Here is a 121,896-nt window from a genome sequence, read left to right on the forward strand (position 1 = left end):
AAATGAAGAACCATAATGATGAGAACGATAATAAGAAAGGAAAGTTCAAGAAGCTCAGGGAAACTGAATCGGCGACAATGTCCCAAACACACTTTACATTTGCGGAGGCTGTTACACAATCCCGCCAGGAGCCATGAAAACCTTTTATTGGAACTGTTGCGGGCTAGAGAACCAAGTGATAGTTCGAGTACTAAAGCAGTTCTTACAAATAGAAAAGCTAGAAATTGTTTTCTTATGGAGACCAAGTTAAAAGTAGGTTAAATCCAGCATTTAAATAGTTGTAGTTTTCATTTTGTTGGGTGTTTTGCCGTAGATCGTAGTGGTAGTGACAGTGCATGTTAAGTAGATTTGTCTCACATTTCATTTTCTAATAACCACATATCAATGCATGTTAAGTACTTGCCATTGAGTTTTGAATGGTTTCTTTCTGGTATTTATGGTTACCCTGAATCTTATAAGAAGTGGGGTACATGGGAGTTACTGAGGCAGATTAATGTTGGTTATGACAAGTCATGGTTCTATGTAGGTGACTTCAAGAAAGTCATGTGGACTTTTGAAAAAAGGTGTGGTAATAGGCGGGTAAGTGACTCAATGAAAAATTCAAAGATGTAGTGAAGGAGTGTGGCTTAAATGATTCAGGCTATTGTAATACTAGATTCACGTGGGCTAATGGGCAAAGCGGGCAACACAATATTCTTGAACGATTTAACAGAGCATTTGCAAATGACTATTGGAGTATGCTTTTTAGAAGGTTATTGTCCAACCAAGACCGAGGTTTGATCATAATCCAATTGTAGTGTGTTTAGTGATGGTAGTTATGCTCTTGGAGGGAAAAAAAAAAAAAAAGGAGTGTTTAGGTCTGGAAAAAATATGGCTACAACATGGGGGGTGCGAAGAGTTTGTCAAGCAAGGATGGGGACATAGTTCGAGTAATTTAGCTTTTGGTGATAGGACAAGAATTTGTGGGGAATCTTTGATGCAGTAAGACCGAAAAGTCTTTGGGAATGTGTGACAACAGCTTAAAGATTTGAATAGTCAATTGTCTCGAATTCAGTGTCAAGTGCAAAGTGAGGCATTAATATTGGAGAGCAAAAGAATTGAGGCCAAGATCACTAAGCTGTTACGGATGGAGGATACTATATGGTTTCAATGTTCTAAGGTCCGGTGGATGCAAGATGGTGATCGATACACACCTTTCTTCCATCGTAAGGCTTCACAGAGAAATGTAAGAAACAAAATCGAGCAGATTTTAGGGGAGGGTGGGATCTGTTATAAGGGAGACGATGAAATTGCAAGAGTGATGACTGATTATTTTATAGACAAATTTCGTTCTGTTGATCCTAACAATGTGCACAGGGTTCTTGACATAGTTGAGTCTAGGATCTCGATTGATATGAATGATCTTCTAACTCTGGCATACACAACTGAGGAAGTTTACAGAGCTTTAAAGCAAATGCACCCCTCAAAAGCACTAGGTCTTGATGGTATGTCTCCCATGTTCTACCAAAGTTTTTGGCATATTGTTCATGTTGATGTAATTCATGTTTGCGCTTAATGTTTTAAATCATGGTGCAAATCCTTATTCTTTAAATTATACCTCCATTGTTTTGATTCCTAAAATTAAGTCTCCTTCATGTCTAAAAGAGTTTAGGCCAATAAGTTTATGTAATGTCATTTGTTGCATTATCACTAAAGTCATTGCTATATAGACTTAAGCTGATTTTACCTAATATCGTTTCCAATGCTCAAAGTGGTTTCATTTCGGGACATTTGATAATTGATAATGCCATGGCAGCTTTTGAGATTTTCCACTCTATGAAAAAATGAAATCGGATAAAAAGGGTCATTTGGTTCTTAAACTTGATATGAGCAAAGCATATAATAAGGTAGAGTGGCATCTTTTAAAATCTATTATGTGTAAGATTGGTTGGATTAAGTTGGTGATGAGATGTGTAATAGTTATCTCCTATTCTTTGTTATTAAATGGTGATCCTAACAAGGCAACTGTTTTCCCTGAAAGAGGGCTCTGACAAGGAGACCCTCTATCGCCTTATCTATTTTTCATATGTGCAGAAGCATTGTCTTCCATGTTACAGAATGCAGAAAATACAGGTGCTATTCATGGGTTTAAAGTGCCAAGGAGTGCCCTGCCTGTTTCTCACTTATTTTTTTGTAGACGATAGCATACTTTTCTTTCGGGCGACCATACCAGAATGTGATAGGATTTATGAAATTCTTCGAATCTATGGAGAAGCTTCGGAGCAAAAGATTAATTTAGACAAGTCCGAAATTTCTGCAAGTAAAAATGTATCTGTAGCTAATGACATCATTAAGGGATAGGATGGGTGTTCAGCTTGTTGAGAATCATGCAAAGTACCTTGGCTTACCAACTATTACTGGTAAATCAAAGAATGAAGTATTTTGGAGGATCCAGGATAGAGTTGTTAACAAAATAAGGGAGTGGAAGGAAAGGACACTTCGAAAGCGGGTAAAGAAGTTCTACTGAAAGCGGCAATTCAATCAATGCCAACGTATGTGATGAGTTGCTTTTTACTGCCTACAAAACTAAATTTGATTGCTACAGGGGGTAATGTGGATTCTATATGTCCTATGTGTGGTGAAGAGGATGATTCCATTTAGCATCTATTTTTGCATTATGGGATAGCTTCACAAGTTTAGTATTTGAGCCCTTTGAGACTGTAGATTCAGGCATACCAGGCTGGCATTTTTAAGCTTTTTCTCTATGAAAAGATTAGCAGAGGTCCAGCGGATTATGTGGAGCTATTGGTGATGCTTGCTTGAGCGATTTGGAGTGCAAGGAACCGGGTGTTTCTTCAGCAAGAAAGGAATGAGGTAACGACCATTATAGGGTCTGTAACGAAATTATGGAAGGAATATAAAAGTTGTATATGTAGGCCTCCCTAGGTGCATCAAATGGATGAGGATGAGGTTCTCTAGCAAGCACCTAGTTCTGGACGTCTCAAACACAACTCCGATGCAGGCATGTACAAGGATGGGTCACTGGGATTTGGTTTTGTAGTTCGCGATGCAGACGGGGAGGCGTTAATAGCTGGAGCAACTAGGAAGAAAATGGTTTGCAGCAGTACAGTGGCTGAAGCTCTAGCTTTACGCTGGGCTAGTAAGACTGTTACAGACTGGGGGATGCACTAGATCATTTGAAAGTGATAGCAAATGCCTAATAGATGAGATCAATGGGAAAGGGATAGGGGACATCCAAGCTGAGCTGTTATTTGAGGACATTAAGGATCTTTCTCATGGTCTTGGTGACACGACCTTCTCACATGTTTGAAGGGCAGCAAACAAAGTGGCACACTATTTAGCTCACTATGTTACTGATATCAATGTTGTCTGTATTTGGATGGAGGATGTCCCACCTGATGTAGCTTTTATTCTCTCAAAAGATGTAAGGCTTATGCCTCCATATTGAAAATTTAGTTTTTAAGGTTTTACTAGTACTCTATCATTATAAAATTTATTATTTATTTATAAATAATTAGTCGATATTAATTTAATTAATTTATTAATTTTATGGATTTTACTAAAATTTCATATTATAAAATCTATTTTTTAATTATACATAATCAATCGGTATTATTTTAAATAATTTATTAGTCTTACATGTTTTATTAATTTAGATTGTTTATACAAGTTAATAATTATTGAATGTCATTGATTAAATTCTAAAAATAAACTAGAATTTTCAATAAATAAAATAATATGTTTGCTTCATCAACTACGTATCGTATATAAATGACTAATTTGGTATATTATTATATTAATAAATATTTTTGCTAGAGTACCATTGTGGTACCCTACCATTATAAATCTATATTTTAAATTATAAGAAAATAATCGGTATTATTTTAAATAATTTATTATATTATTCTTCTATTAATATATGTTGTCAATAAATTTATATATAGTTTTAATTATTTATATAGATGCATCTCATAATTGTCAAATACCATTGATTAAATTTTTAATATAAATAAAGAATTTTAATAAATGAATAATATAATTAATTGATCAATAATTAAGTACTATATATATAATTGACTAATTTAATAATTAATTATGTTAATAAATTATTAAAATAAAAATAATATGAATTAAATTTATATCATATCGTATACTTATAGTACATTAAAATAGCTCATAAATAAATTATTAAAATTAAAATAATATCAATTTTTTAAATTTATATGATTATTATATATCTATCGTACATTAAAATAACTCCAATTTTATATATCTTACTAATTGCTAGTAAATCTAAATATAACTACTAATTATTTATATAAATTAAATTTAATATTCTTCAACAACTAGCGATTGAAATTTTTTTTAAATAAATAGAATTAGTTTGTAAAAAAATAAAAACAGTATATTTTGTTGATCAATATGTACTACATATAATTAATTAACTTAATATATAATTATATTAATAAATTATTAAAATAAAAACAATATCAATTATACTCTTCAAAAATAACTAATAAAAATATTAATCTCTTTTATCGAGAAACACTTTTGTAAAAAGAAACTCTTTAAAGTAATTAGTAAAAAACTTAATAAAAATATTAAAATATATATATATATATATATATATATATATATATATATATATTAATTATTTGAGCATTATTGTGGTACTCTACTATTATAAATTTATTTTTGAATTATATACAATTAATTAGATATTATTTTAAATTATTTATTTATTTTATATATTTTTATACTAATATAGATCGTCAATAAATTTATATATAATTTTTAATTATTTATATAAATTAAAATTACATAAAATATATTTTATAATTATCAAATATCACTGATTAAATTAAAAAATTAAATAGAAAAATTTAGTGAATAAAAATAATATATTTGATTAATTGATAGCTAAATACTGTTGGCTAATTTAGTATTTCAAGTTATATATATATATATATATATATATATACCATCTTTTACTTCTTTTATAAATATAATGTGTATAATATATGAAAGATTCAAAGACAATAATATAAGAGAGAAAAATTGGCATATCTTATTTTAAAAAAATGTTTTTACTATTAAAATTTGTCTTGGGCTCTTTCATTAAAAGAAAAAGAAAAGGTCTTGGGAAATATGATTGCACTAGGATGACTGGTTGAAGAATTCGAATTTGATACCACAAACCTAGATACAGTGACAGCGGTCATCTTGTTCCCTTTCTGAAGAAGATGAACACCATATCAAGCCGATAAGAGAAAAAGAAAAGAAAAAAAAAAAATATATATATATATATATATATATATATATATCATTTTATTGCTTCATCTTCTTTATCAACTGAATACTTTGCTTTTTCTTTTCCTTGTTATTGCTCCGTTTCCAGTCTTCTAGGGAAAAGAAAGGGGGGTATTCTCCATTGATATCACAAACTGCCTTTTTTTGACTTCAGCAAAGCTACAGTTTATACAACAGATACTCTGTTCACAATTAAGGGGTGACCCATACAAACTAACCTAATTCTGTTTCCTAATCTCCGACTCCAGGAATTCAGTTTCAAAACCAGAATTAAATTGAATTGCTCAATACTAATAACACCAGTAGATTAATCACTCTGTACTATTAACTAGACTATGTTAATTGTATAACCTACTACAGCTTTATCATGTAATTGCCTAAGGGTCAGAACTCAGAACCCGCTTATCATCACAACCCACACAGTTATAAACAAGATGGCCACTTTCCAGGAACAAGCAAGTCAGAAATTATTCAAGAAATAAGCTATAATTACAAAAATTAATGTACTCAGTAAAAGAATAATATAGATATTCACCCAACAACAACAGATGTATCAATCATGGCCAACATCAAGCATGTACCTGATCAATCAAGACTGGCTAAAACCATAAAAATCATCATGACCCCAATTGTTGTTGTTGTTGCTGCTGTTACTAGGAGACTCAAAAAAAACATCCTGCAAATTATACTCATCAAAAGAACCAAACCCTTCAAGCAAACCCTCAAATAAGTCATTATCCATACAATTCCCGATCAATTTCTCCCCTTTCACAACCCCCCCTTCCTCCTCCTCATCTTCCTCTACAGCTACAGCCCCACTCTTGCCCTTATCCTTATCCTCATCTTCCCCAACAACAGCAGGCATGTGTCCTTCAAACAAAGTCATATGACCAAAGAGCTTATCTTTCCTCGAAAAAGTAGTCCCACAAGAGCACCTCCATCTGGACTCGCCACAATGCTTCAAGTGACTCCTCAAATCAGCAACCACAGAGAAACTCCTCTTTTTACAACGATTACAAGAATACATCTTCGGACAATGACTCCTCTTAAAATGATTCCTTACACAAACCACAGACTTTAAAGGCCTGAACTTTTTGTGCTTCTTGTTCCTATTACATCCTTCGTACGGACACGAGAATCTCCTTTTCCTCCCCGTCGCTAAAAACTCGTTCCCTTTATCAGGCCTTGATAAAGCCTCCGGAGTTTTAAACTGGTTCCCATGGGCACGCATATGCATCCTTAAATTAGCGTCTCGCTTGAAACCCTTCCCGCAAATCTCGCAGAAATGAACATGTTCTGCAAGTAATTCAACTGCGTCCATCTCTACGATATCACTATCCAATTCCAAATCCAGATCATCCTTGTCCTCTACTTCTAGACTCGACTTCTTATTCTCTGATTGATTAGTGATTTTTGTTTGAGTTTTCAGATCTGAATGTTTGTCAACAGATTGGGAACACGAAAGTAGAGCAGTACCATTCACAATAATCTGTTGGATTGCCGTTGATATCTCTGCTGAGACCATATCCATCTCATCTTTACTCATTAAAGCGTTGCTGTTCACCGAATTTGAAAGAAATTGCTGCAGAGAATCCATTCTCTCCCGCACCATTGACAGTTTCAGGAGTGGGACCCGTGGGTCCAAATTAGCCGCTGGAGCGCGGCTAGACTGGCCGGAATTCGACATTTTTGGATTGTTTCTCTGCAAATGCAAAGGCGTCTATTTCTGTCAGTGAAGTAGATAACTCTGTAAGAATTGACTTTGAGGGACGCACGATAACTCCAAAACGACGTAGTTGTAACAGCAGGCCCGCGACAAATGTACACGTGGTGTTCTAGTCATAGATCAACCGTCGAAATAGCAATGGATCGGCGAACTTGGCGGCTGGATGTTGATTTCTAATGGGAGTGGGGCACAGGGGTTATTTTGAATTTGTATTACTTTATTTGGAATAATTTGTGGGAGATAGATAGTGGACCTCCCTTAATTTATTTTAAATCTTTTGGATTTATATGAATGAAAAAGAAAATAAACATTTTTTTAGGACAATAATACATAAAAGAATAGGCAGTGGCGGACCGGAGGTCTTTGACTTTTCCTTTTAGCTGCTGCCTGGATGATGGTTCAACGAGGATGCAAGATGCAAGTTTGCATGGTTCAAGGTCCCAATATGGATATTATATGTAAAGTTTCTTTTTCTTAATAATTAAAAGACTGCTAAAAGGAGACTATAGTACGCTAGCACGTCACACATCTAGCATCAACATACGGGCCTAAGGCCCAACTATAAGAAATAAAATTGAAAGGGTTTTCTAAAATAATTTATTTATCCGGTAATTTTTAGATAAATAAATTGATATATTTTTAATATTTTTTCAGATAAAATCTTAAAAAATAAATTTATAATAATATAAAATAAAATAAATAAAAATCCTACATTTTTTAGAAATTTTTTTAATATTTTTTCTAATAAAATTTTAAAAAGATTAAAAAGGTCTAATAAAACTGAATTCATAATAGTACAAATTAAAAATAATATTTTTTTGATATTTTATAGTTATACTTTTAATATTTTTTCTTTCAATATCTTTAGGTATATTTTTAATATTTTTTCTAATAAAATTTTAAAAAAATAAAAATAATATAAACTAAAAACTGAAGTTACAATAATATAAATTTTTGGCTTAATTGTAAAAGAATTCTCAACCTTTGACGTTTTTCTCAATTTAATCACGTGTTTTTAATTGTAACAATGTCATGCACGACCTTATTAATTTTGTCAAATCGATACATAAATGAAATTTCCGGTGAAGTTTATTCCAAGTGTCTGTCGGCGCTCTAGTAACTTAAACACGTAGAAACGGTGCGTTTTAAAGCAAAAGTAGAAATGGTGCGTTTTGGAGATGAGAAACGGTGCGTTTTAAAACAAAAGCAGAAATGGTGCGTTTTGGAGATGAGAAACGGTGCGTTTTTTCACATCTTAAATAGGAATAAGAAAAAGAACGAAACAATGGCATATATGGTGTAAGAAAACCTTAAATCCCCAAAATTGAAATAGCCGTTATTTCTTACCGTTTGTGATTACTGAAACCATTTGAAGAATAGAGTGAAAGTAAAAGAGAGTGAAAGTGAAGCCGCTTTGAAGAATCAAACACGTTGTGGTCCCTTCAACCAGCAAAGACACTGAAGCCATCGAACATTGTGGTCTCTTGAAGTACCGACCACTAGAAAAGGATAAGTAAGTTATTACATCATTAATGGCTTTTCTAAGAAACTTTACATTAACGAGATGAGTGTGATATGTGTGGGGTAGGGCATCAATCAATTTTTTATTACTACACTTTCGGGTTTCTCAAATGTATTTGAGTTTGTCATTTTAGAGTACTGTGATTTTCATATTTATTTATTTGAGTTTATTATGGTTTGTAGGGTCTTATTCATGTAAGTATTGTGTTTGTCTTGTTAAAATATTAACTCATGCACTCTTTCAACAGAATGTCTGACAACTTTTCTATATATATAAACTATGGTGGGCTGCATTTGTTTGTGGGAATGTGGTTTATGTAGGTGGAGATGTTATGCCTAAACATGGATTAGACCTAGATATGATAGGATATTTAAACATACTTGATGAAGCAGAAAAACTAGGGTATTATAGGGGCAAAGATTTCTTATAAGATTCTAGAAATGAGTTTGAATGATGGGTTAAGGGAAATGGTGGATGATAGAGGTTTAATGGATATGATTAAGTATATAGATGAAGACAATGGAGTATTACAAGTCTATGTCGAAGGAGAGAAAGGAAAAGTAGCATTGCCTGGTGGCACAAGTCAATCTAATCATGAAAAAGATGGTGGCATTAGCTGTATTAGTGAACATCCAGAAGGTATACATGAAACTGAGGATGAGAGTGACAATTTAGATGAAACTGTGTTTGGTGTAAGTGTTGAACATAATGAGCAATTGCAATAGGAAGTAGAATCAAAAGAGGATCCTGACTACTTACCAGTTGTTGAGAGTGAGACTGATGATTTAGATGAAACTGAGGATGAGAGTGACAATTTAGTGTTGAACATAGTGAGCAATTGCAACAACAAGTAGAATCAGAAGAGAATCCTCAGTACTTACCAGTTGATAAGAGTGACACAGATGATGGACTAAATGATAATGAACTGTCAGATGATAATTAGTATGTGGAAGCAAGGAAAATGATAGAAAAGTATAAGAATTATGTGCCTGTTGATGAGCTTGCTGACAAATTAAATGATAGAAAAGTAAAAGATCATCTACTGATGGCACTACTGGGGCAGAAAATGTTGGACATGAAGCATCTGGCTTTGTAAGTGAATACGAAGACTCTAATGGGGATGTGAATTCAGACAATACTGATGAGGATGGCATTAAAGAGGCTTCAAGAAAGAGGAGAATGAGGGTTGTATATGATCCCATATGTAATCATAAGTATTTAGAGCTAGTTCTTGGAATGCGATTTAAAGATGCACATCAGTGCAAAGCTGCTGTTTGTAAATGGGCAATTATTAATGGTCACGATGTCCAGGTGATGAGAAGCAGCAAGTACCAACTTCAAATAAGATGTGACAAGGAATGCCCATAGAGACTGTATGAAAGCATGATTAAAAGAGAGCATACCTTTGCTATTAAGACATATGTTGATGAGCATAGGTGCCCTAGAGAGATGAAAAATAGGCAAGCTACCTCTGAATGGATAGCTAAGAAATATATACCTAGATTCAGAAGAAATAGCAATTGGAGTGTGAAGGACTTGGAGGATGACTTACTTGATAAGTACTGTGTTCAAGTGTCAAGAACAAAGTGCTATAGGGCAAAACGGAAAGCACTTAATATGCTAAGAGGGTCTGTATAGGAACATTATGCTAAGTTCAAAGGCTATAAAGCTGAATTGCTTAGGGTGGATAAGGAAGGCAGATTTGATTTCCTCCTTGATGAAGACTGCACTTTTAAAGGGTTCTTCATAGGCTTTAGTTCCTTGAGGAAAGGGTTTTTGAAGGGTTGCAGGCCCATTATTGGATTTGATGGGTGTTTTTTGAAAATTTTTTTAGAAGAGGCATTATTATGTGCAGTTGCTAAAGATGGGAACAATCAAACGTTCACCATCTTTTGGGCTGTAGTTGAATATGAAAATGAGTACTTTTGGACTTGATTTTTAATCATTATTTTAGAGGAGCTGCAAATTACAGATGGTTAGGGTGGACCTTTATATCAGACCAACAAAAGGTGATTTTTCTTTACTGTTTTAATTATTGTTTACTTTATATTTGTATTTGCTTAATAATTATATTTATTTTATTGCACAGGGTCTTACTAATGCTATAAAGAACTTAGCACCTTTTGCTGAACATAGGAATTGTGCTAGGCATGTTTATTGTAATTGGAAGGAGTTTAAGGGGCAAATTTTAAAAGACATGTTTTGGAGTGCAGCTAGAAGTACTTATGAAGCTGCTTATAAGGAAGCCATTGATCAAATTAAAATAGAGAATGAAGCTGCCTTTTTATAGAGGGATCCATCCAAATTTTGTAAGTCATTTATTTCTGAGCTTTCTAAGTGTGATAAGATTGATAATAATGTCAACGAAACCTTCAATGGTTACATTATGAAATTTAGGAGTATGACCATTATAGACATGCTAGAAGAGATTAGATGTACATTAATTAAGAGAATGCACAGTAAGTTGATGCATGCTAGTGGTTTAACTAGCTCCATCACACCTAGAATTAGAACTAAGCTTGAAGAAATCAAGTACAATAGCAGATTATGTACTTGCAAACCTACTGTAGGTGGCAAGTTCCAAGTGAATATAGGAGAGGATCAGTTTGTGGTTGATATCAATATGCACACTTGTACAAGTAGAGAATGGGAGATAACAGGCATTTCTTGTATCCATGCATGTTCTAACATTCATTGGATGAACCAGGATAATACAACCTTTGTGAGCAAGTACTATAGTGTAGAAACTTATATTGAAACCTACAAAAATGCTCTTGAGCCACTGAATGGCAGAAAAATATGGCCATAAGCTGATGGGCTTACAATCAAGGCACCCAAATTTAAGAAAATGCCTGGCAGACCTAAGAAGAACAGGAAGAGAGATATCACTGAAGATCCAAAGAATTCTAATAAGCTGTCTAGACAAGGAATTCAAATGACTTGTGTAGTTTGTGGAGGAGTTGGGCACAATAAGAGGAGTTGTAAGATGAAAAATGATCAATCTTTCAAGAGGCCTCCTAAATTGCCAGTCAAGCGTGGCAGGCCACGAAAAGCAACTTTTGCACTTGGATCTACTGCAACTTCCCCAACAACTCAATCTGATGTTCCTAGTTTAAGTGGACCAAGTTAATTTGCTGGCACACCTTCAAGTGGACCTTAAAGGAGGAAAAAAGAAACTGCATTAGTAAGTTATTTGAACACTTGTATTTGGTTTATATTTGAACAATGGGAAGCAATTTGTATTCATTATGGTTGTACAAATAGGTTAACCAAGGTTATAGAGTTAGAATCTTTGAATATTCCGGTAGCATGTATTTGAGGGTAATTTCAATACAACATTTTATTTCTTATTATTTTATGCTTAGTCTAATGGAACAATCGTGTTTGGTTTCTAGATACCTGAATCAAGGAGAGTGAAATTTCTGGTACAAAGGCAGCGGCAAAGGCAGCATTAGCAAAGGCAGCAGCAAGTAAGGGCAAATCAGTTCCCTCTTATGCCAGACCAACAACTGTAAGTTCAATAAACAATAGAGTTGGCAGAGGTCGTGGCTGAGGAGCTAAAAATGATGGGAGAGGTGCTGCACCTGTTGGACCCCAAAAGAGTCAAGCAAATTGAATAGTACAATGCAATTTTGATTAAATATAGAGCATGACATTTCCTTTTTTAGGCAAATATTGTGTCTATTATATTGTTTGCAGACTTGTGCCTTTCTTTGTAGCAGCCTTTATACTAATTTTTTGTAGGCAAATACTGCCTTTGTACCACACATAATAACAGAATATTTTGAAGGCAGATAATGCCTTTTTTTCATCAATTCATACTCTTCTTAAACACTTGTATTCTCCATTTATGATTTATACTAGTACTATATATGCAAAAGACATCCAACTTCAAGTTATATGGGCTATGTCAAAATGCTCAATAATCATAAATTAACATTGTCATCTATTCAATATTTCTGTTCAAATCATAAAACAAACATTTATCCAACAGTTAAGCTAAACTCATAGGCATTACAATATTAATACCAATGAGTAGTATAATACAAAACTTTCTCAAACCACATAAGGACACTCTCTTTGTAGCATTTTCTTCTCAGAATTAAGCTCTATGCAGTCATCAAGTTTTCTGCAATAGTTTCCTACAGTCATCAATATTTTTCTGTAGTAGCTCAATACTTTCTCAACCATTGTTGACTCCATTACCATCTTCACTTTCATTATCTCTTCTAATGCATCCTTTCAGCCTTCAAATGATTCATCACCTCTTTCGTATAAGGAAGGCATTCATATGTCAGGGTGAAGCCATCGAACTACTGATCTAGCTCACAATTGAAGCATTACAGGATCAGAACTTCCAAATGAATCTATCAATCAACCTAATACAACACCATTACCTCTTCCATGCGCGACCTTCAAACTAGCAGACAAATGTCAATTTGGGAGCATATGAACCACGAGAATAAGAACAACTAGGGTTACAAATTGCATATAAATTTGGAAATTAGGGATTTGGGGCATATGAAGCACGATACATTTGGGAACAAGGATCTTCAATTTAAGATGTCCAAAATGCACCGTTTCTTATCTCCAAAACGCACCATTTCTGCTTTTGTTTAAAACGCACCGCTTCTACGTGTTTAAGTTACCAGAGCGCCGGCAGCCACGTGGAATAAACTTCACCAGAAATTTCATTTATGTATCGATTTGATAAAATTAATAAGGTCGCACATGACATTGTTACAATTAAAAACACGTGATTAAATTGAGAAAAACACAAAAGGTCGAGAATTCTTTTGCAATTAAGCCTAAATTTATTTTTTAAAAAAAATTATTCAGATATCTTGCAGGTATATTTTGGTATATTTTTCTCATGAAATTCTCAAAAATATTATATAAGCAAAAGTTTTAAAAGAAAAAGTCATAATTTCTTTTTCAAAAAATGGTGCATCGTGAAAATTCTTCTTTATTAAAATATATTCAAAACCCACTAAATCCAAAAGACATAAACTTAAAGCCTACATTTTACTTGACTCTATAGCCTACGGTGATTGGATAAATACAAGTCGATCCCTGCACTAATTACTTGTGGCTAGAAATGTCCTTCTTCTTCCTTAGAAACTTCATCAACATGGGAGATTATATAAAACAATCTCATACCTCCTCTTGCATCAAATCTCTAGAGGACTTCCTGGATATGAGCCCAAGCACTACAAAATTAAAGCTTGAGACAGTAATGCATGCCAATTGGAAGCAAATCAAACCAGTGAAGGAAGTTTGATGCATCGTCGCTAGCTCAACCATCGCCCTTCTTCTAAAAACGAAGGACATAACTGATAAAATTGTCGATCTGAAAATAATTAACTTTCTTCATATCTCCGTTGCACCTCCAATAACTTTCTTTCTTCAACACCAAATCCGCTCATTTTAACGACCTTAAATATTATTTGTGGAAGTGGAAAAATAGTTGCGGAATTTCACAAGATCCATTATGCTACAAAGTTAAACTATTGGATCATATTTTATAATTGTTTTCTTTTTCTTTACAAAAATTTAATGCTGGTAAATTAGGGCAATTAATAAATATTAATTTAGTTTTTATTAAAATTAAATTAAATATGATATCTAATTTCATTCGAATTTAATAAAATTTTAATTTTGAACAAGTTTAACACTAATAATAAATTTAAGAACTAAAATTTAAAAAAATTTATCAATTAAATCCTTCGACTAAATTCAAAAGAAAAAACGAAAAAAAAACTAATGGAAGGAATAATGACTCGACGGAAACAAACATCAATATAATATTAATTCATGTTTGAAAATGCAAAGTGGACTTGAATATTGGTCATTTAAGCATCTTAATATTTTAATTTTTAGTTTAACCTAATAAATATTAAATTATATTTTTATAATATTTAAACATTTTTAACTTCAATTTAATCCAACAAATATTCAAAATCTGTTTATTTTTTGTAACATTAAAATATTTATGCACAACACATATAAATATATTTAAATATCATTAAAAGAATTGAAATATCTATTAAATCAAATTAAAAAACATTAAATTCATCAAATAGTTAATACTTAGATATCTAAATAACCTATTTATCCATTAAAAATTGAAACCAACTATGATGAATGCAAAGTAAGTTAAGTTTAGCCGCACTCATACGCTTAATTTTTTCCCAATCTCTTCCTATGGATGTTTTCGTTAAGGTCAAGAATAAAAATAAGGATTGAAAAATAAGAATGAAAATGGATATGGATATTCTTTATATGCTAGTTTGATTGATTATGTAATGAGAATCATAATTTTATTTATCATTAATACTAATAATAATATTTAATTATTATAAATGAAATCTAAGATACTTAATGTATCCTTAAATGTTCTCTTTAATGGGGTTGTCTTATAGTTTCTTTAACCTATTTAATCAGCCCCGACGGAGAATGGTGATGGAGATGTATTGCGGCCTTTTCCTGTTCATCAACTCGAACATCATTCTTCTGGATTGATGTTACGGATCATCCTTACTCTTCAAACCAACATCTTTTGTCAATTGTCAACATGTTTAGCTGACCTTAGAGGATTCTAATCACCGGCACAATATGTTTGTTCTCGGCACTGATTACAGCCTGTTTCCCCAGGTAAGACTACTCTAGAAGATCAGCAGTCTAACCTAGTTGCTTTCTTGCCTGTCGCTTTCTCAGATTCTGGATCCCTCTCTTAGATCCGTCGATCCTCTCAAGTTTCTTATCTTGTTGACGTTTTTTTTCTTATCTTATGTCCATAAACCCAAAACATTGAGCTTGCCTCTATTAGTTCAATCTTCTCATAAACCAGACTTATTTGCTGAAGCCTTCAATCATTCTTGTTGGATAAATGCTATGCAAGAAGAAATAAATGCCCATGAAAAAAAAAAAAAAGACTTAGTGTCATTGCCTACAAGGAAACAAGCCATTGGCTACAAGTGGATTTACCAAGATCAAGCATAAAGCAGATGACTCGATAGAGAGATACAAAGCTAGATTAGTAGTTAAAGATTTCCATTAAGAAGTGGAGTTGAAGCCCTTTAAAGATAGGGAAAACATTTGCTCCAGAGGGATCTTTTCGTCTCTTCAAAAAAAGTAGTAGTGAGAAGTTGTGAGACTAATGAGCCTGCTATATGGCACCAAAATGGGGTTTGTAGGCCGACAACCTGATCGACGTAAGACCATTTCTCAAACAAGATGAAAAGCAAACCAAAGTTAAAAAAAAAAAGGACAGATTTTAGTTTTATAAAATATTTTAAGACTTAAAAAGCAACAAATCCTTCGATCTATTTATTATTTTTATTATATGTTAAATTTATAAAAATAATATAAATATAAATGACGTGTTATTATTTCACTTACTTCAATATTTATAATTGATTTGATTTGTTTTGGATAGAAATGAAAAGATGGTTCGTTAAGGAGGAGGAGAGAATAAGTGATTTTATATTAAAGGGAGAATCTCATTTTGATTTTGAAGTGATTTTTGATGAATCAAATATCAATATGAAAGTCATTTATTTCTATTTATATTTTAATTTGTACGAACTAAAGAATCCTAAATGTATGTATCACAATAAATAAATGAATGACATATGTACATATATTAGTATTTTAGCTTTAAAATATATAATTGACATATTCAATTATTCAAAATTAATAAATAAGTATAATTCATATCTATTCATACAGTATATATTATGCATCCAGAGTAGATAAAAGAATTTTCTTTTATTTCATATCACACCCCTCTAACAAAATCAATTTTACTAATTAACAAAAACAATTAATGATTTACTTATTTTTAATGCTCAATTTGTGATTTTTCTTAAAAAAAAAAATTAACATGTATCTTTTTGCTAAAAAGAAAAATTGTCATCCAACTAAACTAAACTAAACCAAAGGCTCAAATCCATGCCCAAATACAAATGCAGTCGGACTTAAAACGGTTAGATTGGGCTAAACTGTGGTGGTGTTTTTATCTTTACCTTTTCGTTTCAGAAGAGTTTAATCCTGTTATATAAAAGCATCCTAATTTGTTACGATTACAATTAGTATCTCCTAGTCCGATTACACCCACGTAATCCTGTAACTTGCTTTTCCTTTAGGTTTTGGTGTTCTTTATTACTATCAGAATCGCCGTGATTCTTGATGAGTGTTTCGATCATCAGAAGCCAGTACCGATTGCGATCGGCCCTCGATTCTTATTTGGTCGCCTGTGCAGCATTCTCTGAACAGCTTTTGATTGCGTTGTCTCTGAAAACTACTACAAGTTTGTTGTAATACACAGTGATGGATTTGGGTTTACGTGAAGATGACGATGAGTACGTTGAGAAAGACCCGACCGGCCGATACCTAAGATATAATGAGATATTAGGCAGAGGTGCATTCAAGACTGTATATAAAGCTTTTGATGAAGTTAATGGAACTGAAGTTGCTTGGAATCAAGTTAATATAGAAGATGCTTTAAACTCGCCTGACCAACTTGTTAGATTATATTCATCAGAAGTCAGTTTGCTCAAGTCCTTGAAACATGAAAATATCATGAAATTCTTCTACTCTTGGATTGATGATACGAAGAAGAATATTAACATAATTACAGAGTTATTCACATCTGGGTCCTTAAGCAATTATCGTAAGAAGCATAAGAATGTAGATATCAAAGCTATCAAGAACTGGGCTAGGCAAATCCTGAGAGGCTTACACTATTTGCACAGTCAAAATCCTCCTATCATACATCGCGATTTGAAGTGTGACAATGTGTTTGTTAATGGAAATAATGGGGAAGTTAAAATTGGAGATCTTGGACTAGCACTTGTGATGAATCCGAATCAGCCTACGGCACCAACTGTTATGATAGGTACTCCTGAATTCATGGCCCCTGAGTTGTATTTAGATGAGGAATATAATGAACTTGTAGATATCTATTCTTTTGGCATGTGTGTGTTAGAGATGGTTACTTGTGGATATCCTTATAGTGAATGCAAGAATAAGGCTCAAGTATATAAGAAGGTTATCTCTGGAATAAAGCCTGCTTCTCTTGGTAAAGTGCATGACCCCCAAGTTCAGAAATTTATAGAGAAGTGTTTAGTTCCTTCTTCTAAGAGATTGTCTGCAATAGAGCTCTTGAATGATCCTTTTCTAGCAACTGGGAATTCAAAGGAACTTGAAATTTCTGCTTCTTTGCAGTTACCAAGCTTGCTACAATCAGCATCTTATATCATAAACACTGGTACTAACCTTAAGAATCTAATGGCGGGGTCCAGTATAAAAGGCGTCCGAAAGGATCTGGAGATTTCAGCTTTAGAAATCGAGAGGCTTGTTAAGAAGTTTGAGTTCAGGTTAAGAGGGGAGAAAATTGATGACAATGCAGTTTCATTCTTTCTGCGCATTGTCGATCAGCTATCTGGTAGACTAAACAAAATCGAATTTCCTTTTTATCTTGATTCTGATACTTCATTATCAATAGCTGAAGAGATGAATGAACAATTTTATTTATCAAATAAAGATGTGGGCGTCATTGCTGAGATGATCGATGCCCTGATAATGAAGCTTGCTCCTGGCTGGAGTAAATCATTTGGAATTTCCTCGACTTCAAATGCACCAAACGGTTCCTCTTCTGGAATGAAGATTTCAAGTTTAGAATTTCAGAGGTCCATTGAGAAGTTTGAATTCAGGTTAAGCGGGGAGCAAACTTATGATAATACAGTTTCATGTTTTCTGCACATTATCGAGGTACAAAGTAGTAAATCAAGGAAAGTCGAATTTTCTTTTTATTTTGATTCTGATACTTCATTGTCAATAGCTGAAGGGATGACCGAGGAACTTGATCTGTTTCGAGAACTTGAATTTTCCAGTAAAGATGTGGCTACTATGATTGCGGAGATGATTGATGCTTTGACAATGACGCTTGTTCCTAGCCGGAGACAAGTTGGAAGTTCTTCAACTTCAAGTATACAAATTGATGCAATGTTCAAGGCAATTAGCAAACAGTGTTTCTTGCCTTTGCCTGACATGAAGGGTCAAGAGACTCGAGATTCCTTTAGTTCAGACTCCACAATCACGTCAGCTACCAACAGTAACAAGCCCTTGGGATCTTTTGACTTCAGTTCCTTTGAATATACATCTGGTTCTGTTTCAACTTTAATGATGCATGACGATGACAAATACCCAGAAAGTTCAGGGACTTCTCTGCCGCTAGCCAACGGAGATGAGCAAGACGAGCTAAAGATGGAGCTCAACTCGATTGATATGTATTATAGTCAATGCTTTCAAGAACTCCTGAGGATGAAGGAGGAAGCAATCAGAAACGCCAAAGAGAACTGGATAACGACGACAAAATTACCTGCCACCTGATGTTTTAGGATTTCTTGATCTCTTTTATTTTCTTTTGCTTTGCTGATGACAATCATTAGAAGAACCTGCTTATTTTTTATTTTATATATTCAATAAATCAAAATTCATATATCTATGCTCTCTACTTACCGTCGATCCAAATCAGAGCACGGAAACTTCAGGAATTTCTTAGATAAGCAAATTCCTTGGCCAAATGATTTTTGTTGCTTAGTTCCAAATGTTGCCTCACCTGTTTTAAATTCTGTTGGTGATTCCCACCTCCATCTCTCAGGATTGCTTTTTTTTTTGTTTTTGGTCATAGGGATGGATTTGATTGCGTGATATGTTCATTATTTTTCTGTTTTGCTGACAATATGCTTGACTCCCATTATTTCAATTGATTGGCTGCTCATGAGAATTTTATGTTGCTGATATGAATGTTGGTTTTTCTGGTTTGAGCTACTTCTCTATTTTCCCAGTTATGTGCCGTTGAGCTATCTGCTATGGGCAGGAATCAATGGGTTGACAGAGAATTTACAGATGTTATAACAAGCGGTTGAAATACTTTATCTACTCATTAGCTAGTTTATGACAAATTTGGATGGCTGCTGGATCTAAGTGGTCCACAGTATTTTAGGCAGTGATAATTGACATTTGAGTGAGGCCAAATTAATGCTGTTTATTTGACAAACTATATCTTTATGTTGCGATGTTATGTAGCTAATGTAGATGCTTAATTGATTAGATAATTGCAGAGCTAGCAGGAGCCTATGTAATTATATTCATATAATCATGAGCTTGAAATATTATCTTTCAGTAGTGGGTATAGCAGTATCACGGCGTCTAGCTTTGATGGTGATGATACATATGCATTAGGCCATTTCTCCAGCGGCCATTGTAGTCGTGCTATAACTATTGCTTCTGCAACATTGGCCATCACGGCCCTGAATGTGACGATCCATGGTGAAATGGCTGATGCCAAGGCTACAATTGCTCAGTTTGTGGGTCAAGAAACCCCTCTTGAGCCTTTTATATGGTGTTCATGATTTCATTCATGCTATCTCAACTTCAATTTTTTTTTTCTTTTTTTTGCGATAAGGTGAGTTGAATAATAATATACACTGCAATTAGTATCTTTTTTTTTTTTTTTTGCATATCCTGCATTACAAGACATATACTCAATCATCAAGCCGAAAACCAATAGCTCTAATTAGGACTAGCCACCGAGTATTTGATCCTTGATTTGAATTTTGTCTGTGTACTTAAAATGCAGAATTGTCAGGAGTTGCTGTTGGGGTTACAAATGATTTGTTATTTTAGCATTACAATTCAAACACTACCATAACTCACATACATACTTCCTCAATATCCTGCTCTTTTATTTTTCTCTCTATATTGGCATTATAAAGAGCACTTGCTCTCACGCAAACTGCAGTCACTTCCTCACATTACTAACACTTGGCTCTCCCTTGATTTTCACATACTAGCTTTGCTGTATAAAGGCCATGGAATAGTTCAAGCATTAGAAATTTCATATCATTCAAAAATAAGAGATATAAATAATTTATAAGGTTTAAAATTCAATTAACCAGTAGTTAATTTCGGTCATTTAGATATTAATTGGGTCTGAGCCTAATTCTATTTGTTAAGCTATACATTTCACTCGTTCCTCATCAATTCAAATCTATATTACCAAGGAAAAACAGCCCAATCTGTCAATTATTCCCAAATTGTTAATACTAACTTACACTTATTTGGTCTTTGTTTGGCCCAAGTATTAATTAGTCCTAATATATACATAAATAGCTTAATTAAAATTATTGATGATATACAACACTTCTAAAATTTAGTCTCAGCTTCTACAATGGAAGATTTCCTGTGATGGGTAGTGATACCTAAAAGACGCAACTGCTGCTTTTATTTGCTTTCCTGCTTAAACTCTATCCTTTAGAACTTTCCATAGGGTAAAAAAAAAAAAAAAGGAGGAAATTATATAAACTTTTAAGTGGGTTTAATCCAAGCCCACCAGCCTCGTTCTTCTGTATTGGCAAGATTAGGTAAATGGAGAAGAATATTGCTTCAAATACACATCAACAGACTATGAACTTCTTAGAAACAAAATATTCTAAGATTGATTTTTATTAGTTCTCCTTGCCACATACTATTTAATTCTTTTCAACAAAGATGTATTTAATTTTAATAAGCACCCAAAAGTGTTTAGCTGAAATGTCAAAAAATATATAACTTTACCTAAAACTTCAAGCTATTAAGTGAAATTTTTAAAAATAATTTTGTATTTCTAAAATAATTTCGCAAATAAATACCCGATAAATTTAAAGCGTTAATTAACAATATAAAAATAGCCAATGATTAAATTCTAACTTTTTGATAATGTATATTTTGATAATAAATTAAAGAACTATTCCCTCAAAAATTTAAATAGGGAGGAAAACCCCAGAAATAATTTTATATTTTTAACAGGAAATTCTAATTTTAATGCTTTTAAGGTTGGTAGTTTGATTAGTGAGCTACAGAAACTGAAATCCTGCTTTCTCTATTTCGTATAGTAATTTGATGGTATGGAACATTTTGCCACTGTTGATGTTTATCGTTACCAACCTAATTAATTAGGCTAAATTCATATTTATGGGTTAAAACATTTGTTATTTAGTCCCTTTTTTTGAGACACTTTTATATAATTCTTTATAATATTTTAATACATTTCAAACAAATTTATATGTATTTTATATGTGTTTAAATATTATTAAAAAATAAATTTTAATATATATTATATCAAATTAAAAATTAAAAGTGTTTCCATCATATTCCGGATACAACAAGTGACAGGTAGCCTCCTCCTCCTCATGACCATCTAAAGTTGAACGTTGATGCTTCATTTATGGAGCCGACTGGATTGTGTGGTCTCGGGGTTGTGGTACGCGATAGTGAACAATCCTTATTGGTTTATTTTAAAGAAGGAAGAACGAGTGGCTTCTGAGCTTATGGCAAAACTTCTAGCCATTCGAGAAGATATGTGGATATTGCTAGAATGAGGTTTTATTGGAGATGGTTGTCGAGTCCGATTCTGCTAGTGCGGTGGCTCTTTTACATAATGGACAATGCCTTTCAGAGTATGATGTGATTTTATTTGATATTCTATCTTTAACTAGTCTATTTCAATCTTATTCTTTTGTTGCTGTTACGAAAGGTTGTAAGTCTATTGTTGACTCTTTAATTAAGTTTGGTTTGAGACTTGATGATTAGAGGCTTTAGCTTGAGGATGAACCCCCGATGTGGGTTCATTACCTTGCATTGGCAGATTTGTTTTAGATTTATATGCTCTTTGTACCCGTGTTTTGGTGTGCACTCTTTTTCCTTTCAAGGTTTTCACTCTTTTGAAGATTATTTTAATGAGGCATCCATAGCATTAGTTTTTCTTTTTGAATGAATGAAGTCGGTCTTTTTTCTTTAAAAGAAAAAGTGTTTCGATATTAAAAAAATCTAAAACTCCAATGTCTATTATATTAAATTAAAAAATTTAAATGTTAAGTTAGATTAATGGATTTAGTAAATTGATTAATTAAAAATTTCAAATGCATATACAAATATACTATAATTAGTTATTGAGAAGATGGTAGAATGAGAGATGTAGGCTTATAATCTAATGCACCAAATAACAGAAACTATATATTTATCAAAGAAGGACTGCAATTATTAATGGATGATTTCATTATGTTATTATTTAATTACTAGACTTGCATCCTCCTGCCCTGCTATTGGCATTAAATTCCGTCATCAAAGTTGGTTCTTGCTTAGCATAGAAAATTTACATAATCATGATTGATTAATATGCCCCCACCACACCAGAGACATTCTAGCAAAAGTTGCAAGTAATTCAATTGATTACCTATTTTTGATTTGAGTCTAAAACAATAATTGGAAAACACATATATGTTTTATTATATATACTAGCCGCCATCAGTCCACTCCTTGCTCCACCAACTACATATTTACTTACCATTGTTGATTAATTCTTTGTCTGCATACGCATATGCCCACGAATTTTATGGAACATTTAGCCAATAATCTTCCTTTCTCTAGATATTAGAAGCTTGATGTACAAATATTCGTCCTCAATGATCATGCTTTTGGAATTTCTCATAATTCCTATATACAGTCGGGCATAGGCATAAGCAAACAAAATCCTTTCAAATCTGAATTGCTTTGTCATTATGGTCATTAGTCCCACTAATTTTTCTTTTCTGTACTTGCAATAGTAAAGTGAAATGACTCTGGCTACTCTTATTTTGCCATTATAAAAAGATTTGTTGGGCATTCAATTTTCCAAGTGGAACATTGTAAACCAAAACATTGATGCAAAAAAAAAAGTCTTTAGAACTTCTCAAGAACTCAACATCAACTTCTCTGTCACTCACCTTCTCTAAAACCACCCCAAGTTCTAAATTACTTCTAGAGACTAAATTATAAGGCTGATTAAGAATTTTCGCATCTAGTTTCTTTATAAGAAATATATAGCTTCTTTCACCACTCATTTTAGAATTTAAGAAAAAATTAAAATCCAAAAAATAAAAATTCAAAATATTATTATAGCCTATTCTTCGAAAAGCTGTATTAAATTGGACTGCACCAGGGTCTGAGTGCATAATTAGAAAAATAAAAAACCTAGTATCTTTACCTGGAGAATTAACGTTCTTAATCAAGCAGATGCATACAGAACAGGATGAGTTAATTTATATTGTAAATTTTAATTTAAGATCTTTTATATACCATGGATCAACTTTTATATATACCATGTATTTAATTGATTTTCATTAGTACTGTATTTTTTATTTTACTATATGTAATTAAGACTATAAATTATGTGATAAATAAATGGAAAATTTTAATTTTGTTAGATTTATGCTAGTCATGTATGTTAGACTCCTTTCGACCCTTTTTTTTCTTCTTTATTTATATTTTTCTCTCTTTTCTTTGCTTAGTTTTAGATTGAGAATTTTTTTTTCTTTCATCAGTTGATTCTCTCAATCCGAAATAATAAATTCAACAAATATTATTGTTGAAAGAAATAAATATTATTTTTAAGTTCATTAGAAAAGAAAAGAAAAGAAAGAAGTGAAGAAAATATGCACACATGATCTCACTTGTATAACCGAAACCTTTGAAAAGCTGGCTTATTTACTGGCCTTCATTTTGATTGAACTGATCTTAAGATATTCTTTATTATCCTCTAATATATTGATTGATCAAGCAGCCTGGAATTCTTTCTCTTGGTGTTTGTGTAATTATTGAAATCACTTTTGTTATTATATATATATATAATTATATCTCCTGAACCTTTTGACTACATCCAGTGTAGAAGTCTTGGGAGTTCAAATAACACCGAGATTAAATTACACCCAGATTAACCTTAAAAAGTCTTCAATCTGATATCATATGCTCACTTATCTTGACATTGTCTTATCTTAGGTTCAGTGTTGTCTTTGTCTTCAACTCTTCATTCATGCCTAGGCCATATAATGGCTAATTGTCAAACAGTATAACACTCTTTAGGAATCTCTTTTTTCTTTTTCCTAGTAGCTAATGAAGTCATAGTAGAGGTACTCAGAAGAACATCTTGCAAGATTGACTTAAGCGACAATGTTTTACTATTTTATAATTTGTTGATAGGGAAGCAAGTGGCTACGTATAAATTTTGTCAATGTCAGGTTATGGAACCAAAATGAAGGGCCCATCTGTATTACGAAAAAGATGAGAAGAAACATGATTGAGATACCTAAAATGGTTTGGACTTGAGAGTTCCAAATGGGAGAGATTACCAATTAATGAGATGTTGAAGGCCACTTCTATATTTTGTAGCCAAAAAGCTTGTTAAATCCCAACACTAAAATAGTAACAATAACCACAGAAGAAGAAGAAAAAAAAAAAAGAATATGAAAAAACTGAAGCATGGACTCATTTTTATTCTTATAAATTAAGAATTGAATAATTCAAAATTTTCAATATGATTTTAACATATGTTATCATATAATTTCCTATTATATTCAATCAAAATTCACAACAGCATCAAGTTACTGTATATACAGACATTTAAATAATTTTAATTGATAAAAAAGAATGGTATTTGTCATGGAGTTTATCTTCCAAACTTTACAAAATTAATTGAATGATTGTGGATATCTTTTTTGTCAAAATTTAAACTTTCTTTCATGAAACAAAATGGAGCCTTCAAAGAAAAAGAAAAAAGATATATAGGAGCTATATACTACAACTTATGAGATATAAGGACGTTAATGAGTATCAGCTTTATACGTTTATATTTGATTCTAAGAAGAAGAGTAGGAGATGTGAATAAGATTTTAACAAGTATAAGAAAATCAACTGAGATATAATTGGAGATAATTATATTAGTAGTCACTTAATTATGCACTTAGTTTTAATTTGAATTATATAGTGATTATTTACTTTCAATTTATTTCATGAAAAGTCACTTGACTCTAATTTAGATTTCAACCGGTTCAATGTTCCTATCATCATCAAATTCAGAATATGATTTTTATCTTTCTATTCATATCATTTATTTTTACTTTTATTAGGTTCATTATTTTGCTCAGAATCCTCGTTTAAATTTGTTTTGTCTTTACCGTTGCTATCTGAAATATCTTTTTTAATACTTATGTCAATAGACTTCTCAAAAATTGAATCGCATCCATGAGAGAATAGTTAATAGTGATTATAATACGTGAGATAAGAATAATTTTTATGAAACAAATTGAAATTAAATAATTAAATTAAAAATTAAGTATATAATTATATCAGTAATGGTATTATAACAATAAACAGACGGAGAAGATTCTTAGCACAAATCATTAATATTATGGAAACGGTTTCCAACCTTACATATATGGTTATTCATATAGCTTGTCCCGACACTCTCAAAGTGAATAATAATAATAATAATAATAATAAAAGAGATAAAGAAGAAAAGAAGGGATCTAATTGGTTACCAAAAGGGTAGCATTATGCCACAGATTTTAGTTTTTCTTTGTTACAAATTGACTTTGCATAAGAGTTGATAAAACAGTTAATAAAATTTTTATCTTACGTGCTTTGACAATTATGACTGTACTCCCCCTGTCAACACCAGCTCTAAGTTTAGCCTACACTCAAGAGACCATACAGTGCCATTTTTATTAGTATAACAGGCCAAAAAGTCTTTGAATTTTTTTAATTTTTTTTAAAGGAAGAGAAAATAAAATTAAAAAAAAAAAGAAAAAACTTTTTCATATTAAGTATTAATTAATTAGGTTAATGGGTCTGTTAATTAACTAGATGGGTTCATAGTCAATCCCTTGTTAGAAAAGGAACACAGTCCACCTACTCACTTGGGAATTTGTGGCAATTAGGTTTCTTTCTTTTGTTAATGATTATACATTTTCTAATGATAAATTAGTATTTATTTCAAAATTAATTACCCTATCATCGACAGTGGTTACTTGATTACTTAATTAGCAGATTAATTATTTTATTCTAAACATCCTTCAACTTTACTCTTCAGTTAAAACCTTTTTTCTTGGATTAGATCAACCTATCCACAACAATATTGATATTTCAGTCACTTCTTCAAGTAAACCTTTTTCTACCTTTTAATATTAATAAAACACTAGCAATGCTTATTAATACCATGCAGTTGACTCCTAAGTTTTATTTTTAATTTAATCGATAATTTTTGTTAGGATTGGAAAAGATAAATGAAAGAATATATTTTCGATTAAGAAGTAATTTGAGAGAAACAAAATAATTTGATTAATATAAAAATTAGAAAAACTGTAAATTTTTAGTTTCTTTGATTACCATCTACAAATATTAATAGTAATTCATTATTTTAATAATAAAAATCATATATAGTTATTGTGTAACTTATTATTATAGTCTGTTAGACCCCTATGAATTAAACTACATTTATAATTTAACAAAAACAATAAACTTACTCATATATAATCACAATGATAACTAAGAAGCATATAGTGTTCATTTTATTGATTAAATTCTATTTTTTTTCTTTTTTCCTTTTGTCTCATTACTTTTCTAAGAAGCATATTGACTATTTTATTAGACACAAAGAGTGAACTTAGCACAATAATTAACAATTCACTCAATTAACCGTTAAATAAGATTTAAGAAAAAAGAAAAACAAAGAAAACATATATTACATATGATTAATGGAATAAAGTCAAATTCAAAATCTTTGACAAACCTAACATGGATTGGATGGAAGGTCTGGGATCAAAGATCGTCCTTGGACACATCGCCATTAATTTTCTTGTTAATTTATAACACGTTATGCATATATTTTAAGCAAGCTTCATAAGCATTGACACATCACCTTTTAAGTGAAAAAAAAAAAAAAAAAGGACATTAACAATCAAGAGCTAACCCCAGTTAAAAAGTGGGATACCATAGGAACCCATAATATATACCAGCATAGGCATACAATCCTATTGGTAAAAAAAAAAAGGGGAAAATAGATTTACTACATAACTAGCATTATTAATTAAATTCAATAGAAAAATAAAAAATCCAACAGTAGTGCATGATTTGATTGCTTCCCTTTAATTTCCTTTATGCTAATTGTGGAGATTTTAAAAAATGATGAAAGTCATATATCCATTAGAGAAAAAAATAATAAAGATCCTATTTATAATTTCTGCAACAATAGTAAACCAATAAAAAAACATCGAGTTAAAATCGAATTCAAAAATTTAGTTAAATTAAAAGAGACCTTTACTATCTCATATGTATATTTTTATATTTGTTTTAAATTTTTTTTTAAAACCTGAAAATTGTACCAAAATTGAATAGAGTCAAAGTCATATCTTACTTAAATTAGATAGTTTGATAATAAAAAGAAATTAAAATATTTAATTTAAGTTCCATCAGTTTTTTTGCCTTATTCACTTATTTTTTTTTTAACACTTTTAAAATTAAAAGTTCCAATATTACGATATTAAAACTTAATAATAGTAATTGAAAATTAAAAGCAGGTAATGTTGAATAGTTGATAAATTAAGGATTATAGCCAACTTCTGAATGGCAAGAAAGAAGGATGTTAGCAGCAATCTGTCTATTATCACTGGTGGGGATCGTATATAATTCCAACTTGTTATGTTTCCCAACTACCTGGGGTCCCTCTTATCATTGAAAGATCCTTTGCGTCGCTTTTTGACATGATACTTTGGTCAAAACTCTCTTTTATTTTTATTTTTTTTTCTTTTATTAGAAGACTAATAAAAAGATTTATTTAAAAATGTGCTTATAAAATAAATAGTAAAATTCTCTTTTAATTTAATTAAGATATCGAATTTACATATTAAATATATAGTTGCATTAAAACTCTTGAAATAGTACTTACTCAGTCAACATTTTCTAAATTGGTATATTAAACAACAGAAAAAAATTATAATATTCAGACGACTAGTAATAAATACATAAGAATATATAATGACATGGAATATCTTTCATTGTAATAACTCTATGAAATTAGAAAAATTGAAAGGAAAATTGAATTGAGAAATGAGAAAGATAGTGATCGACATGGAGTTCTAAAGATACTTGGGTCTGGAGTGGCTGGCTGGCTTGTGTATGTCAAAAGGGTTTGGTCAATGGCTTGATCCTCACTTGCCCTGAACATTGATTTGTTTATTTAAATGCAATTGCATTTATTCTATTAATAAACCAAATGAACTTAAATCAGCTCAAAAACTTACAAAAACAACAGGGATAACCAGCAGATTATTACAGATTCATAAACCTGGAAATCTCAATCCTGCTTCTCTTACTATCCGTACAATTTACAGCCCTTCAATAAAACTCTATAACTGACTTTACATAAAATTTTAAATTCCCAAAATTTTAATTACTAAATTAAGATATTAAACTAAAAGCTTTTTTCTTAATTACTTTCGGTATTGTAATATGTTCTATTATTAAATGAGTGGCATGTAAATGATAGTCACTTTTTTATTATCCAAATAAAAGTATGTCACTCATTCAATAGTTAGTATACTAATGTAGCCAAGAACATTCCAGAAAGCAAATTAAAAACTGACATATTTTCCCATATATATGTGAACATTATGACTTCTGATTGTGTGTACTGCCGCCACCTGTAACCTCTACATAATCAAATTCAATTTAGTTTTGAATATGCGAACAGCTAATCCCAATTTAATGAGAGAAATTTTACTAACTATTCTTCCTTGTAAGATTCCAGTGTTTTTATATTTAAGGAATAAATAAATAAAAGGGAAAGAAAGAAAAGTTCTCTACAATTTCTTTGCAATTATATGATTGATAGTGGGTGAGTTCAATGAATATCAATTGCAATGTCAACACGTTTTCCAGGTATAAGGAAATCTTTTATGAAAAATTAATAAAACAAATCAATGTATCAGAAAATCTAGAACCATACGATAATACTAATTTAATGCATGAAATATGTTATAATCCATTTCCTTTTGACGCTTACTGATCTAGATCACTGTTGTAGCCACATGGACTCCAAACAGGGAAATCTTTTAATTCATAATCAGTCAGTCTCATAAATTTAGTTGGAAATGAACCAGGGAAAGAGAAATAGCATCAAATAATCACCAAAAAACGCAATATCTTAGCTTAAGAAGCATACGATGTTATCCACTCTCATAAATGCAGTGTGTTAATGTGTACATATATGGCATATAGTGATGGACAGTGTAGATGTTCTAAAATATTACATAGTGAAGTGAACTCCGAACCTTTTTCACAGATAATCTAACAAGAAGGGGTCTAAGCAATCTGATGAAACAAAGGGTCATCAAGAAGAAGATCTTGCCAGACTATAGGAGCTTCTTCATTTTCATCACCATAGCTTGAACTAGAACAAGTGTGCATTTCAACAGGAGCAATATTTGAAGGAGGAGATGGAGTCGAAGATGTTGAAGGAATCCATGGAGAAGTAGGTGAGCTGCCAAACACTGTAAACTGATCAGGAGGAGATTGAACTACTGTAGAATCACTGTCTTTCTTATTTTTGTTTAATAATGGTGTTCTGCTACTGCAAGGGATTTGCAAGTCAGGCAGATGAGAGAAAGTGATAGAATCAGAATTGACCAGTCCTGGAAGAGAGGTAACTGTGGATAAGTCCAACTGGCCTGTTGAACTTGGAACTGGGATATCTTTGATTGAAGCAAGTGAATTCAAAAGACCGAAAGTCTCCATGTCACTGAAAGCAGAATAAACTATGGTGTTATTGTCTGAAATAGTTGCAACAGAAGCAGCTGGAGGCTGAATGTGAGTTTGAGGTTGGAGTAGATATTGTAAGTGTTGGAGTTTAGCCATTTGGGCAACTTCTGCTTGTAATCTAACAGCATGTTCTTCCAATGAGCGGTGATCTATGAGCTCCTTTAGGTTAGCCAAAGCTATAAGATGAGGCAAGCTTGAAAAGATATCGGTTCGAGGCCGGTGAGTCATCGGATCGAAACCCATCTGAATAAGCTTTTTCTTGAGATGGGTATTCCAGAAATTCTTGATTTCATTGTCTGTCCGTCCTGGTAGATGGCTAGCAATTGCAGACCATCTTGTGAAATTTTTAAGAAAAAAGAAACATTAATAATCAATATATTACAAACAAATATATTCCATTATAAGGTGTAGTAAGAAACAGGTTATATAGTTGAATTACTTGTTGCCAAGTACAGAATGAAGATTGAGAATTGTTTGTTCTTCATCTTGGGAGAATTTTCCTCTCTTGATATCTGGCCTTAAATAGTTTGTCCATCTTAGCCTGCAACTCTTCCCACATCTGTTAAGACCTGCAAAATTAATCTAGTACTTGTTAGAAAGGGATGTAGTAATGAAGAAGGGGTAGACAGATAGATAGAAAAAAATAGAAAATACATAATACTGTACCAGCAAGTTTAGGGAGAGCTCTCCAGCTGCCATGGCCATGAGTTTGAATATGTTTAACAAGTTTTTGATCTTCTTCAGGAGTCCATGGACCTTTCTTGAGGCCACTCTCATCACAGCAAGGAGACCTTCCCATGTTGATTATCTTTTTTTGTTAGTTTTGTTCTTTTTCTTTTCCCTTCCCTTGAGATTTGGCTGCCTCCCTCCAATCCAACCATTAACTGAAGGATCACTATTTATATACAATCTTTGTTCTTGTCCCCCTAACCAACCCCAAACAAGGATATGCTGCCATGTGCTAGAAAACTACTATTCCTTCTCTGTTGATGAAATCTCAACTTTACCCTTCAACATATACAATAAAAATTTAGGTGAATTACTACAATCCCATTGTTTGACAAATTACATGCCTGGGTTTATCTCTTTCTTTTTTTTTAATTATAATATGGAAAATGCCAAAAATAAAATCCATTATGAAAAATTTATAATAAAGTAAAAAGTAAAGAAAGAAAACTTACTTACTTAAGTCGGTCAACTTTATAGAATAAGTGAGGTTTCAGCTCATTTACATGACTAGTGATGTAAGTTAATCTAATGGACTAGGCATATAGTTTGAGGAGAGTTTCGTGGTCAAGAATATATACAACACTTCATTTATTTACCACAATTAATAGGAGAATAACATGTATATATAAATATTTTATATTTTAAAATTAGATAATTGTAACATATTTTATTATTTAAAATTAATTAATATATATTATTATTTAACGATTTGGTATATAAGCAGGGACATATACACCAAGGCTGATCGTTGTTTACATGTTACCTCGTAATGGAAGAACCAAAGACAAATCAAGCTAACTACAAGGTTTTATTACACGGTAGCTCGTAATGCAGGAACCAAGACAAATCAGAAACGGTAAACGAGCCCCGGATCATTTGAGAAATGTGGAAGTTTCCTTTCTAAATCTTTAGGCTTTTAACATTCTATATATAATTTAAATCCTCACCCAGAAACTTCAAAGCTCTAGTGTCATACACCGTAGACTGGTCTCTTTATTTAATGTTGTATACTACGGGACATTGTCAATTATTGCAATAACAATCTTTTGTAATTTGATGTTATATTTCTACTTATAACGGTCATTTGACGTGTCAATGGCACATTATAATTTCTAATCAAAACTTTTATTTATATAATTTCATACTTGTATTTTATATAATTAAAATTATCACCAAAAAATTCATCGATAATCTCATTTATGATAGATTAGCGACAAATACGAATAGTTAATAATTATAGTTATAGGTGAAATATTTATTGACAGAAAAATAAACTCTCGATAATTATCAACAATATTTTTATTAATAGATTGTTATCTAGTTATAGGTAAAATGATTCTAATTTTTATAAAAGAAGCAATTTAAAGATAGATTTATTATTGATAATCAATTGGGATTTTTTATTAAAAAATCTATGAATAATCCATAAATAATGTTTTGATATTATTTAAAAAATTAAAAGAATTCATTAGTAATCTATCGATAATTTGTTAACACTTTTTTAAAAAATTGTCAATTATCCATCATTCACTTCTCTAATTTTAACAAAATAAAAAAGCATCCATCTGTTAAAATCGTCAATAAAGATTTTTCTTTAAATATTTATATATTTATAAAAATAAAAGTTAAAATATATTTTAAAAATAAAACTATTAGTTTGGGCATAAAAATTATTAAAAAAAAAGGATATATGAGAGATTATATAAGAATTTAATAAGCACAGTAAAAAAATCCAAAATGACTAACATTTGAAAAAATTTAAATTTAAATTTAAAACTAAATAAAATAAAATAAACATCAAAACTAACCAAATAAAAAAAAAAGAAAAAGAGAAAGAATGAGATATTAAAAATTTAGACCTACTAAATTAAAATTCAAGATAAGAATTTAGTAAGGTTTGCCAACCCACATTAATATAATTAAAAAAGAGAAGTACTTTTAAGTATAAAAGAATTTAATATCTTAATTTTATTAATGGGTATAGAGAAATTTAAGCAGTAAAAAGAAGAAAGGAATACAGGAAAAAATATTATAATATATAATAATTAATAAGTGATAACAAATAAATAAATAATTGAATAAGCAAAAACAGAAATAAAATAAGTGCGAGGGAGTATGACAAAAGATAGAAAGTGAAAAAGAGAAATATAAAAATGTTACTTTTTCTCTATATATATCCATGATTTATCAATTTCATTGATAATTAAAAGGAATAGTAGAAAAATTTCGTTTAAAACTCCATAAATTATTAATGGATTAATATTAATTTATTATTTACTGATAAATTAATCGGTCTGTAAATAATTAATAAAAAATTTTATATAATTCAATTACTAATTTACCAAAAAAAGATTTCAAAATTTTAAAATTATTTTACTTTGGCAACAATCTCCACTGCTAAAGATGGCACCATATTTAGACGCCTAGTTTAGCAATGTAGAATCTTTTTGATAAAAGTTATTGGTAATATATCAGTAATTTATTAGTAAATTACTCTTGATAATAGATAGTTATCTTTAGTATTTTATTCAGTTAATTTCAATGATAAATTATTGCAAGTAATTTATTGATGTTTTATTATAAATTGGAAATATCTTTATCCACATTTCATCCCTATATTAAAAAATTCTTATAAAGTATTTGCTGATTCTATCGTAATAAAAATAAATAAGAAATGTTGGCAGAAAAAAGTAAAAGAATGAAATATATATTAACTATGAATATTCATATATGTGCTTTCTAAATTCTCTTTAAAATATTTATTCTTTTAATAGTGTATACAGCCGTCAGATTTAGAAAAAAGAAAAAGAAAAAGACAAATGAGGATAAAAGCAGTCAGGTCAGGGAACAGGTGGCAGGTCGATAGTGGCTATAAGAACACATAACCATGCACACGCAACGTTGGCCTTATTCGTCACTGGTCTGCATGGTCTTGTATACGTTGGAAAAAAAAAAAATTCTAGTTATCTATTTGTGCAATAAATCAATAATAATTAGTATATTAAATTAATATTATCTGATATATATGTAATAATTTTCAATGATAAATTAATATCAATTATTTAGTATTAAATACATATTAATTAATATTATTATCAGTATTTATTTATTATTTTTTAATAATAAAATAGTATAATCATTTAATATTAATTACAGATAATTCTCCTTTTTATTAGGACCGTAAAGTCTCCGGTGACTTTATAATTTCTGACCAACTTTCCTAGTATATTGGACCCACTTAGTGAAAGTTACAGAAAAACCTACCTTCAATTTTACTGGAATCACAAATATAGTGACGTAGTACGTCTCTATGTTTCTATTATTATTATTATTATTATTATTATTATTAAGCAGTACTATATTTTATTCTTATTACTACAGATAATTACTATTTATTTTCTATTTTCTATCCTAATATATGAGTTGTCTCCTTCATCAATTTTATTATATTAATTTTTTTTATATTTTTATAAAATTAACTACTAATTCTTTATATCTAAAATCAATTTAGTTAAAGGACTAAATTGAAAAATAAAATTGTAATTGAGTATTTAACTTTTACCAAATATGAAATTCATTCAAAATTAATTCTTTTATCATATTAGAGTGTAATTAAAAGTATTAGAGCAAATAGTATTTAGTTTTATAATAAATTAATTTTAATATTTAGCAAAATTAATTAATGATTATTCTTACTTACTCTAATTTTTAATACAATATAATCCTAAAAATTTAAATATTTTAAAATACTAATATTTAGAATAATATTATCAAATTAGTATATAATTTAATTTGAATTATTAAAATAGTATGCCTATTTATAGTTAGAAATATTATTATTATTATTATTATGACGGACATTAGAGTTAAACTACTAAAAATAAAAAATTTACTTAAAGTTGATTAATAAATTAATATTAGAAGATTTTAATACTTGATAAAAAGTTTAAAATCTAATTATAATTTTATTTTTTGCATTAATTTTGAATGCAGGGGTTAGTAGTTAGTCTTATAAAAATATAAGAGTGATTTAGTCAAATTTTGTATGATTTATTAAAACAAAATGAAGGAATATGGGTGGAAAATTATGATATGAGAAATTTTATTAAAAATTATAAAATATAAATGTAGGAAATTTTTTGTCTCGGCTTGGTATATTTCTCCATCTATACACCGAATCGATAGATAATTGATAAATATTTACTAGTTTTAAATGATAAAATATGTGTCAATCATCCAATATCAAAGTGTAAAATACTCCTACATATGTGTATTCTCCTGTTAGGTGGTGTATACACTAAACCTAGATAAAAATCTCCTATAAATATAACGTATCAAAAGTACATTACATAATAGAAAATTTCTTGTTTATGCTTGGTGTATATTCCACTATACACAAAATAGATAAATGATTGACACATATTCATTAGTTTTAAATAATGAAGTATGTATCAACCATCTAATACCAAAGTGTAAAACACTCATACATATGTGTCACTCTCTTATTAGTAATGGTATATACACCAAGCCTAGATCTATGATCCTACATGGCAAGTAGAATTCACTTAAAAATTTCTCAGGTTTTCCTTCATGTAATTCAATGTAATTGCTTAAATATTGAGCTACCAGCTAGAGAACATAAAAAAATAGTTTAAAACTAAGAGAATAGATATAATTTGATACTATTTTTTTATGATAATTTATTTTGAATCAAGTTCTCATATCTAAAGAGCTTTTCTTACCAGAAAAGAGGTTAACTAGGTTCTTCCTTACAGTAAAAAATGCATGATAAATATGAGTATTAATACTCTTAATGATATAAAGGATACATATTCATGAAGGCATTAGTATGGATGAAAGATTAAGTCCTAGACAAAGAAAATTAAATCTCTTTTATTAGTAGATTATTATCCTTGATTCTAGGAACTATTTTGTAGAATAATTCATACTCCTTTATCTATATTCAAATTATATTTTCTGTTGTATATTGTAACAGTCCTATAGTATAAGAATTCTAGCTGTAACATCTGTTGTATCATCTGCTGTATATAATGGCTTATTCATCAATGAAAAATATATCAATTCCTTCCAATACCATATTGTTTTATGGTATCAGAGCATCAGCTCCTTCTTTCCCTTCTTTTCTTTCTATTCTTTGCTTCAACATTATGACAACAGATACCAACAACTCAATCTAAAACACCACCTTTCATAATACAAATGATCTCCACGACACACTCATCACCATCAATGTTGTTGCTCAAACTCCTCTAAAACTTACCTCTACCAACTACATGTCTTGGAAATTACAATTCCAAACTCTATCCATTGGATATGATTTGTTAGGCTATATGGGTGGCTCAAAACCTTGCTCACCTGCCACTCTCACTACTCGTAATACAATAATACCAAACCCAGCTCACACCTTGGAGGTTCGTCAAGATCAACTGATCCTCAATACCATTATTGGCCCTATCACTCCAATCATAATTCCCTTCGTTGCATAAACTAAAACCTTTAAAGAAGCACGGTCCATTTTAACCAACACTAATGCCAAGCCCTCCCGTGGTCATATCAAGCAAGTCAAAACCCAACTCAAGAAACTCATTAAGGGGTTAGAAACCATCACTGAATTCTTACAAAGCGTAAAGCACGAGCTAATGAATTTGCTCTTCTTGGAGCACCATTTGATGTCGAAGATCTTACTAATATAATTCTTGATAGTCTTGGTGATGATTATAAAGAACTAGCTTGTATTGTTAAGCACGAGACACGCCCATCTCTTTTGAGGAACTTCATGAAAAGTTACTCAACTTTGAAGCATCTATGAGTGCCACCAAACCAACACAATTTGTGTTCCCAATCACTACCAATCCAACAACCCGCATTAATTCAACTTGGCGCCCGTCAAATAATTCAAACAATAATACAACATCAAATCAAAACTCAACAACAACTCAAAGTGGTAGCTCGAGTTGCAGTGATCGTCCTTCTCTAGATGCCGTCAATTATGTTGCATTCAAGGTCATATTGCCAAAAGATGTCCATCATATAAGCTCCAACCTGTTCAGTCAAATACCAACAATTCTAACTCTACTCCACCATGGCAACCAAAGGCATATTTTGCAGCCAACACCTCAACCAAGCCAACATGGCTTTTGGATAGTGGTGCCTCTCACTATATTACCTCAGATTTAGAAAATCTATCTCTACATACTCTATATATTGGCAATGATGATATTATGATAGAAGATGGCTTTGAGTTACCAATTACACACACTGGTTTGACTACTTTCAAAACCTCCCATAAAATTTTTCATTTAAGTGATGTTCTTTGTGTTCCTAGCATGAAAAGAAATCTAATTTCAATATATTAGTTATACAATTCAAATAATATTTCCAATTGAATTGTTACCTAATGCTTTTCTTGTGAAGGAAATCAGCATAGGGGCAACAATACTGAAGGGTCAAACTAATGATGAAGTATATGGGTGCCTAGTATACAGCCTATTACTTGCGTTTTCTACTGTCAAGACCTCATCCAAGTGGCATCGTAGACTAGGACATCCAACATTTTCAATTCTCAAACATATTATGTCTAAAAACAACTTAAGTTTGTCATCTTCTTTGTTGTTTGATTTTTCATGTAATGAATGTCTTTGCAATAAAAGTCATAAATTGTCCTTTTCCAGTTCAACCGTCACTTCCTCACACCCACTTGAAACCATATATTCTGATGTCTGGACCTCACCCATAATTTCTCTAGAAGGCTTTAAATGCTATGTTATTTTTGTCCACCACTTTACGAAATATATACGATTTTATCCTATCAAGAATAAGTCTGATGTGAAGGACATAATCATTAAATTTAAAGCCATTGTAGAAAAGCACTTTGATGAAACCATTAAAATCTTATATTTTGATAATGGTAGGGAGTATATCTCGTTATCTCATTTTCTTTCAACCAATAGAATCTCACATCACACTATACCACCTCATACACTTGAGCGTAATGGTTTTTCAGAATGCAAGCATCTGCATATACTTGAGACTAATCTATGTCCTTTGTCTCATGCATCTCTACCTTTAAAATATTGGACCTATGCCTTTTCCATATTTGTATATTTAATAAACGGTACGGCCACACCTACATTAAATCTCAATACCCCATATGAAAAGATTTTTAGGACCACTCCTAATTATTCAAAACTTGAAAATGTTTTGGTGTCTCTATTACCCATGGTTACGACCGTATATATCTCATAAACTTGACTCAAATTCAAAACCATGTGTCTTTCTTGGTTATTCCTTAACTCAAAGTGCATATTTCTGTTTAGATCCATCTAACTCAAAAGTTTATATTTCTAGGCATGTTCGTCTTGTTGAGTCAGTTTTCTATTTGTTCATCTCTCCACCCAAGATACATGCCGTCAACCAAATACCATAGCCACGTGGTATCCTCCACCACTTATAGTCACTTCATTACCACAACCACCACCACTCAATACTGTATCTACAGTGGATTGTGTTATTTGGTTGTAAAGATTCATTTTTTATAAGGGCTTATGTATATTGTTCTTGGCTATAGTAGTCATGGAATGTATAGGTGGGACTTTATGGCTGCTTCAAATTGGTTATGTGGTGTAGGTTGGGTTATTTGAGTTACACAATGGGACTGCCGAAAAGCGTTGAACCCACCACGATAACTCAAGCACTTAAAGATCCCAAATGGCGTCGGGCTATGTTTGAGGAATCTGATGCTTCGATTAAGAATGGAACATGGGAACTTGTACCACCTAATCATGGTTCCAACCTTATCAGATGTAAGTGGACTCTTAAAACTAAATCCAAATCCGATGGCTCTGTTGACAGGTTCAAAGCCTGTTTGGTTGCTAAAGGTTTCCATCAACGGCCGGAAATAGACTGTCATGATACTTTCAGTCCTGTAGTTAAACCAACTACAGTTCGTGTTGTATTCAACACTGTCATTAGTAATGGATGGCCTTTACGGAAACTTGATGTAAATAATGCCTTTTTAAAAAATGCCTATATGAAGATGTCTATATGGTACAATCTCAAGGTTTTGTTGACATTGATAAACCAGCTCATGTGTGTAAACTCAAGGAGGCAATTTATGGATTCAAACAAGCCCCACGCGCATGATATCAAGAACTTTGAACCTTTTTCACTCAATTTGGGTTCAAAAATTCTCAGGCTGATACGTCACTCTTTTGTCTTCAATATTGGTAAACATATTATATATCTCATATTGTACGTTGATGACTTAATTGTTATTGGCAGCAGTACTTCAATGATTGATGTTTTTATGACAATTTTATCAAAGAAATTTGCTCTTAAAAAGACATGGGATTGTTATCCTATTCTTTTAGGTATTGAAGTTTGTTCCAAATGAAAAAGGCTTGCTTCTTTCATAACGACGCTATGTCATGGAACTTTTGAATCAAATCAACATGCAAGACATAAGACTTGAAAGTTGGATGAGAGTTACTACATATGAAATAGGTTTCAAATGGATATCCATTTCTTTTGAACAAAAGCTCAGATGAATTTGAGGGTTTTAACTTTTAACTTTGAGGCTTCTTCTGATGTTTTATTAAAAAAACTCATTTTATTAATTTAATCTTTAATGAAAAAAAATATGAATATTAGATATTGAATTATCCAAAGCCATCAGGCTCCCAAGTACATCTTGAGATTGAATTTAAGCATCATAATTAGGGCTATAATTAAACCGAGTCGAACCAAACATCAACAAGTTTAGGTTTAGTTTGTTTAATTTTGATAGAGGCTCGAACTTGATTCAAATAATTAGTTCGCGTATAGCTCGAGCTTGGTTCGAAACTAGCTCGGTTCAATGAACAACTCGAGCTTAAACGAGTTTGATTCGTTTAGTGGTTACATAATGAGAAAAGCTCTAGTTCGAGCTCATTAAGCATAATTGGTACTCGAGCTCGAGCTTGTTAAATATTTTTTAGTAATTAAATTAATCAATAATAATATCAAAAAATATAACAAAAATGATGAAAGTACCAAATTTAGCAAAAAGAACAAAGAAAAATAAATTTGTAACAAAAATAATCAACATTAATGTTTAAAAATATAGTAAAACATATAAAAAAAAAGTATTATTCAAACAACATGAATGATGAAAGTAAGGACCAACAATGCATAAAAATTATAAAAAGACCATACTAAATATATCACAAGTCTATAATATAAAATAATCGAAGTGTGATATAATAAAGTAGCTAAAAAAATTTCATAATAATATATTAACTTATATAAATTACAGTCTTGATTAAATTTTAGCTTAGTTTTTAATTTGATTACTATTTATTAATATAAATGTAAATTTAATCAAAAATTTTAATTAAATTAATATTTTTTTAAAAAAATCATGATCCAACACTGACACTCCACTCTATTAACTCCAAGATTCAAGTTAGACAAATATGAGATATCTAAATTTTTTTTTAAAAAAATTATATTAAAATTAAGATATATATAAAATTTCACAATAATAATAATATTACCATTAAATATATTCATTTAGACACAATATTTAATTTTTTTTCTTCCTGCTCTAGCACGAACTATTATATCTTCATGATGCTGGTATTAACTCCATCTTCATCTTTTGTGGGCTTAATGATATATATATATATATAATATTTATATTAGTAATCCATTTCTTTGAAATAAGTGGCTTAGCAATATTTACTCTATCTTTCAAATTTGCATCACATTGGTTTTCGCTTATCATTTTCAAATAATCGGCCTAAAAAACCATCTACATGCCCTGAGACTAAGAGATCAACAAGGTTTCATGGGAAACTAATTAATAAAACAAAATATACACTAAAGAATATGAAATTATGAAAGTTTGATCGCACTGTTAAAGAAAGCTCTATATATAGTTTTAATATTTCTAATATACTCTCGTATGGGAGAGTTTCTATCGGACTAAAATTTTTAATTAGCACAATGGGAGTGTCAAATATCAAATTCTAAGACTCGCAATCATAAAAGCTTTGCTAATATATCACAAAATACTTCATCTAAAAGAGAGAAGAATTTCAGTATGCAAAACTAACATCTAATTAGGAGCAGGGTGGCAGCTTTACTTGAAAAAGAGAGAACCCTAATAAACTAAAACTTATTAACCCCAAGAATAATCCCATAATAATAGCAAGTCTAAATCTAAGTAGGTAAACTTTCTCTCCAAATAAAGCTACTAAATATATTTATTAAGGTAAGGGTAGAAGACTGAGAGGATGAAATGGGGGCACAATTGCAGGCCACTGCAGCACCTGTCCTGTCATCCATGTCATGAAATTAAGAATGCAAAATAAATGAACACGAGCAACTCTAATGGTAATGTTATCAATTTCATAATAAGATGCCTGATGCAATGTAGGGTACGTATATGATCATTTGTTATTTGTGTAATTATTGCTTCTTTCTTTTTCTTTTGTGGTAGGGTGCGTTAGCATATACTCTTCTGATTTCTGAAAGAATTGTGTCTCTTTCAACGTGTGCACGTGCTGATTCTGCATTCTCTAATAGGCCACAGTTCTCTCCCCACCTTCTGCGTCTGTATGTGATGATAATTGTGTAATATTATAAATGGATGCAATTTGAATGTACCATATTAAATTACAATTTGAAACAATGAATGCATTCTGGAAAATAAAAAAAAATAATTCAATTTTAGGCCTACATGTAAACGAGTTTGGAAGCTGGTGTAGAAGCTCTAGTTTTAAAGTTGGTAAGTTGTGATTATAAAAAAAAATAGTTTTATTTTAGTTATAAATTTTAATTTATTTCATTTTAATCATTCGAGTTTTAATCGTTTTTTAATTTAATCACTTCGAAAATGAGGGATTAATAGATAATAAAATGAAAAATAAATAATTAAGGAAGAAAAATAAATATATCAATTCGTTATTGGCAATATGACTAAATTATAAATAAAACTGAATAATTAAAATAAAATAAAAATAAAAAATTTATAATTAAATTAGAAAATTATTAATTATTAATATATTATTCCGCCAAAATATCAGTAAAGAAACTGCTACGGTTATAAAGCAAGAAGAAGGTTGCATCAAAGCCCACTCACTATGTTTAAAAAATCTAGTTTACTCGTCCAACCTTTCAATATATTTAAATTACAATAAAAGCAGTAATATTATGTTTTATACTAATTATCAGTTTAAGAACACATTCTTATGCACCTGCAATACTAACTTCATCTGCATCTTTCATCTTAATCAGGAACTCAAGGTTTGAGTGTCTTATCAAAAGAAAGACATGATTTGAATATATCAATTATTGTTTTACTGTTTAGTATCAAAACTTGTTAAGTTAATCTTAAAAATAAAATTCAATTACATTTAATAAGTACGAGATTGTCCTTTTTTTTCTTCAATAATCATGACAAATACATCTGTAGAAAATTTGGACACAAAAAAATTTCTCGTACTTGAAAAATGCAGATAGAATATATTAAAATTATATTGCATGCTTCAACAACAGTGTGTGATGGCAAAATGGTTGTAAAATTATTATCACTTGGGTTTAGACACAAAACTTACTCAACGATTGATAAAGACATGAAAGGATGTGACCCATTTGACCATTATGGGAGCTGGTTAGAGGAGAAGTTGGTGAAGCAAACACTTAATTTCCACCACCTTTCAGACCTACAAGACGTTCTTCTTTAACCCTTTGTCAATGGCATTTGTTAGTTTCTTCGTCCTCTTCTTCCTTGTCCTGTAGAGGAAGAGAGAGGCATCCGTCAGTTTTCTTTCCAGGAAAGAAGGAGCTTCATAATTCCGCAGTAGGAACTTCTCATTTCAAGAAAACTATAAACATAGTTTCATTATGCAATAAATAGTCCAGTTTCCAGAGTAACATGCAATATTCTCACACTTCTCTTAGATAAGAAGATCAGTTAGTCTCATAGAAAACAATCCTATCCATTTTAATTCCGATAAAAGGAAAAGTAAAATTCTAGTTGTCTTATTAGTATATTTAATAGGATGAACTTCAGCTTAAACTTCAAGGACTCCCGTTCAATCAGCACAACTAAAAGGGATTTAATTTTGTTTGTTAAAACTCCTATTACTAAATATTTTGATCAACTAAGAGCTCAACTCGGATTTCTGTTTACAAAGAAAAACCGGGGCACATGGTATCAGAACTAGCTGCTACGTATATTAGTACGGATACAGTCCATTGAGGCGGTCCTTTCTTGTAAGTAGACTCAAAAATTGCAGTGTCCATTATGTTTATGAAAATTTCATTATCTTGCTTCATAAGGTACCTTATTCAAACCTAAACTCATATATATATATATATATATATATATATATATATATATATATATAAGCAAGAAGCATCACATCAATACCCATATAGAGTCAAATCAACAGCGACGAGAAGCTAGTATGAATGCCATCTGCTTTCTCCTTTCTTCTTCTCTATTTTCAGTTGCCTCATTATTTAGCTGTCCGCACAAGTTTTCCCGTTAAAAGTACTCAAAACCTTAATTTACAGAAAAAGAGTAAAAATGAAGCAAGAAAAAAAAAGATAAAAGGAAAAATAGAACCCTTTTAACGCCTTCTTCAGAAAAGCTAGCTAGCAAGCTAGATAAATGTTTTTGTCATATTTAAAATTCTTACTAGTTTAGATGAATGTTTTTATCTATTATAAATAATTAATATATATTTATTAATTTTAAATAATTAAATATATATTAATATTAAATATTAAAGTATTAAATATTCAAATATTTTTATTATTTTATAGTGTATATATCTGATTTACATAAAGATTAACTCAGAAGGAAAAATTGAACGAGCAAAGAAAAAAAGACCGAGATTACTTCTTCAACTAGGGTTCCTTGTCGGATGGACCACCTTTTCACATCAAATGAAGCAGGTTAATTAATTTAATTTAATCTAATAAATACTGAGAGGGGGGAAGTGATGTCACCTAAAGGGAATAGTGATTTAATAATGATTAGAGAAAAAAGAACAATAGTCTGTAGTGTCAGCCAAACAACTAATTAATTTGCTTCCTCTCGTAAGTTTCTACCCAATACATCTAAACTCGGACTTTCTATGCCTCTTCATGCCACGTATATAGTGTTCTGTCTTTCACATTTCCATGCAAAAATAAAACAAAAACCCTGTTTTCAATTGTTTTAAGCATATAAACAAGCTATATATATATTTATATAGAACACAGAAAGGCAAGAAATGAAAAAAGATTAGTCTAATGTTTTAGAACTTTAAAATTGTCTCAAAACCCTATTGGGTAATGATAAGAATAATATATGTAACTATTTCTTATAATTAACGTAGTCTTATTTGCGTTCCTTTTAGGAAATTAATTAATTATATGTATTGCATAGTCATCTTCTTTTTTTCTTTTTCTGATTCAGCAAACTCATATGTATTAACTAGAGGTAAGAGAAATAATTTATAATGAAATAATTTATTGTCACGGTTGGTCTTTCTCTGAGTTAGAAGCTACATTAAGATTATAATTAAGCTAAGCTATAGCTTGGACTAGTGAGGTTATTCCTTCGATCAGTGAGTGTGACAGTTGCCCTAAGCATCGGTAAGCACTTAATATAAAAAAGAAATACAAAAAAAAAAAAAAGGAATTTGCAGCAGAAAGGACACTAAAGAGAGTTCATGAGGAAATACGTAGATTACGTCTGCTACAAGGGAATGGTATTTGTGAGCAACAGAGCAGAAAAACCAACTTTACCGTTTTCAACTGTTGAAGGCCTAACAACCCTAATATTAAGCATAAACAATTGATGTGGGGCAGAGAATATCCATGCTAATTTCATCATATCTTTACTATTTCAATGATAATTACCTGCGCAGAAAAGCTTCCCTTTCTCTTATGGTGCTCTAAAGAGTTGCTCTATTGGTCTGGTTTCACAGGCATCACTTACTATATGACTAAGCCTGAAATAGTTGCAACTTGTATAATGACAACACCACCATCTATTACTATTAAATCTTGCTCAGATGTTCTTAGTTACACCTTACTTATATTACAATCATCTAGGAACCTAATTTTCTCAACCGTTATGGCTAATGTTACAGGTAAAGAATAAATATATTATGAATTGATTTGTAAAACAAGCATATGGTCCTTTCTTTTTCTATTAACGGAGGGAACGATCATACGTAATTACATATAATTAATATTTTTAATAGAACAATGGTACTGTTCTATATCATTGTTTTAGCCATCAACCTAATATGTCTTATTTGTTAGCTTAAGTTCAACAGGCAATGACATCATAGATTACAGCTAAGGATAGTGAAAGAAAATGATAGTGACAGTTGATTAGAACAAACATCACATACTTCACATTTACATATATCAATGAAAATACAGTATTTGATAAATCATTAGCTTCTAGCATTATTCCATATTTCCATCAACTTCTCAATATATATGCCCGTCTGCTCTATATTGTTCCATCCTCGTACGATGGAATAAACGGATCATCTGCTACATCAAACAGATAATTTTACCATCAAGAAAAATTAGATCATTCAAGCAAGAGAGCAATGAAACAGAACTTACTCAAGTTAAGAACAAAAGACCCTCTGACCGAGTTTTACAAATCTATACTACACAATTCTATTAAGATGTACCTATGCTATAAATCTGCATATCCTTTGTAAAATAAATTAATGCATGAATATGAATATATGATTATTGGGATAATATATATATATCAAGAAACAGAGAATCACGATAGATTTTAAATAACTAAAACAATAATGATCATAGATTTTAGATGATAATAACAATAATTAGTGGTCTTTCTCATTGACATCACATACTTAACCGCTTAGGATATATAACATAGAATAATTACATCATTGATTAGATATTTGTTTTTGTTGTTCTTTCTCCTTCTCAGAAAATTTAATAACATCATAGTTACTGTCGAAAATGTAGTTCTCCAATAAGTGTCTCGAAGCACTAAAACAAAATCAAAGACAACAAGCAATCAAGTAGTTATTATGTTTGATCACCAAAGAGTATTTGAAAACGAAATGGAAAAGATCATGGAATGGAAGTGCATATAAGAAGATTAGTAATATCATTCAACTAATACTCAATTAATTAATCGATCTCTTATCAGTCATCATTAATTGTTTTGACAAAAATAGTTCCATATAATAACATTTAATTAAAGCATATGGACTTAGCACTTGTATATATACTTTTCAGAATTTACAATGTTAACAAAACAAAACAAGAAAAGAAGAAGCCATTCTTTTGAAACATCACAATATAACAAGTTCAATATATATATATATATATATAGGATCCTTCGGGTAAGTGAAGTAGAAAATGGATTTATTCATATATTGAATTTTTTTTACTTTTTATGACGTTGAAGCAAGGAAATATTCTTTATCAAGTAAATGTTTGTTAAATTATAGTTACTTCTTAGATTTTATAATTGTGGTTCATTTTTTTTACTTTATTTATGCATATCAGTAATGTATTGTTTTGTATTATGAATCAATATTCTGAATATATCAATTACCATTAATTAGAGGCAAACGATGACCTAGAATAAGAGCTCTTTTTTTCACATAAGTAAGATTTTGAATTTTTATGATCTATAAAGTAGACTTCTAAAAGGCTCTTTTCCTTCATATACTTCCTAAATATAAATCAAGTTATTAGAATAAAAGGGAAAAATGAATTAACATAGAAATAATCCAAAAATCATATAAATATAGCAATACCTAGAATAGTTGTCAAAAAAGAAAAATAATTCCTAGAATTATTATGTGGTGTTAAATGAAATCCAGAAGAATCAATAACTTCATTACTCAAAAATAAGGTGTGCACATTGGTCAAAGTCATTACAAGATTTTTTTTTTTTTAAATCTCTAGCTGTCTCTCCTCTGTTTTTTTTTTATCAAAATTTATCTTTTAATCCACTGTCAGTTATTTTTAGATGAGCAGTGATCCTTTTTTTATTATTAATTAATTTTGATAAACAAATATTAATACTTTTTGAAGAGCTTTATGGTTATCAATTATTGGAGTTTTGAGTTCTCATTCTATAGGACTTTTATGGTCATCCATTACAAGGGTACTGAGTTCTCCTTCTATGAAAATTGATAAAAAGAAAAAAAAATCAAATCCGACGTTCAAACAATCGAACTCATCAAAAGACATATATAAAATCGATATATGGTTTAGTGTCATCAAGTGAAGTATTACTACTGCAGAATTGTAATTCACTGCTCCGTCAACACGATTGATGATTGTTATGAGTAGATTTTTTATTTATAATTTTTAATATTTAGTATTTATTTTTATATTTTATATCAAAATATACTTATTAATTTTTATTAATGAAATATCCATATTTTAAAAAAATAAAAAATAAACACCTTCATAACTTTATCTCATATCCACGTGTATGACCAACAGAGAATAAAGAGTCATATAAAAATTATTCCTGCAACGAGTATTTAACGTACCAAACACAGGCTCATCCTAAACCATGAAAATAAAAATATTTTCTTGGAAAAAAAAAAAGAAGCAAATCCGTCCATTTCCTGTATATGTATATTGGTTTGGCCTGCAGCAGCCGCACTCCCAATTTATATTTTAATCATGCAACATGCATATATATTATCTTCCCTATATAAAATCATAATTTCGGGGCATGTTGGATTATTAATATATTGTGTTTGCCCGTGTGCCTCTTCTTATTAATATTTTTGAGGTACTATTATATTCGTCCTAATTAATGTAAACATCCATAATAACTTCAAATTTGAGTTTTATGCAGTCCCACTGTTGATGAAACCAAGGTTTCATAATTCAGTATTTCCTGGATCAAACCAGCACTAAAGTGAGACCAAAATCGAAAAAGACCATAGCCAGTTAGAGAGTTTTACTTGCTTATCCCATCTTCTCAATATTCAAAATCTGCGAACTTTTATACCACAATGGCAGATTATGTGCTGACCTGAATTTTGATGGAATGCCTTTTCGTTTCAGCATCCTTATCTCCCGATAGGGTAACAATACGATGATCTTTAACTTCACCCATTTCCGATGACTGAGAAAAAATAAAAATAAAAATTACATACAAACAAAACTAACAAGCAAATTATATCCTGGAAATAGGGATATAATGCATTATGGCATGAGTTTTATCGATGATACATGCATGTAACTTTAATTATATTTTTACGGATTGTTGCTTCATCTATAGTTTCATAAGAATATGCAGTATTGTCCAACACCAATTTATAAATACAAAATATGCATGCTTTATATATAATTTTTTTGCTGTTTTATTTTATTTGTAATACTTGTAATTAAAATTATTTTATTTTTATTTTTTTCAGTATTCAAGAGATAAATAAAGATATATTAATGTTTGAGCTTTTTATTTCTTAATAAAATTTATATATATATATATATATATATATATATATATATATATATATATATATATAAAATTTTTAATTTAATTTTTATTTATAAATTTTGACATTTTTATGAATAGATTTCTTTTAATGACTTTTAAAGATAATTCTATATCTTTTATAAAATATCATATTTATATTTTATGTAACATTGAATTTTCACTATCATATTTGTTATAAATCCATTAAACATAAATTATAAATTTATTAGTAGTACAGTATAGATTCATTGAAGATTTATTGTTAAATATAATTATAAGTAACAAGATCATTAAATATTGCTTATAGATTCATCAAATAGAATATGCAGGTTTATAATTTATGAACTGTAAATTCATTAGTTAATTTATGGATATATTTTTTAAATTATAAATTTTTAAATAATAATCAATAATCTCACATGTACGTGTAATGAACTTATAGTTTATAATTTGTAAATTGATGAACTCTTTATTCATAACCTATGAATTTCTGGATATTATATATGAAACTCTCAAATATACGTGTAATGAACCTATAGTTTATAATTTATGAATTTGTAATTAACCTACAAACATGTCATTTTATAATTGATGTTAATAGTTTCTACCAATGAACTTGTGTTCATAACTTATAATTATGAATATAAAATTATTAATTTTAATATTTTATTATTATTACTAAATTTTTTAAGAAATAAAATATTACTATATAATGATAGACAAATAATTTAAATTTAGATTTTATAAAATAAAATGTAATATAATTTAAAATATAAATTATATTAAAATATAATTAAATTATATATTCTCATAGAAAAATTAAATCATTAATAAAATTTTATATAAGTAAAAAAAGATTTAGTTTTAATATATGACATTTTATTATAGAAATATTAATATATTATTAAAAGATTAATTTATTGTTGTTAAATATTATACTAAAAATAAAAAATAAGAATAAAAAAGTTTAGTAATTCAATTATTAATAATAATATAACAAAAAAAATAAAAAGACGGTACATGGCAAAAGGGAAGATAATATCTAAGACAACTTTTAACATTTAAAGCAAAAAAAAAAAAAAAAAAAAGTCTCGTACGTGGCTCTAATAAATTATAAAGTAGGATTCGTGATATAACTATCCAAACTAACAGGGCAGAGTCCTGAATGGGATATAGCCAATCCCAAGCCCGGCTGAGCAGGAAAGGCTGACCTGTTAAGCTCGCCGAACGCTCCTTAAAGCCCAACTATTTGGATATGAATACGATGGCATTTGTGAAGAAATAATTGCATGACAGTCGCACTATTGTATAATATATACTCACTAATGGTCATCTCCTTTGGTTTGCCCAACGAAGATTAGTATCTCTATCATAAGATGAAAATTAGCCCAATTATATACCACATGCTTTTGCTTACAACCACAGAGGACCCAGAATAAAAAAGGGATGATAGCAGTAAAGGTATCTGCATTATTCCTATCATTTCTAGTTAAATATTATTTCAATAAAGATATGAACTTCAAATCCCGAAAGCTTATTTTAGCTCAGAGACACAAGATGGTCAAATCAAAGCCTAATTTGTTGCCCAAGTCCAACCCATTTGTATGAAAAAGGAAAATAAATAATTAATAATATTTATAAAACAACTGAATTGACGTTAAAAGAGTAGGATTCTTAAATCCTAGTTGCTGGACTGCGGCCGAGATAGAATTTAAATTCTAATTGCAATTATGGAAACAAGCTAATCATCTGACAGTGACAGATATCAATGTAGTCATCACTTGAAAAAGAACAAACAAAAATGGAAGACAAGAAAGAACCACCGTGTAGATAAGAAAAGGAGCAAGCAATAAAGAAAAGTAGAAAGCTGTATGATATTGTACAATTTCCACATCATACACTGCAAATTTATAAATGTTAGCATCTGTGAGTTGATAGCAAGGACATACCTTATCAATCATCAAATGTAAGGAGTTTCCTGAAGAAAACGACTGTGAGAGGGAAGGGAGGAGATCAAGAGAGGTAGCATCCATGCCTGTCCGTGAACATTTTAGTGATAGGATACAGTATGAAGAAGATTATGTCAGAGTTTCAAAAAAAGAAAATGATGAAAAGATGGTCGAAGATGGAGATGGAAAAAGTAGTATCGTCAAGATCTGTTCATATGTAGAGGTATATAATAAGCAGAGTGGACGTAATCCGAGGAGAATCAAGTCAAAGCTCGATAGAACATGCTGCGTGCAAAACTAATGGGAGTTGGTATGTAAGAAAGAAAAAGCCGAGCTAGCATGACATGAGAGAGAGAGCACCACCACATATTCTTTTTCCATCTCCATAAGTTCCTTAACATCTGAACGTAGTATTCAGCCATTTTATATTGCATCATATGAGATTAAGAACAGGAAAATGGAAAAACTTTAGCTATATCATGCTGTTAAAAAACTTCAAATCTGATAATTTATATTACAAAATTTTCTAATATGAGACATAAATTGAATCTAAAAAAAATATCATTAAAACAAGAAATTAACTGAACATGAATTTATAAATCAAGACCGGTTCTAATGCAGAGAATTCGAAATAATATATATATTCTTCGATTAAATATTTTTACATATTCTAACTATCATGTTAAAAATTCCAATAGGCTGTATTTACATTAATCATGACTGCAATTATGAGAAAAGATAAATAAATAAATAAATAAGCCCACATGTTGAGAGTTCATAAATAACATACAACAATCCCCTCCCCTCCCACAATGAGACATTAAGGAACAACTACTATTAAGAGTGGAAAGATAAAATCTGTATAAGCTGTAAGAATTATAGACGCTAGACGGACAGTCAAAAAGACCATATGTTTAACTGAAATTGCTGATAATGTTCCTCCTGCCAACCCAACCTTTGGCAATAATGAAAAAGCATTTCCTAAACACTTAACAAAATCCAAAGAATGCAATTTCATGTCTATCTTTAGCACTAGGTAGGAAAAACAAACTAATAAGAATCTTTGATTTTTCCCTGAATCTAAACTAATTAGGAAAGCACCTGCCCTGCTGACAACCAGTTCTTTATTTGGAATTATTGTAGTAAAACTGGCAACAGATCACTGATCAACAATAAAGTTGGAAGGGGTAGTCAATCCATTTAAAGCGAACTGCTTCCACATTTGAATAACAGAAAAATACCAGTCCTTAGGTTACAAAATTTAAGAGTTGCAGGATGCTTCTAAAAAACTTTCCCTGCAAAAGAAAGATGCATTCACAATCATATGGCAGACGTGTTTCCCACAAGAAAATGCAGATTAGAACAAATGGCCCTTGAAAACACAATGCAAATCTCATTGCTTACTGACCAACATCATACAATCAGGGATCAACCTAGAAGCCTGTAAAAATGTAAATTAAATTGTACAAAATCCATGAAATTCACAACTTGAATGTCACGTTTAATTTACAATAGCGTGATTACAGATGCACCTTACTTCTCGGAAGGTTTCATTAGAAAGTCCTCTTTCTTCAAGATATACCATGACCCTAAACAATGTAAGACAACCCAATTAGAGAGGACTCTCCAGAATCATGGCCACTGATTGACCCAATGCATCTCAGGCTTCTGAAAAATAAATGATGGAACATAGTTTTCACTACTAAGGGCATCTTGCTCACCGTACAGCAAGATGGTAAAAGCACTCTGTCAACCTGTTGTTCTGTGCAAACAACAAAGGCTGTATCAGGATGAAGCCTACCTTGCAAATGGCAAGTTCGTAGAGGTTGAGGTTTGAGGCCCATCTTCCTGTTAACTCACACATCTAATCACTGTGCTTCCATACATGCCTGCAAGGGCACAAGCACACTTTTATGTCTATGAGAGAAAGCCTATCTTGGCAGAATTTGTAATTCTGATGATTTTTGGCAACTCCTATTGGACTATAAATGTTTAAGAATTGATTCAGTATGAAAATATTAAAAAAAAAATTGAACATGCAGCTGCAACAAAAATAACATCAATTGATGATATGAAAAAATTACAATATACAATAGAAGTAGTGTGTATGCATGCATGTCTTCTAACAAATACGTAAGACCAGAAGAATCTCAAATTCAAACGTAAATAGTTCATATGAAAAAGAAAATTAATACAATATCAATTCTAAATCTAATTTCTGGTTTACAACAATTTATTAGAATGTGAATAGCTGCATAAATTAGCATTTATGTTATTAGTTTTATTTCTGTACTTTATTGTCATGGTCGCCACGAGATTATCGTGACAAAGACAATCTTTTGGAATAATAAATCTCCCCAACCTAAATAGCTAAAAGAAACTGTTGCCACAGCTAAACTGATCTCCTATTTTTATTTTTTCACATAATGCATCCTCCAACTACTTTAAGAGGTTTTTCTCCAGTTTAACTTTGCACTGTTGCTGCATTAGAGCAATTAACCAAGGTCAGAAGCTATTTTGACTCATGGCATCCCTCCTTCACATAGACAAACTTCCATTTGTACTTGTGACCTTTCATAAAAATGCAGCTATAAATAGTCACCAAAATTAAATTGAATTATACTTCCACCCACAAAGATATAAGCTACTTAGGTGACTCTGTGACTCTCTATCAACAGATTATGATAAACAGAATTTGCATCAGGTGAAGACTGAGGAAAGCGGGGTGTCATACTTTAGCAGCTGTCTGACACAGCCAGCCTGTAGTCTTTATTGGACTAGGACTTCTACATTGTAGGTTAAAAATTATCACATAAACCTAAGGCATAAACCATGAACCATATTTGAATAAGAAAAAGTAAGAAACAAGAATCACTACATGAAGACAGACACTTCAAAAGCAAGCAGTGATTCATACCATTTGCCACAAATCCAGTTGAAGGGAGCACCTCTCAATCAGTCAAAAGAAAAGAGAAAGGGTAATGCAAAATTGAATTAATTCTTCCATCCACCAAAAAACTAATACATTCAAAGATATTATAGTGCATGCTTCCCAAGATATTACATTAATGAAAGTAAGTCAAAGGCATGCTTGCCTATAAAATTCAACTTGTCTGTCATTTCCAGTTCCACTCAAGATCTATTAGTACATAAATCGGAAAACATTTCACCCAGGAAACAGTAGTTCCACAAAAAATAATTAATTAATTCAAAATAAAGCAAATTACCTGCAATCAAACTTTCAAGTACACTTTCACCACCTCCTAAGCCCTAAGTCATTTCTATTCCAATTCCTAAATCATTCACTTCAACAACCCCAGCCCTCTCGCTCTCCTCCAAAACACGCCAATTCGGTGACTGCACAGCTCTAAGCCACTTAAAATCATCAACATTACTCCAATTCTCACTCTCCTCCTTCAAACCTGCCATCTTCAAATCATCCTCAATCCCTTCATATCTCAAACAATAAGGCCCAAATCTAACCCCTCCGCAATCCTCAATTATCGGCCTACTCCTCACTCTCAAATAAAAATCACTCACTTTCGCGTTATGTATCCTTATTTGATGCGAGGCTAATACAAATAAACAGTTCTCAACTTGGTCAATCAAAATCGAACCTGTAACCGGCCCCGCATAAACCCTACAATCCTTTAACCTATTAATAAAAAGCGCATTGACACAACCAATCAGCCTCACTTCACAAGAATCAAGATTCTCCAAAGTAAATTCACCGATCTGTGAGGATTTGAAATTTTTGGTCAAGATGTCATTTTCTTTGTTTCTAATTCCTGGAGAATCCCTAATTATAAAAGTAGTAGCTTGTTTTGCGAGCTCTGTTTTTGCGGTTTCGGTATCTTTAGGCTTCGATGAGGTGGATTTGTTTTTGAAAGAGAATTTCTTTTTCGGAACGAGATCGGAATTGAGATTATCGAGAGATTGTTTAAGGTCCGAGACGGTTTTTAGAGATGAGCGGAGTTCGTACGATGGGAGAAGGTAGGAGTTTTCGGCGATTAATTGCTCGAGAGAGGAGATAGAGGCAGAGATATTAACGAGATGAGATTTTAGGAGAGTCGGATCAGTTGCGGCAAGGGTTGATGAGTGGGAAAGTTGGGATTCGATTGATTGTTTGGCGTCGGTGAATTTAGAGAGGAAGGAGGCCGTAGCGGCGGTGGCGGTGGCGGTGGTGGATTTGTTGATGCGATTTTGGTGGCGGTTAGAGAGGCGATCGAGCATTGCTTGATGTTTCTTATTAAGGGCGGAGTCCAAGAAATTGGTCGTGTTTGATAGATCTGCTGTTGCCATCGCTGCTGTTGTTTCTTCTTCCATGGTTGTTTTATGTTTTGTGTGTGTGTGTGCGCGCGCGTGGGCAAGTAGCAGTAGCCAACTGGGCGGGAGGTATGTCCAGGATTTTGATTGATTAGGTATAAACTGAAAAAGTGGAAAACTGTGGATACGTGAAACGTCGGCGTTTTATTGATTTTCTAGAGCGCAATCTTTTTAATTGCTAATTTGCTGTAGACTTGAGTTTGTGACCCTTCCATTTCTCAGAAAATGCATCGGTGTGGCGATAGGCAACTCTATGACATTTTTCTTTTATTATTGTTTTTGGTGACCCTGTGAAATATTTATTTTGGATCCAAGAACGTAACTTAAATATGTCTGTTGTTAATTAAGATACAAAATCTTAACCATCTGCAAGTCTATTTCAATTCCTTACCCTTTGTGTTCTTCCTTACCCATAAATAGGTAAAATATGACGATAAGAATTATTGTAAGAGCAACCGATGTAACTGAAATAACCAACTTCCTCTTCTTTCGGAGAAAACTTGCAACAACAAATATAACCTGATAATTTTACAATATAGGAATATTGACCAGATTGAAAGAAGAAAGCTAAACAAGAAAATGAATACCTAGTTCAGTTGCATCTCCACGAACATAAATGTCACCTCCCTGGGCATGCTCCATTAACTCTCCATACCACATCAACCAGCCAACTTCTTTTCTTTCATTATCTAAGCTAGCAAATGCTTTACATGAACAGTTCCTCAAGCACATTGTTCACAATCCGCTCTACTTAGACTCGTGTTCATCAAAGCTGCTATTGAAGTATCAGGAACCTTCACTCGCTCTACCTTAACAAACCCTTCGCCCTCCCTACAAATGATGTTTTTGATTGTTGTCGCTTGCTCACGCACCCAGCAGAACCATCTCTTAAATAGCAATCCCTTAAGGACTTGAGTTCGGACCCGGGCAAGCATGTGCATTCAAATGTTTCAACATTGTTAGTGTTGCATATGATATATGCACCGCAATGTCCATAAATATACTTGGGTGCAGACCAAGATTGCTTCCATTGTCCCAAGTAAGCCGCTGAATTAATCCCGAGCTGTCAACCGCACTTCTTGTAGTTACAGATTTGGCATCAACGTTGAAAGTGTGCTACATCTCATCTTGAGTGTTCGCAAAAGTATATCTATATAAATTCCCAGGAATTGTTGTTATTACAGCATGACTAGTACTAGTCTATGGCCTGCTTCGCCAATATGTGTTTGAGCCTGTGTACGGAAAGAACTGTGGAGGGCCAGCAGGATTGAGCTTGAAGACCGTAGCCATGACGTTAGAAACCAATTCAGACCGATTTTCCAAATCCAACCCAAAGTTTTATACCTGGCAGCATATTATCTGTAGGGTAATCAAAGCTTTGCCGAACAATTCTTCTACTTTCATTTTGAACCAAGACCAGATTACCTAAATCCAAAAGCCGAGCTACACTAGTTTCTGTTCCTGTTAGAGACACATATGTGTAGACCATATAGGAGGTTTTTGTTCATGGGTATAGAGAACCAGGTTTCCATCTGGGTTTATTGAGATGACTCCAGAGGAATCATCTTTCAAAATTGGATTATCCCAATTGGCAACCCACACCACAGTTTTCCCTGGTACCAAATGCCCAGATATGCCGGGAGTGAAAAATCCCAGAGCAAAGATGCTTTCTTCGGAGAGCAGGGGAACGTTATTGCCTGAGAGGAATTCATTGGTAGTCATGGTTAAATCAAATGCAAAATGGGAAGAGAAATGGTATGAGTAGAAAGGTCAGTAGCATTTTCTTAGTGGTGTTTAAATTAAATCATGTGGCTTCTTGGATATGTCATTAAAGGGTTTGGTTCAATTTTCTTTATCTTTTTATAGAAATACTTTTGGGTCTTGTATTTGAAAATTTGTCACTGGTGATAAAAACTGAGTTTAGAGGTCAATGTTAAAGTCTTCTCATTCATAGCAGACTTTTGGTGGTGATTAGTTAATTGGGATGCGATTAAATGTTCAGGTGTTATCATTTTGACTGCCAAATTGAGTCTCCGCAAAAATAAGCGAATGAATTTCTTACCTTTTGAGAGCATTGACATGAGAGGGGAATACACATTATACACAACATTTACTGCACATCAGAAGTAGCTTTTGCCATTATGCACTTGTTTCCTGCTTTTTCATGTTACTCAATATTGTTACGCTTGAGATGCCATACCCATGGTTGACATCAGATTCTGCCATCAGACTCTGCCAGCAGCAGGACATACAGACAAACTGGATCCGGTTTAACAAAAAAGCCTTACAATTGTTAAGTATTATCTCCATTTGTGGTTATGGAGTTAAGCTACAATCAAGCTTGATCAGAGATGAAGACTTGGCTGGGTTTAGATTAGAGAGATGTAATAGGAATTGAGCTCATAATACCAGCCGTAAATCCACGGAGAATGTATTTAATTTTAAGCAATGAATAGTTATATATAATTTATTTCATATGCATAATCGGGATGATATGAAACTGGTCTGGTCGACTAATTTTAAGCAGACACTTGCAATAATTGGGAATAAGATATATCATCCCCATGCTCTTTCAGTAAAATTACCTTCCAAAATCCAATGACAGCCACATCAAGGTGGTTAAGGTCATCCTTAACAACCCCTTATACAGGGGCTTAGATGTGTGTCACGCCCCGCCTTCGGGGAAATCAAGCAAGCTAGGCCGCACGTGGGCAAAGTTTTGGAGATAAAACAAAACTCACGTGACATGTGAGGGAAGTTGAGATATAAGAGGTCTTGATGGAAGCTATGGTTGGTATTCTGGAGGTGGTGGTCAAAGGGAGAGGTTTGAAGGCGGCAAATGGCTCATCTACATCATGCAGGCTTCTTTTCCTGCAAGGAGAGGTAATCTCTACAGGATGGAGATGAGAATGGAGGTTGGCGAAAGTGATGGATGAGGCAATACTCAATAAGGGCCAAGCAAAAATATTCTGGCTAAACCAGACATCACTCAGTAGTAGTGCTGTGCCAAAAAGAAGGATGAATTATATAGAAACAATGATAAAAGGAATTGTTCAACAGAGGGGGACACATGGAACATAAATACAAACATCATATTATAGACAAAAATTGTCTAGCAAAAAAACTAAGAAATGATTTCAGGAGCAGTCTATATCATGAAAGCACAGCATATTCATTGAGAAATGCATACATTGGCTTATGCAGATTTCTCTGCTTCTGCAGCTGCCTCTTCCTCTTGCAGTTTCTTCAAAGATGGAGGCGGTCTCACAACAATACTTTTCTTCCATTGCCTGTCGAACTTTCTTGACAGCCTCTTGTTGATTCCCTCCTCAATCTCTCTTTCCCTTTTAACAGTAAGCATGCGAGCAATCTGTAATCAATATAAAACTCTCATCAATATATAACACTAAGACCAAGGGCTGATAGCATAAAGAAGGTGAAGAAGCATCAGGCTGAACATGTGAGAATACTTTGTTTCTTACAAAGTTTGAAGAATTGTTAATAAAAATTGCAAGGAAAAAATTAGAAAAGCAGGACAAGGGAAAGCCAGGCAGGCAGCAGGCATATGCATAAAACAGCTCACTTCTATGCAACCAAAACATGGTAACTGCTAGCTTGCGACTTTGACTGTACTTCTAAGTCTCAACAAGCCCAAGTGTCATATAGGGACTTTTAGTGGTTCGCGCTTATAAACTCATACAGGAACTTGTTGGCCTGGCAGGTGGTGGAACCACTAGTCCTCAATAGTCCATCAAGTTCCAACAATTAAGCCCCAGCATATTTTTTAAGCCTTCTGCTACATCTCTAGCAAGTTATGCTGCAAAACTTGAATTGCTAAGGAAATACTTCTAATTGATGCTCACAAGCGTAATTGTGCAGTTGATGGTCTTATCAATAACCCCTGCCATTCCATAAAAGAAGCAACGTGAAGTCATCAGAACCTCATTCCAAACTTTTATAGCCACCACCAAATTCTGTTTCACCATTCTGCATTAAGCAGAGATACAACTTAACTACAAGCCGTCTAGTAATTTCCTCATTTAACATCATTTGGGTCCTCTCCTATCCCTCTACAGCCTTAACCAAAACCCTTATCTCTAGTATTCCATTAAGCATGCAAATAATTAAACTGAATTCACATTCGGTTGTCATACAACTTAGCTTCACGTGGACTGTAATACACCATATCTTCCTGGTTGGATCAAATGTATACCCTCTCACATCTTGGCCATTATTACAGGAGCTTCATCAGTTTAAGAATCTTATCAAGATGATAACTATAGGCTACATCCTCTTTACTGCAACCTATGTTATATAATTTATGTGATAGTATCTGTTTTAAACGTCCAGGCGTAGAACTTATCAAATTATAATATGAGATTATCCCTTAGTTGCTCAACATCACTACCATCAATGTTTTTTAAGGCATTGGAAATAGGAGTTCAAGGTAAACATAGATTCCAACAGCATTTGACATATGCATCTATAAGAAGTTTTAAGCATCACCAGAATGTGGGAGATTGATGATGAAAAATAAGTAACATCCTATATGCATTCCATATCTTCATGGGTCTAAGATAAGGTGCATCAGAGCACCTCTCGAATCATTATACAGAACCTATAACATCTGAAAACAGCATAGAAGCAAAGTAATCCAATTCCATAACTTTCATCACCAGTTAATGGAACCATAAATCAGGCCTTTGATCATGAAGACTGCTAGAAAACTAACAGACAGAAGTTTCCGCTCGAACTCCAGCTACCTAATACAGTCCCCAACCTCAATCTAAAACATAGAGGAAAGAGCATTTATATCAAAAACCAAGAAGCATCTCTCACCTACATTATGAATCACCTATGCATAAATTGCAATAAGTTCCAATCGTACTACCAGAACAAAGGAAATAATTTCAAAGATAATAGCATATCATGAAATCATTAACTCGAGTCTTTCCGCGAAGAAAAATCTAAACTTACACAAAAAAATAAATAAATAAATATGCCCGTTAATTCCCACCTCCAGTAATGCTACTTCATTTGAGCAATTATAAGACAGCAACTACAAGTACTTCAAACGAGGTTAAATTAAATAACTAAAATTTCCGCTTCTTAACTAAGAATTACAAACAAGGAAAAGACAAAAATGGAGAAACTTTGAACATACCCTTTTGCGCATACGGCGAAACTCACTAGATTTAAACTCATTACGAGCAGATTTTTGAAGCCTAAGCATAAAAAGCTCGCCTTTAAGATCAACAACCTCTTCATTAATCTGTTCAGTACTCATTTCTCTAATTTCCTTCAGTTCTTCTTGTCTCTTCGACATCGTTATTACTAACGGCTTTCCAGAAAATGACCATGTCGTTTTGACGGGTACCCGCATTGGAATAGAACATGTGTGGCGGATTTGAATGCCGGAGAAACTTGATTTGGGGACCGGAGATAATGGTTTCGGAGAGAAACTAGTTATAGAAAGGCTCAACATTTCTGCTTTCTAGTGTATAATTCTCGTTCAGTCGCTCTATCCAACTCTAAGCATTGTAGAATAAGTAGATAAGGCCCATGCTTCATTTCTCTTCTTGAGCCGTTCTTTTGTCTGCATTTTTCCTTTTGGCATTAGAATTTTGTCAATTTTTAGTTTTACCCCTAATTTATTAGATAAATATGTTTTAAACCTAAAATCTTATGCAAGGGTCACTACAAGTCCGGTAGGGATGGCAAAATCCAATCTAGCCTCGACGAAAATCAGTTCCCGCTTGAAACTTGATGGGAAATCTAGGCTCTATAAAGTGAAATGTCATCGACTAATTGGAAGGGTCTTTTAATGATGTGGTGAATTAAGTTCATATAATAATTTATGTTGTGTGGTAAATTAAGTTTATATAATAATTTCAGTAATAAGCAGTAATGGAATTGAGTTTTCCCCGACCTATCCGTGTCGTGTAGATTTTTAAAATATATATTACAATTTATATTGTACATAAATATAAAAAATATTTATTTAAAAATATTATTGATTATTTAATTTTATTAATACTTAAAAACATTAGTTAATTATATATAAACCTTAACATTAATATATATATATATATATATATATAATAGTTGAGTAAAATTTATAAACTATGAATTTTTAATACTAATAAAATTATTAAAAAAAAAAACAAGCAGAGATCCTCTTATACCTACTAAAAACCTAAATACTCATCGCTTTACTTAGATCTTTTCTCAGACATGGATGGGATTCTCAAAATCCGCTTAGCCCCGCCCTATTACCATTTCTAAATCTGGTAATTTTATATACTCATTTCTACTGGATCTTAATAAGATAGATTTGAGTGCTTTTAAATTTAATTTTCGATACTCATGATAAGTCTTGACAAGGTTCAAATTTATATTCTTGGCAATATATTTTATTATTCTAGTTTAACTATCAAATAATAGGTGCTTATATCCATTCAATATCCATAAATTTTTAATTTTTAAACTTTAATTTTTATAAATGAATCTAGTAAGTTAGTATTTGTCCTGTTATATGAGATCATTCAAATCAATATAAATTTGGTATATATATTAATGAATTTGAATAATGTGATAGTACTAATTAAATAATAAAGTTAAATATTTAAATAAACTCTCAATGGACGATTGATCCCTTGTATTATTAATTTAAACAACAATTTTATTCAGAATTAAGAACACACAAAGATAAAATGAATTAAGAATCGTGAATAAATTGGATGAATGATTTGTATTAGTAAATATCAAGACTTGGTTTATATTATAAGTCATTACATAAGTAAAAAGAAAAAAAAAAAGAAATTGCAGCCCACTAAAATATCATGGTATATATAATAAAGAAATTGTCAAACAGCTAAAACCATAATAAGTAAGAATTGTATTCTAACAAAACAATTAAAATGCAATCGAACAACTTAACATTTCATCCCTTAAACTAAACACTTTCAAGTGTGAAGTTTATATGGTATTTCACATACTCCCAATATTTGTCACAATTGTAGCAAAATTCTCCAACCTCAAAAGCTTAGTCATCACATAAACAACTTGTTCCTTCGTCCCAAGAACTTCAGCTTGATAGCACCATCTTTAACTAAGTCCCAAAGAAAATAGAACTGCACATCTATGTGCTTGCTTCTCCCATGCATGACAAGGCTTTAAGAGAGTTTAATAGTAGAGTTGTTATCACATATAATTATTGTAATTCTTTTTTACTTATGCCCTATCTTTTTAAATATTCTCCTCATCCATACAGCTTAGCAAGTACATGTTGCAGCTGCCATAAATTTAGCCTCGGTGGTTGATAAAGTGACTACTAGTTGCTTTTCTGAAAACTATGAAACAACTCATGAGTTCATCAGAAAAATATATCTAAAGGTGCTTTTTCTATCCTCAACATCTCTGGCATAATCACTATCAGTGAATGCAAGAAGTTCTTCGAATTTACCTTATGCATAAAATATTTGTTATTAGTCGTCCTTTTCAAGTACCTAGATGCTATTTTGGCTACTTGCAAATGTAACTCTATAGGTTTGGACATATAGTGGCTGAAAAAACTGATAATAAACATCATATCTAGCCTGATGATGGTGAGATACATGAGCCTTCTAACCACCTGCTTAACATAACTTTCATCAATTTGAACTGCTCATTCATTGGTATGTAACTTAGAACCTGGTATTAATTGGACTACGCATAGTATTGCTATCTTCCATTCCAAATCATTTTAGAACATCTAATGCATATTATCTTTGGCATATATATACTATCTGCATTCTGTAAAACCTTTATGCCAATAAAGAATCTCATACTCCTTAAATCAAATATGTCAAATAACCTTAATATGGATTCTTTAAATTTTCTCATCAAATCTTCATAAGCACCTTATATTATGTCATCTATGTAAACACTCGCAATAAGAATCTTACCTCTACAACCAGTTTTAACGAGACAAAGTTTGTTTACTATGACATCTCTAAAATCCTTCACTCTCAAAGTGTGCTTCTAATCTACTGAACCAGACTTGAAGGGTTTATTTTAACCCTACAAAGCCTTTCGCATCTCGTATACTTTATGTTTATTCCCTTTACGCATATTAGCCATTGGTTGCGCCATATAAACATCTTCATTTAATTCTCCATGTAAAGCAAACTTTACATTGAGTTGAAAAATCTTCCATCCTATTTGAGCTCCCAAGAAAATAATAATACGAACCATATCCATTCTTGTAACTAGTGCATAAACTTCAGAGTAATCCACTCCTTGTTGTTGTGAATAACTCTAGGCCACCAACCTCATTCTGTATTTGTCCATCTTTCCATGTTCATTAAATTTTATTTTATAAATCTATTATACTCTAATTTTCCTTACACCTGTTGTTACTTTAGTCAGCTTTCATGTTTCATTATTTCAATTACTGCCATCTTATCATCCATGTTAGCTTCCATGTAGAATATTTTTCTACCTCAAAGTTAATTATATCTGCAGATATAATTTGAGCCATATAAGCTCTAATATCTTCAACCTCTGTAAGTCCCTTCTGTAACACCCCCATCACATGCTAACCAATAAACATTAGCCAGGTTGCATACAAGCGTCGTAGAATATATACTATAGGTAGATAGGTCAATATGTAGGTTGTTAAGAATCCAGACACAAGGTTATTAACATATAAACATATGATTATACTTAAACATCATTTAACAAGTATTACAAACATCTTCTTATGCCTTATAAGGCATACTTCCATATATATCACATAATTGCATACAAAAATGCATCAGGAGGAGACTTCACAAAACTGGCCCAACTTGACAGAACTGCTAAAAGCTAGACTTCGCATAGAACCAACGGATGCACTACTATTTACAAACCTGAAAAGAAAAATTTTGGAGAGGAGTGAGCCTCCAGCTCAGTAAATAAATAATCAACATAATCTATATCACATACACTTAATACAATTTTCACCCAATCACATAACTTTCCATGATATTCATAGTTTAGGTATAAAGTCATACCATTCTACTCAATTCATTACAACCATCATAGAAGAAATACAATTCAACAATTATGGTTAGTTCTCACGGCTTGTGGATCCCCTTTAATGTGCTGCTCCGCCTCATCCTCACATATCACACACGTAAGCTCGCCCGCCTCATCTCACATTATACACTTTTATAGCCTCTCTAGGCTTTAGCCTCCCAAGGCTTTATATATATATTTTTTTTTTCACAGGGGAATCCACCATTCACATGCACATATGCACTTAACATCACAATTCAATCATTTCACTTATATCATATTTCAGCAATAACAATTGTTCCACTCAACACCAATCATTTCCATCTCAGTCATTCAAACATAAACAATATTAAGCAAACGCAACCATTTGCGGAACATTTGATTAAATATATGAACATAGCAAATATTAACTATTTACTTACTCAAAATATACTTATTCCTTTAGCATATAAGAACCTCCTTTCTCCACAACTTCCTTTCCAGGCCTTTGAGTACCTGTCAACATATTCATCAATTCACATTTCATGCATATTCCAAATATTCATGTAAATGCTAGTTCTAATGCATTACAAGATCATCCCCTCTCTAATTCATATTAACTCTTCCTCTATGACTCTCAATTATTGTTTTAATATCATAGAAACATTTTTCATCTAGTTAAATACCAATTTAACTTAAATTAACATCAAATAAATTGCATAAAACTAATCTCCAACATCTCTGTTTTCTAGACAGAATTTAGTACCAAGGTATATTTATTGCTGGGCAAAATAGGCTTAATACAAAAATCTCATATTAAATAGACATATCCGTCTATGCGTCTAGTTTCATCTCCAAGAAGAATTACTCAATTCCGACTTCTATAGATTTAATTATTTTCAAATTACTGAGCAAGGGTCATACAGCAAGTTGTACCCGAGCAGCAATCTGTTTGCTCAATTTAAGCAACCAAAACAGCAAAAATAGCAAAATCACAAAACTACAAAGTTATATAGGACTCTTTAAAATTTCCATAGACACCAATTAAGCTTAATTTGGACTTATATAGCCCATGTTATGCCTAAAATACAGAACATCAAGGTTGCTGGAATTTTGACAGTTTTCTATCTTAACATACTTAAACTTAAATCAAGCTTAATCTTTATGCAATCATTCAATACTCTACTAATTCATGATAATCAGACCTTTAATTAATCAATGAGAGCATCAAATGAAGTTTTTCTAATTTGTAATCAAGAACCCTAATGAAAAATTAATAACACTCAAGTAACAACTTACCAATTTTAGCTTTTGGGTTGCTAATATGCTTAAATCCTTTAGCTTAATTTCCATAGACACCAATTAAGCTTAATTTGGACTTATATAGCCCATGTTATGCCTAAAATACAGAACATCAAGGTTGCTGGAATTTTGACAGTTTTCTATCTTAACATACTTAAACTTAAATCAAGCTTAATCTTTATGCAATCATTCAATACTCTACTAATTCATGATAATCAGACCTTTAATTAATCAATGAGAGCATCAAATGAAGTTTTTCTAATTTGTAATCAAGAACCCTAATGAAAAATTAATAACACTCAAGTAACAACTTACCAATTTTAGCTTTTGGGTTGCTAATATGCTTAAATCCTTTAGCTTTAGCTTGGCTCCTTCAATAGTTGGCAAAATCCTATCTTAATCTTAAGTTTTTTCTAGGTATTCCACTCCTCTCTCTTATTCCAAATTTTGTGTTTTTGGCCATGTACGAATTTTAGAGAAATGAAGAGGTAAAATGAGCTTGCTCATGGTTCCAATTTCTAATATTCCTCTCTTAATGCCACGACCTACTAAACTATTTTTATCACCCTAAATTAATTCTTACTAACCATATATAGGTACTAACTTTTAATTGTATCTTTTAAGTCCAATCTATTTACCCAACCTTCAACTATTGGTTCAATTAAGTCTTAAGGCTTAATACACATAACCCAAGTACTTAATCAACTTATCTAAATTAATAATCTAATATCATGCTTCTTATTCTCTACTTATAATTAATATATATCTGTTCTCATAAAATAAAAATATCATTGATATACCATCATATGCCCAATGATTAAATGTAAATGCACATAACATGGATGATGAGAAAATGCTATAACTCTCCCTTCCTTAAGAAATTTCATCCCCGAAATTTTAACAACTCACCAACATTGCAATGGAATAGATGCGGATACTACATCTCATATGCTCTTCCACTTCCCAAGTTGCTTCTCTTGGTGAATGATGACTCCACTTAATTTTGACCATAGGAATGTCTTTCTTTCTCAATTTCTTAACCCTTCGATCAAGAATTTCTATCGGCTCTTCCACATATGTCAACTTTTCTGTAATTTCTATCTCTGGCTCTGGAATGATATGACTAGGATCTGATCTATATCGCCTTAACATAGAAACGTGAAAAATATCATGAATAGAAAACAACTCTGTAGGTAATGCTAACCTATAAGCCAATGGTCCAACTCTTTCAATAATTTCATAAGGTCTTACATACCTCGGACTCAATTTCCCTTGTTTACCAAACCTTAATATTCCTTTCCATGGTGATACCCGTAAGAAAACTTTATCACCCACAATATATTCTATTTCCCTTCGATGCAAATCAGCATAACTCTTTTGTCTGTCCTGTGCTACTTTCAAATTCTTTTTAACTATCTCTATTTTATCCACAGATATAATTAATATATATCTGTTCTCATAAAATAAAAATATCATTGATATACCATCATATGCCCAATGATTAAATGTAAATGCACATAACATGGATGATAAGAAAATGCAGGTGTTACACCTTCCCAGTGACATAATCATTTAAATAAGTTGGAGCTCGTCAGATTCTTCCTCCCACTTCATTTGCTACTATTAACGCATTTAAAGAGGAAGCTGAATTTGACTCACCATTCTCCCCTCCTGTATTTGCTTCGTTGTCTCCATTATGGTTGAGAACATCAATTTCGATTAACTCTACATCACTTTCACTATCTCCCTATTCAAGATCAATCAAACTTTGTTCATTTTTATCCTAGTCTCATTGTTTCTCTTCTTCAAAATTGATATCTCGACTTACTACAATCCTTTTTGAGGTAGGATTTTATAATTGATATACCTTTGATTCTTTATTAACACCTAAGAGAACATAAGAAAAACTTTTACTGGTCAACTTCTCCCTTCTTTAGCTCCGAAACATAAAAAAACATCAATGATCACAATGTTACTATCATGGATATATAATCTCACCCTTCCTTTTCCAAGCACACTCATTTTAGTATTATTTTCCAATTTTACCATTTCCTAGTAAGTTTCATCCAACTCATAAAATGCAGTCTTGTTTCCACTCATATGATTTGAGCAGCCTGAATCAAGGAACCATATATCTTCTTGTAAAGCATGGTTCACCTTGATATATGACATCAAGAGCATCTCGTCCTCTTTATTTAATTTGGCATAGTTGGCCTTCTTTTTCCATTCTTGGACACTCATACTGAAAGTGACTGAGCTTATCATATTTGTAGCATTCAAATTTTGCTTTATTGAAGGATTGTCGTTGTCTGCCTCAATAGCCACCTCTGCCTCGACTTTAACTTCTATTTCTATCATCCACAGTCACCTTTAAAGCCTACTCCTCACCATTAGTTTTATGAAACTCTTATTCATACACATTAGTGAACTTTGTAATTCATCAATTGAGAGTGCATGAATATCCTTAGATTCTTCAATTGAGACAACGACATAGTTAATTTCTCAGTTAAAGTTCTAAGAGTCTTTTCAATAATAGTGATGTCCTTCATCTGCTCTCTATTACTCTTTATTTTGTTTGCAATACTCATGACAGGAGCAAAAGATTATGTGATAATTTCACTTAGTTTCATATCTAGAATTTCAAAATCTCTTCTTAATGCTTAAAGAGTTAAGCGCTTGACCCTTGTATTTCCCTCAAACTTCTTTTTCATTGAATCTCATATTTGCTTTGTTGTGCGTTTCTCCAAAATCTGCTCAATAGTTGTTTTATCAATAACCTAAAATAGATAATTCTTGGCTTTGAGATCCTTCAGTATCAAAAATCATCCTTGTTGTGCTTCAAGCAATACTATTCTTGCTTCTGGTTCTTTATAACCAGTCTCGATAAGATACCAATATCCTTTGAATCTCAAAAGATTTTCCATGAGCATTTTCCAATGATCATAGTAACCATTGAAAGATGAAATGGCTAGTTGCATGAAATTCTTATCCTCACTCATCTTCTCTTTCTTCTTGTGTTTGGAAATCACTTAAAAACTTGTGTGTATTTTTCTCAGGCCTCAGTAAGAGGCTCTAATACTAATTCGTTAAGAATTAAGAACACATAAAAATAAAATAAATTAAGAATCCTGAACAAATAGAATGACTGATTTAGGTTATTGAATATCAAGACTTGGCTTATATAGTCATAGCAGTAACAAAAAAGAAAATTGCAGCCCACATGCACATATATCTATATATATATATATATGTATGTATAATATTTTAGATAATTTATCCAATACGAGAATGTTGACTAGACTTAAGCAAGTTATCCCATTTTCTCTTAAAATGAAGATACATCATATATATAATAATAAAATTATAAAACTAACCTTCAATCGCTATTATCACTAATGCCATCATTGTTATATTCACTATTGGCACCACCACTATATTCAACCACTCAAATTCATCTAAATAGAAATTAAATTATAAAAGTTACTAAATATTCTACCTTTACTTATATGTCTAATGTGATATATAATACTTTTAATAAAACTGACAGTTTTGTAAAAATATTATAGATGAAAAAAAATAAACAAACTGACAGTTTTGTAAAAATATTATAGATGAAAACAAATAAACAAATAAAGATGAATTATGTAACATTACTCTTAAATTATCAATCACCTCCGCCACAACACTTAACATATTTCATTAATTCTAGAGACAACTTTACTATTATCATCACTTGCACCATTACCCACCACTAACATAGCCATTCTCTATGAAAAGAAAAAAAAAATCAAGTATTTAGTAATAATTAATTTTAAAGATTTATTTTTGAAGGTCAGATAAAACCTTAGACCGAGAAAATGAGTTCCAACAAAAAGAGAAGCATTTAACCTTTATTTCTATAAATTCTTGATGGAGTTTTCACATTAGGAAATAGATTTTTTATCTATCCAAATTGGTGGTCTTTACCAAATAAGTTCTTGAAGATTTTATTTAATAAAAATTTTAATTTGGCGTTGAATTGTACTTTAGGGGATCTTAGTTGATTTAATTGTGTTGGGTGATTTTGCTACTGAATTTGGCATTATGTCTTGGAGATCTTAATTTTAGAATGATTTTGGAGAGGAAGAATAAGAAGATAAAGGAAAATAATGTGACCATCTATTTAAATAAATACTATTTATTATTCGTGCATTGCACGTCCATTATTATTATTTAAAATTAAATTTATAGATCTAATTTAATTTATTTTTTAATATTTAATATTAATTTATAATATTTTAAAAAATAATAGCAGACTAACTATTTTTAAATTTTTTAAATTTTATTAGTACAATAATATAAAATTATTTTTAAGATTTTTATTCATTAATTCTAATATTATATAAATTAATATTACCAATTTAATTGATATTATTACTTTTTAGAATTAAAAATTAATTTATTAGTGAATATAATATTTAAAAATATTATTTTCTATAGTTAGAATTATTATCTAAATAGAAAATTAATTTATTAGTTAATATAATATTAAAATATAGAATATGCTATTTTTTTAGAATAATCATTATCTAAATATAAAATTAACCATTGTCTAATTAGAAAACTAATTTATTATTTATATATTATTTATTAGGAGAATGAGTGTTTAATTAGGAACGTATCTTATTGATCAATAAATTAATAGAAAAAACTACAAAATTGCAAATAAGCTTGAACTCCATGTGTTAAAATAAGTACACATGTCAAAATAAAAATTCTGTGTTAAAAATTAAGCACACATGTCAAAAAAATTTAGGTATCAGAAATTAATATAAACTAGTCGTTTATTCATGTGTTGTACAACCGTTATTATTATTTTGATTATAAAATCAAGTTAATAGATACGATCTAATAAAATTTCAGTATTTAATATTGCTTTGTAGAATTTTAAAAAATAATAACAAACAAAATTAATATTATAAATTAACATATCAGTATAATTAATATTACTATTTTTTAAAATTAAAAATTTATTGTATAATTAAAAATCTAATTTATTATTAAATATAATATTAAAATATAGTTTAAGATGTTATTTTCTGTATTAGAATTATTATTTAATTACAAAATTAATTTATTAGTTAATATAACATTAATATATATATTTTTTAGAATAGATTTAAAATCATTATCTAATTAGGAAACTATTTATTAGTTAATATAATATTAGAATATAATTAATGTACTACTATTTTTTAGAATAGAATTAGTATTATTATATAATTAGAAAATTATTTATTAGTTAATATTTTATATTAAAATATAATTAATATTTTATCTCTTAGAATGATGCTTGATTCTCTATTTAGTTATAAAAAATTTCATTAATTTATTTTAATCATTATTTTTTATTTTATTTTAATCACTTTTGTCACTAATGGGGAGTTTACTATGAAAGAAATATAATGATGTGCCAATTTCTTTTAAAGACAACCGAAGTGAGATATAATTAAAATTTTAATAAATAAAATGAATAAATTAAAATAATTAACTTCAAAATAAATATAAAGTGCCAACAAGAGTAAACAAATTTACATATTTGATTTAACAATAAGGCATTTAATTATTAACTCTTTAGAAAGATTGACATTGGATTTTACATTATCTTGAAATAAATACAATAGACTTATATTATAATTAATAGGAAACCGATATGTATATATGAGTATTTTATATTTTGAAATTGAATTATTGACGTATATTTTATTATTTAAAATTAATAAATATGTGTTAATTATTTATCCAGGCACATACACTATAGATAAAAATTATTGAAAAATAAATAAGAAAAAATTGCAAATAAAGTCAGTGTTTGATTAGAAATATAATTTATTAATCAGTAAATTATAAAAAAATATAAAATTACATATAAGCTTAGATCTCATGTATCAAAAATAGTACACATGTCAAAATAAAAATTTTATGTGTCAAAAATTAAGCACACATTAAAAAAAAATTAAATTTAAATATTAATATGTATATAGATTCATAGATAAAACCTATTTGCCTAAACAGAATTCCAGCATGGATAAGTCATTTAGAAGCACTTTATTATGTTTTTATCAATATAGATTGTCAATGAATTTATATATATATTTTTATTATTTATATAAATTAAAATTACATAGATACATTTTATAATTTTAAGTATTATTAATTAAATTTTAAATATAAATATAAATAATATATTTATTTTGGTTGATTTAATAATTAAGTACTATATACAATTGAATAGTATAATATTTAATTATATTAATAAATTACTAAAATAAAAATAATATCACTCATTATAAGTTATATAATATTGTATATTTATGATATATTAGAATGACCCATTTTTAAAGTAGTACTTTTTAATGGAAACAATATTAAACAAGTTTAGAAAATGATTTCAAATATGTTATATAAATATAGTTAAAAGCAAAATTGAAACGGAATGAGTAACAGGAGGTTAATCGATTTTCCCTAAATAGGTGAAGGGTTAATTTATACCTTCCGCCATCTCTTGTGATAAGATAAAATTCTTGAAACCATTTTAAAATTTAGGTGTTAAATCTTCAAATCTCCTATTTCCTTTTTATATTTAAGAAAGACTTGAAATTATAAATCAAATTTAAATCAAGTTAAAAGATAATACAGTTGCTTATGAATCTAAAAATTAGCCAAATTTGATAATAAGAATCGATGAAGTCTGAGTTTAAATATTAATTAAATCAAGAAATTAAATAAAGTTAAAAAAAAATATTTTTAAAAAATTACAATTAGTAAATGACAATATTATAATGAGTAATTTAATATGTTAATTTAAGTCTCATTACTTGAAGGATTAAAAAGAAAAAGTTCTCATTTCAAAAAAAATAAAAAGCAAAAAGATGTAAATAAAAATGAAACCCTAATTCTCAAAATCTTTTGAAATAAGATTGTATCCATCTATTAGATACGATCTTACAAATTAAATCTAAAAGTTGTTTACGATAATATCAAAAATCAGAATCATACTGTAATTATCCAATATGAAAATCCTCATAATTTCACTCATTATAAATTATATAATTTCGTATATTTATGATATATTAGAATGACTCGTTTTAAAAATAAGACTTTTTAGTGAAAACAATATTAAACAAGTTTAGAAAATGATTTCAAATATGTTATATAAGTATAATTAGAAGCAAAATTGAAATAGAATGAGTAATAGGAGGTTAATCGGTTTTCTCTAAATAGGTGAAGGATTGATTTATACATTTCGCCATTCTTTTTTTTACCAAAGATTTTATTTATATGTTTTTAATAATAATGGAATAACTTCGTCAAGTCTTTTAAGACATCACACTCTATTTTCTTGTTGGCTATGATGTTGACATTACACTATAACAAAATTTTATCTCTTAACTTTTAATAGAAAATATATCTCAGTTAATTAAAATTAAGAATATCAATCCTCTAATAATTAAAAATTTAAAATATAAATTCTCATAGAACTATAAGATAGTTATGGTACTAATATTTTTAAACGTAGATGTAAGTCTAACTTATCATATAAAAATAGAATTTATACATTAAAGAAAGACAAGCTAAATGCTTGGTGCTTAAATTCACTTCTCAAAATTAAAGAAAACTATGTTTTATAAAAGTTTATAATTTCTTTCTATACTAATAATGATTAAGTTTGTTTGACATGTTCCTATTTTAGATTATTTTTTCTATTTTCTTATATAGTAATTAATAGATAGAAAGAATATCTACTAATGCTTAGTAATTATCTAGTAATAAAGTCATTAGTTATCTAATATGCTTCTAATAAACCAATCTTTTAAGATTTTATTAATTAATAAAATTTTTCATTTATTAGAGATATTAAGGATAAGAGAGTTGATTATAAAAATAAAATTTTCCCACTACAGATAGACCTTTAAAACACAAGGATAATTCTGTTACAGTTTTTTAAAATTTTGATTTAAAAATTTAATGTTTTAATCTTGTGATAAGATAAAATTCTTGAAACCATTTTAAGATTTAGGTGTTAAATCTTCAAATCTCCTATTTTCTTTTTAAATTTAAGAAAGACTTGAAATTATAAATCAAATTTAAATCAAGTTAAAAGATAATACAGTTGCTTCTGAATCTAAAAATTAGCCGAATTTGATAATAAGAATCGATGAAGTCTGAGTTTAAATATTAATTAAATCAAGAAATTAAACGAAGTTAATAAAATTATTTTTTTAAAATTACAATTAATAAATGACAATATTGTAGTGAGTAATTTAATATGTTAATTTAAATTCGTTACTTGAAGGATTAAAAAGAAAAAGTTCTCATTTCAAAAAAAAAAACAGGAAAAAGATGTAAATAAAAATGAAACCCTAATTCTCAAAATCTTTTGAAATAAGATTGTATCAGTCTATTAGATATGATCTTACAAATTAAATCTAAAAGTTATTTACGATAATATCAAATATCAGAATCATACTGTAATTATCCAATATGAAAATCCTCATAATATCACTCAATAAAAATTATATAATTTCATATATTTATGATATATTAGAATGACTCATTTTAAAAATAAGATTTTTTGGTGAAAATAATATTAAATAAGTTTAGAAAATGATTTCAAATATACTATAGAAGTATAGTTAAAAGCAAAATTGAAACAGAATGAGTAATAGGAGGTTAATCGGTTTTTCCTAAATAGGTGAAGGATTGATTTTTACCTTCTGCCATTCCTTTTTTTACCAAAGATTTTGTTTATATATTTTTAATAATAACGGAATAATTTCGTCAAGACTTTTAAGACATCATACTCCATTTTTTTACTCGCTATGATGTTGACATTATATTATCAGAAAATTTTAAATCTCTTAATTTTAATAGAAAATATATCTCAATTAATTAAAATTAAGAATATCAACCCTCTAATAATTAAAAATTTAAAATATAATTCTCATATAACTATAAAATTGTTATGGTATCAGTATTTTTAAACCAAGATGTAAGTCTAACTTATCATATAAAAATAGAATTTATACATTAAAGAAAGACAAGCTAAATACTTGGTGCTTAAATTCACTTCTCAAAATTAAATAAAACTATGTTTTATAAAAATTTATAATATCTTTCTATACTAATAATGATTAAATTTGTTTGACATGTTCCTATTTTAGATTATTTTTTCTATTTTCTTGTATAGTAATTAATAGATAGAAAGAATATATACTAATGCTTAGTAATTATCTAGTAATAAAGTCATTAGTTATCTAATATGCTTCTAATAAACCAATCTTTTAAGATTTTATTAATTAATAAAATTATTCATTTATTAGAGATATTAAGGATAAGAGAGTTGATTATAAAAATAAAATTTTCCCACTACAGATAGACCTTTAAAACACAAGGATAATTCACAGTTTTTTAAAATTTTGATTTAAAAATTTAATGTTTTAATCTTGTGATAAGATAAAATTCTTGAAACCATTTTAAGATTTAGGTGTTAAATCTTCAAATCTCCTATTTTCTTTTTAAATTTAAGAAAGACTTGAAATTATAAATCAAATTTAAATCAAGTTAAAAGATAATACGATTGCTTCCGAATCTAAAAATTAGCCGAATTTGATAATAAGAATCGATGAAGTCCGAGTTTAAATATTAATTAAATCAAGAAATTAAACGAAGTTGATAAAATTATTTTTTTAAAATTACAATTAATAAATGACAATATTGTAGTGAGTAATTTAATATGTTAATTTAAATTCGTTACTTGAAGGATTAAAAAGAAAAAGTTCTCATTTCGAAAAAAAAAACAGGAAAAGATGTAAATAAAAATGAAACCCTAATTCTCAAAATCTTTTGAAATAAGATTGTATCAGTCTATTAGATATGATCTTACAAATTAAATCTAAAAGTTATTTACGATAATATCAAATATCAGAATCATACTGTAATTATCCAATATGAAAATCCTCATAATATCACTCAATAAAAATTATATAATTTCATATATTTATGATATATTAGAATGACTCATTTTAAAAATAAGATTTTTTGGTGAAAATAATATTAAATAAGTTTAGAAAATGATTTCAAATATACTATAGAAGTATAGTTAAAAGCAAAATTGAAACAGAATGAGTAATAGGAGGTTAATCGGTTTTTCCTAAATAGGTGAAGGATTGATTTTTACCTTCTGCCATTCCTTTTTTTACCAAAGATTTTGTTTATATATTTTTAATAATAACGGAATAATTTCGTCAAGACTTTTAAGACATCATACTCCATTTTTTTACTCGCTATGATGTTGACATTATATTATCAGAAAATTTTAAATCTCTTAATTTTAATAGAAAATATATCTCAATTAATTAAAATTAAGAATATCAACCCTCTAATAATTAAAAATTTAAAATATAATTCTCATATAACTATAAAATTGTTATGGTATCAGTATTTTTAAACCAAGATGTAAGTCTAAGTTATCATATAAAAATAGAATTTATACATTAAAGAAAGACAAGCTAAATACTTGGTGCTTAAATTCACTTCTCAAAATTAAATAAAACTATGTTTTATAAAAATTTATAATATCTTTCTATACTAATAATGATTAAATTTGTTTGACATGTTCCTATTTTAGATTATTTTTCTATTTTCTTGTATAGTAATTAATAGATAGAAAGAATATATACTAATGCTTAGTAATTATCTAGTAATAAAGTCATTAGTTATCTAATATGCTTCTAATAAACCAATCTTTTAAGATTTTATTAATTAATAAAATTATTCATTTATTAGAGATATTAAGGATAAGAGAGTTGATTATAAAAATAAAATTTTCCCACTACAGATAGACCTTTAAAACACAAGGATAATTCACATTACAGTTTTTTAAAATTTTGATTTAAAAATTTAATGTTTTAATCTTGTGATAAGATAAAATTCTTGAAACCATTTTAAGATTTAGGTGTTAAATCTTCAAATCTCCTATTTTCTTTTTAAATTTAAGAAAGACTTGAAATTATAAATCAAATTTAAATCAAGTTAAAAGATAATACAGTTGCTTCTGAATCTAAAAATTAGCCGAATTTGATAATAAGAATCGATGAAGTCTGAGTTTAAATATTAATTAAATCAAGAAATTAAACGAAGTTAATAAAATTATTTTTTTAAAATTACAATTAATAAATGACAATATTGTAGTGAGTAATTTAATATGTTAATTTAAATTCACACTTGAAGGATTAAAAAGAAAAAGTTCTCATTTCAAAAAAAAAAACAGGAAAAAGATGTAAATAAAAATGAAACCCTAATTCTCAAAATCTTTTGAAATAAGATTGTATCAGTCTATTAGATATGATCTTACAAATTAAATCTAAAAGTTATTTACGATAATATCAAATATCAGAATCATACTGTAATTATCCAATATGAAAATCCTCATAATATCACTCAATAAAAATTATATAATTTCATATATTTATGATATATTAGAATGACTCATTTTAAAAATAAGATTTTTGGTGAAAATAATATTAAATAAGTTTAGAAAATGATTTCAAATATACTATAGAAGTATAGTTAAAAGCAAAATTGAAACAGAATGAGTAATAGGAGGTTAATCGGTTTTCCTAAATAGGTGAAGGATTGATTTTTACCTTCCGCCATTCCTTTTTTACCAAAGATTTTGTTTATATATTTTTAATAATAACGGAATAATTTCGTCAAGACTTTTAAGACATCATACTCCATTTTTTTACTCGCTATGATGTTGACATTATATTATCAGAAAATTTTAAATCTCTTAATTTTAATAGAAAATATATCTCAATTAATTAAAATTAAGAATATCAACCCTCTAATAATTAAAAATTTAAAATATAATTCTCATATAACTATAAAATTGTTATGGTATCAGTATTTTTAAACCAAGATGTAAGTCTAAGTTATCATATAAAAATAGAATTTATACATTAAAGAAAGACAAGCTAAATACTTGGTGCTTAAATTCACTTCTCAAAATTAAATAAAACTATGTTTTATAAAAATTTATAATATCTTTCTATACTAATAATGATTAAATTTGTTTGACATGTTCCTATTTTAGATTATTTTTTCTATTTTCTTGTATAGTAATTAATAGATAGAAAGAATATATACTAATGCTTAGTAATTATCTAGTAATAAAGTCATTAGTTATCTAATATGCTTCTAATAAACCAATCTTTTAAGATTTTATTAATTAATAAAATTATTCATTTATTAGAGATATTAAGGATAAGAGAGTTGATTATAAAAATAAAATTTTCCCACTTCAGATAAACCTTTAAAACACAAGGATAATTCTGTTACAGTTTTTTAAAATTTTGATTTAAAAATTTAATGTTTTAATCTTGTGATAAGATAAAATTCTTGAAACCATTTTAAGATTTAGGTGTTAAATCTTCAAATCTCCTATTTTCTTTTTAAATTTAAGAAAGACTTGAAATTATAAATCAAATTTAAATCAAGTTAAAAGATAATACAGTTGCTTCTGAATCTAAAAATTAGCCGAATTTGATAATAAGAATCGATGAAGTCTGAGTTTAAATATTAATTAAATCAAGAAATTAAACGAAGTTAATAAAATTATTTTTTTAAAATTACAATTAATAAATGACAATATTGTAGTGAGTAATTTAATATGTTAATTTAAATTCGTTACTTGAAGGATTAAAAAGAAAAAGTTCTCATTTCAAAAAAAAAAAAACAGGAAAAAGATGTAAATAAAAATGAAACCCTAATTCTCAAAATCTTTTGAAATAAGATTGTATCAGTCTATTAGATATGATCTTACAAATTAAATCTAAAAGTTATTTACGATAATATCAAATATCAGAATCATACTGTAATTATCCAATATGAAAATCCTCATAATATCACTCAATAAAGATTATATAATTTCATATATTTATGATATATTAGAATGACTCATTTTAAAAATAAGATTTTTTGGTGAAAATAATATTAAATAAGTTTAGAAAATGATTTCAAATATACTATAGAAGTATAGTTAAAAGCAAAATTGAAACAGAATGAGTAATAGGAGGTTAATCGGTTTTTCCTAAATAGGTGAAGGATTGATTTTTACCTTCTGCTATTCCTTTTTTTACCAAAGATTTTGTTTATATATTTTTAATAATAACGGAATAATTTCGTCAAGACTTTTAAGACATCATACTCCATTTTTTTACTCGCTATGATGTTGACATTATATTATCAGAAAATTTTAAATCTCTTAATTTTAATAGAAAATATATCTCAATTAATTAAAATTAAGAATATCAACCCTCTAATAATTAAAAATTTAAAATATAATTCTCATATAACTATAAAATTGTTATGGTATCAGTATTTTTAAACCAAGATGTAAGTCTAACTTATCATATAAAAATAGAATTTATACATTAAAGAAAGACAAGCTAAATACTTGGTGCTTAAATTCACTTCTCAAAATTAAATAAAACTATGTTTTATAAAAATTTATAATATCTTTCTATACTAATAATGATTATATTTGTTTGACATGTTCCTATTTTAGATTATTTTTTCTATTTTCTTGTATAGTAATTAATAGATAGAAAGAATATATACTAATGCTTAGTAATTATCTAGTAATAAAGTCATTAGTTATCTAATATGCTTCTAATAAACCAATCTTTTAAGATTTTATTAATTAATAAAATTATTCATTTATTAGAGATATTAAGGATAAGAGAGTTGATTATAAAAATAAAATTTTCCCACTACAGATAGACCTTTAAAACACAAGGATAATTCTGTTACAGTTTTTTAAAATTTTGATTTAAAAATTTAATGTTTTAATCTTGTGATAAGATAAAATTCTTGAAACCATTTTAAGATTTAGGTGTTAAATCTTCAAATCTCCTATTTTCTTATATATATATATATATATATATATATATATATATATATATATATATATATATATATATATTTAAGAAAGACTTAGAATTATAAATCAAATTTAAATCAAACTAAAAGATAATATAGTTGCTTCCGAATCTAAAAATTAACTAAATTTTATAATAAAAATCGATGAAATCTAAATTTAAATATTAATTAAATTGAAAAATTAAATAAAATTATTTTTTAGAAATTATAATTAATAAATAAAAATATTATAATGAGTAATTTAATATGTTAATTTAAGTCTCATTACTTGAAGGATTAAAAAGAAAAAGTCCTCTTTTCAAAAAAAAAAAAAAAAGGAAAAAGATGTAAATAAAAATGCTCAAAATCTTTTGAAATAAGATTATATCTGTCTATTAGATATGATGTTACAAATTAAATCTAAAAATTGTTTACGATAATATCAAATATCATAATTATACTGTAATTATCCAATATGAAAATCCTCATAAATCCAATACCTCATCTATTTTTTTATTTCAGAAAAATAATTATACTAAAAAAATTTGACTTCGTCCAGTGAATTCTGTTGTAGCATTAGCAAACAGTTGTGCAGTGAACCTGATGTGGTGTGGCGATAGCAAATAGCGAAGCTCCGCTAGTTTTTCTTTTTTAGTTTTGATTTATTTTTTTATCTTATTTTTGGAAATTATAAAAATTAAAACCGTAATAACCATTTGTCAAAACGAAACAAACAAGCGAACCCTCGTCGTGTCGTCCCCTTCCTTTTCATTTCATTTTCCTGCGAAAACAAAATTATAAAAGAAAAAGAAAGATTTCACAAACAAACCCTAATTTGCAATACATAAAACATTGAAACAGCGAAGATAAACAAAATAGAAAACAGAAAAGTGTAGAAACTATTGAATCGGAGAGAATATCAATAAATCGATGCAGTAATGGGAGCAGCAGGCTCTAAACTCGAGAAAGCTCTGGGCGACCAGTTTCCTGAAGGCGAACGATACTTTGGCCTCGAGAATTTTGGAAACACTTGTTACTGTAACAGCGTCTTGCAGGTTTTTTCTGTTTTATCTAATTCAATTCTTTGTTTTCTTGTTTTGTTGGATCATCTTATTTTTATTTTATTCTTTTGAGTCTCTTCATTTTGAGATATTGACCTTTGTATATGTATAAAATCGATTTTGTTTCGAAGCTTTTATTTTGCGCTAGATTTTATCTTTCTATGTTTCTCTCAAGTGTACATTTTGATATTTCTTATGTATGTGTATATAACTTGTGCTACATGGAGATTTAATCTGCGAGTGTTACGATAATTTGAATGATTGTTTGAAATACGTCTGTAATCCATTCATTTATAATTAACTTTGAACTAAATTGCTTTGTTAATTAAGTTGGATTCTTTTATTATTGGTATGGTTTACTTTGAAATGTTCTATTTATCATGTACGATGCTAACATTGAATAGATAGAATTAGATTTTGGAAGAAAAAAAAAATCTTTGTGTTGTGTTGTATTAGCTATTGAAATGGTTGAGTTAGATTTAAAGCTTTTAATTGTAAATCACAGTAGCTTCTTAAGGAAACTTTATGCTCATTTTTGAAAATTCTTTTACAGTGTTTTTACACTGGAATTTGTTAATTTCACACTTCTTGAGGTTCTGTTAAAATCTTAAAGTGGCGTTAATAATCAGTTTCTGGAACTAGCATTAATGTTTTATCTCTATTTAGATTTGTGTTAGGTATAATCCCACAGTGAGAGTTTGATTTCTTGCTTTCTTGGGAAATTGTAGCCAACATCTATTCATCTATGAATAGGTAATGCATCGTCGTTGTGATACTGAGAAGCATTCTCTTTAACTATGTTCAAAATTGTTTACTTTCTAATAAGGATTCTCATTAACTATATTTGAAATAGTTACCCAATGATACTTATTCAAGTCTTACTTTTTCTTCTTTTTTCCCCTTTACACTGCAGGCACTTTATTTTTGTGTACCTTTTCGAGAACAATTACTAGAATATTATGCAAATAATAAAAGTGGTGGAGATGCTGAAGAGAACCTTTTGACATGCTTGGCGGACTTATTTACACAGGTAATGATTCTGCTGGTCAACTTTTGGATGTTATTTGGAGTATCAGATCAAATTGCTTATAATTTAGAATTCTTGTCTTCATCCTTTTCTAAACTGCTCATAAAATGGAGATCCTCTTATTAGAAGATAGGCACTAGTAGCTAAAATTTTCCTCTTGACCGTTTTTGGCTATGACTCCTTTGTCCATTCTTCAGTTGTGTAAAAAGATAGCAAAAATAACATCTGATTCAATGTGCTCTCTCTGAATGTGTGATGTTGATATCTGTATCCTATCTTAGCATTTGCCTTTACATTCAATACATATGTAAATGCTCACTCCTTTGCTGTGCTTGTTTTTGAATCTTCGGTTTTTGCATAGGTTATTTAAGATAATTATCTAGCTTTTCCTTTCTTGTTATATCTATATCCTCATATTAGCATTAATAAATATTTTAATGTTTTTGGACGTTACTGTTGGAATTTTGTACAGCTAATTGATATAGTTTTGGGAATTTTATATTATTCTGAAGTTCCACCATGTCACAGAACCATGTATAGTGATTGCTTGTTTACTACTTCAGCTATGGTGCTGGGACTAACTATTGATTATTCTTGTGTGTAGATAAGTTCACAGAAGAAAAAAACAGGTGTAATTGCTCCAAAGCGTTTTGTACAGAGATTGAAAAAACAAAATGAGCTTTTTCGTAGCTATATGCACCAGGTATATGCTCATTAATATCTAATTAGCAAGTCTAGCGATGAATTAGTCATAAATTTAGACTGCAAATAATACAACTTTTTGATAAATGATTATTTACATTTATAATTTATTGCAGGATGCTCATGAATTTCTGAATTTCTTACTAAATGAACTTGTTGACATACTGGAGAAGGAGGCTCAAGCTGCCAAGAGTGATCCAGAAACTTCATCCTCGCCTGAGAAGATTCCAAATGGGCCCAAGAATGGTCAGGCAAATGGTGTTTCAAAGGAGCCTTTAGTGACCTGGGTGCACAAAAATTTTCAGGTGCCTTACTCAATCGATTTTTATATATTCTTATTTAGTATTTACTTGTGCATAAATTTGCACAATTAAATGCTTAAACACTATAAATATATTTCACCAAATTAGTTCCTTGGTTATTCATTGTTGAATTGCAATGCAACTTGCTTACTTCCACACCACTCCTTCCCTCCCCCTCCCTCTCCCTCCTCAGCAGACCAACTGCACTATAAAATAAAAATAAGAAAGCTAGCATCTCATTATTCTTCTGCATACTTGAATCAGGGAATTCTTACCAATGAGACACGATGCCTGCAGTGTGAGACTGTTACAGCAAGAGATGAAACATTTTTCGACTTGAGCCTTGATATTGAACAGAACAGTTCGATAACAAGCTGTTTGAAAAATTTTAGTTCCACAGAGACCTTGAACGCAGAGGATAAGTTTTTCTGTGACAAGTGCTGCAGGTAAGGGCTTTTGTCCAACTTCCATCAGCTGTTGATTTCTGATTGTTGACATTGATAATTTCTATGTTAATTGGATAAATTCACCATTTCATGCCGTTCTGAAATAATTGTGTGATACAGTCTGACCTGTAATTATTTAGATTGTAATCACATGGACGTCTAGACCTTTATTTCTTGCTTTAGGGACTAGCAAACAAGATGGACTTACAATAACTATTGGTGTCTCTTGTATTGTAAATTTCCTGGAGGTTAAATTGATAGGAAGACCAAGTGAGATAATATTAAATTTAAGAAAAGTCTATGTTGCTGAAGACGATGCCAGGGGGGATCTCATAACTAATAGAAGTCTACTAAGAGGGGATTACTGCTGCTGGACTGCTGTGAGTGATTATAGAAGTACTATATACTTTTCATTTATATTTAAGTTTTTTTTTTTTGAAGCAATAGAGCCTAGGAAAAAATAGTAACAGGTTACCGCTGTTAGAGGCTGCTGTCTGCCTTTTGTATGCATCACAAAGTTAATTCCATGCAACATACGGTTATAGTTTTTCTCAAATTTACATTAGTGATGTGTTCTGGACAGCACTTATCTAGTTGGTTGTGCTCTTTGTGTATTTTTTTATTTTTGAATTTTTGGATGAATATTTTAACTTGCGACTATCAATGGCTGTAATTTGCTCATAATTTTTACTATACAAATTACAAACATCTCATGTATGTAACAACCAATTGAAAATCTTTTGTTGAGCGTGCAGTTTGCAAGAAGCCCAGAAGAGGATGAAGATAAAGAAACCCCCTCACATCTTGGTCATCCATTTGAAGAGGTTCAAATACATTGAGCAGCTGAGCCGGTACAAGAAGCTATCCTATCGAGTTGTATTCCCACTTGAGCTGAAGCTGAGTAACACAGTAGAAGATTCAGACATTGAATACTCATTATTTGCAGTAGTTGTTCATGTTGGAAGCGGGCCCAATCATGGACACTATGTCAGCCTTGTGAAAAGCCATAATCACTGGCTGTTTTTTGATGACGAAAATGTCGAGATGATTGATGAGTCTGCTGTGCAAACTTTCTTTGGGTCATCACAGGAATATTCGAGTAATACGGATCATGGGTACATCTTGTTTTACGAGAGCCTTGGTGCTAGTAACAAGAGTTGAAAAAAGAGAGTGTTGGTTTTACAGATAGGTACTTTAATCATTCGGACTGGACTCATCTTTTCCTTATTTTCTGTTATTATTGTTTTACCTTTTCCCTTTTGACCTTCAACCAGTGGGAAGAGTTCTCAAATGTCATATTTGAGAATGATAATGATGAGTTGTGAAAAATGTATACTTGGGTTGTTTCCCTGTACAGTGGATGGTGGAAGCACTGCTATCCTTTTGTTTCTTTCTTCTTCTTTTTCTTTTTCCCCTTTTACTTTCTCAGAATAAGAGGAAAGAAGATCAGTGTATATGGTGTGAGAATTTCAGAGACACTTTGTATTCTTCATGGTTGAGAATGTTTAATCATTCATTAAAATTGCGATCCAATGGGAACTTCTCAAATTGATATGCGAATTTGTGAAATCTGTTATCAGTTCGGATCCTTGCATATTTCAGTGTGTAGCTTAAGAGGTAAGGAATCTTGTCTTGTAGAAGCAATATCCTATCCAAAGAATTTTCCACAAGCTTTTTTAGCCTTCATAGTCGTAAGATATTTACCAGAGCATGTGGTTAATTGAATTTTTCGTTTGATTTGTTTCGGATGTAATTGATGACAGAATTGATGTTATGAGGTATTTATTATGAAAGAAGTTAGTGAAACTGATCACCTTTAGCAAGCGGATTAGATGTGTTCAAGTATTCGTTTTCAGGAAAAAAAACAAGTGTTCAGAAGTAGTCGTTCTTGTGAATATTCAGATTTTTCATTTCAGAAGCAATTTATTGAGTGCAAAATGTTTGTGTATACCATTTTAAAATTGGACAAAAGCCAACACTGAAATTGATTCAGAATTAATTTTTATTCATTCCTTCAGTCATTCTCTGTTGTATTTGTTCTTATCACGGTACAACATGGTCGTGAACACATTGGCATAAATCAAACTTAGCTTCTTCAGTTTCTTCTGTTTGACACAATTTCTACATTATTTCAGCATTAGAACCTAAAATATTTAAATAAATAAATAAATATTATACGGCCATACATGGAAGTCTTGCTTGTATATCTTGCCAAGCGGTTGTCTTAAGTCTTATATTTTACAGTCCGGCTTCATTGAATGATGTATCTATATACTTTTCACAATTTACTAATACATTTATGTAAACTATTTAACAATTCATCTCTTCTATTAATATTATATTAAATTATGTTCCAGTTATGTATTGCATAATCTTCCTCTTAACATTTGAACAGCAAGTAATAAAGAAAACTGCAAAAAATACTGTTCTCTAATAGCATTGCAAAACTTTGCAATTTATTTCCTCACCTCCCAAAGATTCCACCCAAGAGAGTTGTGTTAATTTGTTAAAACAGTTTCCTATATATATATATTAAGAAATTTTTTCAAATATTTCTTTTGTTCGATTATAATAATAGTTTAGCTTAATATTTTTATTTATAAACTCAGTGATTTCTATATTTAAACAAAAGTCCAATTTATTTATCTAACTATTTTATTGATAATATTGTTATAAATTAAATTAAATACATTAACCCTGCAAAACATGCAGGGTAATATCTAGTTAGTTCAGTCATAAAATTCTATAGGGACATTTACAAATGAATTTTAGTGCAACCAAAGAAAAGAAGAATGAATTCAAGAAGCTGTATCCATGAAAGTGTCTTCATTCAATAGTGCTTCAAAATCAATCAGATCATTGATTTCAGCCATTGCTTCAGAGTTGTTGATGTGGCTGTGCACAACCTGCAAAATCATTTTGATAGAATCACAAATATTATTATGACTTCATAACAATGAAGAAATCATACAGATTAATGCAGTAATATATCAAATAAATTTACAACTCGGTCAATCATTCGGGTTGACTGAGCTGTATTTCGAATATACCAAGAAGCTGCTTCTCTTGGCAAAATAAGATATTAATAAAGAGGGTCTCAACTTCCTCACGTAAAGATATTGAGCAGGTTCAGGCATCGGTAGTACCTTCATTGTCATTTCTAATTTTGAGGGCATTATTTGGATCCATTTATAACAAAAACAGCCATAACTGGAAGAAACTGAATAAAGTAACATGTTGATTACCTTAGTCTCCTGGATTTCGGTGACAACATTCAGCAGCCTGCAATATTGATCTCTTGCCTCACGATTTTGATGCATGGATTTCACCCTTGCAAGGGCTATCTGTGATCTTGCTTCTGTTTGCTTTCTGCCTTCTTTAAAGAAATCATCATCCTCCTCCTTTGAAATTGTATCCTTTTTGCTAGGACCCTCAGTAAGTGCTTCTGATTTGAATCCACGCAAGCCACTACGTTTTCGTCTCCACCGCAAGATCACTTTTTCCACTATTCCTACTGACCATACTATCTTTCTATAGTTTTTCCTGACCTGGTGGCCTCTTACATGAGCCTTTTCACCAGAGAAGGTAAGAGTTAGGTACTAGCATTCCAAATTTGAATAAAAGAACTCGTACGAGAGAGCCAAAGTGCAGATAGATTTCTTAAAAAGAAAAAAAGGCAAGAGCACAAATTTGTAGAAGTGATGAAAAGGCACCTGAATTTTAACAATTCGCTGCCGAATTATCAAGAATTCCTTTCTACCCTTCCAACTGCGGAACTTGTTTTGAATCCGTATTGCAGCAGCATGCACTGGCTCATCATTCTGTCCTTGCTTGTTTGCCTTAACCGCTATAAGTGAAAGAGCATGTTCATGCGATATTCCAAATTTATCATCACCAAACTCTTTCAATTGCTTCTTTTGAAAGGACTGTACCCTGAAGACTTGGTGAATGCGAGCAGCGGCCTGTGTAGCATTACAAACAGCAGCTAATGAGTCCTTTAAGGACTGCCCATATGGCAAGTCCTTATTACTGATACTTGTAATATGCTCTGGAACTAGCTGCCCTCCTCTTGGTCCAGATATTTCTGCATTGTCACTATCCTGGTTATCCAGATTAAGAGAAGAAAGGTGGGCACTCAAAGCAGATTCTGCAAGATAACCAGCAATTCCTTTGTGTCCATTAGCAGAAGCTAGGTCAGCAGGTGTTCTGCCTGCAGGGTATTTGGGAGTTGGATCTGTTAATGCTCCAGGAGCTGCACCAAGAAGGACCAGGGATGCAACTGTACGTTCTCTGATATTCAAGCCAAATTAATTAGAAAAGAAATACAAATAAAAATTGAATATATAACAGATAATAAAAAAAAGATTCCGATGACTAGCACTTTACTGATGTCATTTGATCCCCAGAAGAGAAATTAGAACCTGATGCCGCCATACAAAGACAAGCTCATTTTTTCCTTTCCCCTTCAACACCAAAGCATAAATCAACTACAAACATTCTCTTGGGATCTAGCATGAGCTGCATGCCCTTTGAACATGGTCTTACTACACAATACAAATATCTTGAAAAAAGAAAATCCCCAGTCCTCTCCTACAAGGTTTACTACCCAGTGAAACATTATCAAACTCAATGCTGAAAGCCAATCTGCAATATGACTTCTGTTGTGCAATGTTCTAAGACAGACAGGAAAGGTTGCTTCAGGAACAATACTCACCTGCCACAAGATGCTGCCCAATGAAGTGCAGTCCATCCATTCGCATCACGGAAGTTGACACTAACACCTGCAATTATTGTGGGTTCAAGGGCCCAGTCATAGCCAAGAGCAGCTGCAAAATGTAATACTCCCTGACCACCTTCATCCAATATACTAGGGCCTTTTCCACCCTCAGCTGCCTTCTGTAACAGCCAAAAATGTAACCTGTCTTTGAGTAGCTTTTGAAGAAATTCCTCCTTAACTGTCTCCAAGGAAACTCCTACTTCTGAAGTAAGCTTTAACATGTGATCCCATTCATCAGTATCCTCTTTCAAAAATGAACTGACCGTGTTGCTCAATTGGGAGATTCGGTCTATTTTGCTGGTATTGTATTCTGGAAGGTGCACAGAGCTCGGAGACAATAATTTTCCAAACCGTGTGTGAAGGTCTACACTACTTGCGCTGCTGCTATAATCATCATTAATATCCACATCTTGGATATGACTGAGTCGGTATTCAAATTCACGCACTTCACTACATGCTACCCTATCTGAACATGTAACATAGAAAGGAACCATCCCAGCCTTGTTTAAAGGAGTCTGGCAACAAAGAACACCATCAGCTATAACTTCTGCTTGAACTTCAACTTCCCCAAACATACATGACCATTTACAATCTTCTGCTTCTTCTCGATTCTTCAAGAATCTTCCAGTAATCAAAACCTGCATGGGAAGAATGATTTGGCAAAGAAAATTATAACATGAAAAGTAGAGAAACATAGACTGTTTTGAGTAAGAAACAGTTCAGCTTGTCCCTCAGTCCTCATGCCCATAGGAAAAGGCTGTTATCCAGCTCACATGCAAACTAAGTTGAAGAGTACCTTAATTTCTAAGCCAACATATGCCCAGTTTGGTGAAAAATCAATGATGCTATAAAGCTGGTCCTGGGAGAGGGAAGGACCCAGCATGTAGGAATCCAAGTGCACTTGAGAAGGAATTTTGGGATCGGCAATCACATTTTCACTTTCAACTGTATCCCAGTAGGCCTCAGAACTGGAATGCATTTTTGATGCATTCACATCTCCAAGTTCCTTGCTCATCCATCGGTTGAAACTATCAAGCTTCTTTAAATCTTCTCCAGATAGTGCACGATCTAACAAATGCTGCTTCCCAGCAGAAGAGTATATGGATTTTCCCTCCAGGATCAGACTCTGCTCTCTGTTTGAAAGCTGAATCTGACCACCATGTTCTACAGGACGATCAGTTCCTCTTGTTTGGGAAAGCTCAAGTTTATCGACTAAATCGCCACTAACAAGTTCTTGTTCACAAAAGCTAGCAGTGAGATCAGATGTCGAGTCTGAGCATTTTGAGAGATGCGAAGTAGCACCTTCGAAAGTCTGTTAGCAAGGTAAATTAGAAGTACGAATAAATAATGCCAAGAGAAGAAGGTTACATATACTCTTTTATAGGGGAAATATGATTCTTCAATTAAGGCATTGGGTAATCCATCACAATAATGATATTGATAATGCATATATTATAATTATTAATGCGATAGCCATCACATGAGTGGGACATAGAAAATAACCTAATATATTTCACTCATGAACTGTATGAAGCAAATGCCTCACTAGAACTCAGCTATTATTAAAATTTAAAGTGAAAATCATCATGCAGAAGAGTATGTAATTTGATAAACCATCATATTATCTGACTAAAAATAAAATGCCATCAAAAGTTGTAGTGCAAAACGAACATTGAACTGTTACCTGCAAATCTTTATGGACTGGTAAATGACTCCCATACTCTTGCTTTCTACCAAAGTTGGTAAAAAGTTGTCTCAGTATTTCATCTTCCTGTTTAGGAATGATTCCTTTTGTATCAGCTAGTGATGTAAATGGAGGTTGAAAATTCAAAGATTCAGTTCCAGGAGTACAATTTTCTAAAACGTCCTCCCATGAGGGTAAGTCAAAATATTTCTGGGGCTGATATGCTAATCCGGCACCATCAGTATCTTCAGCTTTATCCACTCTGGCAGGTGAAACAAATTCCCTTTTGGGAACAGCCGACTTTCTCCCTCGATAGTCACCTAAAGATTATCACATAAGTTGTCATATTGCTCTTTAAAGTGAAAGACAACTAGTGTGCCATGCTTTAATAAAGAAAAAGGTCTAAACATCAAAGTAACAATGTAAAAGAGCCAATTTACTTGAAAACAACACAGGATCATGATGATCAGGAAAGCCAGCACTAATCTTCTCTGTTGCAGGCTGCTGTACCTCAAGAAAAGAATGAAATCTGGAACTCACTTGGTGATCATATACTGCATCAGATATCATATTCACCAGTAAGAGTTTATAATAAAGAAAGCATTCATCAGATTAAGAGGTTCAGCGCTATACAGATTCTCCAAATAAAATAACACTGAGAAACAATGACATTCAGAAGATAGAAATATAAATGCACCTGATTCAGCGTCCTCATATTCTGATGCCTGAGCACTACTCATGCTTACTGTATCTGTAGTTTGTGCAGGTACCTGGTTACTATCATGATGAAAATTGGAAGAAGCAGAAGTATCCATCTCAGAATGGGGTAAAGTGTCTTCAATCTCTTGGGGATATGGAGTAGAATCTTCATACTGTTTGATGCGGTTAAAATTTGTCCTGTTGCCCTGATGGAATATTACATCCGTAGTACAAACTCAGCATGTGAAAATATTTACCCTAGACTAGATAATTATCATTTTTGAGCTAGAGTAAGAAAATAGGTTAGTTATCCATAAATGCTAAACTTTGCAGCGATTAAATTCTATCAATTTATTGATTTGAACAATATATTTTAGAATTGGTAAGAATTATATTCAAGGGTGATAATCACAGCCAAGATATTCATCTATGCTAATGTGGAGCTTCATCAGCATTATGACATTGAATGATTGACTAAGATTACAAGTTTACCACTAATGTTCAGGATATAGAGTTACATGCATATTTTGCCAACTAGTTTTTGTACCACAAACACAGTAATTGCTTATTTTAGAGAAATGCCTGTTCTTATATAAGTTTTAATGCATAATAGTCGATTGCTTGTTCTTAATTAAATTTTAGCGGATCAGAGACTAATCAGACAGTTTTTAATTGAAGGTGATCACATCATGCTCATCATAGGATCAAGTGACAACCACAAGCTCTTCCTACTTGACTGGAGGAGAATTTGATTTGGTCATGTGATTTTCAGAAATAATTATTGATTATCCACTTCTTTTTATGTTTTCAGGTTTATATGCTCCTAATATATGTTACATGGCAATTATTTTGTGCCTTATAACAGCTGTTCTTTTTAAATTGTTCAAAGAAGATGAAATTTTTGGAATTCAGACCAGCTAATTAACTAAAACAAATAAATGGAGGAAGTAATGTCACCTTTACTTCCCGGTAGTGGACAAGTACTATGTGAGAAAGTTCCCTGCATTACAGGCAAGAAATGAGAAATAGAAGACAACAAGTACTATGTGAGAAAGTTCCCTGCATCACAGGCAACTAATGAGAAATAGAAGACAACAAATACTATGAAAGGAAGATCTCTGAATTGTAGATTACTATGTAAGAAATGAAAGAGAACAAGCTTAAGAGATTGAAAAGCAGAAGTAAGCAACCAGTAATTATTTCAACAACTTTAACAGCAACTCATTCCCATAGAAGATCAGCAATAAAAGATTACAAGTGATTGCCGAGACTCACAATGTTGTTCAACATTTTCTAGCTATCCACATATTTGTATCAGCAGAACAACTATTGGCCAATTGCATTTGTGCTAGAGAGAGACGCACATATGGAAAGAGTTGGTTTAAGCGGACAAGGGAAAAAAAAAAAAAGAAACTCAACAAATTTAGACAAAAATAATTAAACAGACAACTTACATTGATAAGCTTATGCTCCAGGTTGTCAAAAACTTTATAAGCACAATTTTCTCATCCCCAAAAGGAGGAAAAAGGAGTCGCATGTTATGAAATTGTTTTATACATTTCTTTTACTGCAAGAAATTATATGAAGTGTTACTTAATTTTACTTATTCAACAATCAAACCACTATTAACTGGAAGTTGAGCATTAAACAGTCTGATAATCATAGCTAATGTATGTCAAAGGATTAGAGCATGTCACTACGAACCAGGGCATTGAGGGGTAAGAATGATTTGGAAGGTCCAAAACAAAAAATAGTGGTCTTTGCGAGCAACAGCATAATGGAGGCACCACTTCAAGGTGACAATCTACCCTGAGTTATATCCCTCCTCTTGCCCCCATTTTAGCACATGGAGGACGGAATATACGAAATAGATTATGAAGAAAGTAATAAATTAAAGAAAAGGGAGAAAAACAAGGCTACTTTTTGCACTTTCAAAAATGGATTTATTGATGTTTATCTCCCCTCTTTATCCCCTAGAGTGTTCAAAAAGTCATGTTTAAAGCTATTGTTCTCCTGCTTGTTGTGCAGGAAAAACCTGAAATGAGAACCACAAACTATGATTAATAAACTTTTGCAAAGAATACATGCACAGATGTGCATACATACACAATAATGCATTTACAAAGGGCAGTGATAAAGACCATGCATGTAAAGATTAATCGACTCACTCTTCAAGCATCCAGTAACTGCGTCTTTGAAAATTTTCATTTTCTTCTCCATGGGCATAGTAGCAATGCAGCACATCAATGCTTCCCGACTGCAAGAACATACAGTTTTCAGTCACATATATCTGGAAGCATAAATACATTTAAAACAAAAATAGTGCCCTACCTCATAGCAAAATATACACCAGAGTAAAAGATAACAGTTAAAAGGTGAAGTTATAGGCTCAAAGCAGCGCGAGTCAAATTTACACAACCCAAATCTAGAGTAATGCTCATAATAATGAAATGAAAAACCTAATAAGTATTACTTATGCTTACCTTGAGCCTCTCATGAGCCTCTTTCACTGTCTTCCCATCTTTTTTCTTCCTCCAGTTATGACCATCTTTTCTGAAGTATCTCAGCACCTTGCGATCAAAAAGGAAAAGTGAACCACCTAAAAAATGAACAGCAAATAGAAGAAAAGTTATCAGACAATTACCAGCTACTTTTAGCCTACTTGACATTGCAATTTGCAGCTGAAACTGCTTTTTAAGTGTTTTAGTTATTTTAAAGTTTTACGAAAAAGATCATGCCAAACCTATGTAGGAGTTTTTATTACTGGTAATCAACATATTCAGTATTGTGTTTTTATTGACAATGCCAAACAAACCCTTTATACTTTGTTCTTGTGCTAATAATTTTATTTGACTTTTGGGAGAAACCAAAGATCAAAATGTGAATGTGAATTAAATTTCCTATCTACGTTTGAAGAATAAGCAAGTGGCTTTATAGATTTCAAGAAATATAGAAGCAGAGCAGTTGCAAAGAAAAGGTTGATCACGGGTATTCAAGAAAGAACAGACATGTAAAATTTAATTAGACTAAACAAGTTAAACCAATATGTAATCCCTCAATGTTTTAGACACCCAAAATATCATTCAAGGCAGTTTCATTGAAAAAGGAAAGAAATATAATGTCAAGTTAATTGAGAAAATTTATCAGCAAAAAAGCCCATAAAGAAGTCTTCCATAAAGAAGTCTTACTTGACGGCAGATGTGCAGGTTCTGGCGCAATACGAAATTTGTTATAATTGCGAAGAATTTCACAAATTTCAGCTGGCCGGAGCCATCTATGCTGTGCTTCTACAAGTATTTGCTGAATATCTGCGTTCATCATATGACGATTATATAAGAAAAAAAGACTTCATATTGACAAATGTGAAAGACATTAACAGAAGAAGAGTATGCAAATCAGAAAACTCTTGCCAATGCCTAGTCCACCACTTTATTTAACAAGAACTACGTGAGGACAAACAAAGATAAGTTAAAGAACTACTGCAGCACATGAAAAAACTGCTTCTGTGGCATAGAATGGTAATAGAAGAGCCATCTTTGATCAACTGGAAGTTATTTTAACAGGGTTGAATATGGACTTCACACTATCTAAACCAACCCAGATCCAAATTGGGAATACTTAACATATATCCTTACCTCTCAGCACTTAGAAACTAACAGTGTTAAAGTGCTACTCGTGTTGTTCAAGAAGCTCAGCTAATAATGAACACAACAACATCAAATTCGAAAACCAAGACTGCTGCTAGTATTACATACATACATACTACGGCAGAAAAATCCATGAAGATGAAACTCAAAAAATTAAAAGGAAATAAAAAGACCCAAAAAGAACAAGAAGCAGAATTATAGACCAAGAAGAAATAATAGAAATTTTTACCAAGCTGGTTACCGAGAGGGTGTCGCCTTGCCTCTGCCATGACCTTCTCTTTAGTTATCTCTCTGTGCAAAGACCTTTATTTTTTTGGCCCAGTTCTGGAATTAGGAACAGAGGAAAAGTGAGAGTTTTAATTACAGAGAAAGTGACGATTGCTTATTATTACAACTGAGTCCACTTTGACGTGTGAACTGTGCTTCCCTCCTTTCCTTATTTTCATTTCCTTTTTCCAATAATAAATTCAAATAAGATTGCATCACTTTAAATTAGGGCGTAATTCTAGCTTTCTCCAAATAAATTTGCCTAAAAATGAAATTAAAATTAGCAACATAAATATTTCTTTAATAAAAAAAATTAGTGTCTAGTAGGTAGCTATCATTGGACTAAGTAAAACATTTTCCATTTCAAAGATAAAAATGGAAAATATATTTTTAAAATATGCGTTAAAAGACCATTTTTAATTGAATTAACAATTTGGTACATTTTATCTCGGATTTACTTTTTTTCCTTTTTTATTTTTTTGTTTAAACACTAACTCTATATTTGGATTGGAAAAAAATAAAAGAAAAAGAAAATAAAAGAAATAAAAGAGTTAAATAATACTTTTTATATCTAAAAAGATTAAGTGAGAAAGAAAAATTAATTGTTTATTTTTCGTTTTTTTTTTACTATTTTAAAAATAAAATAAACAGAATTAAAAAAATAGTGAAAAAATAAAGAATTAATTATTTTTTTATTTTATGTTTAAAAATTAAGAATGTATTATAATATAATTTTTTAAAATTAATTTTTAAAATAAAAAGTTTAGTTTATATGAAAAATGGACAGTAATATTTATTTATTAGTGTACGTTGGTGTAGATATAATAAATGACGAAGCTCCATCAATGCTTATCCTCAATTGACGACAGCGAGTGGCTTTAGGCAGGGGTGCAATTGAGCCGACCCTAGCTGAGGTTTTAAATGTTTTAGTTTAGCAATTTAAATTGAACCGGGTTGGAATTTGATTATATTTTTGGATTCTTAAGTATGAGTCGGCTCGTTTCAATTATTTTAAATTTAAGCTCAATTCTATATCAAGTCGATTATAAGTTCAAATTGACTTTTAAATTCAAATTTTTGAATTTAAGCTCGAATTTATTAAATATATAATTATAAATTTATTAATTAAAAGTAAATTATATGCAAAAGTAAAATATATATTTAAATCTAATAGTAAAAAAAATAACATTAAAAATGTTAAAATGAACTTCAATTAAAAACATAAAATAAATAGAAAGAAAGAATAACAAATTGTAGGATATTACAATAGAATAACAAATTGTCGGATATCATAGTACAACAAAATCTATAATTTCAGACATTTTATCCTTAATATAAGTAGTATATTAAAACTCAAATATCTATAAAAAAAGGTTTCATCAATTTATTTAATATATATTTATTTTATTAAACTAAATCATTCACATTAATAATTATTATACGTATATATGTTTTAGTAAATATTTTATTTTATTATATTTTGTTTATATATGTTTATAATAAGGACAATTTTTTAAAATAAATACAAAAATTAAAATCCTAAAAGAGATTTAAAAACAAAAAAAATATTATTAAGCTATAAAAAGCTCCTAACAACTTAATTCACGAGTCTATAAATGAGTGAACTTATGAGCCAGTTCTCAAGCTTTGAAATAAGTTAATTCATGAACCCGCTTGTGAGCTTATGAACGAGCTAGTGCTCAGGTCGTTTACTAATCGAGTCATAGACCAAACTCGAACATGGCTCGTTTAGCTTAATAAATAAACTCAAACGAGCTTTTACAAGCAACTCGCTTCATTCGCAACTCCAGCTCTAGGTACCTTTTATGTATATTAAAGTTTTAATTATAAGTCTATAAAATAAGACTTTATTAGTCTATTTATTTTAGATATGACTCTTTATATTTGGAGACAAAGTTAACTTTTTATTTTAACTTTAATAAATTTGTAATTCTATCTTTTCTATCACTAAAAGTTAGAAAAGAAAAATAAAAAAATTAAAACCATAAATATAATAAAATATAAAAATATAATTAACTTAAATAAAATATTTCACTTTTTATATTTAAATATTTTTTTAAAAAAATTCTTTATTACATAAATAATGGTCTTAAACTAAAAAAATACTATAAGGAATGCCATAAGTAGGCATGTTATAGCTTCTTAATTGGGCTGAAAGTCATTAGTTAAATAGCCTAATTGCAAATTAATCACGATAAATATAATTATATTGCAGGCTACATTGTTTCTCTTAACAGTAAACTTGTAGAGGCAAGAATGGTGCTTGATGGTGGGTGTCGGTGGAGGAATTGGAAATGGTGAGAGGATAAATATTTGGAGTGATGCGTGGCTAAAGGAGATTCCAGGCTTCAGAATTGCATCTCTTGTTATAGAAGATTTGAGCTTTTTAGGGTTTGTAATTTGTGGATTGTTGGGCCATTAGATTGGAGTGTCGAGTTATCACATGAACTTTTTTAAACTACTGATGTGGAGATGATCTTGAGACAACCAATTGGTAACGTTACGGTGGATGATAAAATCATTTGGATTATGGTAATAAGGGACCTTATACAGTTAGGTCAGCTTCTAGGAAAGTTATAGATTCAATATCTGATGAGGAGCAGAGTTTATATGCAGGAGATTGGAGGAAGCTTTGGAGTTTAGAGGTCCCGCCCAATGTAAAAGTCTTCTTATGGCGAGCTTTAAGAAATCTTTTACCTACACGAGATAAACTGCTTTTGAAAGGGCTTCCTTGTATTAACAGTGTGTGCTTTGTGGTGGGGAGCATCTTCTGCACTTATTCTTGGATTGCCCTTTTGCTACTCAATGTTGGCAGTCTTTTAACTTATTTATGTTAACTTTATATGTTTCCAATTTTACAGATCAATTTTTCACATCAAAGCAACTGTAAAGTGCAGAGAACTTTGTCGGAGTTAGTATGTTGTTTATGGGGTATATGGCGTCAATGTAATAATTGGCTCCGGGGACATATGTTTCAGTCACCGGCTCAAGTATTTTCTACGTGTATGGCTTTACATGCAATTTGGGCTGAAGCACGATTGAGTGATGGTGTAAAGGACACTTATGGACAAATGAGCAATACTTCGACTAGTAGGTGGTATCTTCCTCAAGCTGGTTGGGTGAAATGTAATTGTGATGCAGCATAATTTGAGCCAAAAATGTTAGTTGGAATGAGTGTAATGTTGCGTGATGACATGGGTCGTTTTCTAGGCTATTGTGTGAATAAGATTAATGGCTCTTTTACAGCAAAAGAAGCGGAAGCATTATATTTTAAGGAAGCTTTATCATGGGTCCAACAAGCTCAACACAGCCATATAGTATTTCAGCTCAATGCTAAAACATTGGTGGATGCTTTCAACAGATCTTCATCAGACATTTTTTAGTTAGAAATTATTATTTCATCATGTAAGGAAATTGCAAAGTATTTTTAAGAATTTTATGTTTCTTTTGTCAAGAGACAAGATAATGGGGTAGCCCATTCTTTAGCTAGGAAATTTCGTTCTTATGCTTGTTCTTCCTCCTTAAAAGAGGTTCCAGATTTCATTAGATATCTTATTTTGTCATATAATGGCAGTAGTTTAATAAAATTTATGCCTTTGTCAAAACAGTAAAATCCCTTTTTAATTAGTTTGGGATGCCATTATGAGAACTAAATAAAATCAATCTTATAAACACTAAATTCTTTCATTCTTCACCAACATCGAGATCATTGTGTTCGTTTTTAATTTTAAAAGACACATTTCAGAAAAAGTCAACAACTATGGCGAAAGCGAAGCTTCTTTATGGTTCCAAGTTTTGTTGTCCCAAGGTGTTGCATTTGTGGAGACAATGGAAAATAAGAAATTCTTTTCTAATCATATAACATGTGCAATCTGGATTTAAAACTATAACCAATAACCATAAATCCATTCATGTCTGTAACAAAAGGCCAACAATCTAGCATTGATAATATACTTGACTGATAAAATCCTTAATTACTAACTACAAACTATTATAAGTTGGACAAAATCATAATAAATCTAAGAAAATTCCTAATACATTATCAGTTGTTCTTGCCCAAGCCAACCATCAATATTAAAACTTAGACATGTCCATGCAAGTACCACTAAAATAACCACCTAACCAATCAAGTCATATATCCATTGATTATTTGGTTCTGCAATTTTTTTCTTCAAACTTCTTTTCTCAATAGCCAACTGTTTATTCACAATTTGTAGTTGTTCAATCTTCCATTCAAGGTCTGCATTCTTCCTACACAGTTCATTTCCTGCAATCAGAACTTGTTTATAATCTTCACTTCTCGATTCAGCAGCTTTCAGTTTCTCACTCAAAAGATTATCTATTTCAGCTACAATCTTAATTGCTCTTGCAAACTATCCCTTCGATTTTTCATTCTCAGTAATATCTCTTTCTAGAAAGGGAGCAAGTCCACATCAAGCCATTCGAAAAACTCACAATTATCATACTAATTCATAGAAAAAAATTCAAACCACCTTGAAAATTCAAAAGAAAACATAAAATCTTTAACAAAATAAAATTTGTTAATACGAACTTGTAGCTTTCCAATGACAATGAAAGAATCTCCTTCCAAGGTTGTCTTTTGTCCATGACGTCAACAAATTAGTACAGAGATTATAAGTGCATTCTGTTGGTGGGACTGAGCAAGTATAAGAAGCATTGAGCATGTTCTTTATGAGTTCCTTGACCGCAAGTTGGAAGAAAACATTCCGGGATAATAGCATCATTGGTACCAAAATTTTGGCATATGTTTCCAGTTGATACCAATATTTTAATTTTTTTCTTTTTGGTGCCAAAACTTTAATTTCTTTTATAGGTGACAGTACCCATTAGGAATCTATCCAATTTTTTATAATATGGAAGGCGGAGCTCCACATTGCGCTTGACTTTTTGATAAATTGCCCTATTGGTACCAAGACTTTACTACTTCTATCGAAATAGTACCAGTTTTTTCATTTGTTTCTTTTTAGTACTACATCTATTATTTTTATTTAAATCTATGGTAGCTCTCCAAGGTGAGAATTCGCATGTGAGTTAAGAACTCGCCAATACTTAACAGTCCACCTAGACCACTAACATACTCAATAGGTGAACCACCACAAACCCATAAATGCATTACTGAAAAATCAAAACCATATTCCTCCTAATGTTTATGACCACACCAGACATGGAAATAGCTAACACTTCTCTTGTATAACACCTACCTAAAATATTGATGAAAGACTAATGCTAATATAACCCTCCAATACTATTCCTTAAACCCTTGAAACGAATTATATTGTTATTACCTAAGAGTTTTGATGGCATTAGTACCCATTGAAATTTCGATAATATTTTCCTAACGTGGCAGCCGAAAGTTTACCTACGCATGACACTAATTAACACATCAACAAAAAATACCAAAATCTCAATAGGTATTATTAAATGAAACATAAATAATGAATGTAGTATTAAAAAATAAATTGAAGAATTGGTACTATTTGGATAAAAGTAGAAAAGATTCGGTACCAACGAGGCAATTTATCCAAAGTCAAGTATGACATGGGAGGTGATCTGGAGCTTTGTCATTCATGTTGTCAAAAATCAAATGAATTATCAATGAGTACCATCGCCTGTAATAAAAATTAAATTTTTGATATTAAAAAAAGTTAAAATGTTAGTACCAATTAAAAACACATATCATAATTTTAGTACCAACGAAGTTATTTATCTGACATTTTCAGTTGCTTTTTCCAACTGAGGAAATAAGGAATAGATTATTTTAGGATTTATTTTAGTAGTTAGTGAGAAAAATTAATAAGAATAAACAGAAAAAGACGAATATTAGGTTTTGTACACTTCATAATTCAAGCTTATTTAATTTTGGTATATGCACTACAACAAATAGGAGAATGATATATGTATATGAATATTTTATATATTTTTATATTAAATGATTGACACATATTTTATTATTAATATTTTGTATATCTTATATAGCTAATACTGATGAAATGACATGTCACACTCACACACGTGTGTTAATAAAGCCGGACAAATAGAACACCTCATACAATTTCGTTTGATAGATAAGCTTCAATTTGCCATAAAAAAGACATCAATAATTTCGATTGCAAAAAAATAGAAAATGAAAGCCAATGTCTGAAATGGACAAAATAAAAAACGGGTGCTAAATTTACAAAAACACGGCAAAGAATATCATTTTAGTTTGCAATTAGACCTAATTAAAACCTACAAATAAGGCTATGTCTTAGTTGTTTTCCAAACATTTTACTTGAAGCAGTTCGTGCCATCTGCAATATTCTAAAGAAATACATCAGTTGAAACAAATATATATTATACAATTGACGATTTCATATATAGAAAAGATTCGGTACTAACAAGGTAATTTATCCAAAATCAATTATGACGTGAGCGGTGATGTGGAGCTTCGTCATTCGTGTTATCAAAAATTGGACAAATTAACAATAGGTACTATCGCCTGTAATAAAAATTAAAATCTTGACATTAAAAAGAAAAAATTAAAATATTAGTACTAATTAGAAACACAAATCATAATTTTAGTACCAACAAAACTATTTATCCGAGATTTTCAGTTGCTTTTTCCAGCTGAGGGAATGAGGAATAGATGATTTTAGGATTTATTTTAGTAGTTAGTGAGAAAAATCAATAAAAATAAATGGAAGAAGATGAATATTAGGTTTTGTACCCTTCAATTTGAGAAATTAATTCCTCTAGATAAGATATTACATTTTAAAAAAAAAAATTTATCTAATCTTGACATATGCACTGCAGTAAATAAAAAAATAATATATGTATATAAATATTTTATATATTTTTATATTAAATAATCGAGACATACCTTATTATTAGTATTTTCTATAGGTCATATAGCTAATACTGAATGAAATTACATATCACACTCACGTGTCAATAAAGCCGGACGAATAGATCACCTCACACGTCTGATGGATAAGCTTCAATTCCCCAAAAGAAGACATCAATAATTTCGATTGCAAAAAGAAAAACAAATGAAAGCCAATGTCTGAAATGGAGAAAATTAAAAGCGTGTGCTAAATTTACAAAAACACAGCAAAGATCATCATTTTAGTTTGCAATTAGACCTAATTAAAAACTACTAATAAGGCTATGTTTTAGTTGTTTTCCAAACATTCTTTTTTAGTTTTTATTTACTTGAGGCAGTTCATGCCATCTGAAATATTCTAAAGAAATACATCAGTTGAAACAAATATACATTATACAACTGACGATTTCAAATACAGTAATAAAAAAATATTGATAAAAACTGAACTTAAGAAATCTGATCTAAATACAAAAATACACTTTGCTATTAAAATAAACTTATACGTGCTTCTCTTACTTTATCTGTAACAAAAGAATAAGAAAACTTAATATTTGGTCTTTATAATTTAAGATACATAATTACAATCAGATTAACCTTAAATGACTCAGATTAAAAAAATTAGAGGCAACTACCATTATATAACATATTCGCAAAAGTAAAAATAGAAAATAAGAGATTGTCCTCATCTTTCAAAATTCAAAGGAGTCAAAATCATTCTTCTTCTTTTTCTTTTTTTCTAATTTATTTTATTCATTGAGTTCATGAATATAACCTGCAAATTGCATCATAGCATATGAATAGCTATATATCTTCTAAATAAAAGGCGCGAATTAATAATATCAAAAAACATACATTCGACAACTTAAGAGAAAAAAAGAAAAAAGATATTATTATATTTGGAAGTTGGAACTGATGAGCCAAAATCTGACACACAGATTAAGCAAAAAGCTTTTGGTACATTTCGTTATGCTGCTGTGATCCAAATAAAAATTTAAAAAGAAAAAGAGCAGCATACAACTTAATACGTGGCCACCAGTCTTCTGCTACCAATCAGAATACACTTGAAAAAGGGTTTTCTTCATTTTTCCCAGTTAAAATGCCAGGGACAGGTTGGAGGAATATGAACTATGGCAAATTATTTTCCTTCAGATATGTAAAAAAAATAATGTACACGTAAATTAGACTAGCTCAAGGTGTCCAAACAAGGCACAAACTTAAAACATCATGTAATGGAAGTACACCAGCAATCACCTCTGAGGTTTTGATACAGTGGAAAAAATGTCTATGTGGACTCAACTTCGAGCACTATCTTCATTAACTCATACACAAAGTAACTTATGGCAGCTGAAGGTAAAACCTGGAGGTTTAGAAAATAAAAGGTTTCAACAATTAGGAAACTTGAAACAGCAGTTAACAGAATCGTACCATGAACAAATACTACCAAATTCTAATTGAAGACAACATACACCAGCATGCACTGTGCACACATTGTGCGTCTTTCATCCTGCTTTTTCCTAGAGTTTCTTGTTTGCAGAACATTTGCATATTTTAGGTGTGAATTAATTGATGCGCGCGCGCGCGCGCACACACACACACACATATATATATATATATATATGTGAAACTAGATGTCTTCTTATATGCATCTGTGCAATTTAACTTGTTATATACCAGAGAGAACAGCCATAAATTAGGCTTGCCTACATACAAGTCAATACAGTTGCAAATGTGGCAAATCTTATATCATTCTGCCAATTTTCTATGACCATTTGCTCAGAGACAACTTTGGAATTCAAAGATGATAATTCACCTTTCAAAAGTAGTTGCAAAGGTGTAACTAAAAGCAGTAAAAAGCCCATTATGAATTTTGCTTGCCCTCTAAGTTGAATACATAAAAAAAAATAATAAGAAAAAAAAAAAAACTTATCTCCTATATGAGAAGTTAAAGAGTCCCTATGCTAGAAATTGAAAAGGAGAATCTGGTATAGGAATCAAAGCAAACTGTGAAAATAAGAGCTCCTATTTTCACATTCCTTTCAATTTATCCTTCGACATGATTCAACCATATAGGTGATACTGCAAAACTTCTGACATAGTTGATAACTGTCTGTCTTAACCTAGCAAGATTTTTATCAAGGTTTAACATGATTAGCTACATAACAAAGGACAAAAGGCATTGTCACAAGCACCCGTAAGGCAACTCGATCAGGATTATAAAGAAAGCGGAGAAGTGGGAGGACCCAAAAATCTGGCCCTCATAACATTGTAAAACATTATAAACCAATTCGCTAACTTAAGTCTCGTGTCTAGCATTTAATGCATGTTGAAGTCCTGGTTAGCTATCCAAACTGAGTTGAAAGTCTTGTTACAACTTTCGTCCTACTTAAAACTTATACTTGATCATCACCCCTCAAGTCCGTAGCTTGGACCTAGCGTGTCGGTAATTGAATGATTCCATGACAGGTATTCAAAAGCACCAACTAGTTAAACAGAGAGATAGATTTTTCATGTACCCAAAATGAATGCACCATACCTGCAATAAGCTGGGTACTAATCCTGCATAAAGAGCAGGAATGCCTCCTTGTTCGACTATCTTGACACCTGTTGCCAATGCATTCATCTTTGTTGCTCGGACTTGCATTTGAAGGTGTCTCCTCACAACTTCAAAAGGATATGTAGCAGCTTCAGAACAACAACCAGCAATAGCTCCATAAAGCAATGTCCTAATGGGTCCCAACTCGAGTTGTTCTAAAGCATTCAGTTCCTGGCCTTCTTGTTTCAAGTTCTGAATTCTCTTCTTGCCTTCCGGTGAATGGAGATAAGCAGACTTTAAAATATCATAAACACCATAAAAAACTGCACCTGAAGGTGCCATGCTTACTACTGAGGGTATTAAACCCTTATAAAGAGAAAAGAACCCTTCAGTTTGGATCATGTGGCGGAAAGTTGCAATTACACCACCAAAAACTTCCCCACCAGGTGCTATCATCTTTGTCCTTATCTGTAAAAAGTATTAACTGATTTTCACTAGAAAGTTGGTCCATATGCAATATAATAAAGCTGAAATAAAAAAACTAAATGTAGTTTGATGAATTAAAAAATATCTCCAGTAGAGTCAATATACTATTTTTTCTTTAACATCAATATAATCAAATCATAAATCTTCATGGCTAAGCAGATGGTTGCATTTCCATTCTTAGACTTCTAAATTCAACTTTTCCATTCTACTAAAACATATGGTTTCGAGGTGATTAAAATGAACTTAGAACTACTGTTTCAACTGCTAAATATTAGGGTAAAATCTCCATTTTACAGTTTATGTAGACAAATGGTCAGTGAACAGAACAAGAAGAAATTACTATTTTTGAAAAGATCAAGTCAAACCAACTAATATGAAGAAGCATAAAATTTGCATCAGCATAAAACAAGATTTAGGATCATTAAGAATGTAAACGACTATCAAATGCACGACATATATTTAGTCAACATGATTCTTTCTGCGATGCAGTCATGAGTCTTATAATACCACACAAGATTGAGCAGCAAATATAATATAAACAACACATAAATACTCGACTTCACTCAAGATAGTTGAAGCTAAAACAAGTAAGTTGACCAAAATGCTTTCGAGTCTAAGTTGGTACATACAGTGTCCATTGGCAAGCAGAGTAAGGTAGCAGTAATTCCAGCTGCAGCACCAGCTAAGAATCTCTCAAAATTAGTGGATTCCTCATTCCCAGACAATTTGAGGAGTTGATTTCTATAGGTATCATAAGCATAGAAATTGATAGATTTAAAAGGAGCAGTTCGAAGAATATTAACAAAGTTCCCTTTCCAAAAACCTTTCAGCCCTTCAGCTGCACCAATTGTTTTAATGAGCTCAAAAAGGTTCTTCTGTTCCCCACGGAGTACATACTCGAGCTTCAGTCTCTCCAAAGGTGCTATAAAAGTTCTGTTTCAACATACAAAATGTATTGCAATACAATATTAACTTCATAAACAAAAGACTTGAAAGCTATTAGTTAATCTGCAAAACTACTATTGCTGGAGAATTGCATGCATGCTAAAAGATTTACTATTATGAATTTCATTAAATATAATAGAATTCATTACCAAGAGAAGAATCATCAAGATTTTTTATTCTTATTCGAAGTCAACCTAATTTCAATTAAATCAAGTGCATTTGTGGCATCTTTCATTTCTTTCAGGAAAAAAAAAAGAAAAGGAAGAATTGAATTCTAGCAACTGTGAGCTTTCCGAACATGAAAATCGACGGAATAGGATTCAATTAAACTTTAATTCTTGGACTTTTAGAATTTGTAAATAGTATTTGAAAATGAGATTTGAATTAGTTACTCTTGTGTAGAATTATCCAACACAAAGATAAAAGCTTCCAATAATTAACTAATGGTAGTTCCGAACATACAGTAATAAACAAAATGACTGCAAACACTTGTGCATTTTCATTTATACCAACTGTCTAACAATTATGAAGAAAAGCTTAGTAGAGAAAAGACAAAACACCTTGAAACCATAGTAGCAAAAGCGCCAGCCCAGAGATGTTTGGTGGTATTGAGAGCAGCTGATCCTGATCTCCCAACTTTGACTTTCTCCGCCGCATTTTGTTCTCCAACGTAACCTTGTCCTTCTTCTTCTTCCTCTTCTTTTATTGACAAGCTCACAGATAAAAATAGAGCTTTCTTGACATGAGCTCGATTGTCGAATCTTAACAAAGTTTTCTTTGGAAAACAAGAAGAGAAGTGAATTTTGGTGATTAAGGAAGGAAAAGGAATGGTTTCATGATCGAGGAACAAGCCGCCGAGGAGTTTGGGATGATCATCAGGACTGGTGGCGTTGATCAGAGAGGAGAAGAAGAAGAGATCGTGTCCGTACATTGTGAAAGTGAAAACGGCGACGAAGAGGAGGAGAAGGAGAAGAATAATATCAACATAAGAGGTGTGTGTGTGTGTATTTTAAGAAATGGAAAGTGAAGAAGAGAAGCTTCAAGTAGAAGAGAGAATAGGATAGAAGCAGTGTTGCTGTTGTTGTTGTTGTGAAAGTGACAAGGGAATTTCGGAGATGCTGGTGATGGAGGAGGTGGAGGTGATGCGGTGCGGCTACTTGCTTTTGCTTCGCTTGCAACGCCGCATATTATTTCACATTGCTTTCATCGGTGGTGGCTTCTTCTTGTTTGATTTTGGGGTTTTGTCTTCTTTTGGGCTTTTGCTGGTTTTGATTTCTTGTTTTCTTTTCTCTTTTAGAAAAAAATTAAAAAAAAAATGTACGTCTGTTTTCTGTTTGACTATGGAAACGAAACTATCCGAACATTAGAAAACACTGTAACAAATTGGATAAATATATAAATAATAAATAGACAGTAGCTCAATAATCTCTTATTTTTTTGTTCATCATAGTTTCATTTTTCGGTCAATCGTAAATTACTATTCATATTTTTATTAATTAGTCATAAAAAATAAATATTGATATTCTTTTACAAGTTTTATAGTACTAAGTTCTTGAGTTTTCTCTCATAAAAATTCTATATAATTTTTTTATTATAAGAGTGTTAAATTTAATTTTTATAAAAATAATAAAAAAATTAATTCAATATTTAAATAATTAGACTTATCAAAAAATACTTACAAAATCAATATATGGTTAGCATCATCAAATGGAGCTATCTTTCTATAAAATTATAATCAAATATAATTTGATAATATTTTTATTCAAACAATGATTATTAATTGTTACGAGTAAATTCTTTTATATATTTTTTATATTAAAAAGAAAATTAGATGGCCCAAGTAATTATAGTCAAATATAATTTGATAATTTTTTTAACGAGTAAATTTTTTTATATATTTTTTATATTATTATTTATTTTGTTTTTTATATTAAAATATATTTATTAATAGAATAGCTATATTTCTCCCTAAAAATAGAATCGGATTTTCTATTAAGTTGCATTTGCAACTTTGATCTATGGAAAAGAGTTATAAGTTGAGATTTTTTTGTTATAAACTAATAACATTTGAATTTATCAGCTCCACTAAAAAGACCTAATCTTACAAACAAACAAAAAAAGGCCTAATCTTTGTTCTAAAAAGAAGAAGCATTTTCCAACTTTGTAATTATAACTAGAGCTTCAACTTTTGTTAATTCACTATAGTTTCACAATTTGGCTTCAATTTAGTCTTAACTTATACAATTAATTAGTAGGAAAAGTTTCAAAAACATTTTAAAATTAATAAAAATATTATTTTTATTGTATTAAATTTTTTTAAATATGATATGGTTGGTTTTCGGTTTTTTTTATCTTTTTATTTTTTAGTTTTTTTATCAAAAACAACTAATACTGTATTTTAAAAAAATTAAAAACTATATTTTTAATATTTCACACAGTAAAATATGAAGTTATACTGTCTCTTTAAAAAAATATATAAAATATAGAACATATTTTTTTTTTAATTAATTGATATATGCACACGTGATAATTATACTGAATATATATTATATGAAAAAGAAAGCGAAAAGAATTTATTATAACTATTAATATATACATATTGATTAATCAACTTAAATTAAGATGGATTTAGAAAAAAATTTATTAAATTAAATTAGAATTTTCAAGTAAAAAGGTTTGGTAAAAAAATTAAATTACTTGGGTCACTAGCCCGAAAAATATAGACTATGATATTTAATATTAATTTTTGTTATTGATTATAATACACGGGAATAAAAACTAAATTGTTTTTTAGAATAACAATGATAAATAATGAATTTTCTTAATAAAAACAATATTAAGAGACTGGTATTTTGTCATCTAAGGAAATATTAATTAGAAAATAAAAAATGCCAAAATAAGGGAAACAAGAAAGCTAAATCTGTCATGATGTGGACAATGAATCACTCGTAGTCGGAGTGGCAGTCGTATTCTCATGAACGAGGAAAAGTGCGGATGCTGACATAATCCTGGGTGGCAAAGCATCCCCAATGCAATTTGTTCTCGCGAATATTTTCCAAAAATGTTTTTCTTTTTCTTTAGAAAAAAAAAATGGGGGAATGATCAGAATTGCCTTCAAAAACCTCTTGCTTGTGCTCCACCTTAGCATAATTATTTTTTGTATCAATACTAACATTATATTTATTGAAATTTATAATAAATTTTATTTTATTTAAAAAAATATGAGAGAAAATAAAATAAAATTATGATAAAATTAAAAAAATATTTTACTTATTTTATTAGAATTTAGTATAGCTATAATCAATTCTATTTATATAAATTTTAAATTAATTTTCACTCCATTTAAGCATATAAACATTTGATAAATTCTACAAGTGCGTGGATCGCAACAAGTTATAAAGAGTGGTATGAATATTACTTCTACAAGGAGATTGATATCAAGTACTAACCCTAATTGTATTTCTATAATCTAATAAAATCAAATAATTGTAATTGAATAGATAATTAATAAAAGAAAGAACTTAAAACCAATAATAATTTTTTTAAATCTAATAATTAAAACTAAATCCAAACACTAGTTATTACTCGGATTACCAAATCTTTTTACAATTCAAATCATTAACTTTAGTCAAGGGTAAATCACTCAAATTATTTAGAGTTTCTTTCGAGCTTATTTAAGAATACCAAAATCAATTACATCATATTTTTATCGTCACGTCAATTAACTAGGGTTCATTCAGTTCCTTAGCAATTTATTACTCCCCGAATGATTCGTATACTTTCGTGATCGAGGTTCTTAAATTTTACAAGTTTATAAGCTGATAAATCATACAATTTTCATTATCTCTAATTTACTTAAAAATATATATTTAATCAGGCCTAAAATCAAATACAAAAACAAGTAAAAACAACTCATAAGATTGACTGAAACATTGAAAGAAAATAAAGATCCAACCAAGCAATAGACTAGCTATGCAAATCCAAATTCTAAGAAGAGTGTAGCTGCACATGATTACAATATACATAAATATTATTACAGAAATCAAAGAGAAAAAAAATAATTAATTCAAACTTTTAATTCTTTACATAAATTTTCTTGACCTCCTTGAACGAGTATTCAAAAGCTTTATATCTATGATGGTTGATTTTTTAAAATAGTTATTTGTCCCTCCTTTTATAGCTAAGATTTAAAAAAAATTATATTTTGCCCTAAATTTTTAAATATCATGTGAAAGAAAACTCTTTTTTATTTGACACAGCTTGGCACACAGCCAGGTCACGTCCACCTTATGACACGGCTTAGCACACGCCCATGTGTGATCTCAAATTGTGCTTCTATAATTTTTTTCGATTCGGACATAAGCAATCACGGTGTCAAGCATGCTGATGTGATACCTATGCTGATGTAATACCTGTGCGTCATACTCTTGAGGATCCAGAGACATAGCTTCTAACACGATCATGTGTCAAGTCATGCTTCCTTATTCTTTTCCCATTGTGCAACATGAGCACAAACACACCCATGTATAGTCATGACAGAGCTTTGCTTAATCATTTAGCATTCCTTTTTAATCTTTCCTACAAAAAGAAAAAAAAAAACTTATTAAAATCAAATATAAATTTCTAAATAAATTAAAAGTAAATAAAATATGAATATAACTTAAATAAACTCCTAATTAAACCTAAATTCTTTCTAATTAAGACTAATTATTTATTTAAAATTTATTAAAATTCAACTCAAAAAATTAAATATAATAAACAATTTTAAATTTATAAATTAATTTTATAAATTTTAAAAATTTTCACCAATCACAGTCTAATGAAATAAAAGATTAGAGAAATCTACGGTATTCGGCATAGTGAAATTGCAGTCCAATTTCAGGGCAGTTTTGTAATCTCAACATCAATATCCCATTGATTGAATCAACGTGTCTCTGCCTAGCCCTTAACACTATAAAAAAAGACATTATTCTAGATGGACTAAGATGTAATTTCCTTATTAACTTTGCATTTATTTAAATGATTTTGATAATAATATCGCTCCCTTGAAACGTTATCGTGTGGTGATGACATAAAGGACAATTCCTCTTTCTTTAGCATTCCGCCTAATTCCTCTTTCTTTAGCATTCCGCCTACCAGGCTAAATTTACCTCGTTGTGCCTGGACTTTGGAGCAAGTAACACACTAAAATCTCGAATGTTCAATTTATACCATTAAACTCCCTGGATTTTAATTTCAACATGATAAAATTTCATGTCGTCAATGTCCGTTAAACATATCGATGAAATGAAATGCTGACGTGGAAGTTTATATGTCAATGTTTTTTCCATATCCACATCCTTTCACTCTTTTTCCTCCAATAAATGTTAGACTAAAATCATTTTGCGTTTGGTTGCTAAGAAAGTGTTGCAACGAGAAAATTTCAATCATTAAATAAAAAAGAAACGAAGGAAAATATAAAAAAATTAAAAAATAATTCAAAATTTAGTCTAAAATCACGATTACACAAAGCACTTATAACTGTAAATAAGAAGAATATATATGTAAGCAAATAGTAATGGTTAGATAACTGACAGGCAATAGAAAATATAATAGATAAAGATTAAAGGTAAAGATTCAAACTTTAATCTACAAATATGACTAAAAAACAACCATAATTAGAAATAAGTAAAACAGTAACATAACATACCAAAATGTTGTACAGATGTTGTCCATTCTTGTATGTATGCGTCAGGATGTATAGCTCTCCTATATTAAGTTCATTTATTAGGCCTTTGCCTCTACCTCGTAACACTGATCCCTCCTTTGAACCACTTGATGTCGTTACGCTTTTCACCGTGATGGGTGGTGAGAATAGTGTCAATAGGAGCAACCTGAAGAAACCCATTTATAAAGTTATAGTTTTTCTCTTTAGATTTGAGGTCTCCTTGAGTTTGGAGACGTGGCTTCGACCCCAAGAACAAAAGGTGCAACTTTTATTTCATCCAGATTTTGCTTGTATAAATGTAAGTACTTAAAAGTTTTTAATTCTACGATTTTGGCCTAATTCATGAACTAAAACTATTAATTGAGTCGATTTTATATTAGACTTGGATCAGTTTGATTCTATTTATGATTGAAAGCGATCCTTGGCTCATTTTTTTATACTTGAATTGATATCTGAATCAGTGAACATGTAGCAACTTTCAATGCTTCTCTTGCTCTGAGAATGTCATGACGCATTCAAAATATTTTATTTTTTTTAAAAAAAAATTCAGTACTTTTTGAAAAAATTATACAAGAAAGACTACCGTTCTCAAAAAGTTAATTTTCCTGTAAAAAAAAAAAAACCTAATTAATTTAACTTCCTTTTATTAATTTAACCTCATGTAATGATCAACACAAAAAAAAATATTCTGTCATAATTTTAAACAGTCCTTCAATTTTATTTGTTTTTTTTAAACGATCCTTCAATTAAAAATATCAAATTTCTCACAGTGCTACTAGTCTATTACTGTAAAAAATCATATTTTCCAGAACCCATCCTCATAGGCCCAGAGCAGTGTGCGCCTGCACTTTGCTATCCATTAGGCCCTACTCAATACTCCTGACTCTACCCACTAAGGTTACCATTATCATAAGGTCATGTTTAGCACCGTTAGTGGGCTGCCACACCCATATAAAATTGGCTTCTTTTTCTTTTTCTTTTTCTTTTTAAACATATGTACGAGAAATAGAGTATATACAATTTTATCTTTATGGCTTACAATTTTGATTTTTGTTTATATGGTTTAAAATCTGAAAATCCTTTGTTTATATAGTTTTCTTTTTCATCTGCATTATTTTTAGTATATTTCTTCTTTATAAAGTTAAGATATCATCACTTTTGATATTCACTTTTATTCATTTTATTGTTGTCATAAAATCCAAATAACAATTATAATCACAAAATTTAGCATTATTATATTACTTCTTTTAATTTTACTTTTAATTTATTAGTACACTCATCATAAAGATGAAAACTCGGCCAATATGGAGGAGAAGACTGGATGACTCTTACTCTAGAAAACAAACACTTTTATCATTTGAGCTAGACCTTAAAAGTATTTTTAATTTTATTTTTATGTATTTATAATTGCATTTTGGTATATTTTTTTATATATTATTAGTATATTTTGATATATATTGAAACCACACCTTTTCATTGTCATCAAAATATATTAGCGGCTATAAATTCATATAATATCCTTCAATTTATAGATATCTGATAGATATAGAATAAAATGATAAATATTTCTTACTTAATTTTTTTAACAATAATACATTATTTTAAAAATTTAAATGATACTTTTTAAATATTTTTTATGTATATTTTTAATATTATTTCTAATGAAATTTAAAAGGTAAAAAAAATTATATAAATAAAAAAACAGTATAAACAATATTTTTTAAAAATCATATAAATAAAAAGTAAAAGAAATGATGTACCGTAAAATCTCTTCTATGAACTCCTATATGTTATGAAGACTTTGATTTTATTTATTTTAAATATGTTATAAAACATTAGAGTGAATCAACAAAGTCAATTCATGAATTATGCAAGATTTACTCAAAAGTAATATATAAAACTTGTCTTATATTAATTAACATTAGTTTAAGCGCTACAATAATAAACTAAACTACTCTATGATCTAGTATATTATTGCTTTTATCATTTTTTTATCTTGAAATTTTAAAAATTGTCATCGAAAAATATTTTTAAAAATATAAAATTGCTAAAAAGTGTAAAGTTCATGATATAATTTGTAATAGACATATATATATATTAATTTTTGAAACTTAAAATTCTTTTAACATGTGTGTTTAATTTTTCTTATAAAAGTTTTATTTTAATATGTATACTTATTTTGACACATAGAATTCAAAATTATGTGTAATTTTATAAGTTTCTCTATTAATTTATTGATTAATAAGTTACAATCTAATTAGACGCTAACTCTAATCATAAGAAATAACATATTAATTATATTTTAATATTATATTATCTAATAAATAGTTTTAATTCCTAATCAAATAATAATACTAATTCTATTATAAGAAATAGCTTATTAATTATATTTTAATATTCTATTAACTAATAAATTAATTTTTAAATTAGATAATAATTTAAATTCTAAGAATAATATCTTAAATTATATTTTTAAATATGATATTCAATAATAATTTTATTTTTAATTATATTTTTAATCCTAAAATATAGTACTATCGATTATATTGATAGTACAAATTTATATATACTAAAATTAATTAATAAATATTTTAAAATAATTTTTATATTACTGAATTAATAAGATTTTAAATTTTTAAAAATTAAAAAGATATGTAAAAATATTTTTTACTATTATTTTTTAAAATATTATAAATTAATATTTAATATCAAAATTTTATTAAATTGTATCTATCAACTTGAACTATAATCGAAATAATAATAATAGCTTTGCAATGCCGAGTGAACGAGTAGTAGTAAATTTAATCCTAATTTTAAAATACAATATAGCTTGTTATAACAATAAAACTAGCCAATATAAATTTTTAGCTTTTAAATCTTCAGTTTTATTTATTAATAATAATTTTATTTTATTAAGTACTTTTATTTTTATTTTTATCTTTATTAAAAATGAAAAAAAAATTAATAGAATAAACAAAAGTTTTACAAAATATGAATGAAAGATATTAATCCAAGTAAAGTAAAAGTAAAAAAAAAAAAAAAAAAAATCTAATAAAACAAAGATTCAGAAGTTTAACATTAAGTTTTAAGATTATTATGGGCTCACACCCCTTTAAGTCGATGTGGTATAGGATAGAAGACGCAGCTTAGAGCTAGTGCTTCAAATTGAGAAGTACCCCAAAAGACTTCGTAAAAATATTTGCAATTTGGTCGGATGAGGATATGAACCATATGTCAATATTTCTTTTGGCAATTTTGATCTCTAACAAAATGATAATCAATCTTCAACTAGGCCTAAACTTTATAGAAATTATGAATTTCTTATTTATTGATAAATAAAAATAAAGAGCACTACAATCAATAAATATAAAAAAATCTCACTTGAATAATAAAAATTTGTGTTTATATCCTTTAGTTGCCTTGACAATATTCTTTTAATTTGTAACTTAACGATATGCGTGCTCTAATATTAGTGTTTAAATAAATCTGGTTGTGAAAATACTATTATCATTGCAGCTCTATAAAATCTTATGAATGCATTTATAAAAAATATTTAAATTCTATAGAAGGTATAATTAAAAGTTTCATAAGAAGAATTAAAATCTCTACGGTAAAGAAAATAAAAAATTTCATAAAACGAGAAATTAAAAGCTTCTAATAATAAATAAAACAAATAAATTTATAAAAGAAATAAAAAAATCACCCCCAATTTAAAAGAAACAATCCAAAAGAAAAACCTTTAGATTTACAAGGACATGGCACTTCATAAACCAATCTATTTGTACCAAAAAGAGAGATAAAGAACAGGAAAAAGAAGAAAAAGCACTGAAGAAGTCAATTCAATCCCTTCTCTTTTTTCATTTTCATTTTTATAGTTTTAATTTTTGTTTAGCGTTAAATCAATTGGACTATGAATTTGGAAGGAAGAAGTTAACACATTCTAAAATGAAAAAGAAATGGCAAAAGAAAAAGAAGATAAAAGCCCCACCAATGGTCACATCCTGCGCGTCATAGACTAATTATACTCTATTTAAACAAACAATTATGGAACATCAATTTTAGATAGTTTTATTTTCTTTTTTTTATACTGTCCTTGTCTATCATATATTTTATATTTTTATTTTCCTTAAAAAAGAAATAATAAATTAACGTAAAATAATATTAGAAGGTTCATTATTAATTCGGGGAAGCCACAGAATACACTGAAAATGAAAAGCTTATTTTCCTGAAAGATATTGAATATTGGAGTTAGGCGTTGGAATGCAACGGGGAAAAATGGATGAATACGTGGGTCTATGGGTAGGGAAGGTAGTTAGACGGGTTCTTTTAGATATCTGTCCGACTCAATTTTAATAGTCATAGAATTAAATAATAATAAATAAATTTTTGAAACGGATTTATAATTTAATTTACAATTTATACCGGATTCAGATTTAGATTTGCAGGTATATGTTATTCGATTCTAATTATATTAAAATTTTTTATTTTATTTTTAATTTTATTATTTAAAATATTATTTTAAATTTTACCAAATCTATATTTGGATTGTATTAGATATTTAGATTTTATTAGTTTATATTTTTTATTTATATTAATTTTTATTAATATATTTTAGAATTTAATTATTATAAACAAGTATAGTGAACTGTACTTATTTAGTTATCCGAATGTTTATATAAACGGGCAGTATTTTCTATCTATTTAAATATCTATTAATATATTTAATAATTATTTAATTTAAATAGATTTAATCAAATTTAGTAATATGCGAGTTTTTTTATTCAGCTTTGGAACGAGTTGGAATAATAAAAATAAATTCTTAAACATGATTGAGATGAATTCAGGTACATATATTTTAATTGAGTTCAGATATTCTTAAATGGATGAATATCCTAGCAGTTGTCATTTCTATCTATTGGGATCTTAAAAATAAGAAATAAAATTTAATTTGGCTTCTAAACTTTATATTCAAGTTCAAATTGGCCCGTTTGACCTTTTGAATTATTTAATATAAATTTTATTATTTTAATTTAAATTTTATTATTTTAATCTACTAATCTTTTAAAAAAACTATTTTATAGTTATAAAAAATTTAAATACATAGCTAAAAGATTAAACTATTTTTTGATTCAACTTAATAACTAAAATTAATTGTAGATAAATACTAAATTTCTTAATTTTTTAAAATTAGTTAAAATTACTAATTTATTATTTTTTAATAATAGATAGTGAGTTGCACTCTCTGTAAAGGGGATAATTTGAACTAAAAAATAAAGTAAAATCTGGAACTAAATTAATTCAGAAGGTTAAAAGAATTAAATTGAATTTCAGTATAAAGTTGAGGGGCCAAATTGAAGTTTATTCCTGAGAATAAGAAGAGAAGAAAAAGAAACCCGAGAAGTGGTCACGGGCGAACGTTAAGCACAGAAAGCTAACAACTTTTGAAACAGAAAATCAGCCCCGTGACTGCCACGTTGGATGGGTTTCCTCTCGGTTGTCTCTTTATGCCAACGTGTTTTTCCCTCTCTTTTGCCTCTTAGCTTCACATGCACACACCCTGCCAACTACCTGACAAATCTCCCACATCATCCCTCCATATCCTTTCTCTCTCTTTCTCTTTTTAAAATACTTTTCTCATCTTGCCCTTCGCCCTTTTTTATTTTTCAAATTCCCCTTTCTAAATTGAATTTATTTTCTTTAACACTTTAATGTGAAATTTAAATTTATAAATGAAAGAAAAAATACTTTAAAATTAATAAATATCTTAAAATAATATCAAATTAATGATGTCAGTATATATCCTTTCTAAAATGCCTAATTTTCTTTATTTTAATATTCTTTATTAGATACTAAAACCAAATTAAGTTATATTTAAGAAATTTACTTTAATTTGTTAAGAGATATATTTATTAAATTTGAGGACAGGAAATTTCTTTTAATGATCTTTTAATTTAATTTTAAATAAAATATTGCTAGAGACGTTGAGAGTATGCACTAATACACTCTAATAATAATGATGTAATAGAAGATAAATATACTAATTTTAATAACACTAATTATAACATTTTTTGTTACATCAATATTTTATATTTTTTAACAGTAAATTTAGTTAGTATATTAATATGTTAATTGGAAAGAAAATTGATTAGGTATTGATATAGTAATATTATACTCTTACCATACTCAAAAGGTTATTTGTTAATGTATACCTATACTCTATCAATATTTATTTGCTTAATAAATAGAGTTAAATGTTATTTACTTTCGAGGTTTTATTTAATACATAAGTTAGTTCTTGTACTTTTTTATTATATTAAAACTCCTTTAAGTTTTAATAAAATAAATTATTACTCTTGTATTAGTCTCAAAAATTAAATTAATAATTTAAAATTATAAGTTGATTATTAAGTACTAAACTTATTGAAAATTAAGTAAATTTTTATTTTTAACATAAATTAGTTTTATTTTCTAATAAAAATAATAATTGTTAACTAGTTATATTATTTAAGAATTTAAAATAAAATTATATAATAATTTAATGATATTGTTCCAAAAATAAGTGTTTTAAATAGTTTAGGTTTTTCTAAAATTAAATTATGCTAAAAAAAAAAGTAAAGCAAAGTAAGAGAAAAAATTAATTGATTGTCTTTGTTAGACATTAAAATCAACTTATTCAAAATAAGATTTTACTCTATTTTAATAAAAAAAATAAATTTTAAATACATTTGATATTTAATAATAAATTTAAAAATTATTTTATAATTTTAAATTACTAATTTAGTTTTTTACCTACCATAAAAGAAAGTGAAAGTTCATTGTATTAGACCAGCCTTAGGAATAAATAGTATTAAACTCTAATAAATATTATATTTATCTATATACTCAAAGAATTTCAAGTAACTCATGGGTAATCTATTATCCAAGTAATTATGAGAATATAGTAAAACTTTTATAAAAAAAATATTATTAAAATTTAAAAATATTTTTTATAGAGTTATTTATTTGTCAATTAATATTTTATTAATTAATTTATAAATAGATATTTATTAATTTAATTTTTTTTATATTTTACTATTTAAATTTTTATTAAGATCTATGTATGAGTTATAGATTAAATTTTTTTTTTCTGAATTGTAGTATGTATATATAGAATTCAAGAATTATCATTTATAGATATAGTAAAAGTGAAATACAGATAAACCAAACAAATTTATTATGTTACGTATTTTACGAGGCTATTAATTTAATTTATTGGCCTGAGTCGGATTGAAAAGTCTTATTACTTAGTATGGTTATTAATTTATTAAACATTTATTTATCAAAATCTAAATGTATATATAAGAACTTGAGTAAAACTCAAACATTTTTATAATTTCTTTTAACTAAAATAATATAATATATTTAAATATATTTATATTAAAATAATAAAAATAAGATATTAAAATAGAATTTAAATAATTAAATAGTTTATATAATTCTCTAAGTACAATATATTTATTAGATAATTAAAAATAGTTAATTGAATTATACAATTTTTATATTATACATCCAACTTAAAAAATATCCCGAATAGATAATGGGCCGTATTATATTATTCACACTCTACTGATATTTAATTCGAGCATAGATTATTCATATCTATTATCTAATCAATTCCTGTATTATTCAATTTGACCGAATAAAATTTAAAAAGACATCTATAAATATGATACAAATTTACTATTTTTATGCGTTAGGTTAGAAGAAAGAAAAATTTCTTTCTATAAATAAAATATAAATCATCACATTCTAAATTCTAAATTAAAAAAAAGTGAGATTTCAAGCTCGAAATCTCAATCTTTCAGCTCTAATAGTGTACGGTAATTTTGTTATTATTATACACGATAAGATATATCTTTTATATAACTAATAAACTTTTAAAATGGGAAAAAGTGAAATTGGTTGGAGATCAGAAATGCTAGACTGGCAGTTATAAATCAACTTGAACATATTCAATGCCAAATATTTGCTAGACCATTTGGTTATGGAACTTTATACAACTGAACCCCATAATCATAAACAAAAATCTTTCTGTGGCTGTAAATCTTGAAACGAAAAATCAACAAAATTTAGCATATATTCGCAAGATTAATTATATCACTGCACGAAAACAGAAGCATGGTACCACTAGAGTACGTGGATAAATGTGAGTGGTCAGTTCAATAATGCAACCTGACAACCGAACAATTTTATATCCTGGACAGGGTTGGTATATAAATTTATTGAGTGAGGTTGCTGCAGTAGGGACAATAGATGCATACAGAAATAATACATGATAGGCATATATATCTTTTGTATTTTATGTTCCTAATGGACCGACCTAAGCACAATAGTGAAAGCTTTTATGGCATTTTGTATTATGGGGTTCATGTTAAATATTACAAATTGATGGACGAACTATATAATGCATATAGTTTCCCCCGGCCAGCCATCGGTGGGGGGGGGGGGGGGGGGGGGAAAGGGAATCCTTGGAAATTTTGTTTGGGGGAGGAGGGGCTTAGTGAGGGTGGCCCCCTGTGTCACGTGAGTTTTGTTTTATCTCCAAAACTTTCTTGCGTCTGGCTGATTTCGAAATTCAAGATATAGTCACCACCCTGATTGCCAAACCCAGAATGATAGAATCAAGTAAATTCACGAAAGTGGCATAAAGAGACGCAAGAGTTGTGGAAGTGTATACTTGTATTGATTAATTCACACTAAAGTTACTTACAATGAGCACACTTTCTCTCTACAAGCTCTCTTCTTTCATATATCACACACTCACCCCTTACACATTATTTACAAATGGTACAAGGAAGGGGTATTTATAGCATTTCACCGTCCGCCTAACATGGCCGTGTTCCTGGCCGTGTTGGGAACATGGTCGCTAAAGGCCGTGTTGGGAACACCGGGGTAAATAGCCGTGTTACCCATCATGGCCGTGTTTCCGGCTTCTAGGCCTTTCGCATTTTTATTCAACCAACACGGGCGTGTCCGTGGGCGTATTGGTCAACACGGGCAGTGTTGTTCAACACGGCCAGCGAGGCGGGCGTGACATTCTCCCCCACTCAATCTGGCAACGCCCCCGTTGCCTGCTCCTCGTAAGCTTTAATTTTCTCCTCAAATTGCCACAAGTCACGAATTGGCTCCCAGCTTGCCTCACTCTCAGGGAGTCCCTTCCACTTGACTAGAAACTCCGTCATAGGAGGTTGATTGGACTGTGGCACCTTACGGTGGGAGATGATGTAGTCCACTTCTTTGTCATACTGAGCCCGCACATTCAAAGGAGCTCTCGTAGACTTGCCTCGGCTTGGGTCATCATGATCCTCCTTGTAGGGCTTCAACAGGCTTACGTGGAAAACAGGATGGATCTTGATGCCTTGGGGAAGTTCAACCTTGTACGCCACCTTTCCCACCCGTTTAATAATGGGGAAAGGCCCATCATACCTTCTTCGGAGCCCCCAATGAAGTCCGTCGGCTTTCCCATGCAGGTATAGCTTGACGAGCACTTTATCCCCTTCTCGAAACTCCATTGGTCTCCTCTTCCTGTCCGCCCACTTCTTCATCCGCTTAGATGCCTTTTCCAAGTAGGCTCGTGCGACATCGGCTTGCTCCTTCCATTCCTTCGCGAAGCTTAAAGGCGGGTGGACTACGGCCTACCAGAACTATCTCAAACGGACTTTTACTTGGTAGACTCACTCCTTTGCAAGTTATAAGAGAATTGGGCAACATCAAGCAACTTCGCCTAATCTGATTGGCACTCACGTAGTGCCTCAAATAAAGTTCCAAAAGTGCATTGATCCTCTCCGTTTGCCCATCCGTCTCGGGGGTGCATACTCGTAGAGAACCCGAGGTCGGTGCTAATAGCGAATACTCCGTCCAAAACCGACCCGTGAAGCGAGTGTCCCGATCGCTCACTATGGATTTTGGCACACCCCAATATTTTACCACATGTTTCATAAATAAAGTGCGCTTCTTCTTGAGCTGGAATGAAGATGCCATATTTAGAGAACCGATCCACCACCACAAAGATCCATGCACATCCTTCCCGACAAAGGAAGCCCCACAATAAAATCCATGGAGACACTCTCCCATGGTCTCTCAGAATAGAAAGTGGCTCTAGTAGACCACCCGGGGCTTGTTGCTCTATCTTGTCCTGTTGGCACACAAGACAAGTCCTCACATAGGCCTCCACATCCTCCCTCATGCGAGGCCAATAGTAGGCATTCTCCACAAGCGCCATTGTTCGTTGAATGCCGGGATGACCTGCCCACTTGCTGTCGTGGCACTCTTTAAGTATCTCCTTCCTTAGATTATCATGGAGCGGCACATATATCCTCCTCCTTTTTGTGTAAAGCAAGTCTCCTTCCAGCCAAAACCTTCGAGTCTTACCTTCTCGAATAAGAGCAAGGAAGTTCTTGGCCATCGGATCATGCTTTAGCCCCTCCTTGATGCGCTCCGCCAAGTTGCATGCAGGACGGCTTATATCGGCAAGCTCCCCTTTCCTGCTTAGGGCATCGGCAACAAGGTTTACTCTTCCTGGCTTGTACTCCATGACATAGTCAAATTCCGCAAGGAAGTCTTGCCACCTAGCTTGCTTAGGTGTGAGCTTCTTTTGCGTTTGGAAGTAGCTAGTGGCAACATTGTCGGTTTTGACAACAAACTTGCTCCCGAGCAAGTAGTGCCTCCAAGTCCGCAAGCAATGGACTATCGCGGTCATCTCTTTTTCTTGCACCGTATACCTCCTTTCGGTGTCATTCAATTTCCGGCTTTCAAAGGCTATCGGATGCCCTTCTTGCATGAGTACTCCACCAATAGCAAAATCAGAAGCATCCGTGTGGATCTCGAACGCCTTTGTATAGTCGGGGAGTGCTAAGACCGGCTCCTCCATAATCGCCTTCTTTAGCCCCTCGAAGGCTTCTTGGCACTTTGTAGACCAGTCCCAGGCACGACCCTTCTTTAGTAAATCCGTTAAGGGAGTGGCAATGGAAGAATAACCCTTAATGAACCTCCGGTAGTAGTTCACCAATCCAAGGAAAGACCTCAACTCCGTCACCTTGGCCGGCGGTTCCCAATCCTGGATGGCCTTCACCTTTGAACCGTCCATCCTCAACTTCCCATTGCCAACGACATGCCCAAGGAACGCCACTTCTCGTTGGGCAAACAAGCATTTCTCCCTTTTAACGTAGAGCTCATTAACCCGCAAGGCTTTGAATACTAGCCTTAAATGCTCTACGTGCTCCTCCAGCGTGTTGCTGTACACCACAATATCATCTAGATAAACAACAACAAATTGATCAAGGTAAGGAGCAAGTACCTTGTTCATCAACGTGCAGAATGTGGCCGGCGCATTTGTGAGGCCAAAGGGCATGACAAGAAATTCATACGACCCATATCTCGTCACGCACGCCGTCTTTGGCTCATGTCCTTCGGAGATGCGTACCTGGTAGTACCCGGACCGTAAATCCAACTTGGTAAACCACTTAGCACCACCAAGTTGATCAAAGATGTCCGCAATGTTAGGAATCGGGTACTTATTCTTGATTGTAATCTTGTTCAGCGCTCGGTAGTCAATGCATAACCGAAGAGACCCATCATGCTTCTTCTGGAACAACACCGGCGCACCATACGGAGCTTTGGACGGCCTTATATAGCCTCGT

The 121,896-nt window shown here is 30.4% G+C and overlaps 9 protein-coding genes across 16 annotated transcripts; 3 read left to right on the top strand and 6 right to left on the bottom strand.

Moving 5' to 3' along the window:
- Positions 1 to 5,752: 5,752 nt before the first annotated feature.
- Positions 5,753 to 7,233, bottom strand: LOC8278063 (protein SENSITIVE TO PROTON RHIZOTOXICITY 1). The gene has a single exon (XM_002532793.4). It carries the CDS (start codon positions 6,995 to 6,997, stop codon positions 5,900 to 5,902), a length of 1,098 nt encoding a protein of 365 aa, XP_002532839.1. The 5' UTR covers positions 6,998 to 7,233; the 3' UTR covers positions 5,753 to 5,899.
- A 3,777-nt stretch (positions 7,234 to 11,010) lies between these two features.
- On the top strand, positions 11,011 to 11,367 carry LOC125370617. Its single transcript, XM_048376904.1, has one exon. The coding sequence runs from the start codon at positions 11,011 to 11,013 to the stop codon at positions 11,365 to 11,367; it is 357 nt and encodes a 118-aa protein (XP_048232861.1).
- Positions 11,368 to 16,406: 5,039 nt separating this feature from the next.
- LOC8278062 (probable serine/threonine-protein kinase WNK10) lies at positions 16,407 to 19,064 on the top strand. The gene has a single exon (XM_002532792.3). It carries the CDS (start codon positions 16,890 to 16,892, stop codon positions 18,951 to 18,953), a length of 2,064 nt encoding a protein of 687 aa, XP_002532838.1. The 5' UTR covers positions 16,407 to 16,889; the 3' UTR covers positions 18,954 to 19,064.
- Positions 19,065 to 29,624: 10,560 nt separating this feature from the next.
- Positions 29,625 to 31,165, bottom strand: LOC8278060 (transcription factor MYB92). Its single transcript, XM_015727633.3, has 3 exons — positions 30,900 to 31,165; positions 30,673 to 30,802; positions 29,625 to 30,567 (listed from the first exon to the last, which is right to left on the bottom strand). The coding sequence occupies exons 1-3, from the start codon at positions 31,030 to 31,032 to the stop codon at positions 29,778 to 29,780; spliced, it is 1,053 nt and encodes a 350-aa protein (XP_015583119.1). The 5' UTR covers positions 31,033 to 31,165; the 3' UTR covers positions 29,625 to 29,777.
- A 20,457-nt stretch (positions 31,166 to 51,622) lies between these two features.
- LOC8278058 (tubulin-folding cofactor C) lies at positions 51,623 to 55,011 on the bottom strand. 4 transcript variants are annotated; one of them, XR_001536226.3, is made up of 3 exons: positions 53,651 to 55,008; positions 52,225 to 52,312; positions 51,797 to 52,012 (listed from the first exon to the last, which is right to left on the bottom strand). XR_001536226.3 is itself a non-coding variant. In XM_048376791.1 (2 exons), the coding sequence occupies exon 1, from the start codon at positions 54,747 to 54,749 to the stop codon at positions 53,694 to 53,696; it is 1,056 nt and encodes a 351-aa protein (XP_048232748.1). In that variant the 5' UTR covers positions 54,750 to 55,011; the 3' UTR covers positions 51,623 to 51,718; positions 53,651 to 53,693. The 4 variants fall into 4 exon arrangements, 2 of the variants coding, with proteins under 2 accessions (XP_048232748.1, XP_002532835.2); XR_001536225.3 differs by having other exon boundaries at positions 52,145 to 52,312; XM_048376791.1 differs by lacking the exons at positions 51,797 to 52,012; positions 52,225 to 52,312 and adding an exon at positions 51,623 to 51,718 and having other exon boundaries at positions 53,651 to 55,011.
- Positions 55,012 to 57,745: 2,734 nt separating this feature from the next.
- On the bottom strand, positions 57,746 to 60,307 carry LOC8278070 (50S ribosomal protein L29, chloroplastic). The gene is made up of 2 exons (XM_002532785.4): positions 59,914 to 60,307; positions 57,746 to 58,119 (listed from the first exon to the last, which is right to left on the bottom strand). The coding sequence occupies exons 1-2, from the start codon at positions 60,232 to 60,234 to the stop codon at positions 57,946 to 57,948; spliced, it is 495 nt and encodes a 164-aa protein (XP_002532831.1). The 5' UTR covers positions 60,235 to 60,307; the 3' UTR covers positions 57,746 to 57,945.
- A 19,431-nt stretch (positions 60,308 to 79,738) lies between these two features.
- Positions 79,739 to 84,129, top strand: LOC8269073 (ubiquitin carboxyl-terminal hydrolase 4). The gene is made up of 6 exons (XM_002531223.4): positions 79,739 to 80,086; positions 81,006 to 81,122; positions 81,724 to 81,822; positions 81,938 to 82,126; positions 82,388 to 82,569; positions 83,325 to 84,129. Exons 1-6 carry the CDS (start codon positions 79,970 to 79,972, stop codon positions 83,728 to 83,730), a joined length of 1,110 nt encoding a protein of 369 aa, XP_002531269.1. The 5' UTR covers positions 79,739 to 79,969; the 3' UTR covers positions 83,731 to 84,129.
- A 1,060-nt stretch (positions 84,130 to 85,189) lies between these two features.
- On the bottom strand, positions 85,190 to 93,811 carry LOC8269072 (calmodulin-binding transcription activator 3). 4 transcript variants are annotated; one of them, XM_048376668.1, is made up of 13 exons: positions 93,618 to 93,811; positions 92,918 to 93,037; positions 92,213 to 92,328; positions 91,898 to 91,986; positions 90,687 to 90,729; positions 89,728 to 89,935; positions 89,471 to 89,584; positions 89,031 to 89,350; positions 88,143 to 88,658; positions 87,284 to 87,984; positions 86,283 to 86,859; positions 85,815 to 86,138; positions 85,190 to 85,475 (listed from the first exon to the last, which is right to left on the bottom strand). In XM_048376668.1, the coding sequence occupies exons 1-13, from the start codon at positions 93,643 to 93,645 to the stop codon at positions 85,368 to 85,370; spliced, it is 3,264 nt and encodes a 1,087-aa protein (XP_048232625.1). In that variant the 5' UTR covers positions 93,646 to 93,811; the 3' UTR covers positions 85,190 to 85,367. The 4 variants fall into 4 exon arrangements, with proteins under 4 accessions (XP_048232625.1, XP_048232624.1, XP_048232626.1 ...); XM_048376667.1 differs by having other exon boundaries at positions 93,606 to 93,810; XM_048376669.1 differs by lacking the exon at positions 93,618 to 93,811 and adding an exon at positions 91,184 to 91,296 and having other exon boundaries at positions 92,213 to 92,299.
- A 7,603-nt stretch (positions 93,812 to 101,414) lies between these two features.
- Positions 101,415 to 105,921, bottom strand: LOC8269069 (probable mitochondrial adenine nucleotide transporter BTL3). 2 transcript variants are annotated; one of them, XM_015726662.3, is made up of 5 exons: positions 105,072 to 105,921; positions 104,196 to 104,499; positions 103,081 to 103,548; positions 101,799 to 101,904; positions 101,415 to 101,690 (listed from the first exon to the last, which is right to left on the bottom strand). In XM_015726662.3, the coding sequence occupies exons 1-4, from the start codon at positions 105,440 to 105,442 to the stop codon at positions 101,830 to 101,832; spliced, it is 1,218 nt and encodes a 405-aa protein (XP_015582148.1). In that variant the 5' UTR covers positions 105,443 to 105,921; the 3' UTR covers positions 101,415 to 101,690; positions 101,799 to 101,829. The 2 variants fall into 2 exon arrangements, with proteins under 2 accessions (XP_015582148.1, XP_002531265.1); XM_002531219.4 differs by having other exon boundaries at positions 101,415 to 101,904; positions 105,072 to 105,920.
- Positions 105,922 to 121,896: the final 15,975 nt, after the last annotated feature.

The sequence above is a fragment of the Ricinus communis genome, chromosome 7 (genome assembly GCF_019578655.1).
Source record: "Ricinus communis isolate WT05 ecotype wild-type chromosome 7, ASM1957865v1, whole genome shotgun sequence".
NCBI classification, from domain to species: Eukaryota; Viridiplantae; Streptophyta; class Magnoliopsida; order Malpighiales; family Euphorbiaceae; genus Ricinus; species Ricinus communis.

Coding starts and splice junctions, on each gene's coding strand:
- LOC8269069 (XM_015726662.3), bottom strand. CDS start 105,442: ATGTACGGACACGATCTCTTCTTCTTCTCCTCTCTGATCAACGCCACC. Junction 104,500..105,071: donor TTTGCTACTATGGTTTCAAG/GTGTTTTGTCTT, acceptor ATGTTGAAACAG/AACTTTTATAGCACCTTTGG. Junction 103,549..104,195: donor TCTGCTTGCCAATGGACACT/GTATGTACCAAC, acceptor TACTTTTTACAG/ATAAGGACAAAGATGATAGC.
- LOC8278070 (XM_002532785.4), bottom strand. CDS start 60,234: ATGTTGAGCCTTTCTATAACTAGTTTCTCTCCGAAACCATTATCTCCG. Junction 58,120..59,913: donor TTCGCCGTATGCGCAAAAGG/GTATGTTCAAAG, acceptor TATTGATTACAG/ATTGCTCGCATGCTTACTGT.
- LOC8278058 (XM_048376791.1), bottom strand. CDS start 54,749: ATGGAAGAAGAAACAACAGCAGCGATGGCAACAGCAGATCTATCAAAC.
- LOC8278062 (XM_002532792.3), top strand. CDS start 16,890: ATGGATTTGGGTTTACGTGAAGATGACGATGAGTACGTTGAGAAAGAC.
- LOC8278063 (XM_002532793.4), bottom strand. CDS start 6,997: ATGTCGAATTCCGGCCAGTCTAGCCGCGCTCCAGCGGCTAATTTGGAC.
- LOC125370617 (XM_048376904.1), top strand. CDS start 11,011: ATGCACAGTAAGTTGATGCATGCTAGTGGTTTAACTAGCTCCATCACA.
- LOC8269072 (XM_048376667.1), bottom strand. CDS start 93,645: ATGGCAGAGGCAAGGCGACACCCTCTCGGTAACCAGCTTG. Junction 93,038..93,605: donor CCCTCTCGGTAACCAGCTTG/GTAAAAATTTCT, acceptor TGATGAACGCAG/ATATTCAGCAAATACTTGTA. Junction 89,936..90,686: donor TCCACTACCGGGAAGTAAAG/GTGACATTACTT, acceptor ATATTCCATCAG/GGCAACAGGACAAATTTTAA.
- LOC8269073 (XM_002531223.4), top strand. CDS start 79,970: ATGGGAGCAGCAGGCTCTAAACTCGAGAAAGCTCTGGGCGACCAGTTT. Junction 81,823..81,937: donor TTCGTAGCTATATGCACCAG/GTATATGCTCAT, acceptor AATTTATTGCAG/GATGCTCATGAATTTCTGAA. Junction 82,570..83,324: donor TTCTGTGACAAGTGCTGCAG/GTAAGGGCTTTT, acceptor TTGAGCGTGCAG/TTTGCAAGAAGCCCAGAAGA.
- LOC8278060 (XM_015727633.3), bottom strand. CDS start 31,032: ATGGGAAGGTCTCCTTGCTGTGATGAGAGTGGCCTCAAGAAAGGTCCA. Junction 30,803..30,899: donor AGCTCTCCCTAAACTTGCTG/GTACAGTATTAT, acceptor TTAATTTTGCAG/GTCTTAACAGATGTGGGAAG. Junction 30,568..30,672: donor CATTCTGTACTTGGCAACAA/GTAATTCAACTA, acceptor AAATTTCACAAG/ATGGTCTGCAATTGCTAGCC.